The 144,179-nt window shown below is 44.0% G+C and overlaps 2 protein-coding genes and 1 long non-coding RNA gene across 4 annotated transcripts in view; 2 read left to right on the top strand and 1 right to left on the bottom strand.

Annotated features, from left to right (window-relative positions):
• Nucleotides 1–35,842: 35,842 nt before the first annotated feature.
• Nucleotides 35,843–114,948, bottom strand: fbxo38 (F-box protein 38). Of its 2 annotated transcripts, none has more exons than XM_041991229.1 (21): nt 114,836–114,948; nt 113,128–113,348; nt 111,837–111,970; nt 89,145–89,308; nt 88,741–88,906; nt 88,383–88,658; nt 88,189–88,282; nt 83,983–84,113; nt 70,723–70,893; nt 70,488–70,630; nt 70,034–70,238; nt 66,967–67,155; nt 66,718–66,873; nt 65,190–65,828; nt 60,578–60,678; nt 60,195–60,297; nt 57,642–57,808; nt 50,507–50,652; nt 50,082–50,185; nt 37,858–37,971; nt 35,843–37,235 (listed from the first exon to the last, which is right to left on the bottom strand). In XM_041991229.1, the coding sequence occupies exons 2-21, from the start codon at nt 113,259–113,261 to the stop codon at nt 37,057–37,059; spliced, it is 3,516 nt and encodes a 1,171-aa protein (XP_041847163.1). In that variant the 5' UTR covers nt 113,262–113,348; nt 114,836–114,948; the 3' UTR covers nt 35,843–37,056. The 2 variants fall into 2 exon arrangements, with proteins under 2 accessions (XP_041847163.1, XP_041847165.1); XM_041991231.1 differs by having other exon boundaries at nt 37,063–37,235; nt 37,824–37,971.
• LOC121643698 lies at nt 57,928–58,404 on the top strand. The gene is made up of 3 exons (XR_006011155.1): nt 57,928–57,969; nt 58,075–58,158; nt 58,370–58,404. It is a non-coding gene; the product is annotated as an uncharacterized LOC121643698 (long non-coding RNA).
• A 23,202-nt stretch (nt 114,949–138,150) lies between the features above and the next one.
• Nucleotides 138,151–144,179, top strand: part of LOC121643693 (magnesium transporter protein 1-like) — a 77,195-nt gene continuing 71,166 nt past the window's right edge. The window contains exons 1-4 of the mRNA XM_041991251.1: nt 138,151–138,310; nt 138,676–138,845; nt 138,917–139,034; nt 144,023–144,163. Of these exons, the coding sequence (XP_041847185.1) occupies nt 138,230–138,310; nt 138,676–138,845; nt 138,917–139,034; nt 144,023–144,163 (510 nt within the window). The 5' untranslated portion in view covers nt 138,151–138,229. The remainder of the gene's footprint in view (nt 138,311–138,675; nt 138,846–138,916; nt 139,035–144,022; nt 144,164–144,179) is intronic.

Here is a 144,179-nt window from a genome sequence, read left to right as displayed (position 1 = left end):
CTCTCTGTGATCCAAACAGTGTCTGCAGGTCTGCAGAGAATAGAGAGAAACCAATCATCTGGGGAGGACTTTTGTGTTCAGGAATTCTCTGAAGCTGTTGAGCTGGAAGTGCCCAGCCTGCCCTTATAAGGCCAGTTTGGTATTATGAGGAGCATGGAAAATAGGATTGCTGTGTTGGATAAACATTCCCTCTTCCAGTGTGTGATTGCTCCCACTGATAGCCCCCCCCCATACATTCCCTTTTCCAGTCACACTTTAAAGGCAGTGAGGGAGAGCAGCTTTTATCGGACTCTGTCCTGCTCCATCTGCTCTGGCCCAAACAACTCCATATTAAGAAGAAAGTCTCCCACTTTCACACAGACATGTTCTCACTGGGAGCGACGTCCTACAGAAGGTCATTTCTTCACACCAGCCATGACCCCCCTGAGTGTTTGCTGCAGGCCTGATCAGAATTTTAGTTTGGATTTTATTCCAAGTTTGTGTCAGACCTCCATCATTATGGAACATTTCAGGCACAGGTCCAACACCGAGTTAGAGCTGCAGCATATTCATGTCTGACACCAAGTCATCACAATTGGATATGTTTGCATTCACACAATGATGAACAGAACCTCTGTGTTTACAGCTGGACCGGACATGAAAACTAAATCTGCTTTGAGTCAAAATCCCCCAGATTCAGTTGAGAGTTTGTGGCAGGATGAGTGTGTTTTGATGGTGAACAAAGTCACCTCCAGATTTCCCAGAGTTGAGTCTGAGAAACTGTTTTGCTGCAAACCAGGCAGGAAATAAAGTGTCCCACCACTCATGGATGAACTCCGAAGAAGTCAGAAAATGGCTGCAGCAATATATTTAGATGTGTAAACAGCTCAGACCATCAGCCTCAGTGTGAGTGTTTAGACAGACTCTGATAGAAGTCAGAGCCATCTCTCCTCTTAAACCAAACATTGCCTTATATGGTCGTTTTTCTCCATCCCTCCACTCTTTAAATCATACACAGGAAACTCTCCATTTACTGCGTCTATCTGTCACACTCATGCAGCACACACAGAAATAACAGTGACAGGAATGTGGACTCACTTCTCTAAGTGACAGTGTCCAAAAAAAACAGGTCTGGTCCACAGAGGAACATCAGATAGGACCAAGAACATCACAGCAGACGGCCTGAAAACAACCATAAAAGGAAGCTCTGAATTTTACCTGCAGCACAGACAAGGACAGGAGAGACTCCCAAGACTGTCTGAGAACCTGAGGACACCAGAGAACACCCAAAGGCACCCGAGGGGAACTGAGAAGACCTGCGGAGACCCAAGAGGACATGAGGAGACCTGAGGGGACTTGAGGGGACTGAGGGGACCAGGGAGCAGATGTTTGTCTTCATGTCACGGGTTCATCAGGTTTTTAAAGAAGACAACTGTCAGAACATCCAGACTGGTTTTAAACCTCAAAAGAAAAAGCACAGAGTTTCAAAGTCATTATCATCATCATCGTCATCATCTTCATCATCATCACCACCATCATCATCATCTTCACCACCATTATCATCATCATCATCACCGTCATCACCACCATCATCATCATCATCATCATCGTCATCATCATCACCACCATCATCATCATCTTCACCACCATTATCATCATCACCGTCATCATCATCATCATCATCATCATCATCATCGTCATCATCATCACCACCATCATCATCATCTTCACCACCATTATCATCATCGCTGTCATCACCACCATCATCACCATTATCATCATCACCATCATCATCATCATCATCGTCATCATCTTCGTCACCATCATCATCATCATCATCATCGTCATCACCGTCATCTCCACCATCATCACCATTATCATCATCATTATCACCATCATCATCATCATCATCGTCATCATCATCACCACCATCATCATCATCTTCACCACCATTATCATCATCATCATCACCGTCATCACCACCATCATCATCATCATCATCATCGTCATCATCATCACCACCATCATCATCATCTTCACCACCATTATCATCATCACCGTCATCATCATCATCGTCATCATCATCACCACCATCATCATCATCTTCACCACCATTATCATCATCGCTGTCATCACCACCATCATCACCATTATCATCATCACCATCATCATCATCATCATCGTCATCATCTTCGTCACCATCATCATCATCATCATCATCATCGTCATCACCGTCATCTCCACCATCATCACCATTATCATCATCATTATCACCATCATCATCATCATCATCGTCATCATCATCACCACCATCATCATCATCTTCACCACCATTATCATCATCACCGTCATCACCACCATCATCACCATTATCATCATCACCATCATCATCATCATCATCGTCATCACCGTCATCTCCACCATCATCATAACTAGTGCAGGCTGGTTTCTGGTTTTAGTTTACTGGTCCAGAAGCTGTATGAAATGTAGATGAGACAAAGTGAAATAAACCCAGAGATGAAATCATGGAACAGTTTGATGCTGATGAGAGTCTGAAATCAGTTACCATGACGACGAGAGACAAACACTGAATGTTTAAAAAAGTCCTGGTGCTTCATTTCTTCATGTCTCTTCTCCTGCGTTCCCCCTCCCCCCCTCATGTGGACATTATACTGGGAACCACAGTCCCGGGGGAAGGGGGTGGTGGTGGGGACTGTCGGGGTTATGTGAACGTCCTGTAAGAGCAGGACCCTCCAGATCCTGGACCTCTCAGTAAATAAATAAAGCACTTCCTCTTCCTCCTCTCAGCATGTTCTCATGCCCACCCTCATCTGTAGTGGATCAGCAGAACCTGATCCATTACAGAACCTGATCCACTACAGAACCTGATCCTCTACAGAACCCGATCCTCTACACAACCTGATCCATTACAGAACCTGATCCACTACACAACCCGATCCTCTACAGAACCTGATCCTCTACACAACCCGATCCTCTACAGAACCGATCCTCTACACAACCTGATCCATTACAGAACCTGATCCACTACACAACCCGATCCTCTACAGAACCTGATCCTCTACAGAACCTGATCCACTACACAACCCGATCCTCTACAGAACCTGATCCTCTACAGAACCTGATCCACTACACAACCCGATCCTCTACAGAACCCGATCCTCTACACAACCCGATCCATTACAGAACCTGATCCACTACACAACCCGATCCTCTACAGAACCTGATCCTCTACACAACCTGATCCACTACACAACCCGATCCTCTACAGAACCCGATCCTCTACACAACCTGATCCATTACAAAACCTGATCCACTACACAACCCGATCCTCTACAGAACCTGATCCACTACACAACCCGATCCTCTACACAACCTGATCCTCTACAGAACCCGATCCTCTACACAACCTGATCCATTACAGAACCTGATCCACTACACAACCTGATCCACTACACAACCCGATCCTCTACAGAACCCGATCCTCTACACAACCTGATCCATTACAGAACCTGATCCACTACACAACCCGATCCTCTACAGAACCTGATCCTCTACAGAACCTGATCCACTACACAACCCGATCCTCTACAGAACCTGATCCTCTACACAACCTGATCTATTACAAAACCTGATCCACTACACAACCCGATCCTTTACAGAACCTGATCCTCTACAGAACCCGATCCTCTACACAACCTGATCCATTACAGAACCTGATCCACTACACAACCTGATCCACTACACAACCCGATCCTCTACAGAACCCGATCCTCTACACAACCTGATCCATTACAGAACCTGATCCACTACACAACCCGATCCTCTACAGAACCCGATCCTCTACACAACGTGATCCATTACAGAACCTGATCCACTACACAACCCGATCCTCTACAGAACCCGATCCTCTACAGAACCCGATCCTCTACACAACCTGATCCATTACAGAACCTGATCCACTACACAACCTGATCCACTACACAACCCGATCCTCTACAGAACCCGATCCTCTACACAACCTGATCCATTACAGAACCTGATCCACTACACAACCCGATCCTCTACAGAACCCGATCCTCTACACAACCTGATCCATTACAGAACCTGATCCACTACACAACCCGATCCTCTACAGAACCCGATCCTCTACAGAACCTGATCCACTACACAACCCGATCCTCTACAGAACCTGATCCTCTACACAACCCGATCCTCTACACAACCCGATCCTCTACAGAACCCGATCCTCTACACAACCTGATCCACTACAGAACCTGATCCTCTACAGAACCCGATCCTCTACACAACCTGATCCATTACAAAACCTGATCCACTACACAACCCGATCCTCTACAGAACCTGATCCTCTACAGAACCCGATCCTCTACACAACCTGATCCTCTACAGAACCCGATCCTCTACACAACCTGATCCATTACAGAACCTGATCCACTACACAACCCGATCCTCTACAGAACCTGATCCACTACACAACCCGATCCTCTACAGAACCTGATCCTCTACACAACCCGATCCTCTACACAACCCGATCCTCTACAGAACCCGATCCTCTACACAACCTGATCCACTACAGAACCTGATCCTCTACAGAACCCGATCCTCTACACAACCTGATCCATTACAAAACCTGATCCACTACACAACCCGATCCTCTACAGAACCTGATCCACTACACAACCCGATCCTCTACAGAACCTGATCCTCTACAGAACCCGATCCTCTACACAACCTGATCCATTACAGAACCTGATCCACTACACAACCTGATCCACTACACAACCCGATCCTCTACAGAACCCGATCCTCTACACAACCTGATCCATTACAAAACCTGATCCACTACAGAACCCGATCCTCTACAGAACCTGATCCACTACACAACCCGATCCTCTACAGAACCTGATCCTCTACAGAACCCGATCCTCTACACAACCTGATCCATTACAGAACCTGATCCACTACACAACCTGATCCACTACACAACCCGATCCTCTACAGAACCCGATCCTCTACAGAACCTGATCCACTACACAACCCGATCCTCTACAGAACCTGATCCTCTACAGAACCCGATCCTCTACACAACCTGATCCATTACAGAACCTGATCCACTACACAACCTGATCCACTACACAACCCGATCCTCTACAGAACCTGATCCTCTACACAACCCGATCCTCTACAGAACCCGATCCTCTACACAACCTGATCCACTACAGAACCTGATCCTCTACAGAACCCGATCCTCTACACAACCTGATCCATTACAGAACCTGATCCACTACACAACCCGATCCTCTACAGAACCTGATCCACTACACAACCCGATCCTCTACAGAACCTGATCCTTGAAGCTTCAGTAACTACATTCAGTCATTCAGCAGATGTGAATTTCTGAGTGATGAACATCACTGAAGCTTTAGTCCAGCAGAGCCCTGCTGTCAGCACCGAACCTCTTCACTGAAGCAGCTAGAACCAGTCCAGGAAGAACTGGTCCAGAGTCAGTGACTCATCTGAGCTGTCATGAAACCAAACTTAGAACCATCTGGGCTTGTTTTTGATTCTGAACCAGTTAATCAGGTCTGAAGAACCCAAAAGGTTCTGATGGGTGATGATGATGTTCTGATCAGACCGGATCAGACCGGACAGGCTGAGGAACTGATGGCTTCATTAAACTGAATGATGTTTTTTAAGGTATTAATTTGTTTGTTTAGAATAAATAAACAAGCAAACTGTCCTCCTGTTGGAACTGATTGTTTCCAGCTGCTTCAAGCAGAACTCAGAGAAACTTTAACAACAGAGTTCGGCTATAAAATGTTTCTGTCTTACCTCGAATATGTCCCCCACAGCCGTGTTCCTCCATGTTTCTCAGGCCTCTGAAGGAGCAGATATGAGATCTTATTAATAATAATAATAATAATAATAATAATAATAATAGTAATAATAATAATAATAATAGAGTAGAATAGAATAATAGTGCTTTACATTACATTTACATGTTTTTATGTCCACCTACATGATGATTTCTAGACCAGCTTCCTGAAAGTAAAAGATGAAGTGTAAATAGTTGCAGAGAAACAAATAGATTGCAAAATTGATTTATTAGTTTTTTTTCTAATTTTGTACTTCTTACTGAAATCATTAGAAACATTTTTGTGTCATTTGAAATATTAACCAAATAAATAAAAAGTATTTTTAAAAAGTAATGGGTAATTTCTAGTACTACTAAGCTCTCAAAGCAAAAACAAAAGTCATATACAACGAATTACCTCTCATTTGTTAATTGCCCCCCCACCCCCTCCTCCCTGTTTGCACTCCAAGGTTCATCTAATTTCTTTCAGATTAGTGATAATAACAACTAGATTAAAATCATATTTTCTGTGTGTTTGGAGCCGTCCAGAGCTGGTTGATCCATCTCTGTGGAGCCAGCAGAGCTCCTGCTACACAGGATCCACAGGAGAAAACCTCCCTAACACCATCTAGTTTCTCTCTGACTGACTAGATTAAATTAGAAATAATGGGAATAATGCTTGTGATCCTACCTTCATCAGATCAGCAGCAGATATTTTCACCGCTAAGATCTTCGCCTGCCTGCGGGGAAGCAACTGCTGAAGGTGATGAGATGAGGAGCAGGTTCAAGATTCTTCTTCCTCTTCTTCTTTCGGAGCATCTGACTTTGAGCGTCAGTCTGAAAAAGTCAGGTCTCTGCTCTCTGTTAAGGCTCTTATGAAGCTGCCAAACTTCACATTCCACTGTTACCATGTATGGTGTCTGGGGGCGGGGCTTAGACCAGGGAACATGACTGATTGGCTGATGGGGAAGGAACAAAGAGGACAAACAATTATCTGTACAATAAGTTTGGGAAATACAGAAAGATGGAAGGAAAGACGAAGTAGAAACTAAGGAAAGCAGTGGAGAAGGTAGAAAAGAAGGAGGGAGAGTGCAGAGAAGAAAGGAAAGATGGGAAGAGAAAAGGAAGAAAGAGGGTGTGAGAACATTTAGTTTCTGAGTTTAAAAAGTTTTTTTTTTTTTCATTTTTCTTCTACATTTGGATTTTTCTACTGAAACAGAGGAGGCAGTAGTAGAGGCAGGCAGGGGAGACAAAGAGGGGAGGATAAGGGGGAGAAAAATAGGGAAGGATGGAGATGGGGGAGGATGAGGGGGAGACAGATGGGGAGGATGAAGGAGAGACAAATGGGGAAGAAGAGGGAGGAACAGATGGAGGGCTAAGGGGGAGACAAATGGGTAAGATGAGGGGGAGACAGATTGGGAAGGCTGAGGGGGAGATAGATGGGGAGGATGAGAAGGAGACAGATGGGAAGGAAAAGGGGGATACAAATAGGGAAGATAAGGAAGAAATAGATGGGGAAGGCTAAAGAGGGAGACAGATGGGTAGGATGAGGGGGGTATAAAAGGGGATGTAGAGGGGGGAACAGATGGGGAGGATGAGGTGGAGACAGATGGGAGAGGAAAAGAGGGAGACAGACAAGGAGGATGAGACGGAGACAAATGGGGAAGATGAGGAAGATAAGGATGGGAAGATGAGGGAAAAACAGATTGGGGGAGGCTAAGGAGGAGAGAGATAGGGAGGATGAGGGGAAGACAAATTGGGAAAGATGAGGGGGAGAATCTCATGTCACCATCAGATCGCTGATACACCATCAGATCACCTAGACACCATCAGCTCATTTAGACACCAACACATCACCTAGACACCATCAGATCCCTGATACACCATCAGATCACCCAGACACCATCAGCTCATTTAGACACCAAGAGATCACCTAGACAACATCATATCACCTAGACACCATCAGATTACCTACACACCATCAGATTATCGAGACACCATCAGATCACCTAGTCACCATCAGCTCATTGGGACACCAACAGATCACCTAGACACCATCAGATCACCTAGTCACCATCAGCTCATTTAGACACCAAGAGATCACCTAGACAACATCATATCACCTAGACACCATCAGATCACCTACACACCATCAGATTATCCAGACACCATCAGATCACCTAGTCACCATCAGCTCATTTAGACACCAAGAGATCACCTAGACAACATCATATCACCTAGACACCATCAGATCACCTACACACCATCAGATTATCCAGACACCATCAGATCACCTAGTCACCATCAGCTCATTGGGACACCAACAGATCACCTAGACACCATCAGATCACCTAGTCACCATCAGCTCATTGGGACACCAACAGGTCACCTAGACACCATCAGATCACCCATACACCAACAGATCCCCTAAGTACCATCAGATCATCTAGACACCATCAGATCATCTAGACACCATCAGATCATCCAGATACCATCAGATCACCTAGACACCATCAGCTCATCGAGACACCATCAGATCCTCTACACACCATCAGAACCGCTAGACTCCATCAGATCCCCTAAACACAATCAGGTCACCTAGACACCATCAGATCACCTAGTCATCATCAGATCACCTATTAACCATCAGATCACATAGACACCATGAGCTTATTTATACACCATTGGATAACAAAGTCACCATCAGATCACCTCGACACCACCAGCTCATTTAGATACCATAGGATCACCTAGACACCATCAGATCACCTACGCACCTTCAGATTATCTAGACACCATCAGATCATGTAGTCATCATCAGATAATCTAGACCAGTGATTCCCAACCCTGGTCCTCTAGGCACACTATCCTGCATCTCTTAGATGTTTCCCTGCTGCAACCCACCTGATTCACATTAAATGGATCACCTGACAAGTTCTGTATAAGTCTACTAATGAGCTATGGATTTGAATCAGGTGTGTCATAGCAGGGAGACATCTAAGACCTGCAGGATAGTGTGCCTTGAGGACCAGGGTTGGGAATCACTGATCTAGACACCATCAGATCATTTAGACATCACCAGATCATCTAGACACCATTAGATCATCCAGACACCATCAGCTCATTTAGACACCAACAGATCACCTAGACACCATCAGATCACCTAGTCACCATCAGATCCCTTATTGACCATCAGATCACCTAGACACCTCTCGATCACCTAGTCACCATCAGATCACCTAAACACCATCAGATCATCTAGCCACCATCATATATTCTAGACACCATCAGATCCCCTAAACACCATCAGGTCACCTAGACACCATCAGTTCACCTCTTCACCATGAGATCACCTAGACACCATCAGATCACATATAGACACCATTGGATCACGTAGTCACCATCAGATCACCTAGACACCATCAGTTCACCTCTTCACCATGAGATGACCTAGACACCATCAGATCATCTACACACCATCGGATCAGGTAGACTCCATCAGATCACCTAGACACCGTTAGATCACCTAGACACCATCCGATCACCCAGACACCATCAGATCCCCTAAACACCATCAGGTGATCTAGACATGATCTGATCACCTAGACACCATCAGATCACATATAGACACCATCAGATCCCCTAAACACCATCAGGTAATCTAGACATAATCAGATCACCTAGACACCATCAGATCACCTAGACACCATCAGACCACCCAGACACCATCAGATCCCCTAAACACCATCAGGGGATATAGACATGAGCAGATCACCTAGACACCATCAGATCATCTAGCCACCATCATATAAACTAGACACCATCAGATCCCCTAAACACCATCAAGTCACCTAGACACCATCAGTTTACCTCTTCACCATGATATCACCTAGACACCATCAGATCACCCAGAAACCATCAGCACCCCTAAACACCATCAGATCACATATAGACACCATCAGATCCCCTAAACACCATCAGGGGATCTAGACATGAGCAGATCACCTAGACACCATCAGATCACATAGACACCATTGGATCACGTAGTCACCATCAGATCACCTAAACACCATCAGGTCACCTAGACACCATCAGATCCCCAAAACACCATCAGGTGATCTAGACATGATCAGATCACCTAGACACCATCAGCTCATCTAGCCACCATCATATAATCTAGACACCATCAGATCCCCTAAACACCATCAGATCACCTCGACACCATCAGATCCCCTAAACACCATCAGGTCACCTAGACACCATCAGTTTACCTCTTCACCATGATATCACCTAGACACCATCAGATCATCTAGCCACCGTCATATAATCTAGACACCATCAGATCCCCTAAACACCATCAGGGGATCTAGACATGAGCAGATCACCTAGACACCATCAGATCACATATAGACACCATTGGATCACGTAGTCACCATCAGATCACCTAGACACCATCAGAACACATGGACACCATCAGATCACCCAGAAACCATCAGATCCCCTAAACACCATCAGATCACATATAGACACCATCAGATCCCCTAAACACCATCAGGGGATCTAGACATGAGCAGATCACCTAGACACCATCAGATCACATATAGACACCATCAGATCCCCTAAACACCATCAGGTGATCTAGACATGATCTGATCACCTAGACACCATCAGATCACATATAGACACCATCAGATCCCCTAAACACCATCAGGTAATCTAGACATAATCAGATCACCTAGACACCATCAGATCACCTAGACACCATCAGACCACCCAGACACCATCAGATCCCCTAAACACCATCAGGGGATATAGACATGAGCAGATCACCTAGACACCATCAGATCATCTAGCCACCATCATATAATCTAGACACCATCAGATCCCCTAAACACCATCAAGTCACCTAGACACCATCAGTTTACCTCTTCACCATGATATCACCTAGACACCATCAGATCACCCAGAAACCATCAGCACCCCTAAACACCATCAGATCACATATAGACACCATCAGATCCCCTAAACACCATCAGGGGATCAAGACATGAGCAGATCACCTAGACACCATCAGATCACATAGACACCATTGGATCACGTAGTCACCATCAGATCACCTAAACACCATCAGGTCACCTAGACACCATCAGATCCCCAAAACACCATCAGGTGATCTAGACATGATCAGATCACCTAGACACCATCAGCTCATCTAGCCACCATCATATAATCTAGACACCATCAGATCCCCTAAACACCATCAGATCACCTCGACACCATCAGATCCCCTAAACACCATCAGGTCACCTAGACACCATCAGTTTACCTCTTCACCATGATATCACCTAGACACCATCAGATCATCTAGCCACCGTCATATAATCTAGACACCATCAGATCCCCTAAACACCATCAGGGGATCTAGACATGAGCAGATCACCTAGACACCATCAGATCACATATAGACACCATTGGATCACGTAGTCACCATCAGATCACCTAGACACCATCAGAACACATGGACACCATCAGATCACCCAGAAACCATCAGATCCCCTAAACACCATCAGATCACATATAGACACCATCAGATCCCCTAAACACCATCAGGGGATCTAGACATGAGCAGATCACCTAGACACCATCAGATCACATATAGACACCATCAGATCCCCTAAACACCATCAGGGGATCTAGACATGAGCAGATCACCTAGACATCATCAGCTCATTTAGACACCATTAGATCACCCAGAAACCATCAGAACCCCTAAACACCATCAGATCCCCTAAACACCATCAGGTCACCTAGACACCATCAGGGGATCTAGACATGAGCAGATCACCTAGACACCATCAGATCACATATAGACACCATTGGATCACGTAGTCACCATCAGATCACCTAGACACCATCAGAACACATGGACACCATCAGATCACCTCGACACCACCAGATCCCCTAAACACCATCAGGTCACCTAGACACCATCAGTTTACCTCTTCACCATGAGATCACCTAGACACCATCAGATCACCCAGAAACCATCAGATCCTCTAAACACCATCAGATCCCCTAAACACCATCAGGTGATCTAGACATGATCAGATCACCTAGACACCATCAGATCACCCAGAAACCATCAGATCCCCTAAACACCATCAGATCACATATAGACACCATCAGATCCCCTAAACACCATCAGGGGATCTAGACATGAGCAGATCACCTAGACACCATCAGATCACATAGACACCATTGGATCACGTAGTCACCATCAGATCACCTAAACACCATCAGGTCACCTAGACACCATCAGATCCCCAAAACACCATCAGGTGATCTAGACATGATCAGATCACCTAGACACCATCAGCTCATCTAGCCACCATCATATAATCTAGACACCATCAGATCCCCTAAACACCATCAGATCACCTCGACACCATCAGATCCCCTAAACACCATCAGGTCACCTAGACACCATCAGTTTACCTCTTCACCATGATATCACCTAGACACCATCAGATCATCTAGCCACCGTCATATAATCTAGAAACCATCAGATCCCCTAAACACCATCCGGTCACCTAGACACCATCAGGGGATCTAGACATGAGCAGATCACCTAGACACCATCAGATCACATATAGACACCATTGGATCACGTAGTCACCATCAGATCACCTAGACACCATCAGAACACATGGACACCATCAGATCACCCAGAAACCATCAGATCCCCTAAACACCATCAGATCACATATAGACAACATCAGATCCCCTAAACACCATCAGGGGATCTAGACATGAGCAGATCACCTAGACACCATCAGATCACATATAGACACAATTGGATCACGTAGTCACCATCAGATCACCTAGACACCATCAGAACACATGGACACCATCAGATCACCTCGGCACCATCAGATCCCCTAAACACCATCAGGTCACCTAGACACCATCAGTTTACCTCTTCACCATGAGATCACCTAGACACCATCAGATCACCCAGGAACCATCAGATCCCCTAAACACCATCAGATCACCCAGACGCCATCAGATCCCCTAAACACCATCAGATCACCTAGACACCATCAGATCACCCAGACACCATCAGATCCCCTAAACACCATCAGGGGATCTAGACATGAGCAGATCACCTAGACACCATCAGATCACATATAGACACCATTGGATCACATAGTCACCATCAGATCACCTAGACACCATCAGTTCACCTCTTCACCATGAGATGACCTAGACACCATCGGATCATCTACACACCATCGGATCAGGTAGACTCCATCAGATCACCTAAACACAATCAGGTCATCCAGACACCATTAGCTCATTTAGACACCATCAGAACACATGGACACCATCAGATCACCTAGGCACCATCCGATCAACCAGACACCATCAGATCCCCTAAACACCATCAGGTGATCTAGACATGATCAGATCACCTAGACACCATCAGATCACATATAGACACGATTAGATCCCCTAAACACCATCAGGTGATCTAGACTTGATCAGATCACCTAGACACCGTTAGATCACCCAGAAACCATCAGATCCCCTAAACACCATTAGATCACCCAGACACCATCAGATCCCCTAAACACCATCAGATCACCTAGACACCATCAGATCACACAGACACCATCAGATCCCCTAAACACCATCAGGGGATCTAGACATGAGCAGATCACATAGACACCATCAGCTCATTTAGACATCATTAGATCACCCAGGAACCATCAGAACCCCTAAACACCATCAGATCACCCAGACACCATCAGATCCCCAAAACACCATCAGGTGATCTAGACATGATCAGATCACCTAGACACTATCAGATCATCTAGCCACCATCATATAATCTAGACACCATCAGATCCCCTAAACACCATCAGGTCACCTAGACACCATCAGTTTACCTCTTCACCATGATATCACCTAGACACCATCAGATCACCCAGAAACCATCAGATCCCCTAAACACCATCAGATCACATATAGACACCATCAGATCCCCTAAACACCATCAGGGGATCTAGACATGAGCAGATCACCTAGACACTATCAGATCACATATAGACACCATTGGATCACGTAGTCACCATCAGATCACCTAGACACCATCAGTTCACCTCTTCACCATGAGATGACCTAGACACCATCAGATCATCTACACACCATCGGATCAGGTAGACTCCATCAAATCACCTAAACACAATCAGGTCATCTAGACACCATTAGCTCATTTAGACGTCATTAGATCACCCAGAAACCATCAGAACCCCTAAACACCATCCGATCACCCAGACACCATCAGATCCCCTAAACACCATCAGGTGATCTAGACATGATCAGATCACCCAGACACCATCAGATCCCCTGAACACCATCAGATCACCTAGACACCATCAGATCACCCAGACACCATCAGATCCCCTAAACACCATCAGGGGATCTAGACATGAGCAGATCACCTAGACACCATCAGCTCATTTAGACGTCATTAGATCACCCAGAAACCATCAGAACCCCTAAACACCATCAGATCACCCAGACACCATCAGATCGCCAAAACACCATCAGGTGATCTAGACATGATCAGATCACCCAGACACCATCAGATCACATATAGACACCATTGAATCACATAGTGACCATCAGATCACCTAGACACCATCAGAACACATGGACACCATCAGATCACCTGTTGACCATCAGATCACCTAGACACCTCTCGATCACCTAGTCACCATCAGATCACCTAAACACCATTAGATCATCTAGATACCATTAGATCATCTAAACACTATCTGATCATCTTGACACCATCAGATCATCTAAACACCATCAGATAATCTATCCACCATCATATAATCTAGACACCATCAGATCCCCTAAACACCATCAGATCACCCAGACACCATCAGATCCCCAAAACACCATCAGGTGATCTAGACATGAGCAGATCACCTAGACACCATCAGATCACATATAGACACCATTGGATCACATAGTCACCATCAGATCACCTAGACACCATCAGAACACATGGACACCATCAGATCACCTATTGACCATCAGATCACCTAGACACCTCTCGATCACCTAGTCACCATCAGATCACCTAAACACCATCAGATCATCTAGATACCATTAGATCATCTAAACACTATCTGATCATCTTGACACCATCAGATCATCTAAACACCATCAGATCATCTACACACCATCATATAATCTAGACACCATCAGATCCCCTAAACACCATCTGATCACCCAGACACAATTAGATCCCCTAAACACCATCAGGGGATCTAGACATGAGCAGATCACCTAGACACCATCAGATCATTTAGACACCATTAGATCACCCAGAAACCATCAGAACCCCTAAACACCATCAGATCACCCAGACACCATCACATCCCCTAAACACCATCAGATCACCTAGACACCATCAGATCACCCAGAAACCATCAGATCCCCTAAACACCATCAGATCACACATAGTCACCATCAGATCCCCTAAACACCATCAGGGGATCTAGACATGAGCAGATCACCTAGACACCATCAGATCACATATAGACACCATTGGATCACGTAGTCACCATCAGATCACCTAGACACCATCAGGTCATCTAGACACCATTAGCTCATTTAGACACCATCAGAACACATGGACACCATCAGATCACCTAGGCACCATCCGATCACCCAGACACCATCAGATCCCCTAAACACCATCAGGTGATCTAGACATGATCAGATCACCTAGACACCATCAGATCACGTATAGATACCATCAGATCCCCTAAACACCATCAGGTGATCTAGACTTGATCAGATCACCTAGACACCGTTAGATCACCCAGAAACCATCAGATCCCCTAAACACCATTAGATCACCCAGACACCATCAAATCCCCTAAACACCATCAGATCACCTAGACACCATCAGATCACCTAAACACCATCAGATCATCTAGATACCATTAGATCATCTAAACACTATCTGATCATCTTGACACCATCAGATCATCTAAACACCATCAGATCATCTAGCCACCATCATATAATCTAGACACCATCAGATCCCCTAAACACCATCAGATCACCCAGACACCATTAGATCCCCTAAACACCATCAGGGGATCTAGACATGAGCAGATCACCTAGACACCATCAGATCATTTAGACACCATTAGATCACCTCGGCACCATCAGATCCCCTAAACACCATCAGGTCACCTAGACACCATCAGTTTACCTCTTCACCATGAGATCACCTAGACACCATCAGATCACCCAGGAACCATCAGATCCCCTAAACACCATCAGATCCCCTAAACACCATCCAATCACATATAGACACCATCAGATCCCCTAAACACCATCAGGGGATCTAGACATGAGCAGATCACCTAGACACCATCTGCTCATTTAGACATCATTAGATCACCCAGAAACCATCAGAACCCCTAAACACTATCAGATCACCCTGACACCATCAGATCCCCTAAACACCATCAGGTGATCTAGACATGATCAGATCACCTAGACACCATCAGATCACATATAGACACCATCAGATCCCCTAAACACCATCAGGTGATCTAGACTTGATCAGATCACCAAGACTTGATCAGATCACCTAGACATGTTAGATCACCCAGAAACCATTAGATCCCCTAAACACCATCAGATCACCCAGACGCCATCAGATCCCCTAAACACCATCAGATCACCTAGACACCATCAGATCACCCAGACACCATCAGATCCCCTGAACACCATCAGGGGATCTAGACATGAGCAGATCACCTTGACACCATCAGATCCCCTAAACACCATCAGGGGATCTAGACATGAGCAGATCACCTAGACACCATCAGCTCATTTAGACATCATTAGATCACCCAGAAACCATCAGCACCCCTAAACACCATCAGATCACATGTAGACACCATCAGATCCCCTAAACACCATCAGGGGATCTAGACATGAGCAGATCACCTAGACACCATCAGATCACATATAGACACCATTGGATCACGTAGTCACCATCAGATCACCTAGACACCATCAGTTCACCTCTTCACCATGAGATGACCTAGACACCATCGGATCATCTACACACCATCGGATCAGGTAGACTCCATCAGATCACCTAAACACAATCAGGTCATCTAGACACCATTAGCTCATTTAGACACCATCAGAACACATGGACACCATCAGATCACCTGTTGACCATCAGATCACCTAGACACCTCTCGATCACCTAGTCACCATCAGATCACCTAAACACCATCAGATCATCTAGATACCATTAGATCATCTAAACACTATCTGATCATCTTGACACCATCAGATCATTTAAACACCATCAGATCATCTAGCCACCATCATATAATCTAGACACCATCAGATCCCCTAAACACCGTTAGATCACCCAGACACCATTAGATCCCCTAAACACCATCAGGGGATCTAGACATGAGCAGATCACCTAGACACCATCAGATCATTTAGACACCATTAGATCACCGAGAAACCATTAGAACCCCTAAACACCATCAGATCACCCAGACACCATCACATCCCCAAAACACCATCAGGTGATCTAGACATGAGCAGATCACCTAGACACCATCAGATCACATATAGACACCATTGGATCACATAGTCACCATCAGATCACCTAGACACCATCAGAACACATGGACACCATCAGATCACCTATTGACCATCAGATCACCTAGACACCTCTCGATCACCTAGTCACCATCAGATCACCTAAACACCATCAGATCATCTAGATACCATTAGATCATCTAAACACTATCTGATCATCTTGACACCATCAGATCATCTAAACACCATCAGATCATCTAGCCACCATCATATAATCTAGACACCATCAGATCCCCTAAACACCATCAGATCACCCAGACACCATTAGATCCCCTAAACACCATCAGGGGATCTAGACATGAGCAGATCACCTAGACACCATCAGATCATTTAGACACCATTAGATCACCCAGAAACCATTAGAACCCCTAAACACTATCAGATCACCCAGACACCATCACATCCCCTAAACACCATCAGATCACCTAGACACCATCAGATCACCCAGACACCATCAGATCACCTAGACACCATCAGATCACCCAGACACCATCAGATCCCCTAAACACCATCAGGGGATCTAGACATGAGCAGATCACCTAGACACCATCAGATCATCTAGACACCATCAAATAATCTAGACACCATCAGATCACCTAAACACCATCAGATCATCTTAACACCACCAGATCACCTATACACGATCAGATCATCTAGACACCATCATATAATCTAGACTCCATCAGCACATCTAGACACTTTCAGATGATCTAGTCACCAAAAGATCACTTAGAGACCTTCAGTTTATTTAGACACCATCAGATCACCTAGACGCCTTCGGTTCATTTAGACACCATCAGATCACCTGGACACCATCAGATCCCCTAAACACCATCAGATCACCCAGACACCATCAGATCCCCTAAACACCATCAGATCACCCAGACACCATCAGATCCCCTAAACACCATCAGATCACCTAGACACCATCAGTTCACCTCTTCACCATCAGATCACCTAGACACCATCAGATCACCCAGAAACCACCAAATCCCCTAACCACCATCAGATCACCTAGACACCATCAGTTCATCTAGACACCATCAGATCATCTAAACACCATCAGATCATCTTGACACCATCAGATCATCTAAACACCATTAGATCATCTAGCCACCATCATATAATCTAGACACCATCAGATCCCCTAAACACCATCAGATCACTTAGACACCATCAGTTCACCTCTTCACCATGAGCTCACCTAGACACCATCAGATCACCCAGAAACCACCAGATCCCCTAAACACCATCAGATCACCTAGACACCATCAGTTCACCTCTTCACCATGAGATGACCTAGACACCATCAGCTCATTTAGACAACATCAAATGATCTAGACACCATCAGATCAGCCAAACACAATCAGGTCATCTAGACACCATCAGCTCATTTAGACACCATCAGAACACATGGACACCATCAGATCACCTCTTCACCATGAGATGACCTAGACACCATCAGCTCATTTAGACAACATCAAATGATCTAGACACCATCAGATCACCCAGACACCATCAGATCCCCTAAACACCATCAGATCATCTAGACACCATCAGATCATTTAAACACCATCATATAGCAAACAGGCTGAACATCTTCTTTAACCGCTTTGACCAGCCCACTGTCCCCCCTCCCCCACTGCAGTACACAACCTCCCTGACTTCATCCCCTGTGCAGCCCCCCTGCCAACCTTTACCCCTCCCCCCATCTCAACACCCTCCACACATAACAGCAGAACAGGTGAGTGGAGAATTGAGGAAGCTCCACCCATGGAAAGCAGCAGGCCCTGACAGATTGCCTCCTCGTCTGCTTAGGACCTGCGCTGCTGAACTGGGGGTACCACTCCAGCATGTCTTCAACCACAGTCTACCGCTGGGGAAAGTGCCTACCCTGTGGAAAACATCCTTTATTGTTCAAGTTCCAAAGAAAAAAAGCCCTGGTGAGCTGAACGATTACAGACCGGTGGCACTTACATCCCAGCTGATGAAGACGATGGAGCGGCTCATCCTCAATCTCCTCAAGCCCCAAGTGCAACAGGCCCAGGACCCCCTACAGCCTATCGCGCAGATGTGGGTGTGGAGGATGCTATTCTCTACCTCCTACACTGTGTCCAAGTTCATCTGGATAAGGGGAGGGGCACAGTGAGGATCCTCTTCTTGGATTTTTCAAGTGCCTTCAACACAATCCAGCCCCTGATGCTTCTGGACAAACTGAGGGAGATGCAGGTGGACCCCTGCTTGGTGTCCTGGATTGGTAGCTACCTCACAGAGAGACCGCAGTACGTCAGACTAAAGGACATCACATCTGACACTGTTATTAGCAGCACAGGAGCACCCCAGGAGACGGTGCTGGCCCCCCTCCTCTTCACACTCTACACCTCAGACTTCTGTTACAACTCAGAGCTGTGTCACATCCAGAAGTTTGCAGATGACACAGCCATCGTGGGGTGTATCAGGGATGATGGAGAGGACAAGTACAGGAATCTGGTCAGAGACTTTGTCACCTGGAGTCAGATGAACCATCTCCAGCTTAACACCTCAAAGATTAAGGAGCTGGTTATTGACTTCAGGATGTCCAGCCCACAACCACTTCCAGTGACCATCAGGGACGACAAGGTGGAGATTGTAGACAACTACAGGTACCTCGGGTTGTGGCTGGATAACAAGCTGGACTGGACATGCTGTACAGATCACCTGTACAAGAAGGGCCAAAGCCGTCTGTACTTCCTGCGAAGACTGAGATCTTTTAACATCTGCAGGAAACTCCTGTGGATGTTCTATCAGTCTGTGGTGGCTAGTACGTTTTATTATGCTGTTGTCTGCTGGGGGGGTAACATGACAAAAAGGTGTGCTAACAGGCTGGAAAAACTCATCAGGTGGGCGGGCTCTGTGGTTGGCATGAAGCTGGACTCCCTGGTGACAGTGGCAGAGAGGAGAACACTAAAAAATCTACTGGCTATTGTGAATGATGCCAGTCACCCTCTGCACACTGTCATCAGTGCACAGAGAAGCCTGACCAGTAACAGGCTGCTCCTCCCCAAGAGTAGGACCAACCGGCTCAGAGACTCCTTTGTCCCCCGAGCCATCAAACTGTACAACTCTTGATTAGGCAGGAGGGGGAGAAGGAGGGAGGAGAGGGAGGTGTGCAGTCCGCCTGATACAACACATGCACAATAATCCATACAAACAGTTGCAATAACTTATACGTGCAATAGTGAACTGGGAATCTGTACCACCTCTACTGTGTGCAATGCTTGTTTATATTGTTTTATTTAACTTATCTTATTGTTATTTATTGCATTCTATTTGTGCTTTTCTTGCACCTTGTTGCCTCTATTTTGCTTTGTACCCGTATATATTGTGGCTTGTGCTTGTCCTGCTTTACTGTTGGTGTTGTATTGCTGCTGGTACCCAAATTTCCCTGAGGGCTCTCCAAAGGGATTAATAAAGTATTTCTATTCTATTCTATTCTATTCTATTCTATTCTATTCTATTCTATTCTATTCTATATAATCTAAACACCATCAGATCCCCTAGACACCATTAGATCATCTAAACACCATCATAAAATCTAGACACCATCAGATACCCTAAACACAATCAGATCATCTAGACACCATCAGGTCATCTACACACCATCAGATAACCTAGATACCATTAGATCATCTAAACACCATCAGCTTATTTAGACACCATCACATAATCTAGACTCCATCAGCACATCTAGACACCTTCAGATGATCTAGTCACCATAAGATAACTTAGACACCATCAGATCACCTATTCACCATCAGGTCACTCAAACACCTTCAGGTCATCTAGACACCATCAGTTCACTTTATCAACATAACTTTATTGCAAACTTAGGAATAACCTTCTTGTGTTGGTCAGAATGAAAATCATTGTTATGGGTTGTAGTTAAGGCTTTAATCAGAGAACGTGGGGAACCTGTAGTTGAACCAGCAGCTCTCTCTGTTGGTGCAGCAGTCTCAGAGGGGATGGAGGGGGTGGGGTCGCTGTGGAAAGTAGATTTGGACTCCTTTGAGTCTGCTTCATGGGTTTTGTCTTAATAAGGAAATGTTTGGAGATGATTCACCTTTTACAGAAGCTGATGGGACTGAGCCATTAGTAGTGGCATAACACACACACACACACACACACACACACACACACACACACACACACACACACACACACACACACGCACACACACACACACACACACACACATCTACATGAACATGACATCGTGCTTCTGTACTATTAATTTTTTTCAGGGTAAAATAAAAGCAACTCTCATGAGCATGAAACAAACTAGCCAGATCAACTAAAGAAGAAGCTGAGGTTTGTCGAAGGAAAGGTGGAGAACGGAAGGAAGGGACAACATGATTTATCTGCTGTTTCCACAGTTCCTCCTACACAGACAGCTTAGCTTCATAAGTTCTGGCTGATGAGACCAGTTTTCAAAGCTTCCACCCTGTCAGGTTAACCTATTCTGGTCAAGGTCTATTTTATCAGACTCCTGTCTGAAAGTATATCTTCACAACTACAAGGGCTGTGTATATGATCTTGGTCTCTACAGAAAGCTGAGACAGGTCAGACGACCAAAGAAGTGTCTGAATCAAAATATGTGTCAAGAGTAATTTCACCTGAAACACAGTAGAAAATGTAAATATTGTCTCCTCCTGAAAGAAAACCCACTTTACTTTTAGTAGCAGAAGCCTAGTTTATCTAGAGAATGAGAAATTAGTGAGTAATCCTAGGAATGAGTAAAACAGATCTAAGAATGAGGGAAGTCCTAGAAATCAGTAAGGTAATGCCAGAAATGAGTAAAGTAGATTTATGATTTAATATAGTAAACCTAAAAATGAGTAAAGGGGTCCAAGGAATGGATAAAGTAATCCTAGGAATGAGTAATGTAATTCCAAATGTGAGTAAAGTAATTTAATTTAATTTAACTCAATATTTAGAAACACATCGCTATGTACATCCACAACAGTATGGCTTTAGACAGAATCATTCAACTGAATCAGCCGTTTGCACATTATTAGAAAATACTGTGCAGCCACTTGATAAAGGAAACATGGTGGGTGCAGTATTCCTGGACTTGAAGAGGGCATTCGATACCGTAAACCACAAAATTGTCTTCCTTCAATATGTCACACCCGGCGCTCTCATAGAGCAACAGCAGTGTAACCATGTCATTTGAAACGTGTATGTGTGTGTAAGTGAGGTGTGCATATGTGTGAGCTTGAGTATGTGTGTGTATGTATATACCTCATGGACTTTTACTAGTGCTAACTGGTCTCAGGACATTTTATTGTATTTACTGTTAATTTTCACTTTTCATTTAATCTTACTGTTAAAAGTCCTTCTAGGGACAGGTGTTGCGAATCAGCCATGGCCATAAACACTGTGATACATGCATCAGATTATTTTGACACAATAATCTATGTTTATTGTATCTGTCCCTATTAAATAAATAATATTAAAAAATGTTTTTTTAGGAATGTGTAAAGTAACCCTAGAAATGAGTTAAGGGGACTTCTGGTTGAACGATGTAGTGGAAGGATGTGAAGTGTTTTGTCTCTGTATCATTCCAGTAACTTTTGTTAATTACGTTTGTTGTCAAAGTCTACTCTTGCTGTGAAATTTAGTGTTAAACACTGGTACCTTAACTCGCTATGAGCATGAGTAAAACCACAAGTGCAACTGGGAGAAATCAGCCACGACAGACTTCTCTTCATTACGCTAGCAAGATAACTACCAGGCCAGGGGCTTCATTTATCACCCTGAGTGTAGTAAAGCAGACAATAGGAGGTGCACGAAGGGAAGAATAAGGGAAATGTGGCACACAAAAACTTTCAGATTTATAAAAGCGTGCACACGCACGTTCCACGCCTGTTTCCGTATTATACATCAGTATCAACAGCGCCTGCTAAATGACAGTAATGATGCCAGACCAAAACAGGCCTCACAACAAAGTTCAGGGGGGCGACCCGGAGGCAGAGCAGACAAGAGTGTCAGTTCAGGGGGGCGACCTGGAGGCTGAGCAGACAAGAGGGTCAGTTCAGGGTGGCGACCTGGAGGCTGAGCAGACAAGAGGGTCAGTTCAGGGGGGCGACCCGGAGGCCGAGCAGACAAGAGGGTCAGTTCAGGAGGCCGGCCTGGGGGCCGGACAGACCGGGGAAGAATCTCGGGTAGTCGACCTGGTGCTCAAGAAGACTTGGGCAGGACCTCTGGAGGACGACCCGGAGGACGTGCAGACAACAGGGTTTCTGGCAGATGGGCAGGCTTGGACCAGAGCTCTGGCGGACAGGCAGGCTTGGACCGGAGCTCCGGATGGGCAGGCTGGATCTCCGGATACTGAGCAAGCTGGATCACAGGCTGGATCTCCGGAGGCTGAGCAGGCTGGATCTCCGGAGGCTGAGCAGGCTGATTCTCTGCAGGCTGAGCAGGCTGGATCTCTGCAGACTGAGCAGGCTGGACCTCCGGAGGCTGAGCAGACTGATTCTCTGCAGGCTGAGCAAGCTGGATCTCTGCAGGCTGAGCAGACGGATCTCCTGCAGGCTGAATCTCTGGAAGTCGGACTGACTGGGACTGACTATCCGGAGGGCTCAACAGGCACCATAACGCGACGAGCCCTGGAACCAGAGAATAGTCATAGTCAAATTGTCAACCTCAGGCAGCGAGGTAGGAGCGATCTCCTTGGCGCCGGGGGCCAGAAGAGGAAGAGGAGCGTCTTGACCAGGGACCTCCTCAGGAACAGGGAACATAAAAGAGGTGTCACAACCGGAGACCCCCTCAGGGACAGCAACCAGAAGAGAGGCGTCATAACCGTTAACCCTCTCAGGAACAGGGACCAGAAGAGAGGTGTCACAACTGGACACCCCCTCAGGGACAGGAACCAGAAGAGAGGCGTCACAACCGTTGACCCTCTCAGGAACAGGGACCAGAAGAGAGGCGTCACAACCGGAGACCCCCTCAGGGACAGGAACCAGAAGAGAGGCGTCACAACCGTTGACCCCCTCAGGAACAGGGACCAGAAGAGAGGTGTCACAACCGTTGACCCGCTCAGAAACAGGGACCAGAAGAGAGGCGTCACAACCGGGGACCTTCTCAGGAACAGGGACCAGAAGAGAGGCGTCACAACCGGGGACCCCCTCAGGGACAGGAACCAGAAAAGAGGCATCATAACCGGGGACCCCCTCAGGGACAGGAACCTGAAGAGACAGGCAGGACCTGTGCGCCGACGTGGGACGCCGAAGAGCTGGGCAGGACCTCGAAGCTGGCGTCGGACATTGTAGTGCTGGAGTAGGCCTGGGAGCCGGCGTGGGGTGCTGAGGCACTGGAGCTGGAGGCGACAACGGAGACGTGGGCCTGGGAGCCGGTGTGGGGTGCTGAGGCACTGGAGCTGGAGGCGACACTGGAGATGTAGGCCTGGGAGCTGGTGGCAACGGAGTGCAGTGAGGTCGTCTACAGCCTCGCCTCCTTCTACCTCCCATCGCAGTCCATGCAGACCCATGTGGTGTGGGTCTGCCTGGCGGTGTCCAGATCGCCAGTCTGGACCCCCAGAATGGGGATCTCTCAGGTGAATCCTCCGTCTGAGAAGTCCTCCACTCAAGCCAGCTCACCATTTCATCTGCCTCATCTGAATGAGACCAGTCCATGTCAGGGGAATCACCCATCCAGGGATCACTTCCCCATAGCCCTCTCTCCAGTACTGCAGATGGAATGCATTTCATGCATTTGTGTAAAAGTTGACTTGATGTTTCATGAGGCCTCGGTTTCACCATCCCTACCCCCTGCCAAACTAAGCACTGTTAAATAGTGAGTGGCCAATCAGCTGACCGGCCGTCACAAAAAGCGCTCTCTCAACCAGCTCTGCTGATGTGGTTGGTACAAAATGAAGTTTCCCCTTCAAACATTGCAGTCACTGCAGCATTTCCTATGAGTATGATAAAAATAAAAAATACTTTCTTCTTATGAAAGTATATTTACTCTTATATATATGTAAAAACTGAATATATAATTAGAATATATAAATATATTTCTTATTTATACCTTGAGAGTGAAACTGCAATGTTGCAGGAACGATCTCTGCTATTTTTCTGTCTTGTACTGGGATTAAACAAAGCCTCACAGTGAACACATTACAGAACCAGAACCAGAGTTATCCCAGCACAGAACCAGAGTTATCCCCAGAACAGCACCAGAGTTGTCCCAAGACAGATCCAGAACCAGAGTTATCCCCAGTACCGAACCAGAGTTATCCCCAGAACAGAACCAGAGTTATCCCAGTACAGAACCAGAACCAGAGTTATCCCCAGCACAGAACAAGAAACCAGAGTTATCCCCAATATAGAACCAGAGTTACAGGTTGCAGGAACGATCTCTGCTATTTTTCTGTCTTGTACTGGGATTAAACAAAGCCTCACAGTGAACACACTACAGAACCAGAACATGAGTTATCCCAGCACAGAACCAGAGTTATCCCCAGAACAGAACCAGAGTTAACCCAGTACAGAACCAGCGTTATCCCCAGTACAGAACCAGAGTTTTCCCAAGACAGAACCAGAACCAGAGTTATCCTCAGTACAGAACCAGAGTTACCCCCAGTACCGAACCAGAGTTATCCCCAGTACAGAACCAGAGATATCCCCATTACAGAACCAGAGTTATCCCCAGTACAGAACCAGTTATCCCAAGTATAGAACCAGAGTTATTCCCAGCACAGAACCAGAACCAGAGTAATCCCCAGTACAGAACAAGAGTTATCCCCAGTACAGCACCAGAGTTATCCCGAGCACAGAACCAGAACCAGAACCAGAGTTATCCCCAGTACCGAACCAGAGTTATCCCCAGCACAGATCCAGAACCAGAGTTATCCCCAGTACAGAACCAGAGTTTTCCCAAGACAGAACCAGAAACCAGAGTTAACCCAGTATTGTACCAGAGTTATCCCCAGCACAGAACCAGAACCAGAGTTATCCTCAGTACAGAACCAGAGTTATCCCCAGTACAGAACCAGTTATCCCAAGTATAGAACCAGAGTTATTCCCAGCACAGAACCAGAACCAGAGTAATCCCCAGTACAGAACAAGAGTTATCCCCAGTACAGCACCAGAGTTATCCCGAGCACAGAACCAGAACCAGAACCAGAGTTATCCCCAGTACCGAACCAGAGTTATCCCCAGCACAGATCCAGAACCAGAGTTATCCCCAGTACAGAACCAGAGTTTTCCCAAGACAGAACCAGAAACCAGAGTTAACCCAGTATTGTACCAGAGTTATCCCCAGCACAGAACCAGAACCAGAGTTATCCTCAGTACAGAACCAGAGTTATCCCCAGCACAGAACCAGAACTATCCCCAGTAAAAAACCAGAGTTATCCCCAGCATAGAACCAGAACCAGAGTTATCCCCAGTACCGAACCAGAGTTATCCCCAGCACAGAACCAGAACCAGAATTATCCCCAGCACAGAACTAGAGTTATCCCCAGCACAGAACCAGAGTTATCCCCAGCACAGAACCAGAGTTATCCCCAGCACAGAACCAGAAACCAGAGTTATCCCCAGCACAGAACAAGAACTATCCCAGTACAGAACCAGAGTTATCCCCAGCACAGAACCAGAACCAGAGGTATCCCCAGTACCGAACCAGAGTTATCCCCAGCACAGAACCAGAACCAGAGTTATCCCCAGTACAGAACCAGAGTTTTCCCAAAACAGAACCAGAACCAGAGTTATCCCCAGTACAGAACCAGAACCAGAGTTATCCCCAGTACAGAACCAGAGTTTTTCGAAGACAGAACCAGAACCAGAGTTATCCTCAGTACCGAACGAGAGTTATCCCCAGTACAGAACCAGTTATCCCCAATATAGAACCAGAGTTATCCCCAGCACAGAACCAGAGCCAGAGTTATCCCCAGCACAGAACCAGAACTATCCCAGTACAGAACCAGAGTTATCCCCAGCACAGAACCAGAACCAGAGTTATCCCCAGTACCGAACCAGAGTTATCCCCAGCACAGAACCAGAACCAGAGTTATCCCCAGTACAGAAATAGAGTTTTCCCAAGACAGAACCAGAACCAGAGTTATCCCCAGTACAGAACCAGAGTTATCCCCAGCACAGAACCAGAACCAGAGTTATCCCCAGTACAGAAATAGAGTTATCTCCAGCGCAGAACCAGAGTTATCCCCCGTACAGAACCGGTTATCCCAAGTATAGAACCAGAGTTATTCCCAGTACAGAACCAGAACCAGAGTTATCCCCAGTACAGAACCAGAATTTTTCGAAGACAGAACCAGAACCAGAGTTATCCTCAGTACCGAACAAGAGTTATCCCCAGTACAGAACCAGTTATCTCCACCACAGAACCAGAGTTATCCCCAGTACAGAACCAGTTATCCCAAGTATAGAACCAGAGTTATCCCCAGCACAGAACCAGAACCAGAGTAATCCCCAGTACAGAACCAGAGTTATCCCCAGTACAGCACCAGAGTTATCCCGAGCACAGAACCAGAACCAGAACCAGAGTTATCCCCAGCACAGAACCAGAAGCAGAGTCGCCCCAGCACAGAACCAGAACCAGAGTTATCCCCAATATAGAACCAGAGTTATCCCCAGCACAGAACCAGAGCCAGAGTTATCCCCAGCACAGAACCAGAACTATCCCAGTACAGAACCAGAGTTATCCCCAGCACAGAACCAGAACCAGAGTTATCCCCAGTACCGAACCAGAGTTATCCCCAGCACAGAACCAGAACCAGAGTTATCCCCAGTACAGAAATAGAGTTTTCCCAAGACAGAACCAGAACCAGAGTTATCCCCAGTACAGAACCAGAGTTATCCCCAGCACAGAACCAGAACCAGAGTTATCCCCAGTACAGAAATAGAGTTATCTCCAGCGCAGAACCAGAGTTATCCCCCGTACAGAACCGGTTATCCCAAGTAAAGAACCAGAGTTATTCCCAGTACAGAACCAGAACCAGAGTTATCCCCAGTACAGAACCAGAATTTTTCGAAGACAGAACCAGAACCAGAGTTATCCTCAGTACCGAACAAGAGTTATCCCCAGTACAGAACCAGAGTTATCTCCACCACAGAACCAGAGTTATCCCCAGTACAGAACCAGTTATCCCAAGTATAGAACCAGAGTTATCCCCAGCACAGAACCAGAACCAGAGTTATCCCCAGTACCAAACCGAGGTATCCCCAGTACAGAACCAGAGTTTCCCCAGCACAGAACCAGAACCAGAGTTATGCCCAGCACAGAACCAGAACCAGAGTTATCCCCAGTACCAAACCGGAGTTATCCCCAGTACAGAACCAGAGTTTCCCCAGCACAGAACCAGAACCAGAGTTATCCCCAGTACAGAACCAGTTATCCCCAGTACAGAACCAGAGTTATCTCCAGCACAGAACAAGAACCAGAGTTATCCCCAGAACAGAACCAGAGTTTTCCCAAGACAGATCCAGAACCAGAGTTATCCCCAGTACAGAACCAGTTATCCCAAGTATAGAACCAGAGTTATCCCCAGCACAGAACCAGAACCAGAGTAATCCCCAGTACAGAACCAGAGTTATCCCCAGTACAGCACCAGAGTTATCCCGAGCACAGAACCAGAACCAGAACCAGAACCAGAACCAGAACCAGAGTTATCCCCAGCACAGAACCAGAAGCAGAGTCGCCCCAGCACAGAACCAGAACCAGAGTTATCCCCAATATAGAACCAGAGTTATCCCCAGCACAGAACCAGAGCCAGAGTTATCCCCAGCACAGAACCAGAACTATCCCAGTACAGAACCAGAGTTATCCCCAGCACAGAACCAGAACCAGAGTTATCCCCAGTACCGAACCAGAGTTATCCCCAGCACAGAACCAGAACCAGAGTTATCCCCAGTACAGAAATAGAGTTTTCCCAAGACAGAACCAGAACCAGAGTTATCCCCAGTACAGAACCAGAGTTATCCCCAGCACAGAACCAGAACCAGAGTTATCCCCAGTACAGAAATAGAGTTATCTCCAGCGCAGAACCAGAGTTATCCCCCGTACAGAACCGGTTATCCCAAGTATAGAACCAGAGTTATTCCCAGTACAGAACCAGAACCAGAGTTATCCCCAGTACAGAACCAGAATTTTTCGAAGACAGAACCAGAACCAGAGTTATCCTCAGTACCGAACAAGAGTTATCCCCAGTACAGAACCAGAGTTATCTCCACCACAGAACCAGAGTTATCCCAGTACAGAACCAGTTATCCCAAGTATAGAACCAGAGTTATCCCCAGCACAGAACCAGAACCAGAGTTATCCCCAGTACAGAACCAGTTATCCCCAGTACAGAACCAGAGTTATCTCCAGCACAGAACAAGAACCAGAGTTATCCCCAGAACAGAACCAGAGTTTTCCCAAGACAGATCCAGAACCAGAGTTATCCCCAGTACCGAACCAGTTATCCCCAGTACAGAACCAGGACCAGAGTTATCCCCAGTAGAGAACCAGAACCAGAGTTATCCCCAGCACAGAACCAGAGCCAGAGTTATCCCCAGCACAGAACCAGAACTATCCCCAGCACAGAACCAGAGCCAGAGTTATCCCCAGTCCAGAACCAGAGTTATCCCCAGCACAGAACCAGAACCAGAGTTATCCCCACTACAGAACCAGAACCAGAGTTATCCCCAGTACAGAACCAGAGTTATCTCCAGCACAGAACCAGAGTTATCCCCCGTACAGAACCAGTTATCCCAAGTATAGAACCAGAGTTATTCCCAGCACAGAACCAGAGTTATCCCCAGCACAGAACCAGAACCAGAGTTATCCCCAGTACCGAACCAGAGTTATCCCCAGCACAGAACCAGAACCAGAGTTATCCCCACTACAGAACCAGAACCAGAGTTCTTCCCAGTACCGAACCAGAGTTATCCTCAGTACAGAAATAGAGTTATCCCCAGCCCAGAACCAGAACCAGAATTATCCCCAGTACCGAACCGGAGTTATCCCCAATACAGAACCAGAACCAGAGTTATCCCCAGTATAGAACCAGAGTTATCCCCAGCACAGAACCAGAACCAGTGTTATCCCCAGCACAGAACCAGAACCAGACTTATCCCCGGTATAGAACCAGAGTTATCCTCAGCACAGAACCAGAACCAGAGTTATCCCCAGTACAGAACCAGCCTTTTCTTTATATGGGTGTCTGGCTAACTGCCTCATTTCCACCTGTTGTCTCTTCCATTTGTACAACAACAGGTGAGATTGATCCACCATCAGCGTTCCTTCCTGACAGGACAGACTGATGTCCCAGAAGTGAGCCTGCCTTTGTGTTACATGCTAATGATGATGTGGTAATTAATAAATTTTTTTGAGCGGTTTACGTTTTCCATCTACAACAAGGCAACAGCTACTACTTTCTGTCTCAGGGACTTCTTTCTTGTTAAGTTAAAGATTCTTACAGCACTGAAAACAATTGTTCTTTCAATATTTATTGTTTCAGCGTTTTAGAGCAGTTTAACTGTCCTGTTGCCAGGTCTTCTGGTCTCCCTGAAGAGTCCTGAAAAACCAGAAGTTGTGGTTGTTTTGGCTTCTCTGCTCTGGACTGAGATCTAGGAAGCATGAGATAAAATGATTTTAAACTTGATTTTATTATAATGACGTTTATCAAACTGGCCTTTAAACTTTCTTATTTAGACGACTGAACTTCAACTAGTGATCAAGGTGAATCATAAAGGTTCTATATAATAACATGAAGCGTCTCACTCACACTGAACATGTTATAACCACAGATTAAGATGATTTTATCCTGTAGCCATCCATTCCTCATACTGCACCCACAGGTAAATTCAACTGCTGGTCCAGGTGTAGGTGGAGCGGCTGGCCTAGCTCTAGTTCCAGTATTCTGATCTCGCTGCCTGCTGCTTGCTGTCATGTAAAGGATCTGTTTCCTGTTCGGCCCTTGTGGAGACGTGGCCATGGTCTGGGTCTCTTCATGTTGTCCTGCTGCCCCTCCCTCAGCTACATGGTCCTCCTCCCCACTAGAAGCTGGATCTGCAGCTCCTCTTCTGTCCACTGACTCTGTGTTTACTTTCTTCTTAGAAAATAAGATGAAACTAGCAGTGGGCAGACTTCCTCTCTGTTGTCTGCAGATTGACATGGAAGCACTCGACTGACAGCAGCCAGCTTGCACATTGACAGACGTTCACAGACGAGGCCACTACAGCCGACTGTGTAGCAGTTAGCTTGTGGATTATATTGCATATTAATTGTGTACTGCTCAACTGCATGTCTTGCATGACTAAAGCTAGAGGGATAATTTACTTAAAAACCAAGATAAAGTGTATGAACCTGTACTTAATTGTTTTGTTTTTTTTCCTGTTAATCTTTTTGCAAATGAAGCTGTAATGCTGTTTAAACATGTATGGTAGCATGGACTTATTAGCTTCCATCTCCTTCTCCCAAAATGCCGTGAGATTGATCATGTAGGGTTAAACTTGGAAATTACTACAGCTAAATTAAATTTTAAATACCTTTGCAACCTATCAAACCAGCACCTCTTTGTAAGCTGTATTAATCCCGTGTATTCCACCTATTATAATGTAATACTTAGCTATGCCCTTTCATAAAGTGGTCTAAACCGACAGACCAAACTATGGTAATCTGCTGGTGTGCCAAACCGACTGAACACCGGATCAGTGAAACTTACAACATTATCTTAGTTACCAGTTAGCTGGCTGGATTGTCTGCTTCCAGGCTAGCTAGCTGCTGCTGCCTGTGTGTCTGCCGAGGTAGAGAGAAGATTCTGGAAACGGAGAAGCCGGAGGGGAAGTTAGAGTCAGAATGTGGGAAGCGACTGAGTGAACGACAGGAAAGTTTAATAAATGTTACTTCTGTTAATTCATCATTTAATTCAGTTAAACTTATGGCCTCATGGTGTCCGTTTTCTTCTTTGTCTGTTTCCCTGTCTGCATCTCCATCTGACATTTCAGCAGATTGCATGCCTTTTGGTACATTACCGCCCCCCACAGGTGAAGGCTACAATTACAGTACCTCACTGAGTCAGCACCTCAGTCAGTTGATATTGGCTACACTACTGGACAGGACAGGTAAAAAAAAAAAAAAAAAAAGGTTTTGCATTTATGTCTTGAGTGAAGATGGGTGTATGGTTTGTATGAACTGAAGATGTTTATTATAGAGAGAGGAGGTCTTTTCTGGGGGGACCAGCAATTTTCCAGGGGTGGCCACAGCCCACGGTTATGCTTGTAGAATGAAATGAGGGATATATCTGGTCACCGTTCCTAGCATTCAGGGTGAGGACGAGTCTCCTGCTGCTCTCTTCCTTGCTTCAGTTGTTTGAGGAACAGATGTGCTGCCTTTTGCGGATTGTTCATGTCTTTCCGCACTGACAAATCGATTTTAAGAAAAGTATTATTTGTTACTTATTAGAATATTTTTACACATCAACAACCTAGTCTTTAACATTAGGGCAAAGTAGCAAAACATCATTTGGTGTCAGGATTACTTTGATGATAATCTGCAACATCAAGCCACAGAGCTGCTTTTTTATTTATGAAGCATCTTCATTAAAAGTGTTCAGGCATCAAGAGAAAATCCTACAATACACACCAAGACCCTGACGTTTATGTAAATTGCCATTCAGACAGTTAAACTAGCCACTCACAAAACAATATCATGTTTACCACAGTATAGTACCTTCAGTACTTCCAGTTTCTGCTGGTAAATAAGGTGCAGGAGTTACAGATTATGGCCCTGGAAGGTCCGGGACTACCTCCACTGCTCCACCACTGAACACACAAAAAAGAAAACAACCAAAACAAAAATGATGCTAATACCTGCCACAGCATTCAGTGGGAGCACTGACTTGCAGGAGCTCCTCTGGCATGTAGAACAGATGAAAGACAAGAGTATAATCAGTAAAAATCACAAAAAATAATAAGTTATCTCTTTTTGCAGCAAGACAGTTATAAACATCCTAACTTAGAAAACTGCGGAATAAGAGACAAAACAAGCAAAAACAAAGAACTGAACATGTGGAACTTTCTACACTGGTAACGGTCATCTCACCTTTCCACTCGCTGTTATGTAAAAATCCTCTTCCTCCCAAATCGTCCATGGTTGCTTCATGCCCCTCACAAAGGCATAGTTTCCCTTTTACAGAGGAACGTACCCTCTCGCCTCAACAGGAACATTGGCCAGGTGCTCAGGCCATCCCTTTTTGATGAGTCTTATGACTAACAGCAGTTCAGCATCAGCTGCTGCTCTAATCACGTCCATCTTGCTTGCAGACGCTTGGATCCCCAGTACACTAGCCACATAGCATGCTATCTCACCTTGCATCTCAGGGTCAGCGCATGTGTTGGCCATTGGGCTGCGGGGAAGGGTACCAGCAACGTCTTTCCAGGAGCATACTCTGCCACCGCGTTGAACCTCATGAGGAGTCGCTGGCATCGGAGAGGCATGTTGTCCAGGCTGCGTTTGTTTATGAGCGGAAGTTTATTTTGATCAGAACCAATTTGTTTCTCCTAATCCACTTCTTCATTAACTCTAAGGCTAGGTTCACACTGCAGGCTGAAGTGACCCAAATCCGATTTTTTTGGCCGTATCTGATCTTTTCATGACAGTCTGAACGACACAGATCCGATTTTTTCAAATGCAACCCAGGCCACTTGGATACGTGGTCCTAAATCCAATACGTAACTGATCTTTTGCCATGCGACTTCAGTCTGAACGGCCAGGTCGCATTAATCCGACCTACACGTCATACACATCATTGTTTATAAACTCTTATCTGTAAAGGAGCTCACATCACTCCTGACTGCGACTCCTTTCTCACCCGTTCATCACGTCTCCATCTCAACTGTCCCATCCCGTCCCCATCTCACCCGTTCATGTCTCCATCTCATGCGTCCATCATGTCTTCATCTGAACTGTCCATCACGTCTTCATCTCACCCATCAATCATGTCTTCATCTCAACAATCTATTACGTCTCCATCTCACCTTTTTTTTATATTCATACAGAAATACAGGATCTACAAGCTGGATTTCCTCATTTTTTTTAATTAGTCTTCAATTTTACAATTCTTGGATTGTTAAAAATGTTTTAAAATATTCTAAAGTGTTGTATGCGAGTCTTTTCAGACTGTTTACGCACATTTGAAAGCATGCTATGTACTCTCCGAACTCCACACAAAGATGACCTTTTGTTTTCAAATGAGACACACAACCCACCATGTGAACGGACATTTGGAAGAACCAGCTGAACACTGATGTGCTCAATGTAAAACACTGCTGAAGCATTGTAAAATATTTTAGTTTTTATACTCAAAACACACAAACACTGTAACAAATATATTTTTATTTTTCCCACAAAATGTACAGTGTATATCCCAACCAACACAAAGTTGCACCTAAAGTGGTCTACGTACAAAACGGAAGAATTTACTGTATACAGCTACAGCAAAAAAAAAAAAAAGAAGACAATGAAAACAGCTTCCTCTCTTCTGTTTCAGTCTGGACTTAAACAATGGCGCACTGGCTGATGATATTCCTTTCCTTCTTTCGTCCAGACACAGCTAGCTCCAGCACTCTCCGAAACACACGACAATATTATAAAGAGACCTTTTTTTTTGTTTTTCTTTGTATTTGCTATAATGTTCTGTCCTTATTGTCTAGGACCGTGTTCATGATTTCAGTTTCTGGTTCAGAAGACTGAAGATGTTCCAGACCTTCGTGTTATCTTTCAGTTTTGCAACACAAATAGTAAAATACTGTAAATATTGTTTAGAAATAAAAACGTAGGACTACATTACCTAACTTTTTTTCTTTTTCTTTTTTTACAGACCTGAAGAAGAGTCCAAAGGCAATACTGTACTCAGTGAGTACTGTAGTGATACACAGTACTGCAACTTTCTAGAAAAGGTGCATTTCTGCTTCCTTAAATGGCGACGTCCGTTTCAAACGTCATACATCCTCATGCTTCAATGTGTGTTTTGCGTTGCCATGGATGTTAGTCAGCTCCTCCACTAGGGGGCAGTACTGAGTTCAGAGTTCACTCCCACGAGCCACCGTCAGTTTCAGCCACCGGTTGGCGGCAAAAACATCTCTATGAAGTTGTTTCCAGCCGCCCAGCACGCCCTAAACACTCACATAGTTTTTATTCAAAAGCTCACACAGTTTCTGCAGTGGTCCTTGTTTTCATTCTACTTTTGCTTTTTTGCTCCCTTCCTGATCCTCTTCTTTGGTTCGTTTCTCTTCCTGGTCACGTCAGCTATTTTGCTCAGCACTGCCCATGATTTCCGCTGCCACTGCGCCGTCTTCTGCGTCAAACGATGGATAGCTGAGCTTGCTGAAAACGGACCAAATCACAGGCGCACAAGAGGAGAAAATCGAGGTGACCCAGCTTCCAACCAGCATGTTAACACGCTGTGAACATGAAGCATCTGGAAGCTCTTGCACGTGTAAACTGATCTGTGTGCATGCAGGTATGTACCTGCGCATCGGGTGGTTCGTGCACATGTTCTGTATGAATGTATGAATCTGTGAGATTGAAGGTAAAAATCTGTGTAAAAAATTTATGTTTGTGCAGTTTGTAATTTGTGTAAGTTTATTTTGTTTCTAGTTGCTGATGTGACAATGATAATCTGATAATAATCTGACTATCACTGGAAGATCTGGAACTGGTTCTGGTCAGTCCAGTTTCAGGACCATGGTGATTTTCTGTTGTGCTACAGCAGAAAGAAAAGCAAAACATGGGTTAGTTTTCATTATTTTACTTCGTCTTTCTTCCAAACAAACAAAGACAAACTTCAGAATCTCATCACATCTGCAAAACTTCAAACTGAGAAAATCAAGTTTCTTTTCATCTTTTCAACTCAAATCCATCAGAACCTCTGCAGAACCCGGTTCTCTTCAGTTCTTCATCAGATGGAACAAAAAGAAGGTTAGGAAAACTAAACTAAGGATTCCTGGTGCTCCATCACAGCAGAATCACATCTCCATCCGGAACAATCTGAGGTCTCCTGAACATGGGGGATCCAGCTGAGCAGAGCTGGGTTCTGGAAGAGTCCAATTGCACTGGTTCAGTCCGTTTCCATTTTGGATTCAGAACGTACCATCCAGCAGGTTTCTTCTCTGAAATGTTCCTGTGTGACTGAATGGAAACGGATCAGGAGAAAACATGGAGTCACGATGAAGACTGGACCTGGAAGCAGGAAAACAATGCTCCAGAATCAGCGCCGAGTCAGCAGACGACCAGGACTGCTGCAGGTCTGCACCTCCATCCACCAGAAACCGTATTCTTCAGCGTGTTTAACGGGTCAGAGAAGCAGAGTCATCCGTCAGTGTATTTAAGGTCAGATACAGAACTGGGCTAGACAGGACCCCCAGTCTGTGTCTGGACTGGAAGAGTGGGGGGAGCCTGACTTGGCAGAGCGTCTAGATGTAGTCGTCGTCCACGGGTTCTCCTGGAGTATCACAGTGATGAAGGAAGAGAACCACCACTCTCTGGAACACTCCTCGTCTGCTTTGTCGGCACTCAGAGATCTCCTCACCGATGGTCTCCATGCAGATGTCCGCCGACAGCTGTCCTTTACGGCGCGGTGCGTAGATGGTGGCTAACAGGTAAGACAAATTTATTTGTATAGTACATTTCATGTACAAGACAATTCAAAGTGCTTTACACAAAACATTCCAGCAGATGCAGAAAGCAAAACAAGTGCATTAAAAAAACAAAGATTAAAAGAAATCCAATAAATGAAATAAAAACAGAACGAAGATGCTAAAATAAAATAGATCAAATACAAGAAATAAAGTTCCAGTGTGGGAAAGACAATATTAAAACATGATTCCAGGTTAACAGAACCAGATCCAGATCTGGTCTCTAAATAAAAACTAATCCATGCAGCAGAGAACAGGTGGGTCTTTAACCTGGATCTAAATAAACTGAATGTTTCAGCTGATATGAGGCTTTCTGGGAGTTTGTTCCAGACATGTGGAGCATAGAAGCTGAATGCAGCTTCTCCATGTCTGGTTCTGACTCTGGAACTGATAAGAACCTGGATCCAGATGACCTGAGGGTTCTGGTAGGTTCATACTGGGTCAAGAGGTCTCTGATGTATGTTGGTCCTAAACCATTCAGAGCTTTCTAGACCAGCAGCAGAACTTTATTAAAAAGAGAGAAGAACTTGGTTAACCTGGGTCACCTGTAACAAACACGACTGCTGATTGGACACTCACTGCTTTCATCATCTTCGAAGTCACAGCGGGCGTAGCTGTTCGGATCAGCTGCTCTTAGGGTTCTGAGCCAAGGGAAGTCTGTGATCATGCTGTAGGGTGCGCCGTCAACCACGCCTGGACAGCAACAAAAAACATCATCAACACAAACAATCATTTTATTGTAATTTCCAAGCTTGGGATTAATAAAGTATATGTATCTATCATCAACATCATCATCATCCACACCAAACGCTGCGTTTTCCGCTCCGACGACACCAAACGCTGCGTTTTCCGCTACGATGACAGCGAACGCTGCGTTTTCCGCTACGAGGACAGCGAACGCTGCGTTTTCCGCTACGAGGACAGCGAACGCTGCGTTTTCCGCTCCGACGACAGCGAACGCTGCGTTTTCCGCTCCAACGACAGCGAACGCTGCGTTTTCCGCTACGAGGACAGCGAACGCTGCGTTTTCCGCTCCGACGACAGCGAACGCTGCGTTTTCCGCTACGAGGAAAGCGAACGCTGCGTTTTCCGCTCCGACGACAGGGAACGCTGCGTTTTCCGCTCCGACGACAGCGAACGCTGCGTTTTCTGCTTCGAGGACAGCGAACGCTGCGTTTTCCGCTCCGACGACAGCGAACGCTGCGTTTTCCGCTACGAGGAAAGCGAACGCTGCGTTTTCCGCTCCGACGACAGGGACCGCTGCGTTTTCCGCTCCGACGACAGCGAACGCTGCGTTTTCTGCTTCGAGGACAGCGAACGCTGCGTTTTCCGCTCCGACGACAGCGAACGCTGCGTTTTCCGCTACGAGGAAAGCGAACGCTGCGTTTTCCGCTCCGACGACAGGGAACGCTGCGTTTTTCCTCTCTGACGACAGCGAACGCTGCATTTTCTGCTTCGAGGACAGCGAACGCTGCGTTTTCCGCTCCAACGACAGCGAACGCTGCGTTTTCCGCTACGAGGACAGCGAACGCTGCGTTTTCCGCTCCGACGACAGCGAACGCTGCGTTTTCCGCTCCGACGACAGCGAACGCTGCGTTTTCCGCTACGAGGAAAGCGAACGCTGCATTTTCCGCTCCGACGACAGGGAACGCTGCGTTTTCCGCTCCGACGACAGCGAACGCTGCGTTTTCCGCTCCGACGACACCAAACGCTGCGTTTTCCGCTACGATGACAGCGAACGCTGCGTTTTCCGCTACGAGGACAGCGAACGCTGCATTTTCCGCTCCGACGACAGCGAACGCTGCGTTTTCCGCTCCGACGACAGCGAACGTTGCGTTTTCCGCTTCGAAGACAGCGAACGCTGCGAATTCCGCTACAAGGACACCAAATACTGCGTTTTTTCCGCTCTGACGACAGCGAACGTTGCGTTTTCTGCTTCGAGGACAGCGAACGCTGCGAATTCCGCTACAAGGACACCAAATACTGCGTTTTTCCGCTCTGACGACAGCGGACGTTGCGTTTTCTGCTTCGAGGACAGCGAACGTTGCGTTTTCTGCTTCGAGGACAGCGAACGCTGCGAATTCCGCTACAAGGACACCAAATGCTGCGTTTTTCCGCTCCGACGACAGCGAACGCTGCGTTTTCCGCTACGAGGACAGTGAACGCTGCATTTTCTGCTTCGAGGACAGCGAACGCTGCGTTTTCCGCTACGACGACAGCGAACGCTGCGTTTTCCGCTACGAGGACAGTGAACGCTGCATTTTCCGCTTCGAGGACAGCGAACGCTGCGTTTTCCACTCCAACGACAGCGAACGCTGCGTTTTCCGCTACGACGACAGCGAACGCTGCGTTTTCCGCTACGAGGACAGTGAACGCTGCGTTTTCCGCTACGAGGACAGTGAACGCTGCATTTTCCGCTTCGAGGACAGCGAACGCTGCGTTTTCCACTGCGAGGACACCAAATACTGCGTTTTTTCCGCTCCGACGACAGCGAACGCTGCGTTTTCCGCTACGAGGACAGCGAACGCTGCGAATTCCGCTGCGAGGAAAGCGAACGCTGCGCATAAAGTATATGTATCTATCATCAACATCATCATCATCCACACCAAACGCTGCGTTTTCCGCTACGATGACAGCGAACGCTGCGTTTTCCGCTACGAGGACAGCGAACGCTGCGTTTTCCGCTCCGACGACAGCGAACGCTGCGTTTTCCGCTCCGACGACAGCGAACGCTGCGTTTTCCGCTCCGACGACAGCGAACGCTGCGTTTTCCGCTCCGACGACACCGAACGCAACGTTTTCCGCTCCGACGACACCAAATACTGCGTTTTTCCGCTTCGACGACAGCGAACGTTGCGTTTTCCGCTTCGAGGACAGCGAACGCTGCGAATTCCGCTGCGAGGAAAGCGAACGCTGCGAATTCCGCTACAAGGACACCAAATGCTGCGTTTTTCCTCTCTGACGACAGCGAACGCTGCATTTTCTGCTTCGAGGACAGCGAACGCTGCGTTTTCCGCTACGACGACAGCGAACGCTGCGTTTTCCGCTACGAGGACAGCGAACGCTGCGTTTTCCGCTACGAGGACAGCGAACGCTGCGTTTTCCGCTACGACGACAGCGAACGCTGCGTTTTCCGCTAAGAGGACAGCGAACGCTGCGTTTTCCGCTACGAGGACAGCGAACGCTGCGAATTCCGCTACAAGGACACCGAATGCTGCGTTTTCCGCTACGACGACAGCGAACGCTGCGTTTTCCGCTACGAGGACAGTGAACGCTGCATTTTCCGCTTCGAGGACAGCGAACGCTGCGTTTTCCGCTACGACGACAGCGAACGCTGCGTTTTCCGCTACGAGGACAGCGAACGCTGCGTTTTCCGCTTCGAGGACAGCGAACGCTGCGTTTTCCGCTGCGAGGAAAGCGAACGCTGCGTTTTCCGCTACAAGGACACCAAATACTGTGTTTTTCCGCTCCGACGACAGCGAACGTTGCATTTTCCGCTTCGAGGACAGCGAACGCTGCGAATTCCGCTGCGAGGAAAGCGAACGCTGCGAATTCCGCTACAAGGACACCAAATGCTGCGTTTTTCCTCTCTGACGACAGCGAACGTTGCGTTTTCCGCTTCAAGGACAGCGAATGCTGCGAATTCCGCTACGAGGACACCAAATGCTGCGTTTTTTCCGCTCCGACGACAGCGAACGTTGCGTTTTCCGTTCTGACGACACCGAACGCTGCGTTTTCCGCTCCGACGACACCAAACGCTGCGTTTTCCGCTCCGATGACAGCGAACGCTGCGTTTTCCGCTACGAGGACAGCGAACGCTGCGTTTTCCGCTCCGACGACAGCGAACGCTGCGTTTTCCGCTACGAGGAAAGCGAACGCTGCGTTTTCCGCTCCGACGACAGGGAACGCTGCGTTTTCCGCTCCGACGACAGCGAACGCTGCGTTTTCTGCTTCGAGGACAGCGAACGCTGCGTTTTCCGCTCCGACGACAGCGAACGCTGCGTTTTCCGCTACGAGGAAAGCGAACGCTGCGTTTTCCGCTCCGACGACAGGGAACGCTGCGTTTTTCCTCTCTGACGACAGCGAACGCTGCATTTTCTGCTTCGAGGACAGCGAACGCTGCGTTTTCCGCTCCAACGACAGCGAACGCTGCGTTTTCCGCTACGAGGACAGCGAACGCTGCGTTTTCCGCTCCGACGACAGCGAACGCTGCGTTTTCCGCTCCGACGACAGCGAACGCTGCGTTTTCCGCTACGAGGACAGCGAACGCTGCATTTTCCGCTCCGACGACAGCGAACGCTGCGTTTTCCGCTCCGAGGACAGCGAACGCTGCGTTTTCCGCTCCGACGACACCAAACGCTGCGTTTTCCGCTACGATGACAGCGAACGCTGCGTTTTCCGCTACGAGGACAGCGAACGCTGCATTTTCCGCTCCGACGACAGCGAACGCTGCGTTTTCCGCTCCGACGACAGCGAACGTTGCGTTTTCCGCTTCGAAGACAGCGAACGCTGCGAATTCCGCTACAAGGACACCAAATACTGCGTTTTTCCGCTCTGACGACAGCGAACGTTGCGTTTTCTGCTTCGAGGACAGCGAACGCTGCGAATTCCGCTACAAGGACACCAAATACTGCGTTTTTCCGCTCTGACGACAGCGGACGTTGCGTTTTCTGCTTCGAGGACAGCGAACGTTGCGTTTTCTGCTTCGAGGACAGCGAACGCTGCGAATTCCGCTACAAGGACACCAAATGCTGCGTTTTTCCGCTCCGACGACAGCGAACGCTGCGTTTTCCGCTACGAGGACAGTGAACGCTGCATTTTCTGCTTCGAGGACAGCGAACGCTGCGTTTTCCGCTACGACGACAGCGAACGCTGCGTTTTCCGCTACGAGGACAGTGAACGCTGCATTTTCCGCTTCGAGGACAGCGAACGCTGCGTTTTCCACTCCAACGACAGCGAACGCTGCGTTTTCCGCTACGACGACAGCGAACGCTGCGTTTTCCGCTACGAGGACAGTGAACGCTGCGTTTTCCGCTACGAGGACAGTGAACGCTGCATTTTCCGCTTCGAGGACAGCGAACGCTGCGTTTTCCACTGCGAGGACACCAAATACTGCGTTTTTCCGCTCCGACGACAGCGAACGCTGCGTTTTCCGCTTCGAGGACAGCGAACGCTGCGAATTCCGCTGCGAGGAAAGCGAACGCTGCGCATAAAGTATATGTATCTATCATCAACATCATCATCATCCACACCAAACGCTGCGTTTTCCGCTACGATGACAGCGAACGCTGCGTTTTCCGCTACGAGGACAGCGAACGCTGCGTTTTCCGCTCCGACGACAGCGAACGCTGCGTTTTCCGCTCCGACGACAGCGAACGCTGCGTTTTCCGCTCCGACGACAGCGAACGCTGCGTTTTCCGCTCCGACGACACCGAACGCAACGTTTTCCGCTCCGACGACACCAAATACTGCGTTTTTCCGCTTCGACGACAGCGAACGTTGCGTTTTCCGCTTCGAGGACAGCGAACGCTGCGAATTCCGCTGCGAGGAAAGCGAACGCTGCGAATTCCGCTACAAGGACACCAAATGCTGCGTTTTTCCTCTCTGACGACAGCGAACGCTGCATTTTCTGCTTCGAGGACAGCGAACGCTGCGTTTTCCGCTACGACGACAGCGAACGCTGCGTTTTCCGCTACGAGGACAGCGAACGCTGCGTTTTCCGCTACGACGACAGCGAACGCTGCGTTTTCCGCTAAGAGGACAGCGAACGCTGCGTTTTCCGCTACGAGGACAGCGAACGCTGCGAATTCCGCTACAAGGACACCGAAAGCTGCGTTTTCCGCTACGACGACAGCGAACGCTGCGTTTTCCGCTACGAGGACAGTGAACGCTGCATTTTCCGCTTCGAGGACAGCGAACGCTGCGTTTTCCGCTACGACGACAGCGAACGCTGCGTTTTCCGCTACGAGGACAGCGAACGCTGCATTTTCCGCTTCGAGGACAGCGAACGCTGCGTTTTCCGCTGCGAGGAAAGCGAACGCTGCGTTTTCCGCTACAATGACACCAAATACTGTGTTTTTCCGCTCCGACGACAGCGAACGTTGCATTTTCCGCTTCGAGGACAGCGAACGCTGCGAATTCCGCTGCGAGGAAAGCGAACGCTGCGAATTCCGCTACAAGGACACCAAATGCTGCGTTTTTCCTCTCTGACGACAGCGAACGTTGCGTTTTCCGCTTCAAGGACAGCGAATGCTGCGAATTCCGCTACGAGGACACCAAATGCTGCGTTTTTCCGCTCCGACGACAGCGAACGTTGCGTTTTCCGTTCTGACGACACCGAACGCTGCGTTTTCCGCTCCGACGACACCAAACGCTGCGTTTTCCGCTCCGATGACAGCGAACGCTGCGTTTTCCGCTACGAGGACAGCGAACGCTGCGTTTTCCGCTCCGACGACAGCGAACGCTGCGTTTTCCGCTACGAGGAAAGCGAACGCTGCGTTTTCCGCTCCGACGACAGGGAACGCTGCGTTTTCCGCTCCGACGACAGCGAACGCTGCGTTTTCTGCTTCGAGGACAGCGAACGCTGCGTTTTCCGCTCCGACGACAGCGAACGCTGCGTTTTCCGCTACGAGGAAAGCGAACGCTGCGTTTTCCGCTCCGACGACAGGGAACGCTGCGTTTTTCCTCTCTGACGACAGCGAACGCTGCATTTTCTGCTTCGAGGACAGCGAACGCTGCGTTTTCCGCTCCAACGACAGCGAACGCTGCGTTTTCCGCTACGAGGACAGCGAACGCTGCGTTTTCCGCTCCGACGACAGCGAACGCTGCGTTTTCCGCTCCGACGACAGCGAACGCTGCGTTTTCCGCTACGAGGAAAGCGAACGCTGCATTTTCCGCTCCGACGACAGGGAACGCTGCGTTTTCCGCTCCGACGACAGCGAACGCTGCGTTTTCCGCTCCGACGACACCAAACGCTGCGTTTTCCGCTACGATGACAGCGAACGCTGCGTTTTCCGCTACGAGGACAGCGAACGCTGCATTTTCCGCTCCGACGACAGCGAACGCTGCGTTTTCCGCTCCGACGACAGCGAACGTTGCGTTTTCCGCTTCGAAGACAGCGAACGCTGCGAATTCCGCTACAAGGACACCAAATACTGCGTTTTTCCGCTCTGACGACAGCGAACGTTGCGTTTTCTGCTTCGAGGACAGCGAACGCTGCGAATTCCGCTACAAGGACACCAAATACTGCGTTTTTCCGCTCTGACGACAGCGGACGTTGCGTTTTCTGCTTCGAGGACAGCGAACGTTGCGTTTTCTGCTTCGAGGACAGCGAACGCTGCGAATTCCGCTACAAGGACACCAAATGCTGCGTTTTTCCGCTCCGACGACAGCGAACGCTGCGTTTTCCGCTACGAGGACAGTGAACGCTGCATTTTCTGCTTCGAGGACAGCGAACGCTGCGTTTTCCGCTACGACGACAGCGAACGCTGCGTTTTCCGCTACGAGGACAGTGAACGCTGCATTTTCCGCTTCGAGGACAGCGAACGCTGCGTTTTCCACTCCAACGACAGCGAACGCTGCGTTTTCCGCTACGACGACAGCGAACGCTGCGTTTTCCGCTACGAGGACAGTGAACGCTGCGTTTTCCGCTACGAGGACAGTGAACGCTGCATTTTCCGCTTCGAGGACAGCGAACGCTGCGTTTTCCACTGCGAGGACACCAAATACTGCGTTTTTCCGCTCCGACGACAGCGAACGCTGCGTTTTCCGCTTCGAGGACAGCGAACGCTGCGAATTCCGCTGCGAGGAAAGCGAACGCTGCGCATAAAGTATATGTATCTATCATCAACATCATCATCATCCACACCAAACGCTGCGTTTTCCGCTACGATGACAGCGAACGCTGCGTTTTCCGCTACGAGGACAGCGAACGCTGCGTTTTCCGCTCCGACGACAGCGAACGCTGCGTTTTCCGCTCCGACGACAGCGAACGCTGCGTTTTCCGCTCCGACGACAGCGAACGCTGCGTTTTCCGCTCCGACGACACCGAACGCAACGTTTTCCGCTCCGACGACACCAAATACTGCGTTTTTCCGCTTCGACGACAGCGAACGTTGCGTTTTCCGCTTCGAGGACAGCGAACGCTGCGAATTCCGCTGCGAGGAAAGCGAACGCTGCGAATTCCGCTACAAGGACACCAAATGCTGCGTTTTTCCTCTCTGACGACAGCGAACGCTGCATTTTCTGCTTCGAGGACAGCGAACGCTGCGTTTTCCGCTACGACGACAGCGAACGCTGCGTTTTCCGCTACGAGGACAGCGAACGCTGCGTTTTCCGCTACGAGGACAGCGAACGCTGCGTTTTCCGCTACGACGACAGCGAACGCTGCGTTTTCCGCTAAGAGGACAGCGAACGCTGCGTTTTCCGCTACGAGGACAGCGAACGCTGCGAATTCCGCTACAAGGACACCGAATGCTGCGTTTTCCGCTACGACGACAGCGAACGCTGCGTTTTCCGCTACGAGGACAGCGAACGCTGCTTTTTCCGCTTCGAGGACAGCGAACGCTGCGTTTTCCGCTACGACGACAGCGAACGCTGCGTTTTCCGCTACGAGGACAGCGAACGCTGCATTTTCCGCTTCGAGGACAGCGAACGCTGCGTTTTCCGCTGCGAGGAAAGCGAACGCTGCGTTTTCCGCTACAAGGACACCAAATACTGTGTTTTTCCGCTCCGACGACAGCGAACGTTGCATTTTCCGCTTCGAGGACAGCGAACGCTGCGAATTCCGCTGCGAGGAAAGCGAACGCTGCGAATTCCGCTACAAGGACACCAAATGCTGCGTTTTTCCTCTCTGACGACAGCGAACGTTGCGTTTTCCGCTTCAAGGACAGCGAATGCTGCGAATTCCGCTACGAGGACACCAAATGCTGCGTTTTTCCGCTCCGACGACAGCGAACGTTGCGTTTTCCGTTCTGACGACACCGAACGCTGCGTTTTCCGCTCCGACGACACCAAACGCTGCGTTTTCCGCTCCGATGACAGCGAACGCTGCGTTTTCCGCTACGAGGACAGCGAACGCTGCGTTTTCCGCTCCGACGACAGCGAACGCTGCGTTTTCCGCTACGAGGAAAGCGAACGCTGCGTTTTCCGCTCCGACGACAGGGAACGCTGCGTTTTCCGCTCCGACGACAGCGAACGCTGCGTTTTCTGCTTCGAGGACAGCGAACGCTGCGTTTTCCGCTCCGACGACAGCGAACGCTGCGTTTTCCGCTACGAGGAAAGCGAACGCTGCGTTTTCCGCTCCGACGACAGGGAACGCTGCGTTTTTCCTCTCTGACGACAGCGAACGCTGCATTTTCTGCTTCGAGGACAGCGAACGCTGCGTTTTCCGCTCCAACGACAGCGAACGCTGCGTTTTCCGCTACGAGGACAGCGAACGCTGCGTTTTCCGCTCCGACGACAGCGAACGCTGCGTTTTCCGCTCCGACGACAGCGAACGCTGCGTTTTCCGCTACGAGGAAAGCGAACGCTGCGTTTTCCGCTCCGACGACAGGGAACGCTGCGTTTTCCGCTCCGACGACAGCGAACGCTGCGTTTTCCGCTCCGACGACAGCGAACGCTGCGTTTTCCGCTCCGACGACAGCGAACGCTGCGTTTTCCGCTACGAGGACAGCGAACGCTGCATTTTCCGCTCCGACGACAGCGAACGCTGCGTTTTCCGCTCCGACGACAGCGAACGTTGCGTTTTCCGCTTCGAAGACAGCGAACGCTGCGAATTCCGCTACAAGGACACCAAATACTGCGTTTTTCCGCTCTGACGACAGCGAACGTTGCGTTTTCTGCTTCGAGGACAGCGAACGCTGCGAATTCCGCTACAAGGACACCAAATACTGCGTTTTTCCGCTCTGACGACAGCGGACGTTGCGTTTTCTGCTTCGAGGACAGCGAACGTTGCGTTTTCTGCTTCGAGGACAGCGAACGCTGCGAATTCCGCTACAAGGACACCAAATGCTGCGTTTTTCCGCTCCGACGACAGCGAACGCTGCGTTTTCCGCTACGAGGACAGTGAACGCTGCATTTTCTGCTTCGAGGACAGCGAACGCTGCGTTTTCCGCTACGACGACAGCGAACGCTGCGTTTTCCGCTACGAGGACAGTGAACGCTGCATTTTCCGCTTCGAGGACAGCGAACGCTGCGTTTTCCACTCCAACGACAGCGAACGCTGCGTTTTCCGCTACGACGACAGCGAACGCTGCGTTTTCCGCTACGAGGACAGTGAACGCTGCGTTTTCCGCTACGAGGACAGTGAACGCTGCATTTTCCGCTTCGAGGACAGCGAACGCTGCGTTTTCCACTGCGAGGACACCAAATACTGCGTTTTTCCGCTCCGACGACAGCGAACGCTGCGTTTTCCGCTTCGAGGACAGCGAACGCTGCGAATTCCGCTGCGAGGAAAGCGAACGCTGCGCATAAAGTATATGTATCTATCATCAACATCATCATCATCCACACCAAACGCTGCGTTTTCCGCTACGATGACAGCGAACGCTGCGTTTTCCGCTACGAGGACAGCGAACGCTGCGTTTTCCGCTCCGACGACAGCGAACGCTGCGTTTTCCGCTCCGACGACAGCGAACGCTGCGTTTTCCGCTCCGACGACAGCGAACGCTGCGTTTTCCGCTCCGACGACACCGAACGCAACGTTTTCCGCTCCGACGACACCAAATACTGCGTTTTTCCGCTTCGACGACAGCGAACGTTGCGTTTTCCGCTTCGAGGACAGCGAACGCTGCGAATTCCGCTGCGAGGAAAGCGAACGCTGCGAATTCCGCTACAAGGACACCAAATGCTGCGTTTTTCCTCTCTGACGACAGCGAACGCTGCATTTTCTGCTTCGAGGACAGCGAACGCTGCGTTTTCCGCTACGACGACAGCGAACGCTGCGTTTTCCGCTACGAGGACAGCGAACGCTGCGTTTTCCGCTACGAGGACAGCGAACGCTGCGTTTTCCGCTACGACGACAGCGAACGCTGCGTTTTCCGCTACGACGACAGCGAACGCTGCGTTTTCTGCTTCGAGGACAGCGAACGCTGCGAATTCCGCTACGAGGACACCGAATGCTGCGTTTTCCGCTACGACGACAGCGAACGCTGCGTTTTCCGCTACGAGGACAGTGAACGCTGCATTTTCCGCTTCGAGGACAGCGAACGCTGCGTTTTCCGCTACGACGACAGCGAACGCTGCGTTTTCCGCTACGAGGACAGCGAACGCTGCATTTTCCGCTTCGAGGACAGCGAACGCTGCGTTTTCCGCTGCGAGGAAAGCGAACGCTGCGTTTTCCGCTACAAGGACACCAAATACTGTGTTTTTCCGCTCCGACGACAGCGAACGTTGCATTTTCCGCTTCGAGGACAGCGAACGCTGCGAATTCCGCTGCGAGGAAAGCGAACGCTGCGAATTCCGCTACAAGGACACCAAATGCTGCGTTTTTCCTCTCTGACGACAGCGAACGTTGCGTTTTCCGCTTCAAGGACAGCGAATGCTGCGAATTCCGCTACGAGGACACCAAATGCTGCGTTTTTCCGCTCCGACGACAGCGAACGCTGCGTTTTCCGCTACGATGACAGCGAACGCTGCGTTTTCCGCTCCGACGACAGCGAACGCTGCGTTTTCCGCTACGACGACAGCGAACGCTGCGTTTTCCGCTACGAGGACAGCGAACGCTGCGTTTTCCGCTCCGACAACACCGAACGCTGCGTTTTCCGCTCCGACGACACCAAACGCTGCGTTTTCCGCTACGATGACAGCGAACGCTGCGTTTTCCGCTACGAGGACAGCGAACGCTGCGTTTTCCGCTCCGACGACACCGAACGCTGCGTTTTCCGCTCCGACGACACCAAACGCTGCGTTTTCCGCTACGATGACAGCGAACACTGTGTTTTCCGCTACGAGGACACCAAATGCTGCGTTTTCCGCTCCGACGACAGCGAACGCTGCGAATTCCGCTGCGAGGACAGCGAATGTGGTGTTTTCTGAACTGCTAAACAGAAAAAAATATATATATATATATCTTCATGAATCAGATCAATAAACTTTAAATTTATTATCAGTCTTTGTTAAATTAATTTTTTGAACAATAAAATAAAAAGAAAAAATCTGAGAGTATGATCCCACAAAGGCTGTAATGCTGTGGCACAAGGACTGTCTGAACTGAGTCTGATCAGGTTTTAGTTCATGAATTCAAACATTAACACTTTTATATATATACACACACATATACATACATATATAATACATATATATATATATATATATGTACACACACACAGAAATATATATGTATATATATATACACATATATATATATATATATATTTATATATATACACACATATATATATATATACACACACACACACATACACACATTCACACACACTTCCCTATTGAATCCCATTGCAAAGTGACCCCAAACTTTTGAACTTTTGAACGGTAGTGTGTGTATATATATTCATTTATTTATTTATTTATTTAACAATTCCCTTCCAGTAGATGGGAACCTGTGCTGACTGAGACAAAAATGGTTTGTCACTGTCAGCCCCCTAAAAAAAAAACCTTCCTCTCACCGAAGTGAGGAGTGAAACTAAGAAAACATTTTGAATCTGAGAAATGAGTAATTACAGAAACAGAAAATGGATCCAAGGCTGAGGGGACTTCATTCCTGTCTGGTTCCTGTAGAGGAGAAATGTCTTGTGGTCGTCATGTTTGGTGCATGTGTAAGAGCTAGAGAAGTGATTATTTACCCTCCAGTGTGTAGATGTCGCGCCCCCAGGGGTATTTAGGATACTTCTTCACATCTTCTTCTGTTCTGGTGGCTTCTGGGAAAAACTCATACTTGATCAACTCCCTGAGAAACACACAGAGGTGACTGATTGGGACTGGTGGAGTCTGAGTCCAGTCTGTCTGAACCACGTGTCCATCAGGTCATTAAAAACTGTTTTTAAAGTCAACAGGACACATCTGTCCCGAAAGGACTCAGCTGCTCCATATGCTAATAAATGTGCAGCTTACATTACACAGTCAGCTGATCAGCCAACAGGAAGTCAGCTGATGTTTCTGTAAAATCACACTGTCAAGGCCTCATTGTGTTCTTCACACCTGAGTTCACCTGTCCTCGAGTCAAAGCAGCTGCTTCCTGCCTGTAACAAAGTGTAGCTGGGAGACTTACTGGCTGATGTTAGCTATGGTGTCCATCCAGCTACGGATTCGCACTTTGTTGCGTATGTTTGGGGGGTTGCTGAACTCGTGTACGATAGCGATGTGATAGGGATACGGTCCCTGGAAAAGCTGACGTTCCAGAGCCACCGAGTCAATCTGAGGAGAGAGAAAAAGATGACCAGGACCAGACTTCTACAGACCAGGAGTGTACTTCATTCAACATGTAATTAAACGGTATTAAACGCTAAAATTAATTAACCTAATTTTATTAATGAAGAACTTTTCATACAGGAACAGCATAAAGTAAAAAGAACATAAAATGGCCATTGAAACACACTCCTATTTACACACAAAACACACAAGCCTAGGTCTGATAAATAAGAAAGACCATTAGGACAACTAAACGAGCCTTAAAATCAATCCTGAAACACAAGGCGAGCCAATGCAGCAATATTATAGCTGCTGTAGTGTGTTCCCAACCTCTGGTCCACATCAGGATGAGTGCTGCTGAGTTCTGGAGTAACTGTAGGTATCCGATCTCGACGATATCAATAAGATGGGATGTCAGGCTGAATTCTCTGATCCATCTGACTGATCCCCAGAGGGAGCTTTCCTGGTCCCGTGATTACAAATTGTAAGGCCATGAAGGTTTAAGCCACACAAAATATGTTGATGCAAAATCAGTTCATGAAATTTTCCCATTAGAACTTGTACATTTAGAAAATTCTAGATGTTTTAGTTTTTTACTCAGTTTTCTAGTTCAGACGCAGCTTATCGAACCCAGGTCTGATGTGGAATGAGCTGGCTTTGCTAATGTAGCCTGTCACTAATTTGGATATATTTTAGTCTGGAAACATAAAAAAGCAAGATGGCTACTTGGAATGTGTGTACAGGCAAGGTTTCCAGGTTCCAGGGTTCCAGATTTCTAGCGTTCAAGATTTCCAGGGTTCAAGGATTCCACAGTGGCAGGTGTCCTAGGGTTCCAGGTTTCTAGGGATTCAGGTTTCCAGGGTTCCATGTGTTTTAGGTTCCAGGTTTCCAGGGTTCCATGTGGTTCCAAAGATAAATAATGTAGCAGTCCATCCTGATGCAATCCAGGTAAACTTCCCGCAGACAAGGTGAAAACAAAGGATTAGTCCACAGAAAAGCTGCTCCATTTCCTCATTCTGGACAATCAGTCTCTATCTTTCAAGGATCATTCTGGAAAAATCCAGTAACTAAAATGTGTGACTATACAACTCTCTTTAAAGAAAGTGAAGGAAGATGTGGGAATCTCCAGCTTGTTTCGCTCATAGCTACAGCTTGTAGAGCATAATGGGCTAATTTTACAGTGCAGTATTAGCCAAGCTTCCAGCGATGAAGGTAAACCTGATGACATCCTGTCTGCATGCTGACTGGGATTAAAAGCTTGAGCTTCTACAGGCTGGTTGATGTTAAAAAAGGGCTAAATATGGCGTTGAATTTTTTTTTTTTTTTATTACTATTTATTTAGTTTTGTTTATATACAAACAGCGGGAACAGAGAAAAAAATTAAAAAGAAAGTACAAAAAAGGGGGGGGGGGGCATACAAATTTTTCAGACTGTTGAGTGATCTTTTTGTTTTTTGTCTTTGAATAATGTCCATTTCCTCCATTTCTGTGCAAAGTCACCTGCTTTGATTCGCAGATGAAAAGTCATTTTCTCCATCGCATAGATCTCTTCCATAATGTCCATCCAGTGCCCTGTTTTTGGAGCATCACTCTTCATCCAGTTCCTAGTAATGGCCTTCTTATAGGCAACAATCATTATTTTGAAGAGGTACCTGTCTTCTTTCTTAATAAGTCCTTCTGGGGTCCATCCCAGATATAGAACCCGTGGGTCCCTGGGAACCTTATAATTTAAGATGTGCTCCAAAATTCCAATACTGTCCTCCCAGAAAGATTCCAGTTTGGCGCATGACCAGAAAATGTGGCTATGATTGGCATTATAGTTTCCGCAATTTCTCCAGCATTTTTGTCGTAGTCCAGTCTGTTTGCTTTTAATTTGTGGCGTGACAAAGAAACGTGTCAGGTTTTTCCAGCCAAACTCTCTCCAGCATTTGGAGCTCGTAGAGCTGTGTTGTGTTTTCCACATTAAACTCCAATCATCCTCTGAAATCTCAGTCTGTAGTTCAACTTCCCATTTAGATTTTATGTACAGTGAGGTATTACCATTACATTTCTGTAGGCATGCATACAGTTTAGAGACAGCTTTGGTAGGCATTTTTACATAGGCATCCATCATCATTTTAACCAGCCCATTGCTTTCTGATGGTATACCTGTTTTTACCTGTGTAGCGAAAAAGTGTCTTAGTTGTAAGTAACGAAACAAATCTTTATTTTCTAGTTTAAATTCGTTTTTAACCCTTTCAAAACTCTTGAACATGTTTCCTTCTGTCAGTGTGCATATGGCTGTAATACCTCTATCTATCCATGTTGTGAAGGTTTTGTCAGTTTGTCCTGGTTTGAAAAGAGTTGTCTGTGAAGGCCATAACAATAACCCACAGTCCCCCTCAAGTTTATATTTTCTGACTATATCCGTCCAAGTTTTCAGTGTTTCGGAAACAGTAAAGTTATCATCTTCCTGGTGTCTGTAGCGCTTGTCTCCTAGTCTGGTCTGAAGTAGACTGCTCTGAGCGAGCTCCATTTTCTTCCATTTGGCATAGTATTCTCGGGAGCACCAGCATACCATGTATTTCAGCTGAGCAGCAAAAAAATATTCCCTTAAATTGGGCAAAGCAAGGCCTCCGCTTTGTTTCTGTAGTTGTAGTGTTTTGAATTTGATTCTGGGCCCTTTGCCTCCCCAAATAAATCGTGATATTTGCTTATCCCATGCTGTAAATTGGGGGTCTGGGATTCGAACTGGTAAAGAGAGGAATAGGTACAGCAGCCTGGGTAGTATATTCAGTTTTACTGCCTCAATTCTTGAGCTAAAATCTAAAGTTAATGATAGCCATTTTGACAGATCTTTCTGTATGCTGTCGTTAATTTTATTATAGTTTATTTCATAGAGCTCACTCAGGTCTCGTGTAATGAAAACTCCAAGATATTTTATACTCCCCAAGTCCCATTTTAATTTATATTTCTGTCTGATATAGCTGTTCGGTGTGTAGTTCACACACAAAACCTGTGTTTTATTTATATTAAGTTTGTAACCAGACTTCAGGCCAAAGTTATCTAGAACTGACAGAAGTTTTGGGATTGCTGCGTCTGGGTTCTTTAAGTATATGATAATATCATCGGCAAATAATCCTATTTTATGTTCTTCTTGTGCTATTGTAATTCCTGTAAGCTCCTCATTCTGTCTAATTTCCTGGGCCAACGATTCTACGTAAAGAACAAATAGAGTTGGGCTCAGACAGCATCCCTGCCGGGTGTCTCTATGAAGTGTAAAACTATCTGTTAAGGTGCCATTGATCTTAATTCTGGCTGTTGGCTCATCGTAAAGGATTCGGATACATTTAACAAACTGACTGCTGAAACCCATCCTCTCCAACACGGAAAAAAGAAAGGGCCAGCTGACACGGTCAAAGGCCTTCTCTGCGTCAAGGCTAATTAAGGCTGCACCTGTTTTTTGTTTGTCGATTGTATCTATTAGCTGTATTGTCCTTCTAATATTATCTTGGGTTTGCCGGCCCTTTATGAAACCCGTCTGGTCCTCATCCACTAACTCTGGTAGTAAATATTCCAGTCTTTTGGATATTATTGAAGTAAATAGTTTATAATCGACATTAAGGACCGAGATCGGTCGGTATGACTCACAATACTCTTTATTTCTACCTTCTTTAGGGATTACGGATATGACCGCTTCCTTCCATGAGGGGGGTATTTCAGCATGCTGGAGTGTCCAGTTAAAGGACTCCAACAGTAAAGAGGAGATCTCTTGCCTGAAGATCTTATACCACTCATTCGGGTATCCATCACTCCCGGGACTTTTGTTAGTCTTCAGTTTACTGATAGCTTTGTCCAGCTCTTCCTTTGTTATTGGAGAGGTTAGAGCTTCGTTTTGGTTAGTGCCTATGGAGGGGAGATCCAGTTTTAGCAGGTAGTCTTTAATCTCTGTCATGTTTATATTCTCAGGTGACGAGTACAGCATTTTGTAGTAGTCCTCAAAGTTTTTTTGAATTATATCTGATTCATATGTTATTTCATCGCTAGTTAGTTCTCTGATTTTGTGTATTGAGTGTTTGATCTTTTGTGTCCTGAGGCGTTTTGCCAGGATCTTCGTGGCTTTGGGTCCAGATTCATAGAATATTTGTTTTGTGAATCGTAATTTCTTTTCCAGCTCTTCAGATGCCGTATTATCTATGTCTTTTCTTATTATTTTTATTTGTTCTGCAAGTTCGTCACTATGATCCGTTTGTTGTTGTTTTTCTAGAATCCTTAACTGTTGCTGTGATTTGTCATATTTCAGCTTTTTCATTTTATTCATGTAGGATGTCCTTGAGATCAGATTACCTCTCATTACTGCTTTAACAGTGTCCCAGACTATTGTTGGAGCAACCTCGTTATCTCTATTTATGTTAATACATTCTTTAATTTCCTTCTTTATATCTTCTACTATTGCCATATTGTTTAGTATTCCTAAATTCAATCTCCATAGAGTTTTTTTGTTTATGTTGTCCAGGTTTATCGTTAAATAGATCGCATTGTGGTCCGAAACGTCTGCGGTCCCTATGGTACATTGTTTAACCCTGTGTCTGTCCGTAATGTTCATCAAAAAGTAGTCTATTCTGGAGTGTACCTTGTGAGTTGCTGAGTAATGTGTAAAGCCCCCCTCCAAGGGATGGAGGTCCCTCCACACATCAAACAGGCTGGATTCCTTAATTAACATATTCAGGCTTTTAGACAGGTTGTATTTGTGTCTTCTAATACTTGTCGTATCCATGTTGTAGTTTAAGATAATGTTCCAGTCTCCAGCACAGATTACAATTCCCTCACTCACTGATTCGATTTGATCAAAAACAGATTTTAGAAATGCTTTGTCACTTTCTGGTGGAATATATACATTAATTAGAGATACCAAAACACTGTCTATCCTTCCTTTGACAATCACGTATCTGCCCTCTCTGTCAGTTTCCTCTTTGATTAATTCAAAATTAACAGAGTTAGGTAGTAATGTTATTACACCTCTTCTTCTACTATTCTTACAGGAGCTGTGGAAAGAGTTCACATAGCCCAGCTTTTTAAACTTTTCGTGTTCTTTCTTTGATAAATGCGTTTCTTGCAGAAACACTACACTTGGTTTAGCCTTTCTCAATTTTGCTATAACCTTACTTCGCTTTATGGGGTTACCAAGGCCATTCACATTTAAAGATATTATATTATGTGTCACACTCATTAAAATAGAAAAGGATTAATCGCCCCGTAACTAAAGAAAAAACAGTAACAGCATCAGTAGAACGTCTGACTTGAACAAAACAGGAATACCTGGAATTCCAAAGGAGGAGCAGATTTCTCTCCTCCTCCATGACCCCGTTGACGGGTCTAGGGTAAAACCTTTTGTGAAAAAAGGGCCCTATGAGGAGGTTTAGTAGTGAAACTACTACCTTCCTATGTGTTCAACGATCTCAGTCCTGTCCCTGGAGCCGCTCCCAGCTCAAAGGTATTGATCCAGAAAGTGAATCACATATCCATCACCTTACCAATCCCAAAGCCATCTTCCCTGTCACTCTGTGGGGCTCCTCTGGAACTCCCGGAGTCTCTCCTTAGCTCTGTCGGCCGCGGTAGGTGTTGTTCCCCGTGGGTACCTGCCCTGTCGATGCCAGCCCAGCAGCTCTTTCAGCCGGGTCACCCCGGGGTCCTCCTCGTCGATCGCGGCAGGCACCTCCACACTGTAGCCCCGTCTCTGCAGCTCCTGTCCCGCGTCATGCGCGCTAGCGTAGGTCCGGACTCCGCTGTCCCAGTGGATTCTCATACTGGTGTAGGGGGTCTGGAAACTTACGCCCTTCGCCTTCAGGCATTTCTTTATTTCGTTATATTGCCTGCGCTTCTGTACGATTTCTGCGGCGTAGTCATGATCAAAGAACAGCGGGCGGTTGCCGAGTTGAATCCTACCCCTTTTCCAGGCTTCTCTTAACACAGTTTCTTTAGTTGTGAATTCTTGGAAATTAATAATAAGGGTCCTCGGGGGGGCCTCTGGTCTTGGTTTGGGGGCGAGGGAGCGATGGGCCCGCTGTATCTTTAGGTCCATGTCCGCAGGTAATGGCAGCTCACGTTTGAGAAGGTCTGAGACGAAGAGCATCACAGAACTTCCTTCTTCACCCTCTGCAACTCCAAAAATCCGGATGTTGTTTCTTCTTGATCTGGATTCCATATCTGTGAGTTTTTGTTGCAGAGTTTTCTGCCGTTTCATAGCTGTTGTGAGCGCTTCGGTCATTTCCACGGCCAAGTCCTCCACTAGCCCCACTTGTGTCTCCATCTCACCCACTCGCTCCCTCAGCCCCTGCATCTCTTCGGCCAAACCATCGAGTTTACTGCTCACCTCTGTGTGAAAGGAGTTAATGTCCCTTCTCAGGTTGTCGTTGTCGCTCTTCAACTCGGATTTTAGCTCTTTTATCGCTTCAAGTAGGTCTTCCGGCGTAATGCTCGTTCCGGGGTGTCTGCTAGCTTGTGGTGCTACTTTGCTATCCTTGGTAGCGGAGCTGTTTTTGTCTTGGTTTTTCGGCATTGTGGCTTTTGTCTATTAAGACCTTTGTTTCGGTTTCTTTCCAACTCTCAAGATTTCACTTTCTGCTAAAGTAACGAGTCTTTACACGAAGTTATTGAATTTTCGCTGGGGAGCTTCTCTACGCACGTCTTTCTACTCCATCTCGCGCCGGAACTCGGCGTTGAATTTTAAGGGTTAAGAACAACAGGACTGTTTCTGAGCTGCAGAAAACACTACAACCTTCTGAACAAGTTTCATCAGTTTAAACTGGTTCAGACTGCTCCCACAGTCACTCACATACAGATACAGGTGGATGAGATCTGGGTTGAGCTCAGTTTGGTCAACAACCTTTCTCCACAGAGAAGATAATGGGACCACAGGGAGATAAACGGCAACCTCTATCAGAAAGTCCTGGCTGCTGCAGGGTTAGCATGAAGCTTACCACTAAGGAACCAGAACTGACAACACAGGAAAGGTACCTGGTGCATAGGACGCATGTAGATGATGCGGTTTCTCTCTGGAGGCATTCTCAGAATCTGATCCAAAACTTGAACCATGTCCAGCTTCTTACACTGAGCATAGTCAAACCGGTTCACAATAGGGGCCCGGTCTATTCGCAGCTGCTTCAGGACCCGACATCTAGTGGCTGCAGACAGGAGGACAGGAAAAGGGACAGAAGTACACAAAGAGAATATCTGAGTTGCTTTTCATGAACTGAATGTCCTAATTATCTGCCTGGTTAGAGTTACAGGTTAGTGTCTTCCTGGTTAGAGTTACAGGTTGGCATCTGGCTGGTTAGAGTTACAGGTTAGGGTCTTCTGGTTAGTTATCGGTTAGCATCTTTTGGATAGTTACAGGTTAAGTGTCAGGCTGGTTAGTTACAAGTTAGCATCTTCTTGGTTAGAGTTACAGGTTGGCATCTGGCTGGTTAGAGTTACAGGTTAGTGTCTTCCTGGTTAGAGTTACAGGTTGGCATCTGGCTGGTTAGAGTTACAGGTTAGGGTCTTCTGGTTAGTTATCGGTTAGCATCTTTTGGATAGTTACAGGTTAAGTGTCAGGCTGGTTAGTTACAAGTTAGCATCTTCTGGTTAGAGTTACAGGTTAGGGTCTTCTGGTTAGTTACAGGTTAGCATCTTTTGGATAAAGCTACAAGTTAGCGTCTTCCTGGATAGAGTTACAGGTTAGCGTCTTCTGGTTATAGCTACAGGTTAGCATCTGGCTGGTTAGCGCTACAGGTTAGCATCTGGCTAGTTAGATCTACAGGTTAGCGTCTGGCTGGTTAGATCTACAGGTTAGCGTCTGGCTGGTTAGCTACAGGTTAGCATCTGGCTGGTTAGATCTACAGGTTAGCATCTGGCTGGTTAGATCTACAGGTTAGCGTCTGGCTGGTTAGCTACAGGTTAGCATGTGGCTGGTTAGAGTTACAGGTTAGAATCTTCCTGGTAAGAGTTAAAGGTTGGCATCTTTTAGTTAGAGTTACATATTAGCATCTACCCGGTTAGAGTTACATATTAGCATCTACCCGGTTAGAGTTACAGGTTAGCGTCTTCTGGTTAGCTACAGGTTAGCATCCTCTGGTTAGATCTACAGGTTAGCATCTACCTGGTTAGAGTTACAGATTAGCATTTGCTTGGTTAGAGTTACAAGTTAGCATCTTCCTGGTTATAGTTACAGGTTAGCATCTGCTGGTTAGTTAAAGGGTTTACTAGATAGCAAAAAAATAATAATAAAAAAAAATAAAAACACAACCCACATCTGCAGTTTTGGTTTGGCCCATATTTGGCCTTGACAGATGGTGCTGACGCTATGCAAGTGTGGTTGCTTAAACTCTGTCTCATAACCACCTGATGTGGGCCACACCAGATGGTGTTTTCCTGGCCTATATTTGGCCTTGACTTACAGCTTTCTCACACTCACGTTCAGGATGTATATGACATGTGTTCTTCTGGACCACATTTCTCACACAAACTCTGTCACACACCCAAGTGACCTGGTCCAACCCAGACAGCAGACTTGTTTGGGTTGGGTCTGGGCTACTTTGGCCACTTTGGGCTCAATTGCACTAATGGCAAATGTTGTGTGGGCAAGAGGTGGACCATCAGTTGCCAGCCTGACTTGGATTATGGCAAGTCTCCTGTGGGCTAAATGTGGTCCAGATGTCAGTTGTTGATGTGAACATGGATTTCGGTTAGTATTTTGTAGGCAGAAGTGGTCCTAATAGGGGAGGCCTTCCTTATGGCAATGTCACGTTATGGTCAAGTGGGTTAGGGTAAGTGTTTCTGTACCACACACATAATGTCAACAGCATAAGTCAATGCCAATTAGGAGCCAAAACAACATTTCAAGTGTGGGCTACATCAGGTGGTTTTGTCGGTGGGTTTCAGTAGCCACACTCACGTACTGTCAACATCATCGGTCAAGTCCAAATGTGTGCCAAACCAAAGCAGAAGATCTAGGCCCAATGGACCAAACATTTTTCACTATCTGGGCTTCTTGATTACCCATTTTGATTTTTCCTTTTTTTGTGTAATAATTTTTTTTTATTACTTTGTTAAATGCACATTTTTTTAAAAGGCAATCCAAAAATAATGGACCATAATTAGTAAACCCAGAGATGTGTCATTTCAATGGTTAGATAGCTGGAGCCAGTGAATCTCCAATATCTCCAACAGCTCCTCAATACAACATGCACTTCCAGGCTGGTTCCTCACATTTGGCCCACATTTGGCCCATATCACACTTGGTGTAACCCAAGTTAAGGCCGGCTAATGAGATCAGGTCCACATCACACTTGGTATATAGCCTACGGCTAGACCGGAAAAAACAGTAGCACGGATTTGGCCGCTATCTAAATTGCATCTTCCGGTTTTCTACGTGTCCATAATAGCCCTAAAAGCGGACCAAATTACGCACGTAAAAGGATGCATAAGACGAATGGAGGGCTCCATATCTACCTTTAGCGAAGAGCATTAATGGACCTTTAAAGGCTTGCATCTGCCAGTTAGAGGTAGAGGTTAGTGTCTGCTGGTTACCGTGGATGAACATCATCTTGGGACAGTCTTTGAGGACCAGGTCAGTGATTCCACAGTTGGTCAGTGTGATGCCCACCAGGTTTTTGCTTTTCAGGGTCAAAATCTGTGCAGACAAAAGCATTCCATTAAGAGACAGGTAACAGTGGCCTAGTTCTCACTGTTAACCCAACATGACATTTTACAGAACAAACAGCACTTACACTGATCAGCCATAGTGAAAACCAGTGTAATCTCACTTCTCACTCAGCCATTTCAGTCCTCAAATGAAGCGTTTTTAGTTTCAGATTAAACTGATCAGCTGTTTAAATTGCATCATTAAGTCAGATGTGTGTCAGTTTTATGGATAAGTGAATCAGTGATGTTAACAGGAGGTGTGTGTTTACCTGTACATGGTCATCCTCAGTGACCGGGTCTGAGGTGCTGGTTGATTTGTCGGTCATCCGTTTCCTTCTAACTGCTACTCGAGGTCTGGCTCTTGAAAGATCTGCAGAAAATAAATGTCAATAACATGTTTTCCATCATATTCATGTCTAATCTAAGGTAAACCACATATCATACAAGTCCGAATCAATTTAATGAAACTTCTTAGATACTAATTGATTGTAAAATGTTGCATCTAGTTCGATATTAATTAACACGGGTATCAATACTTAAATGCTACTTTGGAGTCTGCTGATTCACGGAAAGGACCAGCGCCCTCTACCCTTTTTAAACAGGCACTGCAGGGGGGAACCCCACCCCCATGGCTGTGACGACGCTGACCCAGTCATCCCAGCCCCAGCGCCCACCTCCCCTCCCTCTACGATGGAACCAAACTCCCCATCTGTCTCCACAGCCTGATAACAGCCCAGCATCTGATTGATCTGTGCTGGGTCCAGGCTGCAGCTATGTGGGTACTCATGGTTCTCTCCAAGATAAGTTGGGCCCAACATGCAAGTAGTTTGCTTTATCCCTGTTTTAAGAGGCAAGAAAAAAGACAATAAATGTTCAGAAAAGCCAGATTTACCCAATACATTCTATACATTTTTCACATCTTGTGTTCGTTCTTGTGTGGAGGGAATACTTCGAAGACCTTCTCAATCCCACCAACACGCCTTCCGATGAAGAAGCAGAGTCTGGGGTAGCTGGTGCTGGCTCTCCTATCTCTGGGGCTGAGGTGCTACAAAAGCTCCTCGATGGCAAGGCCCCGGGGGTGGAAGAGGTCGGCCCAGAGTTCCTTAGCGCTCTAGATGTTGGAGGGCTGTCTTGGCTGACACACCTCTGCAGCATCGCCTAGATGTTCCCCTGGACTGGCAGACTGGGGTGGTGGTCCCCCTCTTCAAAAAGGGGGACCGGAGGGTGTGTTCCAACTACAGGGCGATCACACTCCTCAGCCTCCCTGGTTAAGTCTTTTCAGGGGTGAGGGAGAGGAGGGTCTGTCGGATAGTCGAACCTCGGATTGAGGAGGCGCAGTGTGGTTTTCGTCCCGTTCGTGGAACAGTGGACCAGCTGTACACCCTCTTCAGGTTCTTAGAGGGGGCATCAACCAATCTACATGTGTTTTGTGGACATGGAGAAGGCATTCGACAGTGTTCCCCGGGGACTCCTGTGGGGGGTACTCCAGAAGTTTGGAGTGCTGGACTCGCTTGTATGAGCTGTCCGGTCCCTGTACGACCAGTGTCAGAGTTTGGTCCGCACTGCCGGCAGTAAATCAGAGTCGTTTCCGGTGCGGGTTGGACTCCGCCAAGGCTGCCCTTTGTCATCGATTCTGTTCATAACCTTTATGGACAGAATTTCTAGGTGCAGCCGTTGAGGGAATCCGGTTTGGTGGCCTCAGGATTGGGTCTCTACTCTTTGTGGATGATGTGGTTCTGTTGGCTTCATCGGGTCGTGATCTTCAGCTCTCACTGGAATGATTAGTGTGAAGTGGCTGGGATGAGAATCAGCACCTCCAAGTCCGAGACCATGGTCCTCAGCCGGAAAAGGGTGGAGTGTTTTCTCCGGGTCAGTAATGAGGTCCTGCCCCAAGTGGAGGAGTTCAAGTATTTTTAGATCTTGTTCAGGAGTTAGGGAAGAATGGAGCATGAGACCAGCAGGCGGATCGGTGCGGCGTCTACAATGATGCGGACTCTGCATCGGTATATATATATATATATATATAAGTGAACCAAAAGTGAACCATTTCGTTTAAATAATTTAACTAAATCACTTTATTTATATTTTTCTCTCTTTCCCTTTAAACTGCCAAGGGAAAGCAGCCAACTGACTATCGAGAAAAAGGAGGTTAATTCGTGAAAATGAGTAATGTGCCTGTGAAAAGAATTAGTATTCTCTGATATTTGGATGAAGTTGTCACCAGATTTCTATGAGACCGAGTTCTTCAGAAACAGATCGGACAAGTGAGGCAGATTTGCTGAGGGGAGCCAAGAAAGCAAAAGCTGCTCTTTAAGGAAAAATTCCCGACTCTTCTAAATCAGATCAAGCCAAGCCTTCCAACCAACTGGTCACCGCTAGCCATCGCTTTAACTGGGCAGGTTAACACTTTGAAAATTAAAAGTCTCCCTACCTACACTTCTGTACCTTTCTCTATCAGTTCCAGTCTTTATCCCAAAGACTTTCTTTGATACTTTAGAATCTACAGTTAGTGCCTATATTTGGAAAATGCAGTTACAGAAGTCCAAGCTAAATGGTGGGCTAGCATTACCCAATTTTCATCTGTACTACTGGGCAGCTAACACCTGGTCTCACTTGTACTGGGCTAATGGTAGACCAGCTCTACATCTCAGTTTCTATGGAATTCAGTTCAAGTCAAAACATCCCTCTGGCGGCCTTGTTAGGTGCCTCATACCTTCTCTGTCTATACCCCGCCCAATAGCTAACCCAGTGGTACATCAATCCCTCAGAGTGTGGGCTCAGTTCAGAAAATGTTTTACTTTGTACTTTTAGGACTGGCGGCATATAGGTATAAAGACTTAAGAATTTGTTCACCAACAATAACTTTGCCTCCTTTGATCACCTCTCAAATAAATTTGGCGTTCCAAAAACACACTTTTTCAGATATTTACAAATTAAACATTTTCTCCAAAGCCCGTTACCAGGTTTTCCAGAGGCCCCTCAGAGCTCTGTAACAGACCACATACTCAACCTGCAGTCTTCTGTAAGAGGCCAGATATCTAAACTCTACAATAAGCTGACAAGTTAAACCAAGCACCCACAGCTGGGACCAGGGTGGCCTCGGAACAACATCTGAGCCAGCACCCGTCTGACCACACTTGGATTCAATTCTGGGACTTCTTAACTCTACATCATTCTGCTCGTCACTCCTGACTGTAGTTCAAGGTGGTCAATAGGGCTCACATGTCTAAAGCCATGCTCTCTCATATCTACCCAGAAATGGTCCATCGGTGTGACAAACGTGGCAGTGACAAAGCCACGCTGACTTACTCTGGGCCTGCACCGGTCTTACAACATTTTGGCAGGAGGTCTTTCCAACTCTGCAGTCTCTGGGATAACTGTCACACCTGACCCTCTTCTAGCTTTATTTGGCATTTTCTCAGGGAACCACAATGTTTCCTCTGATATTCGTTGCATGCTGTCTTTCGCCTCCCTCTCGGCCAGGCGTTTTATTTTGCTCAGACGGAAGGATGCTGCCCTGCCGACCCACACTTAGTGGGTATCAGATTTAATGTCTTACATGAGCCTGGAAAAGATCATGGACTCTGTTCAGAACCAAGGGGAGAAATTTTTAAAAGTCTGGGAGCCCTTGTAAGACATATTTCTAACCCCCACTGATCCCATATACATCTATTTATTATTTTAGTATTGCCATTTTAGTTGTAGACAAGGAAACATAAAAAAAATGGTCATTATAATACCATCTTCACAGCTTTGTACATTTCTTGCTGCACTCCTTGACCATGTTGGTTTTTGCCAGGATTGTTTTATAAATTGAGCCATGTTTTGTTTAGTTTTTTTGTCTTTATTTTTTCTTTTGGGGCTTTGGGTTCACTGTACAAATATTCTGTATAAGATTTATGTTCACTACTTCTTCCTATTCTATATGGTTGTGTAAGGTACAATGGAGCTCGTTATTTGTTTGAAAACGTAATAAAGAGATTGTTGATTTTAAAAAAAAAAAAAAAAAAAACTCATACCAATGGAACCATCAGATTTTGAGCAGCTTCCTGTGTAAGTCTTTACAGCCATTTATTGGGGCATCTGTGTGGTGGCTGTTGTTTGCCTACTTTAATCACTGTTCTAACTTACATTTGTCTTTTTCTCTTCATTAAACTTTTAAAATGCATCAAATAACTTGGACTTCTCAACACAACAGATCTGGTCTGAGGGGTTAAGAGAAATGAAGGCTACAGCACCGGTAACCAGGAAACCATGAAACTGGGCTGATATCTGAACCGGATCAGTTTAACCAGTTTAATGTGTCATGTGACTGGATGCTGATCAGCTGACCTTACAGCACAGGAAAAGTTCTTTTTAAAGAAACGACTTTAGCCGTCGACTATTGTCGGCAAAAAAAAAAAAAAAAAAGAAGGGGGAAAAAAAAAAAAACTACAGAGTGAGACATCGTCTTTTTTTTTTTTTATCTCTGCTGAAAGTTACACATGCGCCGTAAAGTCCACCAGGGGAAAAATATGGTGGCGGACCAGGGAGCAAAACGGCGGCAGAGGACGTAAAAAGTCTGGGACGTTTTTACGTTAAACTTACAAAATAAATTAAATACATGTGAGGTTTGTAAAGCGGACCTTGTGTACCACGGAAGTACGTCTGCAACGCTTGAACATGTAAAGAGGAGGAATGTCACACTTACAAAACAACCTCATGCAAAGTTTCAAAGCTGAAAGTGAAATAAGATCCATTTATAATAATCATGAGATACATAATCCGATTGGTCGACTAGTCGTTTTAATAGTCGGTGACTAATCGACCATCACAATAGTCATTAGATGCAGCCCTATACTGTGTCATGAATCTACAGTTCCACTCCACATGTATCCTTACCTGTCTCAGGTACCAGAGGCACAGAAGAGGTGCGGGTGCAGGATCGAGTTAAAGGTCTCCTGGGAACAAAGTCCTGACTGATCCGTCTTTGTTGTGAACCTAAACCAGTAACAGAGGCAGTTCCATCCAGGCTGGGTTGTCCCTGCTGCAGTGCTGACGTCTCCAAACCATGGTCGACAGCAGGACTGGGCCTCTGCCTGGACCCTCCAGTCTGAGCCTCAGATTGGGTACAGTGAGTAGTTCGAACTAACCCTGAGGCTCTTTCTATGGTAGATCTGTGAGAGTGGCCCTCCATCACCCTCCCATATGCCCCTACAGCTGCTGCAGGTCCTTCCCTGCTCAGAGATCCAGTAACTGGCCTCACTCGGGTCCTCAGTGCCGCTGAAGAACTCCTGGACGGTACTAACCCACCATCAGCTCCTGGTCTCACCGTGGCCTCTACAGATTTAAGGTTGGTTCCTTTACTTATAGTCCTCTTGGTGGTCTCAGTTGCGGCCTTTATGTCAGCCTTGATCTGTTCACTGGTCACCTGGCAGCTCTTCTCACAGCTGCTCCGACACATCTGAGGCTTCAACTGCTCCGAAGCTGCATGAGACCCAACGATACTGCTGCTTCGCCGCAGAGGAGTCTTCCCTTTACCTGTAAAAACATACTTTATGTCACATCAGTGGAGGAACTGATGTTCACAAAACAACCTGATGTGTGAGGATTGAACTGTGAGGTCTAGACTGTGAGGTTTGAATTGTCAGATTTGGACTGTGTGGTTTGAATTGTGAGGTATGAACTGTGAGGTTTGAATTGTGAGGTCTGAACTGTGAGGTTTGAATTGTGAGGTCTGAACTGTGAGGTTTGAATTGTCAGGTCTGAACTGTGTGGTTTGAATTGTCAGGTCTGAACTGTGTGGTCTGAATTGTGAGGTCTGAACTGTGTGGTTTGAATTGTCAGGTTTGAACTGTGTGGTTTGAATTGTGAGGTCTGAACTGTGTGGTTTGAATTGTGAGGTATGAACTGTGTGGTTTGAATTGTGAGGTATGAACTGTGAGGTTTGAATTGTGAGGTCTGAACTGTGTGGTTTGAATTGTGAGGTATGAACTGTGAGGTTTGAATTGTCAGGTCTGAACTGTGTGGTTTGAATTGTGAGGTCTGAACTGTGTGGTTTGAATTGTGAGGTATGAACTGTGTGGTTTGAATTGTGAGGTATGAACTGTGAGGTTTGAATTGTGAGGTCTGAACTGTGTGGTTTGAATTGTGAGGTATGAACTGTGAGGTTTGAATTGTCAGGTCTGAACTGTGTGGTTTGAATTGTGAGGTCTGGACTGTGTGGTTTGAATTGTGAGGTCTGAACTGTGAGGTTTGAATTGTCAGGTCTGAACTGAGAGGTTTAATCTACAATGTTAAAACTTTGGGATTTAAGCTGTGAGGTCTGAACTGTGAGGTTTGAATTGTCAGGTCTGAACTGAGAGGTTTAATCTACAATGTTAAAACTTTGGGATTTAAGCTGTGAGGTCTGAACTGTGAGGTCTCACACCTTTTGTACAAGAAGCTGTTTGCTGCAGACAGGAAGGAGGCATTAGCCTTGAAGCAAGGCCTTCCTCTTCCTCACTGTCAGAGTCTGAAACCCCTACTGGGGGCTTGGGAGCAGCAGAACCAGCTGGTCTGCACTGCTGGCTCAAACCACTGGGACCTGGAGGTGGAATAACACACATCCATGATGAATTTCTGAATTAAAATACAGGAAGAACCCTAATATTCCAAGTGTAAAAAAATAAGCTAAAACCTGCTTGTTCCTCATCAGGAGGGTGAGATGTTTCAGTTGAATAACTGGTTCCTGCCACATCCGTTTCTTCTTTCCCCATTCCCACGTCCGCTTCCCTAAGGTCTATCTCTGGATCTTCCTCTATTTTCTCATTAGGATAGGCAACCTCCTCTTCATCATCTTCTTCCATCCCGTTTATCTCCACTTGTTCTGTAAAATTTATTTTAAATATTCAACACAATCCAAATCTTCCCATATGCAAACACACTGTCTAAATAAGACTAAACATCTGGAAAACAGCAAAGTGAAATCAAAGTGGAGCAACAGACACTGAAGAAATGAGCTGATTTGTACACAATCCACTATTACCTTTCACACCACATGTTAGATATTAAAGCTGTTTGCAGACATGAATAAAGACACATTCCATATTAATTTTCCTAAGAGCCACACTCAGGGGAACCAGGATTTCCAGGAAAAAGGGAGATGATATTAATAAAAAGCTCAACCACTAAAACATGTTCTATCATTGTAAAACAAAACTTCATGTTATAAAACCATCCAGATAAATAAGGAGCCAGTCTGCTGCCAGCATGTAGCATCAGTGTGGAAAGTAGCTTTGGTCCTTCGTTCCAGCAGAGCGGGACCAGACTGGAGGCTGGAGGTCTAGAAGTGATGCTACGCTAACGAAACACACAAGAGGAGGATTTCCTTTATTTATTCTCACACAATGTTTTTATTGTCCTCATTTCTGTCCACACGGTCTTTATTTCCTGCAGCTCCTTGTCCACCTGGTTAATTGCAGCGATTGTGTCCCTCTGCTCCGCCCACCCAGCTGCAGCCCCACCCACCCAGCTGGAGCACCCAGCGAGAAAGAAATATTATTTAACACTAAATAAACTGCTACCAATCTCAGATGTATCTGTACATATTTATTTTATACATTAAAGCAAATCACCGGCATCATTACCGTCATTTAGCAGACGCTTTTCTCCTGTCTGGGAATCGAACTTCAGTCTCACGCATGGTTGACGGATGTTCTACCGACTGATATCCATCTGTACGTTCCGACTCCTCTGGCGTGTCTTCCTTCTGACGCTGTGATGACAGCGTCTCCACCTGCTGCCACTATTCTGTCTTTCTGACACCAGTAACGTCCACGCCGTGTCCACCAGTTAAACATTTTTACCTTTTCCAACGTGGTCCATCAGGATCTCTGTCTCACACCCCGAAATATTCCACTTCTTCCCTCTTTTTCCCTCCTGAGCCGTCATGGAAATGATGTGATGAATATGTATTACAGGCGTCCACCTGACATTTTATAGCCACCATGTGGGCGGGGCATGGCGTCCCTCACCTGCGCAGCTTTAGAGTTGGTTCTGGTTTATAAACGTAAACATGCATGCGCACGCTTTTATAAATCTGAAAGTTGAAGTGCAGCATTTGCTTTTTTTTTTTTTTTTGCCTGTAGTTTGTGTTGCTACACTCAGTTTGATAAATGAGGCTCCTGGTCTGCTGAGCTCTTTTCTGATGAGCAAGTTCTGCATCTCATGTGGAAATCCAGGTCCCAGAGTCTGGAGGAAGACTGGAGAGGCAACAATCCAAGACCCTTAAAGCTCCTCATGCTTCCTTTGTGGAGATGCAGACTTTATTTTCCAGCAGGACTCGGCACCTGCCCACACCGCCACAAGAACCTGAACCTGGTTCAAGGACCAAGGATTACTGGGCTGGACTGGCCAGCAGACTCTCTAGACCTGGACCCCGTAGAAACTCTATGGAGCCTTTCCAAGAGGAAGATGGGACACATGAGACGGAGCGATGCAGGAGAGCTGAAGGACTGAAGCATCCTGGTCTTCATTCCAGCCAGCAGGACCACAGGCTGGTAACATCCACGCCGCATGGAGGCAGGAGTCCATGCAGAAGCTCAGACCAAGACCTGGTTCATATGCAGGACTAGACTCTCACATGGTCACAGTTCTGGATCCAGTTTCCTTTTTACTGATTTCATGTCATATTCTAATTTCTGAGATTATGATTTCTGGGTTTCCATCAGCTGGAAGCCGTGATCATCAGTTAGAACAAATAAATGCTGGAAATACCTCACTCTCCATGTAATGAGTCCTACTTTCCCTTTTAAGTTGAATTACTGAAATGAAGTTTTGCGCGACACCAACATTTCTAGGTTCACCTGTTTACAGGAATATATGTAGACCATAATAATCCTTGTATAAATGCTTCATTAAAAATGAGTAATATCCATCTAAATTACTTTTTTCTGACACAAATATATAATATTCTGTTTATAAATGATCTTTGCACTCTCTAGACAATTTATTACGTGCCTTAAAGTGAAGATAAAACAGGGATAAAAAGAGAAAATCTAAATGAAATGTCTGACTACAGAAAATATTGTGAAAAGTGAAAACTCAGTCTGTTTAAAAGAAGACGTGGCCCATAACTCAACACATAATTACCTTAATGTTTCGGAGCACCACTGCTTAAAAATTAAAATTGGGAAACTGGACTACTAAGGAGAGCTCCTGATGATAAAAATCAAACCAGGAAAACACAACCAACATCTGACAGCTGTCCACAAACAGCTAAAGCAGGTCACATAAAAAGTTGTCAGGAACTTAAAGACATGAAGATTAGACCCATTGAAAACGCATAAAGGAAAGACACCCTGTTTTTACCACACCTAACACGTGACATCGTCAGACCCAGACCACACCTATTTCGTGTGTAGTTATTAATGATGTGGTTTATGCTCACTGATGTTAGATTCACCATCACATGATTCTGGACATCCCACAATCATGATGTAATAGTGGAGGATTGTACCGTGCTACGTTTGACCAGGAGGGTTGGATGTAACTAACTTTGTGTGAAAAGTGTGAGCTGAAAATGGGAAAAAAAAGATGTTTTGCAAAGGATTGGGGAAATGATTTAGCTTCCTGGAAGAGTCCGTCCCAGACTTTATGTCAGGGTAAATTTTTTATTTTTACATTTCTGTTTCCCTCGAAAGAAATAAAATGTAAACTAAGTGTTTGGAACAAGTTCTTCATGTTTGGACAAAAACAAGACTTGCCATGATTCTGCTGCTGCCTCTGGTTGTTGTTGTTGACATTGTTGTTGATGTTGTGGACGTTGTTGACAGGTGGAGGAGCAGCAGCCATGTTGGCCTCATTAGGGTGATGATGGTGGTTGTTTTCATTGTTGGAGTTCTGGTTGCTGACCAGAGCAGAAGACACGCCGATACCAGTTCCTGCACTGAGACCCACCCTGGCACAGCCCTAACACACACACATCCATAGATCAATACCTCCATCAGTCATACTAATCATTACCACACCTCATGTTCTTCATTCCATCATGTTCTTTAGAAAGTTCTGTTTCAGCAAAAATGAGTAATTTACTTCAGTCTGAGCTGAAAACCAGCCAGCATGAAAACCCAGATGTGAGACACCTGCTGACCAGTAACAGTCACAGTTCCAGTTCAGATAAACTAGTCCCAGTTCCAGATGTAGGAGGTAATACCAGACCTTTGGAGGCTCTCTGAACATCTGGTCCAGACAGATAAACTCCAGGCAGGGCAGCAGCTCTATGAAGTGGGAGAAGGACTCCAGTTTGATGGCGTGGCAGCGAACCAGAGTCAGGTCTACCAGGCGGCTCCATCTGGACTGATCTGGGAACATAAGCAGGTAAAAGGTCCAGCAGCAGCTGCACAGCAGTCCAACACAGCAGTCCAACACCTCACCTGTGTGAGAAGAGCTTTACCTGTGATCCACTGATGAGGGTTGTGGAGGTGAGGACAGTTATAGATGTGCAGATACTTGATGTTAGTAAACACCTCATTCACCACCTTTATGCCGATATCAGTGATGATTCCAGGATTTTCAACGACGTCAGCCAGACCGTACTTCACCAGCTCAGAGTGACTCATCTTACCTGCAGGTAAACAACACCTGACTGTCATTTACGTACAGCTACACACGCTTTATTTTTATACGCTACACCAGTTATAACAGCAACCACTGCAGATAAGTTTCACCCTTAAAACTCCACATCATATTTAACCATACTTGTTTATTTTTACTATAAACCAGTCTGTAACAGCATTTTATTCCCAGTATAAACCAGTCTGTAACAGCATTTTATTCCCAGTATAAACCAGTCTGTAACAGCATTTTATTCCCAGTATAAACCAGTCTGTAGCAGCTTTTAATCCTAGTATAAACCAGTCTGTAGCAGCTTTTAATCCCAGTATAAACCAGTCTGTAGCAGCTTTTAATCCCAGTACAAACCAGTCTGTAACAGCTTTTAATCCCAGTACAAACCAGTCTGGAAAAGCTTTTAATCCCAGTATAAACCAGTCTGTAACAGCTTTTAATCCCAATATAAACCAGTCTGTAACAGCTTTTAATCCCAGTATGAACCGGTCTGTAGCAGCTTTTGATCCCAGTATAAACCAGTCTGTAGCAGCTTTTAATCCCAGTATAAACCATTCTGTAGCAGCTTTTAATCCCAGTATGAACCAGTCTGTAGCAGCTTTTAATCCCAGTATAAACCAGTCTGTAACAGCTTTTAATCCCAGTATAAACCAGTCTGTAGCAGCTTTTGATCCCAGTATAAACCAGTCTGTAACAGCTTTTAATCCCAGTATAAACCAGTCTGTAGCAGCTTTTGATCCCAGTATAAACCAGTCTGTAGCAGCTTTTGTTCCCAGTATAAACCAGTCTGTAACAGCTTTTAATCCCAGTATAAACCAGTCTGTAGCAGCTTTTGTTCCCAGTATAAACCAGTCTGTAGCAGCTTTTTATCCCAGTATAAACCAGTCTGTAGCAGCTTTTAATCCCAGTATAAATCAGTCTGTAGCTGCTTTGAATCCCAGTATAAACCAGTCTGTAGCAGCTTTTAATACCAATATAAACCAGTCTGTAGCAATTTATAATCCCAGTATAAACCAGTCTGTAGCAGCTTTTGATCCCAGTATAAACCAGTCTGTAGCAGCTTATAATCCCAGTATAAATCAGTCTGTAACAGCTTTTAATCCCAGTATAAACCAGTCTGTAGCAGCTTTTGATCCCAGTATAAACCAGTCTGTAGCAGCTTTTGTTCCCAGTATAAACCAGTCTGTAACAGCTTTTAATCCCAGTATAAACCAGTCTGTAGCAGCTTTTGCTCCCAGTATAAACCAGTCTGTAGCAGCATTTTAATCCCAGTATAAACCAGTCTGTAGCAGCTTTTAATCCCAGTATAAACCAGTCTGTAGCAGCTTTTAATCCCAGTATAAACCAGTCTGTAACAGCTTTTAATCCCAGTATGAACCAGTCTGTAGCAGCTTTTAATCCCAGTATGAACCAGTCTGTAGCAGCTTTTAATCCCAGTATGAACCAGTCTGTAGCAGCTTTTGATCCCAGTATAAACCAGTCTGTAGCAGCTTTTAATCCCAGTATAAACCAGTCTGTAACAGCTTTTAATCCCAGTATAAACCAGTCTGTAACAGCTTTTAATCCCAGTATAAACCAGTGTGTAGCAGCTTTTAATCCCAGTATAAACAAGTCTGTAGCAGCTTGTAATCCCAATATAAACCAGTCTGTAGCAGCTTTTAATCCCAGTATAAACCAGTCTGTAGCAGCTTTTAATCCCAGTATAAACCAGTCTGTAGCAGCTTTTAATCCCAGTATAAACCAGTCTGTAGCTGCTTTTAATCCCAGTATAAACCAGTCTGTAGCAGCTTTTAATACCAATATAAACCAGTCTGTAGCAGTTTATAATCCCAGTATAAACCAGTCTGTAGCAGCTTTTGATCCCAGTATAGACCAGTCTGTAGCAGCTTATAATCCCAGTATAAATCAGTCTGTAGCTGCTTTTAATCCCAGTATAAACCAGTCTGTAGCAGCTTTTAATCCCAGTATAAACCAGTCTGTAGCAGCTTTTAATCCCAGTATAAACCAGTCTGTAACAGCTTTTAATCCCAGTATAAACCAGTCTGTAGCAGCTTTTAATCCCAGTATAAACCAGTCTGTAGCAGCTTTTGATCCCAGTATAAACCAGTCTGTAGTAGCATTTTATCCCAGTATAAACCAGTCTGTAGCAGCTTTTAATCCCAGTATAAACCAGTCTGTAGCAGCTTTTAATCCCAGTATAAACCAGTCTGTAGCAGCTTTTAATCCCAGTATAAACCAGTCTGTAACAGCTTTTAATCCCAGTATAAACCAGTCTGTAGCAGCTTTTAATCCCAGTATAAACCAGTCTGTAGCAGCTTTTAATCCCAGTATAAACCAGTCTGTAACGGCTTTTAATCCCAGTATGAACCAGTCTGTAGCAGCTTTTAATCCCAGTATGAACCAGTCTGTAGCAGCATTTTATCCCAGTATAAACCAGTCTGTAACAGCTTTTAATCCCAGTATAAACCAGTCTGTAGCAGCTTTTGATCACAGTATAAACCAGTCTGTAGCAACTTTTGATCCCAGTATAAACCAGTCTGTAGCAGCTTTTATTCCCAGTATAAATCAGTCTGTAGCTGCTTTTAATCCCAGTATAAAGCAGTCTGTAGCAGCTTTTAATCCCAGTATAAACCAGTCTGTAGCAGGTTTTAATCCCAGTATAAACCAGTCTGTAACAGCTTTTAATCCCAGTATAAACCAGTCTGTAGCAGCTTTTGGTCACAGTATAAACAAGTCTGTAGCAGCTTTTAATCCCAGTATAAACCAGTCTGTAACAGCTTTTAATCCCAGTATGAACCAGTCTGTAGCAGCTTTTAATCCCAGTATGAACCAGTCTGTAGCAGCTTTTGATCCCAGTATAAACCAGTCTGTAGCAGCTTTTGATCCCAGTATAAATCAGTCTGTAGCAGCTTTTAATCCCAGTATAAACCAGTCTGTAGCTGCTTTTAATCCCAGTATAAACCAGTCTGTAACAGCTTTAAATCCCAGTATGAACCTGTCTGTAGCAGCTTTTGATCCCAGTATAAACCAGTCTATAGCAGCTTTTAATCCCAGTATAAACCAGTCTGTAACAGCTTTTAATCCCAGTATAAACCAGTCTGTAGCAGCTTCTGATCACAGTATAAACCAGTCTGTAGCAGCTTTTAATCCAAGTATAAACCAGTCTGTTGCAGCTTTTAATCCCAGTATAAACCAGTCTGTAGCAGCTTTTAATCACAGTATAAACCAGTCTGTAGCAGCTTTTAATCCCAGTATAAACCAGTCTGTAACCGCTTTTCATCCCAGTATAAACCAGTCTGTAGCAGCTTTTAATCCCAGTATGAACCAGTCTGTAGCAGCTTTTGATTACAGTATAAACCAGTCTGTAGCAGCTTTTGATCCCAGTATAAACCAGTCTGTAGCAGCTTTTATTCCCAGTATAAACCAGTCTGTAGCAGCTTTTAATCCCAGTATAAACCAGTCTGTTGCAGCTTTTAATCCCAGTATAAACCAGTCTGTAACAGCTTTGAATCCCAGTATAAACCAGTCTGTAGCAGCTTTTGATCACAGTATAAACCAGTCTGTAGCAGCTTTTAATCCCAGTATAAACCAGTCTGTAACAGCTTTTCATCCCAGTATAAACCAGTCTGTAGCAGCTTTTAATCCCAGTATGAACCAGTCTGTAGCAGCTTTTGATTACAGTATAAACCAGTCTGTAGCAGCTTTTGATCCCAGTATAAACCAGTCTGTAGCAGCTTTTATTCCCAGTATAAACCAGTCTGTAGCAGCTTTTAATCCCAGTATAAACCAGTCTGTAACAGCTTTTAATCCCAGTATGAACCAGTCTGTAGCAGCTTTTAATCCCAGTATGAACCAGTCTGTAGCAGCTTTTAATCCCAGTATGAACCAGTCTGTAGCAGCTTTTGATCCCAGTATAAACCAGTCTGTAGCAGCTTTTAATCCCAGTATAAACCAGTCTGTAACAGCTTTTAATCCCAGTATTAAACCAGTCTGTAGCAGCTTTTGATCACAGTATAAACCAGTCTGTAGCAGCTTTTAATCCCAGTATAAACCAGTCTGTAACAGCTTTTAATCCCAGTATGAACCAGTCTGTAGCAGCTTTTAATCCCAGTATGAACCAGTCTGTAGCAGCTTTTAATCCCAGTATGAACCAGTCTGTAGCAGCTTTTGATCCCAGTATAAACCAGTCTGTAGCAGCTTTTAATCCCAGTATAAACCAGTCTGTAACAGCTTTTAATCCCAGTATAAACCAGTCTGTAACAGCTTTTAATCCCAGTATAAACCAGTGTGTAGCAGCTTTTAATCCCAGTATAAACCAGTCTGTAGCAGCTTTTAATCCCAATATAAACCAGTCTGTAGCAGCTTTTAATCCCAGTATAAACCAGTCTGTAGCAGCTTTTAATCCCAGTATAAACCAGTCTGTAGCAGCTTTTAATCCCAGTATAAACCAGTCTGTAGCTGCTTTTAATCCCAGTATAAACCAGTCTGTAGCAGCTTTTAATACCAATATAAACCAGTCTGTAGCAGTTTATAATCCCAGTATAAACCAGTCTGTAGCAGCTTTTGATCTCAGTATAGACCAGTCTGTAGCAGCTTATAATCCCAGTATAAATCAGTCTGTAGCTGCTTTTAATCCCAGTATAAACCAGTCTGTAGCAGCTTTTGATCCCAGTATGAACCAGTCTGTAGCAGCTTTTAATCCCAGTATAAACCAGTCTGTAGCAGCTTTTAATCCCAGTATAAACCAGTCTGTAACGGCTTTTAATCCCAGTATGAACCAGTCTGTAGCAGCTTTTAATCCCAGTATGAACCAGTCTGTAGCAGCATTTTATCCCAGTATAAACCAGTCTGTAACAGCTTTTAATCCCAGTATAAACCAGTCTGTAGCAGCTTTTGATCACAGTATAAACTAGTCTGTAGCAACTTTTGATCCCAGTATAAACCAGTCTGTAGCAGCTTTTATTCCCAGTATAAATCAGTCTGTAGCTGCTTTTAATCCCAGTATAAAGCAGTCTGTAGCAGCTTTTAATCCCAGTATAAACCAGTCTGTAGCAGGTTTTAATCCCAGTATAAACCAGTCTGTAACAGCTTTTAATCCCAGTATAAACCAGTCTGTAGCAGCTTTTGATCACAGTATAAACCAGTCTGTAGCAGCTTTTAATCCCAGTATAAACCAGTCTGTAACAGCTTTTAATCCCAGTATGAACCAGTCTGTAGCAGCTTTTAATCCCAGTATGAACCAGTCTGTAGCAGCTTTTAATCCCAGTATGAACCAGTCTGTAGCAGCTTTTGATCCCAGTATAAACCAGTCTGTAGCAGCTTTTAATCCCAGTATAAACCAGTCTGTAACAGCTTTTAATCCCAGTATAAACCAGTCTGTAGCAGCTTTTGATCACAGTATAAACCAGTCTGTAGCAGCTTTTAATCCAAGTATAAACCAGTCTGTTGCAGCTTTTAATCCCAGTATAAACCAGTCTGTAACAGCTTTGAATCCCAGTATAAACCAGTCTGTAGCAGCTTTTGATCACAGTATAAACCAGTCTGTAGCAGCTTTTAATCCCAGTATAAACCAGTCTGTAACAGCTTTTCATCCCAGTATAAACCAGTCTGTAGCAGCTTTTAATCCCAGTATAAACCAGTCTGTAGCTGCTTTTAATCCCAGTATAAACCAGTCTGTAGCAGCTTTTAATCCCAGTATAAACCAGTCTGTAGCAGCTTTTAATCCCAGTATAAACCAGTCTGTAATGGCTTTTAATCCCAGTATGAACCAGTCTGTAGCAGCTTTTAATCCCAGTATGAACCAGTCTGTAGCAGCTTTTGATCCCAGTATAAACCAGTCTGTAGCAGCTTTTAATCCCAGTATAAACCAGTCTGTAACAGCTTTTAATCCCAGTATGAACCAGTCTGTAGCAGCTTTTGATCCCAGTATAAACCAGTCTATAGCAGCTTTTAATCCCAGTATAAACCAGTCTGTAACAGCTTTTAATCCCAGTATAAACCAGTGTGTAGCAGCTTCTGATCACAGTATAAACCAGTCTGTAGCAGCTTTTAATCCAAGTATAAACCAGTCTGTTGCAGCTTTTAATCCCAGTATAAACCAGTCTGTAGCAGCTTTTAATCACAGTATAAACCAGTCTGTAGCAGCTTTTAATCCCAGTATAAACCAGTCTGTAACCGCTTTTCATCCCAGTATAAACCAGTCTGTAGCAGCTTTTAATCCCAGTATGAACCAGTCTGTAGCAGCTTTTGATTACAGTATAAACCAGTCTGTAGCAGCTTTTGATCCCAGTATAAACCAGTCTGTAGCAGCTTTTATTCCCAGTATAAACCAGTCTGTAGCAGCTTTTAATCCCAGTATAAACCAGTCTGTTGCAGCTTTTAATCCCAGTATAAACCAGTCTGTAACAGCTTTTAATCCCAGTATAAACCAGTCTGTAGCACCTTTTGATCACAGTATAAACCAGTCTGTAGCAGCTTTTAATCCCAGTATAAACCAGTCTGTAACAGCTTTTCATCCCAGTATAAACCAGTCTGTAGCAGCTTTTAATCCCAGTATGAACCAGTCTGTAGCAGCTTTTGATTACAGTATAAACCAGTCTGTAGCAGCTTTTGATCCCAGTATAAACCAGTCTGTAGCAGCTTTTATTCCCAGTATAAACCAGTCTGTAGCAGGTTTTAATCCCAGTATAAACCAGTCTGTAACAGCTTTTAATCCCAGTATAAACCAGTCTGTAGCAGCTTTTAATCCCAGTATAAACCAGTCTGTAACAGCTTTTAATCCCAGTATGAACCAGTCTGTAGCAGCTTTTAATCCCAGTATGAACCAGTCTGTAGCAGCTTTTAATCCCAGTATGAACCAGTCTGTAGCAGCTTTTATTCCCAGTATAAACCAGTCTGTAGCAGCTTTTAATCCCAGTATAAACCAGTCTGTAACAGCTTTTAATCCCAGTATAAACCAGTCTGTAACAGCTTTTAATCCCAGTATAAACCAGTGTGTAGCAGCTTTTAATCCCAGTATAAACCAGTCTGTAGCAGCTTTTAATCCCAATATAAACCAGTCTGTAGCAGCTTTTAATCCCAGTATAAACCAGTCTGTAGCAGCTTTTAATCCCAGTATAAACCAGTCTGTAGCAGCTTTTAATCCCAATATAAACCAGTCTGTAGCAGTTTATAATCCCAGTATAAACCAGTCTGTAGCAGCTTTTGATCCCAGTATAGACCAGTCTGCAGCAGCTTATAATCCCAGTATAAATCAGTCTGTAGCTGCTTTTAATCCCAGTATAAACCAGTCTGTAGCAGCTTTTGATCCCAGTATAAACCAGTCTGTAGTAGCATTTTAATCCCAGTATAAACCAGTCTGTAGCAGCTTTTAATCCCAGTATAAACCAGTCTGTAGCAGCTTTTAATCCCAGTATAAACCAGTCTGTAGCAGCTTTTAATCCCAGTATAAACCAGTCTGTAACAGCTTTTAATCCCAGTATAAACCAGTCTGTAGCAGCTTTTAATCCCAGTATAAACCAGTCTGTAGCAGCTTTTAATCCCAGTATAAACCAGTCTGTAACAGCTTTTAATCCCAGTATGAACCAGTCTGTAGCAGCTTTTAATCCCAGTATGAACCAGTCTGTAGCAGCATTTTATCCCAGTATAAACCAGTCTGTAACAGCTTTTAATCCCAGTATAAACCAGTCTGTAGCAGCTTTTGATCACAGTATAAACCAGTCTGTAGCAACTTTTGATCCCAGTATAAACCAGTCTGTAGCAGCTTTTATTCCCAGTATAAATCAGTCTGTAGCTGCTTTTAATCCCAGTATAAAGCAGTCTGTAGCAGCTTTTAATCCCAGTATAAACCAGTCTGTAGCAGGTTTTAATCCCAGTATAAACCAGTCTGTAACAGCTTTTAATCCCAGTATAAACCAGTCTGTAGCAGCTTTTGATCACAGTATAAACCAGTCTGTAGCAGCTTTTAATCCCAGTATAAACCAGTCTGTAACAGCTTTTAATCCCAGTATGAACCAGTCTGTAGCAGCTTTTAATCCCAGTATGAACCAGTCTGTAGCAGCTTTTGATCCCAGTATAAACCAGTCTGTAGCAGCTTTTGATCCCAGTATAAACCAGTCTGTAGCAGCTTTTAATCCCAGTATAAACCAGTCTGTAGCTGCTTTTAATCCCAGTATAAACCAGTCTGTAGCAGCTTTTAATCCCAGTATAAACCAGTCTGTAGCAGCTTTTAATCCCAGTATAAACCAGTCTGTAACGGCTTTTAATCCCAGTATGAACCAGTCTGTAGCAGCTTTTAATCCCAGTATGAACCAGTCTGTAGCAGCTTTTGATCCCAGTATAAACCAGTCTGTAGCAGCTTTTAATCCCAGTATAAACCAGTCTGTAGCAGCTTTTGATCCCAGTATAAACCAGTCTATAGCAGCTTTTAATCCCAGTATAAACCAGTCTGTAACAGCTTTTAACCCCAGTATAAACCAGTCTGTAGCAGCTTTTGATCACAGTATAAACCAGTCTGTAGCAGCTTTTAATCCAAGTATAAACCAGTCCGTTGCAGCTTTTAATCCCAGTATAAACCAGTCTGTAACAGCTTTGAATCCCAGTATAAACCAGTCTTTAGCAGCTTTTGATCACAGTATAAACCAGTCTGTAGCAGCTTTTAATCCCAGTATAAACCAGTCTGTAACAGCTTTTCATCCCAGTATAAACCAGTCTGTAGCAGCTTTTAATCCCAGTATGAACCAGTCTGTAGCAGCTTTTGATTACAGTATGAACCAGTCTGTAGCAGCTTTTAATCCCAGTATAAACCAGTCTGTAGCAGCTTTTATTCCCAGTATAAATCAGTCTGTAGCTGCTTTTAATCCCAGTATAAAGCAGTCTGTAGCAGCTTTTAATCCCAGTATAAACCAGTCTGTAGCAGGTTTTAATCCCAGTATAAACCAGTCTGTAACAGCTTTTAATCCCAGTATAAACCAGTCTGTAGCAGCTTTTAATCCCAGTATAAACCAGTCTGTAACAGCTTTTAATCCCAGTATGAACCAGTCTGTAGCAGCTTTTAATCCCAGTATGAACCAGTCTGTAGCAGCTTTTAATCCCAGTATGAACCAGTCTGTAGCAGCTTTTGATCCCAGTATAAACCAGTCTGTAGCAGCTTTTAATCCCAGTATAAACCAGTCTGTAACAGCTTTTAATCCCAGTATAAACCAGTCTGTAGCAGCTTTTGATCACAGTATAAACCAGTCTGTAGCAGCTTTTAATCCCAGTATAAACCAGTCTGTAACAGCTTTTAATCCCAGTATGAACCAGTCTGTAGCAGCTTTTAATCCCAGTATGAACCAGTCTGTAGCAGCTTTTAATCCCAGTATGAACCAGTCTGTAGCAGCTTTTGATCCCAGTATAAACCAGTCTGTAGCAGCTTTTAATCCCAGTATAAACCAGTCTGTAACAGCTTTTAATCCCAGTATAAACCAGTCTGTAACAGCTTTTAATCCCAGTATAAACCAGTGTGTAGCAGCTTTTAATCACAGTATAAACCAGTCTGTAGCAGCTTTTAATCCCAATATAAACCAGTCTGTAGCAGCTTTTAATCCCAGTATAAACCAGTCTGTAGCAGCTTTTAATCCCAGTATAAACCAGTCTGTAGCAGCTTTTAATCCCAGTATAAACCAGTCTGTAGCTGCTTTTAATCCCAGTATAAACCAGTCTGTAGCAGCTTTTAATACCAATATAAACCAGTCTGTAGCAGTTTATAATCCCAGTATAAACCAGTCTGTAGCAGCTTTTGATCCCAGTATAGACCAGTCTGCAGCAGCTTATAATCCCAGTATAAATCAGTCTGTAGCTGCTTTTAATCCCAGTATAAACCATTCTGTAACAGCTTTTAATCCCAGTATAACCCAGTCTGTAGCTGCTTTTAATCCCAGTATAAACCAGTCTGTAACAGCTTTAAATCCCAGTATAAACCAGTCTGTAGCTGCTTTTAATCCCAGTATAAACCAGTCTGTAGCAGCTTTTGATCCCAGTATAAACCAGTCTGTAGTAGCATTTTATCCCAGTATAAACCAGTCTGTAGCAGCTTTTAATCCCAGTATAAACCAGTCTGTAGCAGCTTTTAATCCCAGTATAAACCAGTCTGTAACAGCTTTTAATCCCAGTATAAACCAGTCTGTAGCAGCTTTTGATCACAGTATAAACCAGTCTGTAGCAGCTTTTAATCCAAGTATAAACCAGTCTGTTGCAGCTTTTAATCCCAGTATAAACCAGTCTGTAACAGCTTTGAATCCCAGTATAAACCAGTCTGTAGCAGCTTTTGATCACAGTATAAACCAGTCTGTAGCAGCTTTTAATCCCAGTATAAACCAGTCTGTAACAGCTTTTAATCCCAGTATAAACCAGTCTGTAGCAGCTTTTAATCCCAGTATGAACCAGTCTGTAGCAGCTTTTGATCCCAGTATAAACCAGTCTGTAGCAGCTTTTATTCCCAGTATAAATCAGTCTGTAGCTGCTTTTAATCCCAGAATAAACCAGTCTGTAGCAGCTTTTAATCCCAGTATAAACCAGTCTGTAACAGCTTTTAATCCCAGTATAAACCAGTCTGTAGCAGCTTTTGATCACAGTATAAACCAGTCTGTAGCAGCTTTTAATCCCAGTATAAACCAGTCTGTAACAGCTTTTAATCCCAGTATGAACCAGTCTGTAGCAGCTTTTAATCCCAGTATGAACCAGTCTGTAGCAGCTTTTAATCCCAGTATGAACCAGTCTGTAGCAGCTTTTAATCCCAGTATGAACCAGTCTGTAGCAGCTTTTGATCCCAGTATAAACCAGTCTGTAGCAGCTTTTAATCCCAGTATAAACCAGTCTGTAACAGCTTTTAATCCCAGTATAAACCAGTCTGTAACAGCTTTTAATCCCAGTATAAACCAGTCTGTAGCAGCTTTTAATCCCAATATAAACCAGTCTGTAGCAGCTTTTAATCCCAGTATAAACCAGTCTGTAGCAGCTTTTAATCCCAGTATAAACCAGTCTGTAGCAGCTTTTAATCCCAGTATAAACCAGTCTGTAGCAGCTTTTGATCCCAGTATAAACCAGTGTGTAGCAGCTTTTAATCCCAGTATAAACCAGTCTGTAGCAGCTTTTTAATCCCAGTATAAACCAGTGTGTAGCAGCTTTTAATCCCAGTTTAAACCAGTGCGTAGCAGCTTTTAATCCCAGTTTAAACCAGTGCGTAGCAGCTTTTAATCCCAGTTTAAACCAGTGCGTAGCAGCTTATAATCCCAGTTTAAACCAGTGTGTAGCAGCTGGAGCTTTTATCCATCCATCCATTTTCTGCCGCTTATCCGGAGTCGGGTTGCGGGGGCAGATGCCCGAGCCACCTCATCTGGCTCCTCTCGATGTGGAGGAGCAGCGACTCTACTCTGAACCCCACCCGGATCACAGAGGGAGAGCCCGGCCACCCTGCAGAGAAAACTCATTTCGGCCGCTTGTACTCACGATCTTGTTCTTTCGGTCACTACCCACAGCTCATGACCATAGGTGACGGTGGGAACGTAGATCGACCGGTAAATTCAGAGCTTTGCCTTTTGGCTCAGCTCCTTCTTCACCACAACAGGCCGATGCTGTATATACATAAAACCACACTGCTCTTCCTCAACCCGAGGTTCGACTATCCGACGGTCCCTCCTCTCCAGCACCCCTGAATAGACCTTACCAGGGAGGCTGAGGAGTGTGATCCCCCTGTAGTTGGAGCACACCCGCCGGTCCCCCTTGTTGAAAAGGGAGACCACCACCCCAGTCTGCAAGTCCTGGGGAACTGTCCCTGATGTCCACGCATGATGTCCATGACCTACAGCATCCAGAGCCTTAAGGAACTCTGGGCGGACCTCATCCACTCCCGGGGCCCTGCCACCAAGGAGCTTTTTAACCACCTCAGCAACCTCAGCCCCAGAAATGTGAGAGCCAACACCAGCTACCCCAGACTCTGCTTCCTTACCGGAAGACGCGTTGATGGGATTGAGAAGGTCTTTGAAGTAATGCCCCCACCGCCTCACAACGTCTCGAGTCGAGGTCAGCAGCCCCCAATCCTCACTGTACACAGTGTTGATGGAGCACTGCTTTCCCCTCCTGAGCCGCCGGATGGTGGACCAGAATCTCCTGGAAGCCATTTGGAAGTCAGTCTCCATGACCTCTCCAAACTCCTCCAATGCCCGAGTTTTTGCCCAAGCGACCACCAAAGCCGTGCTCCGCTTAGCCTGCCGATACCCATTAGCTGCCTCTGGAGTCCCACAGGCCAAAAAGGCCCGATAGGACTCCTTCAGCTTGACGGCATCCCTTACTGCTGGTGTCCACTAACGAGTTCGGGGGTTACCGCCACGACAGGCACCGACGACCTTACGGCTACAGCTGCGGCTGGCCGCCTCGACAATAGAGGCACGGAACACAGCCCATTCGGACTCAATGTCCCCCGCCTTACCCAGGACATGGTTGAAGCTCTGCCAGAGATGGGAGTTCAAACTCTTTCTGACAGGGGACTCTGCCAGACGTTCCCAGCAGACCCTCACAACACGCTTGGGTCTACCAGGCCTGACCGGCATCCTCCCCCACCTTCTGAGCCAACTCACCACCAGGTGGTGATCAGTTGACAGCTCCGCTTCTCTCTTCACTTGAGTGTCCAGAACATGCGGCCGCAAGTCCAACGACACGACTACAAAGTCGATCATCAAACTGCGGCTTAGAGTGTCCTGGTGCCAAGTGCACATGTGGACACTCAAGGTGTTCATTATGGACAATCCATGACGAGCGCAGAAGTCCAACAACAAAACACGCTGGATTTAGATCAGGGGGGCCGTTCCTCCCAATCACACCCCTCCAGGTCTCTTAGCAACATAGTAGTGATGGTGATGTTTTTATGGTGAAATGTGATAAATAATGATGTTATCATGGATCATTGTGGATTTACCAGATAGAGTCTCTGAATAAAACTACATTTAGTGGCTGGATTGTAAACCTCCTGGACGGGATAGAAAGACGACATGAATGCAGGCTCCAGTCTTTTTCTCTGTGTTGTGAGGACAACTGGGAAAAAGGAACTCACATTGGAGAAGGAACTCATCCACATATCCCAGATGAAGCGTCTCAAACTGAGGAAACTCAAGTTCAGCCATTTTCAGAGCTGAGAAGACTCCATCCTTAGTGAGAGAGGGCTGGATACGCAGCTCATGAAGCCTGTGAAGACATGATGAAGACACCATTTATTCAAACACCAACTCCAGTCAGTTTATTTTGACTAGTGAAGAGCAAAAACTGCAGCTAGACGCCGTTACGAAACAACAGGACACCAAGTCAGGCTGGTTCATCCAGAAAAATCAGGATAGTAGATTCACCCTGTCTCTAAATACACCAGAGAGGGAAAGTTCCTTTAGCCAGATGTGGGTCACACCCACTGGTTACTGCTCAGGTAAAGCAGACAGAGGCGGTTTTATCCGGTTGCAATCCAGCAAAGTGAGCTCAGCTGTGTCAGCTGCAGGTTCTTTACCACACATGGTGTGCTGAAGCATCAGCCATTGTGTCAGCCCACATCAGGTTAAAACCACAAAGGATAAAGACCTGCGGGTCTACCTGCGCGAGTCCACTGAACAAGGGCACGAGCTTAAACCTCCTCACTACTAAATCAACGCACAATGTGCTTCAAACCATCCGTCAGACATGGTACAGACCAAGACGTGTCACCCATAGACACCACAATCCACAAAACCAGTCTTTTCCAATGGCATGGGGGCTCCAGACTAACTTTTTTACGAGGAACACAGCAGCCCCTAACTTAAATGTTTTAGGAGAGCAAGCAGAAAATTTCGGGGAGCACACTGAAATCACCTTGCATAGCAAATATTCACATTTCCTCTCATTTTCACAGTATTAGTAATAAATACTTGAACAATAAATTCAGAAATTACAGTGTTTACCACTCACTTTTTATTGTGCAGCAGTTGACATAAAAAAACATCTTACTGGCCACACGAATACAAAACAAGTAGACACAGAACTTATCGAATCAGATTTGATTTTCACTTTGTAGTCGAAGCAGAACGACAACTTTGTCCCATCATCCACCCACAGGACATGGTACGACTGGTCCATGTAGTTCCTGGTAATAAACAGTTTCAGGGACTGATGCTCCTCTCCAGCCACTGTTCCCACTCCTCAGTAAGAACAGCAGCTATTGGCTGTCCTACAAGTCGCTAATTAGCATAATCAGCCTGGTACATGTAGTTGTAATGGATGCTGCTATACAGAGGGATGGAAAGACAAAAATTGATTTAAAAAAAGACAAAATTTTTTGAACATCAAAAAATTCAATAAATAAAATACATAAATAAAATAATTCATTCAATATTTTATTTTTTAGTTTGGTTTTTAAGTGCATTTTGTTTTTTTGTTTTTGTTTGTTTTAATTAGGAGTCTTTAACATGTCACAACACTTAACTTTTTAAATATTTCCTCTACACTCTTCATTAACAGACGTTACTGTGACGGTAAACCAGCAGGATCCTCCAGCAGCAGGTTCTACGTTTCATTTCCAGCCTGGTCATGAAACAGAGCTGAACGTCGTCTGAATGCAGCTGCTGCTGCTGCGAGAAGACCAAGCCTCGTATGAGAGGGTCTGACCAGCACCGCTCCTCGTTGGGAAGATAAACTCCTTTCATTCACCTCCGTCTCCAAAAGTCTCCAATAACACCAGAAAAACTCGCTAGAGGGTCTGAAAACTCGCTAAATACAACCACAAAGTCGCTACGCTGGTAACACTGAGGAATAATAAATTCCCCTAAAGACCCGCCTCTTTCCACACATTAGCCAATCACAGTGCTCGTTCTTCGCCGCTCACACACACATTGGCTGTCGTCTTCTTTGTTGGTGTTCGTCTCCTTTTCTCGTATTGAAGTTAGTTTGAGACAAACCAGCAGTTGATTTGTTTTTACTGTGAACTACTGGGCTGAAGAGGGAGCAGAAGTTTGTTAGAACTAAATAAATTAAATTATAACTCATACAAGACAAAGACCGGCTAATGTATCGTCGCCGTTGTAGAGTAGATGAAAAATTCACTCGTACTGTCTCACAGTTTAGTCATAAAATGCGATCATTTGGTCGCAGTCTGGAGCCCTGGGCATGCACGTCTGCCACATCCTGTGTTACCTTCGGTCTCTGGAAGTGTGAGTCTGCAGTGAACAAAACAGAATTTATCAGTTCATTGATAAATCTCTCTGACATTCAGGTCCTAGCCCTGACTAGCCCAATCCTTCTTTACCGCCACAGATAAGCGTGCAGCTTGACTCTATCACGCTTGTGCCTACGTCTTCTACCAGGAATCTTGGTGTCATGGTAGACAACCAGCTGACCTTTAAGGACCATGTTGCCTTGGTTTCCCGGTCTTGCCGATTTGCTCTCTACAACATCTGGTCTTCAACCAGCCCAAAATAGCTCATGTCACTCCGCTGCTAATCGCTCTTCACTGGCTTCCAGTTGCAGCTCATCAGATTCAAAGCTCTGCTTCTGGCTTACAAAACAATAACCCAAACGGCTCCGGTCTACCTCCACTCCTTAATCCAGAGCTACACTCCCTCTCCACAGTTACACTCTGCCAGTGAAAAACGCCTAGTGCTCCCACCACAAGGTGGCTTCACATCAGTAGCTAGACTCTTCTCCTCTGTTGTTCCCCGGTGGTGGAACCATCTACCAAACTCCGTCCGATCCGCAGAGTCCTTATCCACTTTTAAAAGCAAGCTAAAGACTCAGTTGTTTAAGGAGCATTTCCACACTTAGCTTAACTCTTCTACTCAGAATGAGTTAGAAAGATTTGTCCAGATCTTTGGCTCAACCAAGTACTGAAGAAGCTGCTGCACTTACGCCCAAGATGATGTTGCTTGATGAAATTGTATATTGTATTTAAAAAAAAAAAAGACTATTGTAGAGACAAGATTTAAAATAAGCCCTGCCTCTAGCGCTACATGACAGCACCTGGTCCACCTGGACTCCAGCAGTCTGACTACCACTTCATGATGACGTCCCTCCTGACTGGTTTCTACTGGTGTTGTTCTACCTCTTTGTAGAAAAGCGTCTGCTAAATGACTGTAGATTGTAGAAAATAGAATAGAATAGAATGTTTGCATGTTTGTTTTCAGCAACACTTCTCTTGCATGATCCTGTATCCCGTCATTTATTTACTTTAACAGACTGGGCCAAAAACACACCTAAAAAAGCAGACGCGTACCATTTACAAATCAATGGAGAAATGAGACGCGGCTCCAGCTGAGATGAATGCTTCTCTTCTATCACACTGGTTTCCCTGCTCCATCAGCACCAAACACAGACAGAGACAGTTTCAGATGTGGACTATCCAGCTGAAAGCAGCTCCAGGTGAGCTGCTTTCATGTATAAATATGTCATGTGGTGCAACACCTCTGAAGGTTAGAGCAACGGAGAGAGAGGGACGTCTGTGATGGAGGTCCTGCTTCTTTGTCATCTGGCTGATTCCAGCTTGCAAGTATGTGTCTAACAGTAGAAAAAACAAAGGCCTGACACGTGCACATGCAGCTGCATGATCTGTTCACCTAGTTGTCAGCACCCCCTGGTGGTGAGGGTCCAACTTTCTGAATCAGACAAAGTAGAGCATCACTGCAGCTAATCTGATAAAGCCCTGCTCGTTCACACCATGCTCTACCATAGTGCCGCCATTACTAAGGTGGTGAGTCCTAATAACCTGGTATCTGCTGACACGGAGAGCAGCATCTGGACTGAGGACACTAGACAGGACTCCACAGTTACTGATAATCTGGAGACCTCAGAGTTTTTCTGGTTGTCCTATCAGCCAGACATAAGAGCATCAATGTAAACCACACTGGAATATAAAACTGATCTGGTTCCAGTTAGTTATCAATAGCTGGTAAAGCTGTTAGCTCTCATAGATGTCTCTGGTCTTCAGGCTACAGGACACCTGACCGTTTGTGTTTCTGACTGAATCATTTTTATTTCCTGGTCACACCATGATTTACCCTGCTGTTGGGAGTAAAATCCAGTGCTTCCACTACCAGTATACACGTCCCACCACAGCATCTCATTCTGACTGGGATGATGTGGTTACCTCCAGAAAGCTGCAAACCTCAATGAGCTGAAGCAACGATGGAAAGAAGAGTGGAACAGAATTACACCAAAGTCAAACAGCAGAGGTCTAGACCAGCTCCAGGACTGGACACGGGTGCAGAGGGTGTGTTTGGATCAGTCTACACCTGGACTCTCAGCTGAATACCTGCGAGCTGCAGTGATGATGAGGTAGCCCAGATCCACTTCCAGGGCATTCTTACAAGCTCCGAACACGATGGTATGGAGGTTCCGAAATCCCCCTGGATGGACACAGACATGGAATTAAAGACTTAAGCAGCATGCTGGAATCCACCGTGACCCTGCAGCACCGCATCCAGAGCCTCCCCTACCAGCTCTCACCTGACCTCCAGCTGTCCTCCACCACATGCTGGATCAGCCCTCCCAGGAAAGGAACCCTGACCAGCTCCAGCTGCTCCAGGTTCCGAGCTGAAGCCAAACCAGTAACTAGGGGGACATATTTAAGGGAGTTGGTCGGTCCAGCACAGTTCCTCATGACGAAGGTCCTCAGGCTCACACACAGGAAGTCCTTAAACGGCTGTGGTTTGGTGAAACGGACCCACTTCAGGTACAGGTGGCGTAACATGGACACACAGGGGATCTCTGGGACATTCACACCTACAACACACAGCCGTTACCATGGGGATGTGGGACACAGAACCTGCAGACCTGAGATGGGGATCCACCTAATCTTGCTCACCCACGAGATGAAGGGTTTGGATTTTGGCCGTGACGGGGATGGTTAGTTTGTTCTCAGTAGGAATGGGAAATGCTCCATTACGGTTGCGGAACTTTCCCAGGATGTGGACCTGGGGCATGTAGTTCCAGATGGCCTCCACCAGTTCCAGGTGGGACGTCTCCACCCCCTGAAACCACATCAGAGCAAAACACGTCTAAAAGGTCCCAACATGTTAGACAAGTCCACAGTGCAATGAAGGTTACACATTCCAGCCATCTATCACCCAGTTTTCCCAGTACTCCCTGACTGATGTGTGAACCCACCCCCACCTTAAACTGGTTAAGACATTTTAATTCCCGGCTTTGAGACAAACAAACAGGAGAGAAATCCAGATGAGAGAGTAAGTTCTGGTTCTGAGCTCTGACCAGCAGATTGGGACAAGCCTGCAGCGCCTCCAGGACTCCCGGGATGCTGAAAGCCTCGTAGCCCCTCACACGTCTCCTCTCCAGGTATCGAGGGTGAAGGCCGTACAGCTGCTCCAGATCAGGCATCTTCTTCAGAAGGATCAGAAAGCTCGGGTCTGTGAAACCTGAAACAAAACCCAGACAGGAACAACCTTCATACTCCTGTTCCCTGAGACCTGCTTCCAAACACACCCCATCTCAGTGTTTCCCTCAGCTTCACAGCATTTATACATATATTACATTTTAGACAGTTTCATTCAGAGTCCCAAAATCTTCCTACAGTCCAGAGGCCTCATTTCTAAAGCCGGCGTAGGAACAAAAACCGGCGAACGCCAAATATAGTCAACTTTTGGAATTTATAAAAACCAAACTTGACGGGAAAATGTTCCTTCCTCCACGGCAACCCTGACCCAGGTGTACACAAAAAATCTAGGAAAACGGAAAACGGTGACACCAACGGTCCAGAATAAAATTTGTTTGTACACAATCCACTATTACCTTCCACCACATGTTAGATATTAAAGCTGTTTGCAGACATGAATAAAGACACATTCCATATTAATCCTCCTAAGAGCCACGCTCGGGGAAAAACAGGATTTCAGGAAAAAGGGAGATGATATTAATAAGAAGCTCAACCACTAAAACATGTTGTGTCATTGTAAAACAAAACTTCATGTTATAAAACCCATCCAGATAAATAAGGAGCCAGTCTGCTGCCAGCATGTAGCATCAGTGTGGAAAGTAGCTTTGGTCAAGATTTTCCAGGATAAACATCTCGTCGTCTATAATGAAAAAAATAAAACAAAAGAAAAAAAGAAAAAAACACAGACCTCCTCACCGGTTAAACATGTAATATTTTCATGGTTCAACAGTGCAAATCTGCAATATGCATGTCTTTTTAAAAAGTACCGGAAGCTTTTAAACTGCTTCCATGTCTGATTTCCTGTCTGCTCCCATCTGTACTGCGGAAATTGACGCCTTCTAGGTGCATAAAGCGTCAAAAATAGACTTGGTGCGTAAATTTAGTGGAGCTCCTGGAAAACCAAACCACTGACTAAAACAGCCGCGAACAGCAGCGGAGGCCGTAGCACAGCCGCTGTAACGGAGGGGTGAATGTCGGGTTTGTCTTTTAGTCAAATTAAGCTTGTATCCAGAACAGAAGCCAAACGTCTCTAGCTATTTGGTTAACATGGGAATTCCTGCATCTGGGTCCTCTAGAAAACAAACTAGGGGTGTGTCCCAAACCGCGCACTTCTATACTTCCAGCACTACATTTAGGTGCTTAGTTCACTGACACAGAAATTTCAGTAAAAACTCGGTGCACTGAAAGTACCCGGATGCTGCCCTAAACTCGGCCAAAAATCTAGTGCGAAGCGATGGACACTACACGCACTAAACGGACGCCATCTTGCTGACGTAGCGGAAGGGGAGGGACTTTCAACCAGTTTTTTAGAGCTGAATAATGGCGGCCACCAACTCAGCGGTACCGATGCAGGCGGAGGCTGTTTAGTATAGATATATTAAGTTATTCTATAATTATTCTAATATAAACGGCAGCATGCTACCGATCTCTTCTATCCCTGACGACAGTTATGGATCTGATCATTTGTTGAAGACTGCGGTTGGATTCTGGGAATGAGTAAAGTAGAGATCGCTAATTTAGTTAAAACACGTAAATGTTAGTTTAAACCGGTTTTCACGGATGTAGATGGGCTATAAGAGTTAAAAATGATTAATGCTATAGGTTCCGTATGTTTATTCATGATTGTTGAACCTCCAGATTAAGCACTGCGGGGTCTCTGGTGTAAACTAAATGGTCCTTAATCTGAAAACTGATTAGAAAACACCGCTGGTTAGAGAACTGGCCCGTTTCCATGGTAACGCTGACTAAGCTGTAGCTGATTGTACATCACTTTAGATAAGCGTCCGCAAAGAACCCATAAAGTACATAATAATGTTTGCTTTTATATAACCTGTCATTCTGTGTTCACCGTAGGTCACTGTGGCATCGAACCACCGAGCCAGCAGTGGCACTGAGGCATTTACCACCTGCGGGCCAGGACGCTGCTGTGGAGAAGAGGAGGTGGCAAGAGAGAAATGTTTTAATAAAAAGTTTCTGTATGGCTGTTTCAGCCTCTTCGTGACTGCGTTTCACATTGAAACCATGATTTGTAGTAGAACCGCTTCCTGTTGCAGGCGTGAACGTTATCAGTGTGAACACGTGTATAATTATTTATTATTAAAGTACTTTAATTCAGTGAAGATATCTTTGCTTATTTAAAAGCGGTTTTACTAGTGTTTTAAATTGCACTTTATACTAACAGGTATGGGGGAGACATGCAAAGACACATGAACGTGTGCTGATGGTTTCTATTGTTATCTACTGAGGTGGACTAATACAGTGGAGGCCACGGTTCTTTGTTTTACTAATGAGGCCTTTTAACGGCATTTAATAGAATAAAATATGACTTGGACAGATTGTCCTAAAGAAAAAAGTATATTAACGAAGCGGAGCTGCCATCAGGCAGCATGTAGGAGGGTCATACACCTAAAATAAATAAGCATACGATCTAACTCATGTTCAGCCAATAGCAGGAGGATCCTGCTTCGGATGCAACGTAGTTTACAGGCGGGGTTAAGTAAGGAGGAAACAAGTAAAATCAAGAGTTGGAAATTCATCCTGTAAATTAACGCGGCAGAAGAATCGCCGTCAAACGCTGGAACGTCCCTACCGGTAAGTTCAGAACATCAATGGTCCGTTTGGATCAGGACTTCCCATGATGGTGTCACTACAGAAGCTAGGGCTTGACGATACGGCCACGATATATTTCTTAAATTTGGTCGATACAATATAATTCCGATGTCGATATAAACAATATAAAAGCCTCAAAAAACTGCCAAAAATGCCACAACAGATGCTGTAAAACTAAAAATTATTTTGCCAGGTCTATGAAAGTCCTCCAGTATAACATTTTATAAATAAAAACTGTACAATAAATGAACGTTCACCTTTTATTTGTATTTAGTAAGGCTAAATTAGCCTTCAGACAAAAAAATTTGAACTCACCATCAAAGGTCAAATAAAACTTTTACCTTTCTCAATATTAATATCTTTAACTTTAAACTACAACACAGGCTTATTATATTATTTTTAAAGACTTTAACAACAGTGCTTCAACTAGGCTTAAAAATAAAAGTATTCAGAACTTCTACAATAAACAGAAAAAAAAGTGAGCAGCAACTGATGCTTCATCTTCTGACTCAGCATCTTCTGACTCAGCATCTTCTGACTCAGCATCTTCTGACTCAGCATCTTCTGAGAGGAAATGCTTCAGATGCTTTGTTGCCAACTCCTCAATAAGGAAAGTAGCTATTGGCTGTCCTAAAAGTCCTAGAAGTTACCGAATGATGTCATCTGATCAGCAAAACATAAAATAAAATTAAATTCTTCAGTCAATATTTTCTGTTTTTAGTTAATTTTATTAAGTGTAATTTGTTTTTTAATAATATTTTAATTTAAAATGTTATTTTAATTATAATTTTAATTAGTCTGGAACATGTCAACACTTGTTAACTTTTTAAATATTATTGTCCACACTCTTCATTAATAGACATTAATGTGTGACGGTAAGCCAGCGCGGGATCCTCCAGCAGCAGCTTCGTACGTTTCATTTCCAGCCTGGTCATCAAACAGCTGATCTCCTGTTCTGATGCAGCAGCTGCTGCATGAGGACAAGTCTGGGTAACACCGGGTCCTCATTGAGAAAAGTAAAACTACGCTACAGTCCCCAAAAGTCCAATAAAACCAGAAAAAGGAGCTAGTCGCTTAAAAAAGAAAAAGAAGTCTATAGAGGGGAGTGAAAACTGGACAAACTGGACTGAGCCAAACCACTTCTGTACCACCGAGTGTTTATTTCCTCTCTTATCAACCATCTCGTCTGTTCTCTTCTCTTGTAGAAGCATGTTCAGTCATGTTTGCATTACGGACACGAGCACGAGCACCTTCTACCTCACGCTGAGAACAGACATCTGCTGCTGGGCTTGGTCGGTCTCATGGGTCGGGATCATGGATCTCATGGGGCGGGCTCATGGGGCTGGCTCATGGGGCGGCTCATGGGGCTGGCTCATGGGGCGGGCTCATGGGGCGGGCTCATGGGGCTGGCTCATGGGGCTGGCTCATGGGGCGGGCTCATGGGGCGGGCTCATCGGGCTGGCTCATGGGGTGGGCTCATGGGGCTGGCTCATGGGGCGGGCTCATGGGGCGGGCTCATGGGGCGGGCTCATGGGGGGGGCTCATCGGGCTGGCTCATGGGGCGGGCTCATCGGGCTGGCTCATGGGGCGGGCTCATCGGGCTGGCTCATGGGGCGGGCTCATGGGGCTGGCTCATGGGGCGGCTCATGGGGCGGCTCATGGGGCGGGCTCATGGGGCTGGCTCATGGGGCGGCTCATGGGGCGGGCTCATGGGGCGGGCTCATGGGGCGGCTCATGGGGCTGGCTCATGGGGCGGGCTCATGGGGCGGGCTCATGGGGCTGGCTCATGGGGCGGGCTCATGGGGCGGGCTCATGGGGCTGGCTCATGGGGCGGGCTCATGGGGCGGGCTCATGGGGCTGGCTCATGGGGCGGGCTCATGGGGCGGGCTCATGGGGCGGGCTCATGGGGCGGGCTCATCGGGCGGGCTCATGGGGCGGGCTCATGGGGCGGGCTCATGGGGCTGGCTCATGGGGCTGGCTCATGGGGCGGGCTCATCGGGCTGGCTCATGGGGCGGGCTCATGGGGCTGGCTCATGGGGCTGGCTCATGGGGCGGCTCATGGGGCGGGCTCATGGGGCGGGCTCATGGGGCGGGCTCATGGGGCTGGCTCATGGGGCGGCTCATGGGGCTGGCTCATGGGGCGGCTCATGGGGCGGGCTCATGGGGCGGCTCATGGGGCGGGCTCATGGGGCGGGCTCAAAACAAACTCAAAAAAAGTAAAAACATTGTTTTAAAAAAATAAAACATCGGACTCCTGAAAAACAGCTGACAGAATTGACAAAAAAAACTGATGAAGTTGACAAAGTGTGTTTGTATTTCTGATCAATGAACCAATTTATTTTCACATTATAAACACATTAACGTTACATTAACGTTACAAAAGATGAACTAAATGCTTCTATTTAAATGGTATGTAATGAAACATAATGACAAACTAACACAGATGAAGACAGGCCTTCCTCCCTCCATGTATTCATCTCACCCCAAATTTGTTAAAGAACCAATGATGATGAATCAACATGAGTACGCCTGTCGTGATAAGCAATAAGTCAATTAATTTCACGGTAGGAAAAAAATGAGCGTGGTGAGTTTGCCAGCCGCAATAATTTTAGCTTTTTTTGTGTGTGTGTTTTCTTTCTGTCTGACTTTACCATAGACTGTTGTGAAACCTGTTGTCATACACAGAGTTGTGACTGTGTGTGTTGTGACTGAACACTCTGGTTTCTTGTGGAGGGATCTCTCTCGTGACATTCTTGACAGCAGCATGTTGCAGCAGGACACCGTGGTGAAGCATAGCCGGTACGCCGCATTTGTTTTACAGGGCTGCCAACTCTCACGCATTTGAGTAGCAGGAGCAGCATGGCGGCGACGCTGCAGCGTTGCAATTTGTTATTTAAAATAACCAAACAAACTTGGTCTTCTCGCAGCAGCAGCAGCTGCATTCAGACGACGTTCACCTCTGTTTCATGACCAGGCAGGAAATGAAACTAAAAGCTGCTGCTGGAGGATCCTGCTGGCTTACCGTCACAGTAACGTCTGTTAATGAAGAGTGTAGAGGAAATATTTAAAAAGTTAAGTGTTGTGACTTGTTCCAGACTCCTAAATAAATAAATAAATAAAAAAGATTTATTTTATTTATTCATTTGCTGTTCTTTTTTACGATTCAAAATTTTTTATTCCTTTTCGAAAAAAAGAAACACAAACACAAACAAAACAACCAACACCAAAACAATTTTGTGGCATATATATATGCATCCATCTATACATGCAGACTCAAGCCCACCCACTCCATACACCCATCATACCCACAACATATACTGTACTTCATCTATAACCACTTACTCCCTTACCACACACCCCAATTCAAACATACATTGATATATCTGGTTGTCCTACACAAATATAATCATAAATATTGCCCACACACACATACAAATTTAAATGCATTTTTGTATATATCTTAATAAATATAATATACCAAAACATAGCACATATTTGCCGTATAAATAAATATGCCAAACAGCAATACATTGTTGTCAACTGGGTCAAATAAATTATAAAAATAAGAATCCTCCCATCCAACGATTTCAAAAAGTAAATAAATAAAAATATATAAATAAAAAATAAATAAATAAAAAATAATTCTTGATGATTTCTGTTATTGGCTGATATAACTATAATATATCCTCCATTTTTCCTCATAGTCATTCCATCGATCATTCATCTTATAGAAGAGTTGTTCATATGAAGCAACCCTTCCTAATTCACAAAACCAGTCATTGTAGGGTGGTGTTCTGGGGTTCTTCCACTCCCTTAACAAGACCTGTCTACCTATCATTATTGCTGTTTGAATGAACTGTATATTTTGGCAGTTTTCTACTATGGCTGGATCCCCGAGTATATACAACCTAGGGGAAAGCTCAAAATTGTCACCTGTTATTTTCTCAATAGAGGAGTGAATTCTATTCCAATATTCTAGAATTTTAGGACATTGCCATAATGCATGGAACATAGTACCATCTGAACTGTGACATTTCCAGCAATTTGGAGTATTCTTAAGGCCCAATCTGTATAGTCTCATCGGTGTCCAATAGTAGCGATTAACAATTTTGAACTGTATCAGTCTAACCCTAACATCTCTCGACAGTTTTCTAAAGTTTTGTCCAATTTTATTCCATTCTGATTCAGTAAATGACATCTTTAGGTCTTTCTCCCAGATTTTCTTTAGTATTGTTGGCAATATACAGTTCTGTTGAATAAGTTTAGAATAATATTTGGAGACCGAATGATTTATTTGTCCCATTTTAAGTAAATCTTTAATTAGCGAAGATTCATTCAGTGCAGTTATTGGAGGACTGAACACAGATTTCAATAAATGTCTTAACTGTAGATATTGCCAAAAGCATTCCTGAGGTAAGTGAAATTCCTGTTTCAAATCTTCAAAAGATTTTAATATATCATTATTATATAAGTCACCTAAAGTTGTAATACCACACTTTAACCATAGTTGCCACATAAAGGGTGCCTTATTAATACGGAGAGCAGGATTTTGCCATATACTTGCTTCTGAGTTAAGGTACACGTTTTCTTTAAATATTTTAGCTATTGTTTTCCATATGTCCTGCAAGTGAGTAAAGACTGGGTGGGTTCTCAGCTTCAGAGATAGACAGGTGGTCATACACGTTATGGGATTAAGAGGCCCACTTATTTCAATTTCTATTTCTAACCACGGAGGTGCTCTCTCTGGTGGTAGAGCCCAATGAACTAAATGTTTAAAGTTAAATGCATAATAATAGTAAATAAGTTTGGGAAGGCCCATACCACCCCGATCAGCTGGCACTTGTAATTTTTCGAGTCGTAGGCGTGGACGTTTTCCTCCCCAAAGAAATTTTTTACATATTCTATCAAACATTTTAAAGTATTTAATTGGTATGTGCATTGGGATAGATTGAAAAAGATAATTAAATTTAGGGATACATGACATTTTCAAAACATTCACTTTTCCCCATAGAGACAAGTTAAGTATTGACCATCTGTCGACATCCAGAGTAAATTCTTTCATCAGAGGGTCCAGGTTACATTCCATGATTTCCTCTAGCTTAGGAGGGAACATGATTCCTAAATATTTAATACCTTCCTCTGGCCACCGAAACTGTGCGGGTTGAAATAATGATCTAGGACAAAATGGAGTGAGAGGTAGTGCCTCAGATTTATTCCAGTTGACTTTATAACCTGAGAGCTTGGAGAAAGTATTAATAATATCCAGGAGCGCAGGTATAGCTGTAGTTGGGTTAGTGACAAAGCACAAAATGTCGTCTGCATATAATATCAATTTGTGTGCTGTGTTGCCAATTTTTATACCTGGGAATGAAGAACTCTTGCGGATCGCCTGGGCTAAGGGCTCCAATGCCAGATTGAACAAGGCTGGAGACAAGCTTGATCCCTGTCTAGTCCCTCTTCCAAGACTAAAGAAAGATGAAGTCATTCCATTTGTTTGTACTGCTGCTACCGGATTTTTGTATAATATCTTAACCCATCTAATAAAGCCTTTTCCAAAACCAAACATACTGAGAACCCGAAACATATATTGCCACTCGACACGATCGAAAGCTTTTTCTGCATCGAGCGAGATGGCAGCTGCTGGTATATTTAGGTCACGCACAGCCCACATAATATTTATCAATCTTCTAATATTGTCAGAGGAATTACGTTTTCCAATGAAACCTACCTGATCATTATGTATAAGACTGTCCATAACTTTATCAATTCTTCCTGCCAAAATTTTTGAGAGAATCTTACAGTCAGTTTGGATCAGACTTATGGGACGATAATTTTTACATTCTGTTGATACCTTACCTGGTTTGAGTATCAGTGTCACAATTGCTTGCTCAAAAGATGGTGCTAGATTTCCCTCTTTATACATCTCTGTAAACAAGTCACATAAGAATGGTGATAACTCTGCAGAGTAACATTTAAAAAATTCGGCTGTAAATCCATCTGGTCCTGGACTTTTCCCAAGTGGAAGGTCTTGGATTGTTTTTTGTATTTCCTTTATAGTAATCGGACAGTTTAGGGCCTCTTTATATTTATCATCAAGCATGGGTAAGTCCAGGTCTTGCAGAAATGCTTCAATTTCTTCATCAGTTGTGCAACATTCTGAGCTGTATAAGTCCTTATAGTATTCTGTAAATACTTGATTAATTTCTGTTAATCCTGTCACTAAACTCCCTTCATCTGTGTTTATTGCTGTAATTGTTGTGTTTGATTGCTTTTGCTTAATATAATTACTTAATAACTTTCCTGCTTTTTCTCCTGATTCAAAATGTTTTTGTCTAGCTCTGTGTAACAGAAATTCTATCTTTTTTGTTACCATCTCATTATATTCCATTTTAAGTTTAGTTAATTTTTTTAATCCAGAAAAAGACATTGTTTTCTTTAATATTTGCTCTTCTTTTTCTATTGTCTTTTCTAAGTTTAATATAAGACTGTTATTTTGTTTCTTTTTATGAGAAGCATACTGAATGATAATTCCTCTGAGATAAGCCTTCATTGCATCCCAAGCTATTCCAAGAGAGGGCGCTGTTGGGATATTAACTTCTTTATAAAATATTATTTCTGACCTCAATTTTTCTTTAAAATCTTGGTCTTGAAGAAGGGAGTTGTTAAATCTCCATCTATTTCTCCCACAATAGTTATCCTGAGTGAAAATTTCTAGTGTTACATTTGCATGATCGGAGATTATAATATTACCAATCTTACATGTAATTATGGACGAGACCAATGATTTAGAAATCAAATACAAATCAATTCTGGAATAGACCTTATGCACCATTGAAAAGAAGGTATAGTCCCGTTTACTAGGGTTCAAGAGCCTCCATATATCGGTTAGTGCTAAAGTAGAACATAAATCTTTAACAACTTGACTTGATCTTGTTAACCGATTATATGTCATTCCACTCCTATCTAATACATTATCCATTGTAACATTTAGATCCCCTGCCATAATGATGGGGAAGTCTCCTACGTCTTGTATCATTCTTTTAAGTTTAATGAAAAAATTTGGGTTGTCTCCGTTAGGTGCATAGATATTTATTAGCATTAAGTCCTGTCCCCGTATTTCTGCCAAGGTAATAAGAATTCTTCCGTCTTCATCTGTAATCTTTTTAATAAGTCTAAACTGAAGATGCTTATTTATTAATGTTATTACCCCTCTACTGTTCTTAGATCCTTCACTAGAATACGATTGTCCCACCCAGTCTTTACAGAGATGGTCAGCCTCCTCATTTTTTAAATGAGTCTCCTGCAGGAATACAATGTCATAATGTTTAGATTTCAGAAAGGTGAGTATTTTCTTTCTTTTAATCACATTTCCAAGTCCTTTAACATTCCAGGTAGACAGGTTTAATTTATTTTGATTAGAGATTACCATTTGACCCCTTTATCCATCTAAGATATTGTTGGTAAATAAATTTGTATGGCATTGCAGAACACTGACCTGACGGCAAGTAACAAATATCAAAATTGCATATGGAGCAGACAACCAGAAAGTATGATCGTAACATATATATTTCCACTCGCACCCACACACCTTCTCATACATCCTACCAAAACTAAAAGAAAAATGAAAACAAATAACGGGAATATTTAGAGTTATCCAAACGATATTATTAATATCACATGTTATGTTCCCATGAACATCCCACATGACCAATATTCCCAAAATCACTGTCCATAACCCTAACGCCAAGTGGCTTCCCCCTCTGATTATACACCACTCATGAGAACCATAGCTGTCCACCGTACTCTTCATTTAGGGAAGATAATCTAAATGCATTTACAAAATCTAGTTTATAGTAGTTCTCCTAATTAACTCGGGATTTAAATATCACACTCTTCATGGCAATGAATTTACCTGCCTTAAAGCAGCGTATTTTAAGCACATCCTGATGTTCCCTTAGGCTGCTTGTAGCTGTCGATGGGAAGGTCACAACCTCTGGATAAAGTCCATCGCCCGCTGCGGATCCTTAAAGGTTTGAGGTGGCCCATCTCCCACGTAGATTGTCAGCATGGCTGGATAAAGCAGGCGAAACTTTATTCCAAGCTCATCCAGAGATCTCTTAGATTGCCTAAAAGCGTCACGTTTTTCCTGGGTTTCTCGTGAGTAATCAGGGAAAATCATTATTTGCTTCCCTTCCCAAGCGATCCGTTGTTTCTCCCTCGCGGTCCGCAAGATTGTTTGGCTGTCCTCGTACCGTAAGAAGGCAGCAATGATGGTCCTCGGTTTCTCGCTGGGAACAGGTCTCCTTGCTTGGATTCGGTGCGCCCTCTCAATCTCAAATCCCTCTTGTGTTGTAGCAGCGAGACCCAGCGCAGTTGTTATAAATCGCTTCAGGAAGCCGACTGTATCCTTTTGCTCGAGTCCTTCACTGAAGCCCACAAATCTCAAATTATTACGTCTAGATCTATCTTCCAGTGAGGCAATTTTATCTTGTAGAAAACGCCATTCGTCTTTAGTGACCGCAGGATTTTGTCTCTGTTTGGCAAGCGTATCTTCAATTCCGCTTACCCTGGTCTCAACTTCAATAATTCGGTTCACTAGACCAGATAGTTTCTCTTCCATTGACGCCGTGGTCTTCTTAATTGCCTTTAAATCCTCCATGTCCACAGACATTTTCTGAAGCATGTCGAATAGATTTTTATTGGTAATGCTCTTTTCTTTTACCTTTGTCGTTTGTTCCGATCCAGAAAAATCACTCTCTTCCTGATTGGACATCTCGGCCAGGTGTGTAGTAGCACGCTTATTTGTTTTACTGTGCTTCTCTTGGTCTTTATTCTTGGAGTTTTTCGAGCTTCTTGGCATATCTGTTCTTCCAAGCTTAACCCGATGGAGGTTATCAAGAACAGAGCTTGGTAGACAGATGAATTAGGATAATTCCACAAGTGGCGTTCTTGCTAGAGTTCTAAGCAGCCATCTTCGTCGCCAGGTCACGTGACCATGACATCATTTGCTGTTCTAAACATTTTTAGGTTGTCTTTTTATCAATCATTGTCTTTCCCACGACATCCCTGTTTATGACAGCATCCATCACAAATATATGTATCAGGCTGATTATGCGAATTAGTAGGGGTTGGTCGCATTTTTATGTTTAACAGTTTTTAAATCAAATTTTTTTTTGTTCAAAAACTGAGTTTCCTCCACATTTAAATGCTTCATTTTAGTCTATGGCCCAATCCCATTTCACCCCTTGGCCCTACCCCTTAAAATGGAGCTAGAAGGGGTAGGGCTGAAAAGTCCACCCCTACGAATTGGGACACCCCTTCAACAGTCACATACGTCATCAGTAGTCACTAAAGAACATTTTACACAGGAACTGGAAGAAACTAAATAAAAAAAAAAACAATAAATATATTAAAAAATATTAAACATGGGGCTCAAACAGGAAAAACCAGCAAAACTGCCGGCTGTATTTAAAAAAACTAGGAAAAACTATATTGTGCATCGTTGCTGTTTGTGAAGCTGAAAGTGAGCGAACCGCTGCTGCAACGCGACGTCTTTTTGACATATACGCCGGGACACCGGCACAAAAGTAATGCGGCCCACTGGGAATCCTCTAGAACCTCTCCATTAGCCGGCATTGCTCTTAAAGTGTATTCCAGCGTGAGAAATCAGAGGTTTAGCGTGAGAGCGTAAGAAGCCACTCAAATGCACGAGTCTAACGGCCGATGCGTGAGAGTAGCCCTGTAAACAAACGCAGCGTACCAGCTCGCACAGGTTAGTGGAGAGGCACCCAACTGCAGTTAAGATGGCGGACGACGGTGCCGCCATTTCTCAGCTCAATCCCGGAAGTGACGTAGCTCAATCCCGGAAGTGACGTAGCTCGGTCCCGGAAGTGACGTAATCTAGACACCGGAATGTTTTCTTCTTCGTGGGGAATCAACACGCACTTGCATCCAGACCCCGACGAAGTTCTTCTTCTACTGGCAGTAAGACGTGACGGAGAAAGAGCGTACGTAAAAGAGTATTTTAATTATCATCTATCTAACAGGTGGTATCGTCTCTAATATGCACTTTTTGCTATCCACAAATACAATATATAAAATCTTTAGAGGTCATTAGCTGCTGTTTCTCCACCAAGTCCATCTTTGAGATTTATGCAACGATGTGGGCTAACGTTAGCTTTGCTAAAGCGAGTGTTTTTTTTTTTTACTTTATTTCAAAGTGTGTTGAATACAATCAGAACAGAATAAATGTTCAACATGCTGGCAGACAACGTCAAATACAAATGCAACAGATGCATAAGGGATGCGCAAATACAAGAGATAGAGAAAGATTTAAAAAGAAAAGAAAAAATAAATACATAAAAAGAAAAAACAACAAAAGGGGGGGCTAGGGATTTTTAAATATACGTAGAGCTTCTAATGTTGTGTAGAGGTTCACAGCATTCTTTCCTTTCATGTGACTTAGAGAATAGAAATATTGGTTTAACTCTTTGTGAAAAGCAAAGAATGTGGGTATGGATTTCATAAACCTATTCTTGTGTATGAAAAACTTTCCAAATATTACTATGGAGTTGATCAACATATTGTGACAGTTATTTTTAACCATAAAACCAAATAAAACATTTTCTCTTTTTAGAACAGGAACAGGCAGAAATTTAGATAACCAATGAAATAAGTCTGCCCAAAAGGCACTGGTGAAGATACATTCATAGAACATGTGATCTGTGGTTTCAATATGATTGAAACAGAATACAATTATTACAGTCAAAGCCAAAACGGCTATAAAGAAAATCACATGAAGGATAAATTCCATTGAGGATTTTAAAATGAATTTCCTTGGCTCTTGGAGCACACACTTATACTGTATTTAAAGATGGATTTTTTTCTTTTGCACTTTTTCCAACAGATCTTTGAGCTTCTGAGGGTGATAGAGGAGGTCATGGGTCTAGGAACCAGGATAAGGAAAGGAGAGATCAAGCTTCTAGACTTGGTGTTTGATGTCATGCTCCCAGAGGTAATATGGTCAGTTTTGCTGGTTTGGGAAATGAGAGTAAATTATTGGTTGAGTTTGATCAGTATTTTATTCATTTGAAACTTGTAAGAAAAAAAACAAAGAAGTGAATTCTTTAGAGCACCACAAGGTACGACTGGATCATTTAACTGTTTTTCAGATCCTGATCAGCATCCTGGACGACGAAGGACTGACCCGGCTACTAGCTGAGTTATTAATGGCTAGAGGGAGACTTTTTTAAGTGTAAACCTCCATTTTGTTTATTCATTTTTTGTTTTTGACTCCTAATTTTGGAATATTCTTTTTTTTTTTTATTTGCTCATCATTTTTGTTAAAGCTTCTACCTTTTGTCTTTATTCTTAAAAGATTTAATAAAGTTAATTGCAAATATGAGAACTTTTAAGTCAATTTCTTAATGTTACCAGTGTGATGGTGTCAGCAAAATACTTGATTAATCCCAAAAAGTCATTTCAGTGTTGTGACAGTGTTGTTTTATTAAGAAAACAATTATGATGATGAATTACTTAATCCAGAGGATGATGGCTACTGGCTGTAATGATCTCTTATACTTTTCTGCCTACAGAAGGAAGATTGATTGAACATACTATTTCCTCAGTGTTGTGTAGAGGGTGTGCAGTGGTCCTTTATGTCCAGCAGCTTATACGATATTTGCCTCTGGACAGTCACATCTCCCTTAGCTCAAGAACTAATCGGTTTGATCACTTTCTTTAGGGCTCAGGTTCTGCTGCCCCAGCAGATGCTGGAAAGCAGGTTGCACTTTCTACAACAGACTTACAGAAGACATAAAACAATCAGACACTGGATGATTTTAGCTTCCTTAAGACGTAAATTTCAGTCCTTTTTTTCTAGACTACTCAGTTTGGGCCCACAAGGGACACGGGCTTGTGGGTTTTCAATGTCTCCCTACGGCAACACACCAGATTTAAATTAAATGAGTCCATCAGCTTATGAGTTCTGTCCAATGACTCATTATTTTGAGTCAGCTGTTTTGGAGCAGGGATTCCAGGGAGGTATCTTCCTGGAATTTATGGAGCTTCTTACAACAGAGCAGCTGAATTTTATCAAAAGCACTTGAGAAAATAGAAAAACATGGTCTTCAAAGTGCTGCCTGAATGCTGTCCAGGTGAGAGTGGGCTCTGAAGCAAGTCTTTAACACCAAGAACAATATGATATGCAAACTGTAATCAGTCCTGGAAGTTGTTGACTTGCTTGGAGGTGAGTTGATAAAAGCCCTAAGGAGTGATATGTAGTCATGTTGTATTTAACTGGATTATAGTAATAAAATGCTAACAGTATGAAAATGCAGTGGTTACCTGGATACCATGTCTCATATAAATGCACATACTATTCAGTACTAAGTTAGGAATAGTCAACTTTCTGGTGAAATTGACACAAAATGCCCACAGTTCACAAAACAATGAGGTCATGAATGTAAGACATTTAATTACAATCATGAAATGGTAATTACTTCAAAAAGAATTTATAGAAAGAACAGTTAACAACAGTGGTGGGTATATGCAACATAATTAGTGTCATGGGTTCGGTGTAGCCTAGTCTGATGGTGTCTAAACAGGACTGTTCACATACAAGCTCTCATTGACAGAATATTTTCTGATCCATTCATGGTACAGACGTTTTTGGAATTTTTGGTGGTTAATAATCTTAATGAAGTGCAGGATGTTGTGCAATTAAAAACATAAGTTTATCAATAAAGATTATAGCGCAAAATAGATACATTCTGACATCATACATAAGCCAAATATCCTTCATTTGTATGTTTATTTTATTTATATAATGTAAATAGTGGAATGTTTTAATATTTGAATGAGCACATTTTTGATCAATAAAAGTACATGTGTTCATTAACTGTCAGTTTTGAAGTATTTCAAAAGTATGTATAATAACAGTCAACTATAACTGTTTCGTGTTTGATTTAAGATTACTTACATTCTCTTATGGGTGTGATGGTGTATGAAAAGTGTGTTTGCTCCTTAATTTAAGCAGGCCTTTTAAATCTGAGAAATATAATGATAATGATAATAATAGGCTGAATAATAATTATATTTAGTATTAAATGGACAACGACATCTACTTTTGACTGACACTTTTGATATTCTCTCCATTCATTATATAATCAACTTACTCTAAACAAACACCGTTGAACATCTGTCTGTGGTTATTATTGAGCAATTATGTAGCAACTGTTTAATTTCATCCAGCATATATTTGACAATGAAAAGGAATACAACAAACCCAGTCAGCTGCAAAATAAAAAAAACATAGTCCTGTTTTAATGCCACATTCTTCCACTGTTCTCTTGCCATGATCAATATGGCGGACGCGTTCATCGTATCCTAGCAACGGGCCGAAGCGGCGCCTATTTTTGCTGAAGAATAACAACTTCCGGCGCCGAGATTGCGTCACTTCCGGGATAGAGCTGAGAAATGGCGGCGCCGTCGTCCGCCATCTTAACTGCAGTTGGGTACTCTTGGGTTAGTGGTTCACCACGGTCTCGTGCTGCTACATGCTGCTGTCAAACATGACATGAGAGAGATCACTCCGCAAGAGCGTTGAGTCGAGATACTGCATAGTGAAACCTGTTGTCATACACAGTCTATGGTGCAGTAAGATGGGGGGGGGGTAATGAAAACTATCGCGGCGGCAAACTTGTTGCGCTCATTTTTTCGTTACAGTGCAATTAATTGACTTATTGCTTATCGACAGGCATATGTGGGACGTAATGTACGAATTTTGCATGCCATTAAAATTAATTGTGTGTGCTGGTATACTCTTTTTTTCTCTGTGGCTTTTTTTTTTTTTTAGTGCGAGTGTGTGTTGCCCTGCACCTCAAGAAAGTGTGATGTGCGTAGAAACACTTGCTTTCTCATATAGAACAGGAAATTTTTCATACCCCTCCATTTCAAGTGGGCCTCTGAAAAATCTTCGTTTGAAGGGGTATATAGCCCTACCCCTCACCCCTACCCCTCTGTCCTAAAAGGAATTGGGACACCCCCACCCCTACACGTGAACGCGCAAAACGAAGGGGAAGGGCCAAGGGGTGAAATGGGATTCACCCTATGTTTATAAGCCGGGTGGGAAAGGGTTACCACTTTTCTCCAGCAGAGGGCGACATGTTTTTCTTACGGCCATCACGTGACGTTACATCCATTTGTGGGAAAAAACTTAAGAAGGCGGATAATGGCAGAGAACTTGCAAAAATGCACGGAGATGAAACCTCCACCTTCTCATTTTAAATGAAAAGTATGGACACATTTTGGATTTTTTGCTTTGAAGGGAAAAGCAGAGCTGGACATGTCGAAAGCTATTTGTAGACACTGTAAAGCGGAAACACGACCAACGTTCCTGCTTACTTATGCTGGGCTCACACCGAACGGTTTTCACGGTTGCAGACTAAAAACGGACGTCTTTAGGAAATCTTAGGAGTTTTGCTGGAGTCACAGCGCTCCCGTCATCTCCATCGTTAGGTGTGAGCTGGTAATCTGGCTGTTTAACGTCAATCTTTCTCCAGCCTTGGATCTGCGACAATTTCTAACATGTTAGATATTATCGCAAGTTGCAGTGACGAAACACGATCAACAACCAATAGATGAGCTCTAAAAAGCAGAAACAGGAATCCCGACATTCAGACCACTGGCAAAAAAGGACGGTGGGGGGGGGGGGGACAAGAAGCGGTGATGAAACGTCGTCGGTGGAGCGTCCAGAAAGAGGAGCGGATGTTATTAGAAGTAAACGTCTGCTGTGGATCATTTATGTGTTACAGTATAATGATCTAACAAATAAGAGAATAAAAACTCGTTCATCCTCCAGATTCTGATGAGTCGGTGTAACACCTGGTGGAGATGAAGAGCCACACTTAATAATGATGATGTGTAATTCCCTCCTGGAGGGAAACTCTCCCCTTGTTTGCTTTACTGTGTGCAGATCAGCCCTGTTCCATATCAACTGTCCAACATGTCACAAAAATGCTAAAAGAATCTAGTTGCAGTCTTGTAATTTGTGACCCTATAGATTCACAGTCTTTGTCAAATCTCAGTCTGAGACTTAAAACTCTAAACATTGGTCTTTAGATGTGAGCTGGTAGTCTTTCAGAGTCTTGTACAAATCTTTTTAAAGTCTTCTGGTGTAAACCCAGCCTTAGCAAGACACCACCCTGAGGTAAATGCAGAGCTAGCAGCCAAACGAACAGCAGCAGCAACCTGCAGACACTCGAAGCAGCACTGTACAAACTACCCAGCAGCTCTGAAAAAGCAAAACGCATAACTAAATCAATCCCTGACTTTATTTGCAAAGACCTGCGGCCTTAAAGGAACATGCTACACACACTAGAGCCGAGGTACGTGATACCTTCCAGAAGGTATTTCTGAAACAGCAGTGCCTCATATAATGCATCTAATATGGTTGTCGCTGCACAGTTAGCCGGCTTTCTCCACATTCCCGTGCTACGTGCACACACTCAACCTGGCCTCTCAGCGTGCTGCCGGCTGTAGCAAGATTACTGGGACGAGTACGGCGTGTGGCTGGATTTTTCCATAGAAGGGCCATCGCACTTCATGTTTTGGAGCAAAAACAGAAGTTGCTGGAGCTCCCCGCGCACAAACTGATACCTGACCTATCAACCAGGTGGTCGAGCGTTTCCTCCAACAGCAGCCAGCAGTCACAGCTGCTCTTTCCCTCGATGCGAGGAAAAAAAGAGAAAGAGATCAGCACCTTCAGAGTCGGACATTTCTAATGCTGAAGCCCGTCACAGTGGCTACAAGTTCTGGTGAGAACAACCCGACAGTCTCTGTCACAGCCCCACTTCATGCACAACTCCTGCAAGATCCTCCGTTTGTTAGAGACCTGAAAGAAGTCGTTCACAAAGACTTAAGTAAGAGGCACACGTCGGAGGTGGAAACGGCCAAACTTAATCTAGCGTCAGCACTAGATCCAAAGTTTAAAGTGCTGCCTTCCTGACAGAGGAGGAGAAACAAGAAACATTTATAAGAATGGTCGCTGACGCTGCAGCCACCGTGGAGCATTGTCAGGTAAATAAATCATTAGAGACATGCTCTAGAAGTATTTCATTCACAGTGTAGTACTACAGGGTTTTCTGTGTGTGTTTAAATGGAACGTTCTGGAGGTATATGCATTTAAAATGTTTACATTATGATTATGAATAATAATGTGTGTAGAACACTTTGCTAATATTGTCATGATGTATTGCAATTTAATGATCCAATAAGTAGAGTGCTGTCAAAGAAAAAACAGACATTTATATAGTGCCTTAATTATTTGTTCCACTGTTTTATTTCTTGTAGGAAGTAGAGGCTGAACCAGGAGGAACCTGGTGATCGTGCAGCTGCTGCAGAAGAGGGTCAGAGTAAAAGGAGAAGATGGGGATTTCCAGGGCGCCCATCTGCAAAAAGAAGAGCTTCCTGTGCACTAGACGAATTACTTGGGAACACTTTTGGGGAAACCAGCAGGCAGGTATCAGCACTTCCAGAGAAGTCAGTGCTGCAGAGGAGGTGAAGGAGTACAACAGAGCTGCTCCTTTACCGCTGTCTGAAAGTCCGTTAGAGTGGTGGAAAGATCATCGTGAGTACCTCTCCTGGCTCAACTAGCCAAGCGGTACTTATGTGTACCAGGGACAAGTGTCTTCTCTACAGCTGGGGACATGGTCACCGCTCAGAGGAGCAGCCTCACCAGAGCATGTCGCAGGTAAATGTAGCAGTTTACTTGAGGAAGTTAGATTTTTTTATTCAATTTGTTGATGTTGAAAGAAAGAATAAAATTCAGAAAAGTATATATTTTTTCTATTTCTCTTTTACGTCCAGGCCAGCTGAAACAGCTGGTTCAGAGATACTGCTGCTGAATAAATCTTAAAAACTGACTCACACGTGCATTTTTTAATGGGAAAAATGGCTCCTCATCGTCTGTACACAGAGTTTTCAACTATTTCACATGATCCCTTATTGAAAAAAAAAAAAAATCACAGAAATCGGCAGTATCAAAAATCGCAATTTAAATGGAATCAGCACACAGAAAAAATGTGAATATTTGCTTTGCAAGGTGATTTCAGTGTGCGCCCCTAAATTTTCTGCTTGCTGTGCTCCTCGTAAAAAAAAGTTAGTCTGGCTTCAGAAATGAAGGTTTATTGATCTTTGAAAGGGTGTACTTGCATTATTATGGCATTGTCATTATATTAGTTGAAAATTATCTTAAAATGACAACACATGACAGCTTTGCGCAATGTTATCGCTTATCGCAATAATTTCTGAGAATATTTATCGCACAGGAAAATTCGTTATCGCGACAGGCCTAAACATGAGCGACTTCAACTACTGAAAAACAAAAAGAAGAAAACATGATGAAGCATATCTGTCCCGGGGTAACAGTAATAATGACCACAGTGTGTCTCAAAATATCAGCCTCAGACAGAAGGAAGCCAAGCTTGATGAAAAAGAGCCATGCAGAAAATGTTTGGGAACCACTGCTAGAATTAATGGTAATTATGTACATTTACACCCTGAAATAACATTTTAATTCTATAATAAGTTTACAAATAAAATATTTTTGCACATTATGAAATTATAAGGATTTGTCACCTCCGTCAGACACAGAATCTGACAGAGTTGACAAAAGAGCGAGTATTTTCCCTCCAAAAACAGCATTTAGCACAGCCAGGGAAATAAAAGGGGTCCTCAGTGATACAGCTGATCGTGCTCTTGCCTGATTTAATGAAGTTTACGAAAGAAATCTGACTGAGTTGACATAAAGTGACAAGACTTTGATAGGCAGAATTTAATTAAAAATATTGTTTCATGCTCACTCCGTCAATTTTTAAACCTACAACTTTTCTTTTTAATTTGATGTGTGATGTATGTACAATTCTTCAGTTTTTTAAAGGTTTTAAAGGCTGAAGAATTAGGATTTTTTCCTTAAAAATAATTTAAAATGTTTTCATTTGCTGCGAGGGATAAAAGCAAGCTTCCCTATAAACAATCTGTCTCTTACATCAACAACGTCTTTGTCAAGTTTTTCTCCTTCAAAATAAGAGCTCCGTGCCGGAATAACTTGGGTGCACTTCCTGGTTCCTTAACCAATCATATCGGGCAACAAGGCAGCGTTTGGTATTTTATGTCGGTTAAAGAGCAGCAGCCTGCAGGTATGGAAGCTGGTAAAAGAAGCAGACCAGAAATAGTTTCAGAAAAACCTAAAAAGCCTCGGCATCCTGCTAAAAAAGCAAACGACCACAATGGAATAAAACGAGGATCAATGCTGGAGAATCTCTTAAAAGGTGGAGAAGTCTGAGCTGGCAAAGTTTCTCCCCGACAGGTAAACACCGGAGTTTGGCTTAAATTAACCGAAAAGTTCATCTTGATTTACAAAGATTTTAGTCTAATTTATTTCTCGGTGCTCATTAAATGGATGTGTGTGACTGTATGGACGTATTAGTGGAGTAAACTGGTGGCCTGTTAGTTTACAACAACAAACGTAATGATGTTTGGACCGAGCGAATACTGTTTGTCCTTATAAACTTATGAAATTATTATCAAATTCATTTATTAAGTGAGACTGAGGGAAAACAGCCGCTGCGTGGTATTTGTTGATTAATGTAGCTTTTGTTTACACTATTTTATGCTAACGTAAATTAGCGCGTGAAAGTAGCGCTAGCATTGCAAAGCATAGCAACTTCCTGTGTGAATCATCTTCGCTCGTCATCATGTTAGCTGGCGCTATGTTCTCCGTCCTTCATAGACTTTATAAAAGAACCGTCCGCTCACAAACCACCAACCTACAGAAACTCTCCGAGAGGAAGGAGGACGAACGCTGTCCATGTTTTTCTCTGTCGACTGCAGTTCTGATTTGAAACACTAGGTGTCAGTGCTGCTTGTTATGCCTTTCAAGTGATCAAAACAAAAATAACATTCTAACCACAGACTAGGGCTGGGCGATATGGCCTAAAAATAAAATCTCCGATTTTTTTATAACCAAATCCGATTTCCGATTTTAATTGATTTTTTTTTCCTTTTCTTTTACAAAACATAAATAAACTTATTAAAAACGTTCATTTGTTTATATAGATGAATGCCAGCAAAAATAAAGCATATAATGTCATAGCTCTTCCACCATATAAATGACTTCATATCTTACATAGAAATATGCGACACAATGCATCCGTGATCTCTTTCCATCTGGATCCTTATCATACAGGATCCACTGCAGAAATAATTCCCCTGATGAAGGTTGTCTCTTAACTAGTATTTGTGGGTTAAGTTGATTTCTGCATCTCGTAGAGAGCAGCATTTCTCACTGCAGTTATACGTACAGCTAAATCCCAAACACCGTTCTGGTGTGGAGGGAGGGCGAAGTCTGCTGCTAACTAACTATGGAAAAAAATCCCGATTTTCAAAAAAATTAATCTCCAGAAATGGAAAATTCGATTTATCGATTTTATCTATTAATCGCCCAGCCCTACCACAGACCATACATTTAAGCAAAATGTCACAGAAAAGATTAAAAATATGTGGAAACAATAACAAAGGTATACACAGTTCCTTCCAATTTACTTTTTAAGTATGTCGACCATGATTGATTTAATAATTTTATTATATAAACTTAGGTGTAAAAGGTAGGACATGTTTTGTCCCAATTCTCAAGAATGAGTGCTGTAATATAAATATTTTTACTTTTATTAGAATATCACAGTTACTTTTACTATAGCAATATAATAATATTTTAATTTTCATCAAATTCATCCTGCAGACCAGACTGGACCCCTCTTAGGATAGTTCTGTTTGACACCCCTAATCTAAACTTTCAGCTTAAAGTTACTGGTGGCTAAGGACTGGGTGGGTGGATGTCCTACCTGAAGGCATATACTCCCACCAACAACCAGCACACAGATCCACCACTTTTATGACCCGCAGGTACAGAGTCACAGCTTCTCGAAGCTTCCTGGACAGAAACTCCATACACATGATGTCCTTCATTGGAAGGTACCTAAAAACAAAGCAAAGGTATTTAAACCTGAGAATGTGATCCAGGTTTCAGTTTTCTGCAGTACATAGTTTAGAATGGTCTTTCCAAAATCTGCAAGGTCTTCCTTGAAAGAGATGTTACAAAACCCTCAGAAACCAGTTTATATTCTGGTACCATATGATCCTAAGGAACCGTTAGGAACATGGTTACCTTCCGTTATATCCCACGGAACCCCAGAAGTCCGTTTACAGGGTCCCCGACTCACTCTTTACTCACCCTCGACCCTGCCCAAAGACGCTTCATCTTAGTGATTTACAACTCCATTAACTCCCCTAACTCTGACCAACCAACTCACCTGAGGCCAGTCTGCGAGGAGGGGATGGGAGCACCAATACCAGACAACCAGCCGGACCAAGTTCTCATGCTGGTTCACCCATCCTCCACGTGTGCCAGACATGACTTAATAGCCCAGCTTGTGAGGATCTTCCCAGGCACTAGAGACAGTTGTAACTGGTGTAAGCAGTCACCTGCTAATCACTCACATGTTCTGGTTCTGCCTTACTGGCTTTTGGAGCCACATTTATTATACACTTGCAATAGTGATTGACCTGGATCTTAGTCCTGGACCTTGTATGGCCCTATTTGGTTCCCCTCAACCTACGACATCCAATTTTCCTGTGACAAAGCGCAGGGTTTGTTTAAGTGAAACATGTTCTCCCCCCTTCACGCAATAGCTAACTCATAGATTATATTATATATTCAACTTGAGAAGGTCGGGTTCTCACTTTCAGGCTCTGCTGATGTTTGCAAGAAAACCTGGGGGGTAAGGGATAACAGGTGAATGTGGTCCAGTTATAGAGGTCGTTCTGGCTGAAGCTAAGTTAGGTGTTGTTTCCAATACACACTGTAAGACAAACCAGGATATTCTGTATATGTAATACCTTGCTGTATGAAAACCAAAACTCATTAAAAACGATTTACAAAAAAAAAGAAGACACCCTCAGGAACCCTCAGGTTGATGATCTGCTGGTGTTCTGCTGTTTGTGATCTAATTCATCCAACTCTGCTGCTAAAAACCAGTTCAGCATCTGGAACTTTGGGAAATGTCCAAACTTTGCGACAGATCTTTAATGGACCAGGGTTCTGCTCAGCAGCAGGAGGACAATGAGGTGGAGTACCTGAAGATGTGACAGAGGACTTCATGGGACAGCTCATTGATGTAGTCTTTAGGTTCCAGGGGTCTCTGAAGCACCTCTCCTCCACCGCTGCCCACCACCAGCTGCAGTTTAGACGCCTTCCTCCGCGGTCCCATCACTACAGCGTCACCGAACAGACATAAACCCAACCTGTGTGTGGACACACCGCTTCTGCCTGGATCGTTCACCAGTGGACCTCAGTTCTGAAAGAAAATACAAACCCACACAGAGAGGAAGATGAATCCACATCAGAGAAGAGTCTAGAAAATACTGTGTAAGAAATTTAGAATTAAATATTAGAAATGAGTTGAAAATCATATCTATTTATATTTCATTAAGTTGAAGTTAAAACTCAGACAAATGAGATTAATTATTAACTGTTTATACTCCCTAAAAAGTAAACATGACATCACAATGACATCATCGTGTGTAATGTGAAATTATAATCAGAGCTTGTGTGGTGCAGATCTAATGTCTCCAGCCACACCTGGAAGCATGGAGCTGATGGAGGATATTCACTTTCAGCTCAGCAGGACCAGAGTAAATGCTGACAGGAGGAACCAGACCAGGGGTGTCCACAGTCCGCCCTCAAGGGCTGCTGTCCTGAAGGTTTTCAGCTTTCCTTGCTCCAACACAGCTGACTGAAATTAAAGGGATCCAACAGCCTATGAAGTTCTACACAAAGACTCAATAATCTGAGTCAGGTGTGTTGGAGCAGAGAAACATGGGAAACCTGCAGGATGGTGGCACCTCAAGGACCAGGGATGGACAGGTGAAGAGGGGAGGGACAGATGAGGGACAGGTAAAGGACAGGGGAGGCCACAGAGCAGAGATGAAACTAAGGGACTAGTTGCCATGGGTACACCAAACATCCCTAACGCTAACATGTCATGGAAGTCGCCTGGATGCTCAGGACGACCCAATTTCACTCCCAGCTGACTTTAACCCCACCAGCTGGTGAGATGAAGGACGCCCGGCTCAGGCTGATAATAAAGTTGTCTTTCATGATAGAGAAGGAGGATGGAGAGGCAGCGTGCAGCATCCTCGGAGTTAGTCTGCATGTCAGGACAGGTCTGCCCCCCACCGGCTAGAAAACTCCCCATCTGCATAAGTGAGGAGGATGAAGTGCTTTCTGGTGGTTCACCGCCTCTTACGTGCCAAGTCAGTTTCTTTCATGGCAATAATGTGAAAGTCAGATTTTTAATAACACGAGTCCGTTGTTGTTTATGAGTTCATGTGGTAAAAATGAAGGTGATAATTTCCAATATTTATCTCCTCAATGTTCAAATCTTCATTTTGACAACAATAAATGGCTAAATACGTTTGAACAGTTATCAATCGAACCCCTGAAATGATCTTTTCGACCGGCTCCTGCCGTGTTAGTTAAAATGCTAAAACAACGTTAACATGAACGACTAAGCTGTACAGGCTGATGCAGACACGTCCGAGCCTCAGAAACCTGGAACACCTGAGAGAGGTGAGCACTTCCGGTCACACACAGGTCACAGTCCGGCCTCACAGCTGTCTCAGCATGTCCCTCGCTCACTACCTAATCAGTCCAAAAACTTCCAGCTGCTCTTTGTTTGGTAGCATGGTCGCATCCAACATAGGATACAAACACTGGTCCACACGAGAGGACACGGCCAGCCCGCTGCTGAACCGGCACCGGTCAGCGCGAGCTCTAACCCACCTGTTTGAAAGCGTCCGGCCCGCCGTGGGTCCGCCGTTCCGCCATCAGCTGAGGACTTCAACCAAACAGGCCCGGAGACAAAGCTCAGTGGATTCCTCTTCTTCCTCCTACCAGGAAACACACACACTTCTTCTTCCTGTCTTTATCTCCGGGTGCATCGCCTGTTAACGCTCACTATCGCCCCCTACCGCTGGAAAGTAGAAAACTTTTTTGTTGTTAGCTTTAGGGTATTTATATAAGAAAAGAACCCTGACATATAGGTAGTGGAGTTTGGATAGGTTTTGAGGAATTTGGATTTACGGTTAAAAAAAATGTTCTCATTATCAGGAGATAACATAACTGATAGGTTTTTCTTTGTATTCAGAATTACAATCGTCTTTTGGTGTGAATGATAGATACAGAAGAGAATTACCAATTACACAATAAGTCCCTGACAGCTTCAGATTCACTATTACAGAAGGAATATATATATATATATATATATATATATATACATATATATATATATATATATATATATATATATATATATATATATACATAAAATAATGATATGTTTGAAACAAAATGTTGCATCATCCTGTGGACACACACCAGCTGTAAGAGCTGTACACACCCTCTGAAATGTGTGTGTCATGTAACATAACTGCGGCCGACCAAGCTGCAGGTTCTGTGTCAGAGCTGGTTACCTTGGCAACGCGTCACAACGAAACAGTCCACTCAGCTTCTTGTGAAAATATTAATAATATTTTTTTACTTAATATTTTTTATATTGTTCGTGCCTCCGCGTTGTCCAATAATTTATAATAATGGCCACCTCGAAGGGCATTATCCCGCTTATACCATGGTCCAATAAGAAAGAAAAAAATATATGCAATGAAGTCTGTGCTTCCCTGTTTAGGCAGCTGTCCCCACCACCTGTCCCAGATGTACATTAAAACAAGACTCTTAGCTTTCAGTTAAAAAACTATCATTTATAAACAACAGTTTTATTTATGGTAAGAATGGAAACTTTATGCTAACTAATGCTCTAATGTTGGATTTGTTAACTCAAATTTAGGAATGTTCTTCAGTGATTATTATAGAAATGGCCCTGCCCAAGAAGGCGGCCATGTTCACATGACTGACAAGCCATAGACATAAATACACAGACACCTCGTAGACTGACGCTGCCAATTGGAGCTGACGATCACCGCGCCCGCCATCTTGGATGGGTGCCCCATGTGCCTCCAGTGCATTTATTGCTAAGGTGTATGCCCAACTACAGTCATCGCAACTCCACAAATTTTTACCCGATTTTCTCCCAGTTTGCTACAAACAGCAGAGACATAGTTATGCTACAGGTCGCTGTTACACATTAAAAATAATAATAATAATAATAATGGATTAGATTTATATAGCTTTACATTGTGTATCCATCATTCATCCACTCCTCACTCATACCTGGTGATGCTAAGCTACGTGTAGCCACAGCTGCCCTGGGGCAAGCTGACGGAAACATGGCTGCCAGTCCGCGACTACGGCCTCTCCAACCATCACCCAACATTCATCCACATTCAGAAACACCTGCTTTCACTCTGAAATCAGTTTTATTATGCTTGTTAACAAAGACACGGTAAAATATTAATAAAAGTATAAATCAGTCAAACTTTATAAATTAACAGACACTTTAATAATCAAGGTTGATCACTTGAATTATCTTTGTTACACACACATGGATCGAAAACCCTTGAAAAAGAGCTGCTTACCACAGCTTCTAGCGTGTGCTGGCACTCTGTAACTCCAGGGTAGTTCATTTTGCACTGTTGTTGTAAAATATATATCTATTGAGGGTAAGTAAGTACTTTAAGAAATGCAGAAACAACAGGGGATAAAAGCATGAAATGGTGGTTCTCAAACTGGGTTTTGGTAATGTGGGACTATCAGCCCACCACTGTTTTCCAGCTGGAGCAGGTGGTAGCTCTGGGCTTGCACGGCACACCTCACAGGACACATTTTTTAGTATATTTTTGACAACAAACCCTAAAATGTAGATCAGGGCGTTTTCCACAAGAGCACCAAAGCGGACGGGCAGGTAACTGTGGTCACAAATGTGGAAGAATTTTTACTTATTATGCCGTAATACTTCATATATTCACTTCATTAAGGGTTCATTTATCCCATTATCTCTTTCATTATATATTCATTTATTTATTCATTGACTGTTACTATATTGCACTTTTTACATTGTACAATTTACTCATCATGCTTTTATTCACTTTTCTTCTCTTCATATACATGCTCTGTTAAAAGTTCACTACGAGGGTAAGATGACCTTCATCTGGTCCTTCCTCAGACCCTCAGACTGGTTCTGGTGGAGACACAACTATGTGAGGTTGTTTTGACACCAGCTCTTGGAGTTGTGTGTCCACCCAAGGTCTTCAGGAAGGATTCTTTCTACAGAAATGTACAACTATTGTTTTTCCTCTTGTCTACCAGAGTCTCTCCTGACTTTACGCAAGTCGGAACGACCACTCTCATTACTCGCAGGAAATTTGTCTGTGTTCATTTTTCCTTTAATAAATTTTGTTATACTTTTACTCAGTCCAGACTCTTGGTAATTTTTCTATGAATATTGGTGCTGTCGGCAGGATTTGGTGAGTGACCAGGAGGACCCAGTGCCTGAACTTGATTTTCAGGCTCTGTTTTGAAAGGGGACCCTCGTTTGGTTCTCTGGGAGTCACCGCCGAAATCAACGAACTCAAAACGTAGACAGAACAATAAGTCTGGTGAGTTAAAGGTACTTTATTTAACTGAGTTGTGTATCTGGTTTGTGGACAGGCTGGTCTGTGGGCTTGTGTGAGTTGAGCCGCACAGGTGTAGGGAAGGCCTACCGCAGGTTCATTCCTCTGTGTCCGCAGAGGTCCCCCAGTAGACGTTCTGGGTAAGAGTGGCCGGGTAAACTTGATTATTCGGGGGCCGTGAAGACATCCACGAAGCGGGGCGGGGCGGGACCCCCGTATATTAGGAAATATACGAGTTGTAAAATAATCTCATCAGTCTGAGGAAATGTTTTGCTCCACTTCACACTGCTCAGTACATATACAAGGACACACTGCTGGCAACGAAGACAGCTTTTTGCTTACACACACACACACACACACACACACATATATATCTATATATAGATATATATATAGATATATATATATACAGACGTAGACAAAATTGTTGGTAATGAAAGAAAAACTCACAATTGCCACAGAAATAACTTGAATCTGACAAAAGTAATAATAAATAAAAATATATGAATGGTAACAAAAGAGCCCAGAAAAACTTCTAAAGAGATTAAAGGTGAACTTCAAGCTGAAGGAACATCAGTGTCAGATCGCACCATCCGTCCTTGTTTGAGCCAAAGTGGACTTAATGGGAGACGACCAAGAAGGAACCATTGTTAAAAACAAACCATAAAAAAGACAAACTACATGTTGACACGCCACAAAGCTTCTGGGAGAATGTCCTATGGACAGATGAGACAAAGATGGAACTTTTTACCATCAGCTCTATGTTTACAGACGGAAAAATGAAGCATATGAAGAAAAGAACACCGTCCCTACTGTGGAACATGGAGGAGGCTCTGTTATGTTCTGGGCTGCTTTGCTGCATCTGGTACAGGGTGTCTTGAATCTGTGCAGGTACAATGAAATCTCAAGACTATCAAGGGATTCTAGAGAGAAATGTGCTGGCCAGGGTCAGAAAGCTTGGTCTCAGGGGGGGCGCTAGTGAGCACCAGATGGAGTAGACGTGTTTTTCCTGAGCTCCTCTCCAACTTTACATTTATTCGGTCATTACCTTAATAATTTGCCAGTTTAGTCGAAGTTTTGTTGTCATTCCCATTTTTTTGACACAGCAAAGATGCCAAAACCATCTAAACCCTCCGTTTTACCCAAGTCTGAGCACGGAAAACTTCCAGACAAGGACCCCGAGGAGGCTGAAGTCCTAACGGAGCTAGCCGGACACGAGGCATCTTCGAGCTCGACCCGTGATCCAGCCGATCCTACAAACATCCTCCTAGCGATACAAAACCTGAGCAAGACAATGACCGACCGATTTGATATGTTAGAGGTCACTTTGGCATCCATCCAGGCCTCTCTGTTGAGCTTAGGGAATCGTGTGGGGGAAGTTGAAGAGGCTAACGCTAGCTTCGATCACCACCTCTCTAGCATCGAGCAGATTTGTTCCAAAATGTGTGCAGAGAATGATTCTCTCCTCTCTAAAGTGATTGATCTAGAAGCACGCTCAAGACGTCAGAATATTAAAATAATCGGCTTGCAAGAAAAGATCGAGAATGGATGTCCGACAGAATTTTTGGCAAAGTTTCTGCCTGAATTGCTGGGGGCCGATAACTTTCCTGACCTAATAGTGGTGGACCGGGCCCATCGCCTTGGTAGACAGCCATCTGATGGGAGTGCCTGGCCGCGCATCATGATTGCCCGGATTCATCACTACCAGACGAAGGAGAAGATTCTGCACTTGGCACGCCAACAATTCCCACTAAACTACAGAGGCAAAGCAATCCACATCTACCCCGACTTCCCGGCAGAGGTTATGAAGCAAAGACAAGCGTTTGACGATGTCCGGAAGAGGCTTAAGGAGGCTGGAGCGAGGATCGGCTTCATTTACCCGGCTCGGCTCCGGGTGTCTCTGAATGATTCTCAGGAGGTATTTTCCTCGCCACAAGCAGCACTGGCCTTCGCGGACACCCTACCTTGAACATAGCTTCTTGACTGGTGGACAATTCTTATCCCTCATGGAACTCTTACTGTATTTGTGTGGACACTTTCATGACCGAATCTCCTCATTTTAGATTATAGGAGAGTGGGCTCCGGTGGACTTGCGTTAACTTAGGTTTGTATTCCCTATGGTCCGGCTGCCTCTAGGTGAGTTCGTGGGGATTTTGTTCCCACTTTGTTTTGGAAAGTGGGACTGGGGAGGGAGGGGGGTACTTTTGATGTTCTGTTTATTATGTGTTACATTTGTTTTTGTTCCTTTTGCCGGGGAGTTTTTAGTGCAATGTGTCATTTTTGTTACTATGGATGCATCTTAGTACTTCTTCACGAGATGGTGGTATTACATTCACCAGCTGGAATGTTCGAGGACTGGGCCATGTTCTTAAACGAGCTAGTTTTCTCCCATTTGAAATCATTAGGAGCTGATGTTTTATTTCTACAGGAAACGCACAATAGGCCCTCCTCTGCAAAATTGTTGAAATGCAGCGGGTTAATCAGATATTTCAATCCAACTTCTCTAGCAAAGCCCGACATGTGGCAATTTTGATTCGCAAAACTATTCCATTTAGGCATGTTTCCACTGTCTGCGATCCCATGGTAGATATATCCTGGTAACAGGTCATATATATTCATTTCATGTTACACTTCTGAATGTATATGGTCCAAACTTTGATGACCCTGAATTTTTCAACAACCTAGCTAAATTACTTCCAAGTACTCCTGACACACATCTGATAGTGGGCGGTGATTTCAACTGTGTGCTTGATAATTACTTGGACAGGTCGGCCCAGACGAGTCAGCCCCCTCTAGCGGCCTTTAAAGCTTTACATAATTTGATCGACTCCATGAATTTGGTAGATGCATGGAGACTTCAGTACCCCACAGCTAGAGACTATTCATTCTTCTCACAGAGACATAAATCCTTTTCTAGAATTGATTACTTCTTACTTGATTCCAACTTGTTATCAAACATGGTCTCCTCCAAATATCATAACATTTTAATTTCTGATCACGCTCCCGTTTCATTAGTTCTTAACTTAAATCATAAACGGCAATCATATAAATGGCGATTTCATCCCTCCCTGCTCTCTGACACGTCGTTTAGCCAGTTTCTCTCTTCTAAAATCTCAGAGTTTATGGAAACCAACGACAACGCAGAAGTATCTGACTCCGTATTGTGGGAGTCTTTTAAGGCCGTAATTAGGGGACATATAATCTCTTTTGAAACGTCAATGAAGAGAGGAAAACAAAAACGGTTGCTAGAGATTGAAGGAGAGCCGACACAACTAGAAACCATCTATAAATCAACCCCCGATCCTTTGACATTGCAAAATATCCTCAAGCTGAAATATGAATATAATAGCATTTTATCAGACCAAGTAAGTAATATGTTGTTCAGATTGAGACAGAGAAATTTTGAATTAGGGGACAAACCCCAGAAGCTGCTGGCCGGACAGTTAAGAGGCTTACAAGCCAATAGAGCTATACATCAAATCAAATCCAAAACTGGAGAGCTGATCACTGATCCTAAGGGTATCAATGAACGCTTTAGAGAATATTACCAACAATTATATTCATCAAAAGCCAAGGGAAATATCTCTGACTGGCTGGCTCACCTTGAGCTTCCCGAACTGAATAACGCAGCAAGGGAGGCACTTGATGCCGTTATCACTATGCAGGAGGTTTTGGATGCTATTAGGTCGTTTCCCAATGGCAAATGTGCCGGCCCTGATGGCTATGGCATAGAACTGTATAAAAAATATCCAGAACAGCGCGCCCCTATTTTGCTTAGAATGTTTAACCATTCAGTTGAAGCTCAGAAGTTCCCGGACTCACTATATGAGGCCAATATTTCATTGATTTTAAAGGAGGGTAGAGACCCCACTGACCCCTCATCCTTCCGTCCCATTGCACTGCTGATACAGATGTAAAGATTTTCACCAAATTACTCGCAAACAGGTTAAATAAACATATTGCTTCCATTATCCATGCGGACCAAACTGGATTCATTCCTGGTAGATTTTTATTTTTTAATGTGCGAAGATTGATGAACATAATGTATCATAAATATGAAAAAAACCAGGAAGTGGCTGTGCTCTGTTTAGATGCAGAGAAAGCATTTGATCAGGTTGAATGGCAGTATATGTGGAGCGTGTTGGAGAAATTTGGATTCAGCTCGAAGTTTGTCTCCTGGATTAAAATCTTATACGCTCACCCCACTTGCATTTTAACTAATCAGGATAGATCAGCACCTTTTTCATTACACAGAGGGACACGCCAAGGCTGCCCTCTCAGCCCCTTGCTGTTTGCAATTGCGATCGAACCCTTCGCTATTAGTGTCAGGCAACATCTTACCTTTAAACCAGTACATCTAGGGAATATGGATCATCATCTTTCACTGTACGCAGATGACGTGGTCATTTTTATTTTTCAACCTGAACAATCCGTCCCTATTTTACTGGATCTAATTAAATCTTTTGGCGAAGTTTCTGGTTATACAATTAATTGGCAGAAAAGTGAATTTATGCCTTTAAGTGGGGACCTAGATGTTAATTTTTTACATAATCTCCCATTCAAAATTACGGATAAATTTAAGTATCTAGGAGTTACTCTACCAAAGAATCCTAAATTAATCTTCCGATTGAACTTTCATGCCGCCCTAGAAAGGCTTAAAGAGGATATAGATAAATGGTGTATTCTCCCCATCTCTATGATAGGCCGTGTAAATGCCATTAAGATGGTTACCCTCCCGAGATTCCTTTACTTGTTCCAAAATCTCCCCATTTTCCTAACAAAGTCCTTTTTTAAATCTTTAGACTCAATAATTATTCCTTTTATTTGGAACTTCAAAGCTCATAGAATACCAAAAGCCCATTTACATAAATCCAGGGATAGGGGTGGATTAGGCTTGTCACATTTTCTACATTATTACTGGGCCGCGAATCTAAGAGTCCTGACCTACTGGCAAGACGGCTATACCCTTAAGGTTTCAAGAGATACCCCTGCTTGGGTTGCCATTGAAAAGAAAAGTGTTTTTAAGAGCTCGCTTCCAGCTCTCCTTTTCTCTCCTCCCGGCCTTCCTGGGAATTCTAATTTGAATAACGGAATAATCCTAAATAGTCTGAAAATCTGGCAGCAAATCCGGAAGAACTGTAACCTCCCAAACACCATTGTATTTGCCTCAGTTCATCTTAACCATGCCTTCCCTCCATCTCTTTATGACTCTGCTTTTGATACCTGGAGGCAAAAAGGCATCATCACAATTAAAGATTTGTATATCGATGGACAGTTTGCTACTTTTCTCCAGTTAAAAGAAAAATTTAATATTCCATCAACACATCTCTTCAGATATTTTCAAATCAGGAACTTTGTGCGACAGAATATACCTCATTTTGAAAATCTTCCAGAGATAAGGGGGTGCTGCACACTTTTACTGGGCCGACCTGACTCAAAACATTTAACTTCTAGTTTTGTTAAGATATTCTTTGAGCAGGTGAACTGTGATACACAACCTATTAAAGCAGCCTGGGAAGAGGAGTTGGGAATTTTGTTAGACGATACGGTCTAAAAGGAGGGCCTTAGAATTCGCTCATGCTCCGTGAATTCTAGACATCAATTGATTCAATTCAAGGTAGTACACAGGCTTCACTATTCAAAAACTAAGTTACATAGAATTTACCCTACGGTTTCCCCCTTATGTGACAGATGTAAGGCTTCTCCGGGATCTCTTGCTCATTTGTTCTGGACCTGCCCAAATTTACATAATTTCTGGAGTGATATATTCAAATGGTTTGCCACTATACATAAATGTGATCTTAAGCCTGAACCCAGCATTGCACTGCGTGGATTCTCTCTGTCCTTAAGGAATCGAAGCTTTTCCATACAGAACACTCTGATGTTTGGAACGATAATTGCAAAAAAACTGATTTTAAAGCTGTGGAAATCAGACACTGCTCTCACCTTTAAGGACTGGCTGATCGAACTGACTGATCGAACTGACTGGTGTCTTGCACTTGGGGAGACTCAGATATGGTTTATTAAATAAGCTGAAAGAATTCTTTGAGATTTGGCAGCCATTCTTGGATTTTCTTGCCCACCAAGATGATGACTAACCTGTGGTGAAGTTTAATTTGTACCACTCATCCTTTTATGTTCATTTCTTTTTTCTTTGCATATGCTTGCACCTGTGATGCACATGGACATCTTTATTGTAATGCATACCCGGCTTTGTTCTCCATTGATTTTTTTTTTTTTTTTTTCTACTTTATTGTTTGTAACTTTTGTACTTTTGCTAAAAAACTTGAATAAATATATAATTAAAAAAAAAAAAAGAAAGCTTGGTCTCAGTCGCAGGTCATGGGTCTTACAACAGGACAAAGACCCAAAACACAGCTAAAAACACCAAGAATGGCTAAGAGGAAAACATGGACTATTCTAAAGTGGCTTCTATGAGCCCTGAACTAAATCCTATTGAGCATCTTTGGAAGGAGCTGAAACATGGCGTCTGGAAAAGACTCCCTTCAAACCTGAGACAACTGGAGCAGTTTGCTTACGAGGAGTGGATCAAAATACCTGCTGAGCGGTGCAGCAGTCTCACTGACAGGTACAGGAATCGATGGATTGCAGTGGTTGCCTCAAAAGGTTGTTCAACATAATATTAAGTTATGGGTTCAATCATTTTTGTCCAGGCCTGTTTCATGAGTTTATTTTTTTAAATAATTCTGTTTAAGCATGGTTGAAAATCAAGGTCTGACTTTCATCGGTTAAAGTTTATAGAATTTTTATTTATTTATTTCTGTTCGTATTTGAGTCTGTATTCTGGCAGTGCATTTGCATTTTGTTGCAGATGTCAGCACATAAGCAGACAGCTTAACAAACAGAGCAGTCTTAATGGAACAATGCATCCAGTTCTACAGCAAAGGGAATCGGTGATGAACTGCTGTTGTCTGCTTTTGGTCTTTACTGATTGAATGATCACAGTTCAATTTCAGTGGCAGGTCAAGAAGGGGCTGGGATAATTACAACAAAATGCTGTTTTTTACGCATGCTACAAAACAGCACTTTTTACGTGCGTTTATTGAACGACGCAAACAGTGGCGTTTAATGACCACCAAAAACGTTGTATTTCTTTGGTGTTTACCGAAGTTTTAAGAAAAGGCGTATTTTACGCCGTTTTTGCCACATAAACTGGCGCTTTTAACAGCATTTTTCACCACAAAACAGCGTATTTTACATATTTTTATTACAAACGCGCCAATATAGTGACGAATTAAGGCCCTTTTGGCTTGCCATACAGGGACTGCATAGAACGTCGTTTTTATTGCATTTACAGAAACGGTGTTTTTACAGCATTTTTCCATGAAAAACTGCACTTTTAACGCTGACTTTTCACATAAAACTGTGTTTTTTCTGCAGTTTAATTGTCAACATGCTATTTAAGTGGCGAATTTTGAGCACTTTGGCTTGCCATAGTCTTCGTATCTATGTGACAAGCCTGAACGCGGTAGAGATGGGATTTATGGCTCTTTGAAGGGAGCCGGATCTTGAGGAGCCGTTCCTTTCAAAGAGCCATTCAAAAGACTGGCTCGTTCTCACAATATCTTACAAAATTTCACAATATGTAAGAATGACAAACAATCAAAATATGTACCTATATGAAATCTACTATACAAGATTAAATAATTATAGGAAAAATATAGATAAAAAGGACAAACCTGAGCAGTCAGTGTAAATTCTAGTAAATGTTTTGGATAGAACTCACAGTATTTGTTTCCAAACAATACTCTCTGTCCACAGATGCTTCACATGAATGGAGCGTGTTGGACATCAGATTTCTATGATGTCACATGTTATTTATTTTATTTTCATTTTACTCAAACTACTTATTACTTATTTATTCATTTATTTATTCATGCAGTCATTTTTAGCTGGAAGGGGGTGGGGGGATTGGACTTGGCGTGTGTGTATACGTGTGTGCGTATGAATTTGTGAAAGATTGAGTGTTTTTATTCTTATGTTTATATTCATGTAAAGAACTTTGTGTTGCCTATGGCATTAAAAGCACTTTATAAAGTTTGATTTGATTTGATTTGAAGGCAGTGTCAAAAATTTGTATATAAAATGGACAGCTCATAACTGTGAATTGGTTCCCATCGCTCATTTAAAAGAGTCGTTCAAGACTCGTGAGAAAAAAAAAAAAAAAAAAAAAAAAAAAAGAGTCGTTCAAGACTCGTGAGAAAAAAAAAAAAAAAAAAAAAAAAAAAGAGTCGTTCAAAAGAATCAATTCGTTCATGAACGTCACATCTCTAGAACGCGGTGATACAATAGGTGTCCCAACAAGGGTCTGCACACTTCGATTCGCTTAAACCTCTCAAATTACTCATACGACACTTCAGTGGACGTTAAAACCGAACGGCAACACCGACAGTAAAAAAAAAAAAAAAAAGTCTCAGGCTCTGTTTTTGTACGTACGCCATTAACCCTTTAAAAATCCACAAATATCAACTATTACAGAATTTTAATCTCACCATTTAACAAATATGTTTGATATTTTGAACCGTTTCTATTAAACTGTGGTTGAAAAAAAAAACAAAAAAAAAAAAACACTTTAATTCTACTCGGTTGCGTCGCCACAGTCTTGTGTGCTATGAATTCTGGGAGAAAAGAGGCCACGAAGGATGCATCACTAGCAGCCCTCTTTTGAGGCCAAAGTGAGGATTTGAAGGGTGGAATCGGAGGCTCCTTCAAATTCTGTGAATTTGGACAATACTTCGCACTAGGGTTGTCACGGTACTCGGTACTTCGGTACCAAGTCGGTACCAGCACTGCTGTCGTACTGTCGGTACTTGTATTTTCATGGTACCGGTAGTACCGATGGTACCGAAGGAAACGGACGTAAGAGATGTTTACATCCGCCCGCTGCTAGCTAAACAGTTGGGTGGAGATGGCTACATCGAGTGCAGCGGGAGCGGCTGCTCCGCCTCAGCTCGTTGAAAAAAAGGGAACCAGGAGCCACATATGGAAGTACTTTGGCTTCAGGCCAAACGACAAAGGGGACATAATAAATCCCCAAAACCCAATTTGCCGAAGATGTGGAAAGGGATTCAATACGAAAGGAGGAAACACGTCCAATCTAGCAAAGCACCTTAAAGACAGGCACCCGGATCTATACAAAGAATTCAAGGTGAGCAGAACTTTACGAAGTTTTTGCTAGCGGACCACAACGGAGCCTTACCGAGGCACATTTTAATTTGACATTTATCTGTCCATGATTACATTTCTGACTGGCTGCTGGGATTTATAATGCTGTTCTTGCATTAAGCACAATATTGTTCATTTCTGTTAAATACTTGAGGGCATGCCATTATAGAAATATTTTTTTAATTATTATTCTTATTTCTTTTTTATTTATTTGTTTGTTCTTTAGTAAAAAAAACACAATCTTTGTGTAAATACTTGAAGGGAAAACACCAAGGTATATATTTTATTATTATTTATCTGTTCAAGTTTCTACAATGTAAACAGATTAATATTTTAATAAAGATGCTGGATATCTTGAATAAATTAGTCTTTTTATTTTTTTGCCGTGGTATCGAATTAGGTATCGAGTATTGTGTAACTTCACTGGTATTGGTATCGACTACTGAATTTCTGGTATCGTGACAACCCTAGTTTTGATGCACGTTTGAGCCTGGTAGAAATTCTCCACAAGGAGTTCCAGGCGCTACGTGAATCACTAGAATTCAGCCAGAAGCAGGTGGAAACTCTGGCTGTAGAAAATGCTGGTCTCAGAGAGTCGGTAAAATCCCTCACCGAGGGCTTGACCCGTCTCTCGGAGGAAAATAAGAAGATGAAGGAAACGGTGATCGATCTGCAGGGACGGAGCATGAGAGAGAACCTGGTATTTGCAGGGATTCCAGAGCAGACGGAGGAGGACCCCGAGACCACGGTGAAAAACTTCATCAGAACCCACCTGAAGCTCCCGGAGGAAACGGTGAAAAACATCTCCTTTCACAGAGTCCATCGGCTCGGCGGGAGGAAACCCGGGTCCAGCAGACCAAGACCCATAGTAGCGAAGTTCGTCAGCTTCAAACAGAAGGAGCAGGTGAAGAACCAGGGCCGCGAACTGAAGGGAACGAACTTTGGAGTAAACGACCAATATCCGAGAGAGATTCTGGACCGACGGAGAGTCCTGTTTCCCATCAGGAGGAATTCCATCACGCAAGGTGCTCGCGCTGTCATCGCGGTGGATAAATTATTTATTAATGGACAGCTGTACCGCGACCCGGACATCACTCCGTGGCTCTACTGACTTGGTATGTGCCTTAATTTTCCTGTTTTCTCACTAGATCATGTTATATCCATAAAACTGCCATAAAAGATAATTTAGTTAACAGTAAATCCACTGCCCGTCTCCACTACACTGTTCTCAGCACAGATGAGTTTTTTAAATTACTTTTTTCATTTGGCACTGTCGCTCTTTTCACTCTTTACACTTCTTCTCTCCGACCCTTTAACGGTTAACGGTAACACTTGTCATTATATTATATACACATCAGCACTTTTCATGATTCACAGGAACACACACAGAACAGCACAAGCGCACACACATCTCTGTCACAACCAGCTGGCACATACACATGCACGCAGAGAAACAGTGGGATGCACGCACACACGCTTCAGTAATATGCATATAGCCTCATTTCTGTGGTTGGTTCATGAACGAACTCACATTTGTCACTTGGAATGTGCGTGGAGCTGGCACAAGGGAAAAGAGGTTAAACATTTTTAATCGTTTGTAAGAAATGAAAGCAGATATTATATTACTCCAAGAGACTCATTTATCAAACTCAACAATAGATCTTCTCTCAACAACCCAGTTTCCACACGTGTATTCAGCTTGTTATAATTCTAGGCAGAGAGGAGTAACAACTCTTATTAATAGAAGGTTAAATTTTGACATAGATAATACAATTGTAGCCCGTGGGGAAAAAAATGTAATAAAGTTTACGTTGCTTGTGATGCAAAAGAAATGGGTATGATTTACTGTTTCAATACATATGTGAGAAATGTTTTTCTTCCATAATGTGTCCTAAGTATGTTTTTGGTTGTAAATGAATGCAGTGTCATTAATATTCTGGACTGAGACTGTCATGGAGAAGGACAGAGTTCTCCAAAGGACATTTTTTGTTTTATTGGATGAGACATGTGTTCGTTTCTTTTCCTGGTGCTGATTGGTTGAGAAGAGAAAATCTGAAAAAAAGGAGGGACAAGGAAAAAAACACGGAGTTCGTAAAAAAACGGAGAACGTTGGAGAAGAAACGAGACTGAAAGACTGAGTAGAGCGAGCGGAGGAGGAGAAGCAGCGAGAAAGGGAGGAAAGATCGGGACATTTTCCCTCCATTAAACGCTGTGCTTGCTCTGGGAACACACACCACCTAAACAGTAAGTTGCAGAGAGGGTATTGGGGACCTCTCACACCCCTGTTCCCCCTGTGTGTGGCTGGGGGCGGGTAGGGGTGGTTGCCCCGGGGCCAGGTCCTGGGGTGGCTGTGCTGGTGGGCTGCTGGCTCTGTGGGTGTTGGGTCAAGGGGGGGTGCTTGGGGCTCGCTGTCCTCTGGTCCGCCTGGGGTGTCCCCCACGGGGCATGGTGGGTGGGTTGTGTGTGGCGTGGCTGTGTGGTGGTGAGTGCTTGTGGGTGCGGTGCGGGGGGAGGGTGCGAGTGTGGGGTTATATGGGGTGCAGATTGGAGTAGGTGGGGAGTGGGGGGAGGGGGCCAATAGCACACTGGTTCCCGGGGTGTGCAGCTGGAACATCGGGGTGTGTGCTGGCCTACGCCGGGTGGCTGTCTGGGGGGGCCTGGTCCTCCTAGGCATGTTGCGAGCCCTCTGCCTTTGGGGGGTGGGGCGGCCGCCTCTGGCCTCCTGGGGCCCTGGGCCCTTCGCTTGGGCTGCCCTGGGTGGCCGGTCCCTGGCGGGGCCGGCGGCTGCTGATCTTGGCCCACTGGGACCTGTGCCCCGGGACCGTGGGGGGCTCTTGCTGGGGCTCTCCTCTGCCGCCCTTCGGGTGGGGCTGGAGTCATCTTCGTGGTGGGGTGGCTTGGGTTGGTGCTCCGGGTCTGCTGCTGAGGGCTGGGCCTCTGGCCCAGGTCTGCCTCTGGCCTCCGTAGAGGCGTGGTCGCATGTGCATGATCTCACTCACCACTCTTCATCACTGATCACTCCTTGTTTCTCATGCTCTGCATGCTGACACAGTCACTGAGTTGTCCAGTGGGTTTTAATACTAAGCGATAATTATTAATTTTTTTATTTTGTGTATTTTTCCTGTGAGTTAGTATCTGGTCGCTGTTATGTCTTTTTGATTTGGTTATTATTTAAAAACTCTTAATGACTGGCAGCCCTGTTTTTTCTGTGTGTGTGTTTCTGCTTTTGTAAAAGTTGTAGGAAACTTTCTGGTGTGTTCATGTACAGGTGTAACAGCTTGTTGTCTGGTGATGGTGTGGATTGAAGGGTCGTTTCCTTCTGTCTGTGATCTTTTTGTTTCCTTTCTTCTTTCCCTTTTGCTCTTTTTGCTATTTTCCATCTTTTTCTGTCCCCTCCGGTCAGGTCCAGAAAGATTACATAGAATCCGTGATTCAAAGTAAATAAATAAATAAATGAATCACATTATCAAGAGGAGCCTTACCCATAGGCCTCCCCTTGGTAGAGCAAATTTGTTCAGCACGATACAGAAACCAGATTATCATTTAGCTGCTATGATGCTGGACAGGACAAGTTAAAAAAAAAAAAAAAAAGAACAACAGAGTTTCCAGACTGGGGCAGGCAGAATCAGGAAATCCAGGTCAAAACAGGTCGGCAGGCAGAAGATCAGGGCTGGAAGCGCGCAGGGATGAAGCAAGACGATCTGGCAAGAGAGGTCGTCGCACACAGGTATATAAAGAACAGATAAAGAGCAGGTGGAGCGCATCAGTAATCACAGCAGACAATCAGAGCTGGAGGGAGAATGCCTTCAGGGACGGCTGGGAAATCTCAACCCCAGCCAAACCCTGTGACATAACTTGTTCAAACTGTTAATCATAATTGAATTCTCACACAAAGAGCTTTTCACCGAACTACCATGCAAACTGACCACGACTACAGCACTGCTGCTGCCGGGTGAGTCAGATGTGTCGGAGGACCATGAAACCATGGAAGAGGAAACTGAAAAGATCTCTGATGACAAAACGCCAGTGCCAAGTCCTAAATCCCAAAAAACTTCAAATATAAAAAAGATAACAAAACCCAAAGTGGCGGATCAAATGAAGATATTCTCGATGCCATTCAAGGTCTCATTAAGAGATTCGACGACTAAGACGCACGTCTGACCAGATTTACATGCAAAATGGAGGAAATTGTACAAAATGTGAAGGAGAATAAAGAAGTAAACAAAGTGAAAGTTTCAGTTCCTTCAAGATGCCTTCAGGTAGGGCTGGGCGGTTAATCGATAAATCAAATTTTCCATTTCTGGAGATTTATTTTTATGAAAATCTGGGTTTTTGTCCATAGTTAGCAGCAGACTTCGCCCTCCCTCCACACCAGAACGGTGTTTGTATGACAGATTTTCAGTGACGTGACCCTTCAGTCACGCCTGGGATTTAGCTGTGTGTATAACTGCAGTGAAAAATGCTGCTCTCTACGAGATGCAGACGTCAACTTAACCCACAAACCCTGGTGAAGAGACAACCTTCATCAGGGGAATTATTCCTGCAGTGGATCCTGTATGATAAGTGGTTTATATGGTGGAAAAGTTATAACATTATATGCTTTATTTTTGCTGGCATTCATCTATATAAACAAATAAATGTTTTTAATAAGTTTATTTATGTTTTGTAAAAGAAAAGAAAAAAAATCGATTAAATCGGATTCGGTTTTAAAAAATCTGAGATTTTATTTTTAGGAAATATCTCCCAGCCCTACCTTCAAGCAAGTGTGCCTGGAGCATGCTTGATATAAACCTCATATAAAAAGAGAAAGAGGAGACAAAAGCGGTAACCATCGGCTTCTCACGCGTTTCTGTCCGTCTCAGTGGACAAGTGCTGCGAAACGGTGGACACGGCTCATCGTTTGGGAAGAAGAAATGATGCAGCTACAAACATGATGCCCCGAGCGGTGAGTTCCAGTTTGCTCTGCGCTCCATCTGCGACGAAGTATGGAGGAGAGCTACAGAGGCTAAAGTCTTTAAGGACATCCGCTTCAAAGAAGATTTCTCAAAGGAGGACAGAGAGCCAAATTATGGCTGAAGGTTGAGGAGTTTTGCAGGAACGAGAAGAAAGCCTCACTCAGAGGGTTGTGCTCTTATCGAAGGCGAGGAGCATAAGATCAGGAGGGACTCTGACGTCTGATGGAAGGATGGGTAAACCTCAGGCGAGCTTGTAAAACGGTGGCTTCTGATTTAAATGTGTTTTTGAAGGACAACATAGTCATTCCTGCACTTTAAAAAGTAGTTCTCTTTTGTTCACCATGAGAAGGTCTTCATTTTATTTGGAAAACATCTCTTCTCTTTAGTTCAGTTAATGTTTGGGGGCTGAAAAACAGTCAGAAGCGTGAGGCCATTTTTCTTTTTTATCAAAGAGAGAAAGCAGAAATAACCTTTTTACAAGAGACTCGTTCACAGAAGGACGATGAAGTGTTTTGGAAAAACCGATCTCATTCCGCCGGCGTGACGGTCTTATTCAAAGGTACTTGACCATATTTGTGACCCAGAAGGACACTGGATATGGATGATAGTAGAAATGAACGATAGATGGTACATTCTAGTATGTGTTTACGGTTATAACAACCAAGGTCTGAATAAGAATCTTCTTGAAAATATAGGTGTACTGATAAAGAATTGGAAACTAAAACATCATACTGATAAAACATTGTTTGGTATCGATGTTAATGTTGCTCCCAATTCATGGTTAGACAGGAAGCCTCAAAGAGGATCACGGCCTCAGCTCGATGTTAGTCTTCAGAAACTTTGCTTATCTATAAATGGAGCTGATATTTGGAGGGTGGATAACCCAGACACTCTTCAATTCAGTAATGACCTGACCTCTGGCTTGTTTCCACTGAACTCTGCAAAAATGTTCTGGGTTGTAAAATTCCAGCTGCTCCATTAACTGACCACAGTGTAATGCACCATTATCAGTTCATAATAACTTTCAAAATGGTACCAGGGTCTGGAAATTCAATAATATTTTCTTACAAGTTCCAGAATTTCAGCATCAAGTAAAGATTATGATTGAAGAAATTTAAATAGATGGGAATGGCTGAAATATGACATCAAACAGCTGGAAACCGTCACTGGGAAGAAATGATCATGATGAAAAGATGAAGTCATTAACAGAAAGGTGGTGATATTAATAATGTTGATGAAGTCCAGTCTCTACAGGTTCGGCCAGATGAAATGTACCAGGATAAGGCCAACGGAGCCTGCATGGGCTGAACAAAGACAAAGACAGTCAAGGAAACTAAGAGATAAACTAAAAGTGGATGGTGTTCTAGTAGAAAGTGCTCATATCATTCAGAAAAGTATCCGGTCTTTTAATTCGGATTTATACAAATCTAGTTTTCAACCAGAGGAATGTGAATCTGTTCAAGGTTTGGAGGGTAAGCTGCTGACTTTAACTGATAATGATAAACCACATCTAGAAGAAGAGTTAAAGATTACAGAGTTAGACAGAGCACGAAATGAAGAGCGGGACATCTCCTGAACTGATGGATTCACCACTGAATCGTTGGAATTCTTTTGGAATGAGATCAAATCAATTCATATACAAAGTTTTTTTAGAATGGATTCAACATGGCAGCTTTTCCCCATCAACGAAAGCTGGGTTAATAACACTAATTCCCAAACCCAACAAAGATCTACTCTCTCTAAATAATTGGAGACCAATAAAATTGTTATGTAATGATTATAAGCTGTTAGCCTTTTGCTACGCTGTCTTAAAACAGTCGTCACAGTCTCCGAACACCAGTCTGCTTTTACTAAAGGACGCTACATCTCCAACCACATCAGACTTGTTCTGGACACGGTAGACTACATTACTCAGTCTCAGAGCCTCATCCTATTTCCTGATGTTTTTAAAGCATTTCACAGCCTGGAACATAACTTTTAATAAATTAGGATGTGGTGACAATTTTTGTAGAATAATAAGTATGATCTACCATGACATCTATAGCTACGTTATATTGTCCTCAGGATCAGACAGAATCAAAATTAATGGAGGAATTAAACACGCATGTCCAATATCCCCAAAGCTGTTCATTCTCTGTGCTCAGCTCCCTGCTTATTCAGTCATCCACCATTCAGAGCTCAGAGGTATAAATATATTTAACTAGGAATACAAAATTAGACAATTTTATGACGACACAGTCATTTTTATAAAAAAAATCTGGACCATCATTAAACTTGAAAACATGTGAACTCTTTCCACTTTATTCCTGTCCAGAGGCGAGCATCGAAAACATTCCGGTAAAATTCCAAGTTACATATCTGGGTGTCACAGTACATGCTGATGGAACCACAACCAAGCAGTCTAAACCAGCGGAAAGACCACGAAACCACTGGTTAACTGGAGATTTATCTGTTTGGTAGAATTTTGTTGGCTAAAGCTGAAGGCCTGTGAAAATTAATTTATCCTGCACAACTACATAAAAAAGCAGAGACTGCTAAGGATTACCAGACTGGAGGGTTACAAGCACCAGAGTTTGGATCTCTAACGGGCATGTTGAGGATAAACCGGATTAATCTCAGCTGGAGTCACTGTGGTTCCACACACCAACTCCTCTTTGAAAAACTTGGTGGTCTGGAGTTTTCTTTTTGTTGAAATGTGACTTCTTAAGTTCAAAATTACCCTTAAAACTATTAGATTTTCATAAGCAGATATTACACTGCTGGAAAATGGCGTTTCTTACAATTTCACGGCGCAGCGCTCCACTCTGGAATAACAGGGTCCTCACTATAAACACAACATCTCTGGGCAAACAAAGGTGTTCTCTTCAGTCCAGACCAGCACGGAGAATTACTGGAATTTAAGGATTTTGCCGACATATTTAATCTGGAATACTCATTGAGAGAATTTAAAGTTCCACCCTCCCTTCTACAGAGGATTCAAACATCCTGATCTTTTCAAAGGGGACTGCTAGACTCTCTGAATTAAAAATTGGAATCAAAGAAAAACATTTCAATAATTTTACATTCCAGGGAGGGTGGCACTTCTGAACCATACTACCCCTAATAATACTATTTCTAATAATACTTAAGTGGCCAGTTCCTCCCAAAGTCAAAGAAACTTAGGTAAAAATAATAATTACGCCCTATCACGTGAAGAAGCGGTGTAAGTCTGAAGTGGAGTCTTGTGTTTTTTGTGGGGAGGGAAGCGAGACTATAGGACTTCTCTTTTTCTCTTACCCATTTTTCATAAAATTCTGGAAAGAGGTTGTTACCTGCCTTTAAAAGGGGTCATGACTTCATATTAGAACCTCTGCAAACGCTGTTTTATGTTGACGCTATCCCTCATAAATGCCATAAACTAGTAAATATAGTTTTCCTTTGAGGTAAATATCATATCCATTGTAAAAATGGAATAATGGTATGTATGAAGGTAAAAATGTGCCAAAATGAACAAACTTGTAGATTCGATGTGAAAACTTGTAGAATAAAATGTGAGAAGTTGTGCATCAAAAATCTGAACTTGTATGTCAAAATTTTCTGCTCTCGCGAGTCACAGTGTGATAAAACTGTGGCCTGACTTTTGGCTCATTCCTTGCGAGATATTTGTGCCAAAACTAACTTGTGTCTGAAGATGTGAGAGCAGAGGAGGGGCGGGGCTTAACCAATCAGAGTGAATGGTGAGACCAACGTCTCCAGAGTTTCTCTTGTCGGATCTCTTGGCAGTGTTGCAAATATTTTTTAAACATTCTTATTCATTTATTCATTTACATTTTATCCTTAGATTTTAGTAACATGCATTAGGCTCTGCTTTTAATTAATAGAGCTACATTATATAGTGGTGCTGAGGTGAAAACAGCTTAATTATTATTATTCCTTCACAGCTTACAGATAATGCATTCACAAGCAGGACACAAACTCATACAGGGTTACTGAGTTCAATACTGAGAAAATAACTAAGGACTAGGGACCTTGAAAATGTTCTGGATGTCCAGTAGGGAGTGGTTGTAAATATTGTATATCTCCTTACTTATCTATTTCTCACTCCAAGCAGAATTCACAGTAACTCAGAGAAATTATTAAAAGAGCAGCCTTTGTGTGAAACTGTGAGAAAAGGTAGAAGGGAGTCAGCAGAGAGGCAGACAGATAACAGGGCAGAGCGAAGCATCTTTTTTCCTTTCAGCTCTGACGTACCCTAGAAGGAGGACCTGGAGGAATCAAGTTCCCAGTAGAAGGAAGGACCACCTTGCAAAATACACATTCACATGAATGTGCACTACATACACATAGCCACAATGCATTGTATCAGTATAAATGAGGAGGATAACTTAGGTAGGCGGGTCTTTTGGCTGAACCGAAGGGTCCCGACACTTCATGTATTAGTGGACCAGAAGCTAAGCTAACAGGCCTCCTCTGACAGAGATATGTATTATTTTCTTACTTTACTGGCTTAACAAAGAATTGTCAATTCTACTCAAACTCTGGTGTTTTTGCCTTCTTTTAAAAATGTGGATTTTTGAACACTCTTCCTTCTGATGATTTATTTACAGGTGGTGAACAAATATTTAAAACCAACAATTAAAAACTTCAGCAGCTATCGCTATGGCGCACCAACCTGGGGTAAGTTACTCCATTAACCATCGTTTTGACTACCCCACTGTGTGTTTTAGGAGTAAACGAACATATGCTCTAACAACATGTATAAAAAATTACATTAAGATCAAGTGAATACGCTCTTTGGTGTGTATGAAAGGTGACTGCTGGCTAGCTGAACAAATCTGAACAGTTCTAACTTATAAATGTCCGACAAGAGAAACTTTGGAGACGTTGGTCTCACCATTCACTCTGATTGGTTAAGCCCCGCCCCTCCTCTGCTCTCACATCTTCAGACACAAGTTAGTTTTGGCACAAATATCTCGCAAGGAATGAGCCAAAAGTCAGGCCACAGTTTTATCACGCTGTGACTCGCGAGAGCACATGTGTGACTTGCAGCAGCAGATTCAGGAAGTTGTAATCGCTAAGTTGAAGCTGTAAAGCAAAATGAACACTTGAAAAAAATTTAATTACAAGTAAACTATGGAAGATAATTTGTCAGATGGACTATTTTTTCTCTGTAACTTCAAATTCAGTTCACATGTGTGTGAGTTTTCTTTACAGCAGAAAATTTTGACATACAAGTTCAGATTTTTGATGCACAACTTCTCACATTGTATTCTACAAGTTTTCACATCAAATCTACAAGTTTGTTCATTTTGGCACATTTTTACCCTCATAGCTTGCCCTCTGCTGCTGGCTTTAAAAACGAACTAAAAAGTGATTTTCAGTGTTTAAAACTCGTGTCTGAAAGAACTCCATCGGTATGCGTTCTGCTAAACATCACAAAATTAGATTAGATTAGATTAGATTAGACTTTATTATCTCACAGTGGAGAAATTCACTTGTTACAGCAGCTCTTGTTATAGAATAAAGTACAGAGAGGCAAAATAAGGTGAACATGCATCACAGCAAGAAAGTGCAATAGAAATTATTTACAAGTCTAAGAAAAGCAAAAATATGTACCGTTATAATATAAAGATATATATATATATATATATATATATATATATATATATATATATATATATATATATATATACATACACACATACATACATACATACATACACACATACATTATATATATATATATATATATATACATATATATATATATATATATATATATATACATATATACATACATACAAAAGATTATCTGTTTGATTTTTCTGTGCTATAGGATATTTTTCATTGTATCTGTTATTACAGGCCCTGACATAACAGCGCTTGCTGAAAGAAAGAAAAAAAGAAAGAAAGAAAGAAAGAAAGAAAAAAAGAAAGAAAGAAAGAAAGAAAGAAAAAAAGAAAGAAAGAAAGAAAGAAAGAAAAAAAGAAAGCAAGAAAGAAAAAGAAAGAAAGAAAGAAAGAAAGAAAGAAAGAAAGAAAGAAAGAAAGAAAGAAAAAGAAGAAAGAAAGAAAGAAAGAAAAAAGAAAGAAAGAAAGAAAGGAAAGAAAGAAAGAAAGAAAGCAAGAAAGAAAAAAGAAAGAAAGAAAGAAAGAAAGAAAGAAAGAAAGAAAGAAAAAAAGAAAGAAAGAAAGAAAGAAAGAAAAAAAGAAAGAAAGAAAGAAAGAAAGAAAAAAGAAAGAAAGAAAGAAAGAAAAAAAGAAAGAAAGAAAGAAAGAAAGAAAAGAAAGAAAAAAAGAAAGAAAAAGAAAGAAAGAAAGAAAGAAAGAAAGAAAGAAAGAAAGAAAGGCCTTGAATTGGGACACACCTTATGTTCCTACAGCGCGTGCGCCGTTTGTGTAAACACGGAAGACGGTGTTGACCAATGAGAAGCTGACAGAAGTTGCTCGCGTGCACACGTCCCCCGTAGCGCTGTGGATAGTTTGGCAGAATGTTTGGCAAACTTCTCTTTCCGCTGCTGTTTCTGGTGCTTTTCCACCACGAGCCCGGTGATGCGCAGAAGAAGAAAGAGGTAACGCAGTCTGAAGTCTCAGCGTCGCAAAGTTCCGCCATTCTGCGGGAAGTTTTGGCGACTTTTTGAAAGTTGGCAGCCGCTTGAATCCGCGGCGGCGCTGTGAGCAAGCTAAGCTAACCGGAGCATGACATGTAACATGTTAGCTTGTGTATGTTGTGGTGTATTTCAGAAGAGGGAGAAGAAAGAAAACTAGTCTGAGCTCAGCTTGGAAGTGGTCCAGAGTCTCCGCTTTGGCTGTAAAGTTCAGTCAGTTAAACTTGTGAACTCGGAGAAGAGACCAAGCCCAGGGAAGGAGGGTTGGACGGGTTCTTGGTTGGTTCGGGAGGAACTAGCAGAGGTTTTGGTGTGTGTGTCCCGAACAGACTCTGCTGTCAGAGAAGGTGACCCAGATGATGGAGTGGGCCTCCAAGCGGTCCGTCATCAGGATGAACGGAGACAAGTTCCGTCGCTTCGTCAAGGCTCCTCCCAGAAACTACTCGGTGTTCATCATGTTCACGGCGCTGCAGCCACAGAGGCAGTGCGGGGTGTGCAGGTAGGCGGCCGCAGGCACGCGCTTGCATTTCTGCTCCTCTTCACGCCGTTTAACGGATCTTTTCTTTTCAGACAAGCTGCTGAGGAGTTCCAGGTGCTGGCTAATTCATGGCGCTACTCCTCTGCCTTCACCAACAAAGTCTTCTTTGCATCTGTGGATTTTGATGAAGGATCAGACGTCTTCCAGATGGTGAGATGTAGACTCAGGCTGTGTCCGAAAGTCCCCCCTACTCCCCAACCCCTCCTTCACTACATAGGGCTGCACTACAAAGCGACTCAATAGGCTCTTTCCGACTGTAGGAACCTTTTGCAGTTCCTATAACTTTTTCAGGAACCAGGCCGTTTTTTCGTGCATTCCGACATACAGGAACTAGGGACCAAAGCCCTCAGTTCCTAGAACCATTTTAGTTCCTGCTCCAGGCAGGGTCTGAACGGGGTTCTATAGGAACCCTCATGACGTAGGTGTTTGGTGACTGGTAGCTCCGCCCCTTGCCAGATTTCCGCATTTTGTGTCCCCGCCACATTTAAAAAACACGGTTGCACATACGGACAAAAACAACAACAAGCAAGCGATAAATGGACCGACGAGGAGGTCGAAGCTCTTCTGACCGTCTACACCACAGAGGATTTTCAGAGAGGTTTTGATATAAAAATATTCCTGACGATCAGCTCTCAGTCAGAGAACGCGGGATAACGCGAAGCAGCGCACGTAGAAAACTCACACAAGACTACAAATAAATTAAGAACCACGACAACCGGAGCGGGACGAACCGAACAAACAGTAAATTGGACAGTTTGTACCACCGACATGTTTACTCGGGCAACGCCGCAGCAAATGACTCCTGCGTGCGGCAGGAAAAGCCAGTGTGATATGCAGCTTATACACACATGTACATAGTTATTTTTGCTCTGCTGTATTCACTATAAAAAAATAAATGACTTTGTAAAGAGTCTGAAGTTTTCAGTTTGTGTCTGTTAGATGTGCTTTGGCCACATCTATAAAATATTAGCTAATAAAAATATTGAGTAGTTATTAACTTATCACAGCTATGAAATATTAAATAATCCATCTTTGGTCGCTACGTTTTAAGTCTTATCCTGGGTGTAAATTACATTAGTTTATCAACTTTATAATATGCTCCATATCACAGAACGAAGTTTATCATGTTTAACCAAGATCTGACACAAATACACACCTGTAAACATTTCACCACCTTTTTATATTTTTACCTTCATATACGCTAAATCTGTGTGACTATGTCCTCATAATTCTAAACCATAACTCAGTCACAACCAACCCTTCAGTGACGGATTACTCCTTCACCTTTCTACTGATGATTCCATAAAACACACAAAGCTTAAAGCAGATGATGAGATCTTTATTTTAAACATAACACACACACACACACACACACACAAAAATAAAAAAAATAAAAAAAAAAAAATGAAATGATACATTTCTATGGAACATTTTCTCTTTAAATGTGTACATCATGTATACATGTATGTTCTGTCTGTGGAACTTCCAGAACATGATGCTTATTATGAAGAGGTGTGTAGTGATTAGCTGGAAGGCAGGAGGTAAAGCATCCAGGCTGTTCTCCATCTCCTTCAGTATCTGCAGCAGGTGGTTGTGTCCATCCTCTCCAGTGCAGCTTCAGGCGGCCACAGATGTATTGAAACGTCTCCCTGGACATACAGGAATTCTCTATCCACTGCTTATCGGTAAAATTGAGAACAACCTTTTCCCGCTAGTTATCAGCTTTGCTCCGGATCAGCCAGACGGTGAGGAGGTTCAATGAGCTGCAGCAACGTCTGAAACAGAACACGAGTTACAATAAACCCGCCGTCTGAAATATTTACTCATAAGACACGTATACAATCGGCGCATGTTTAATAAGTTAAACTTACACGTCGTCTCCTTTGTCTGCGGCGGATCTCCTGCCGCTGGATTCTTCATCTTCTGACTCTCAGGAGCCTTCCAGCCTCGACGTGAGACGCCTGGTTGTATCGTCCATCAGTAACATCTCCATCAAGCAGAGCATGAACACGACGATCTCTTCCTTCTCCATGTTAGCTTGCCTTGTTGTTTTGTTTTTAGCGGGTTTTGTTTTGTTGTTATGTGGCGCTAAAGTCACACGTCACTGTCGCAGACGTATGCGTCACATCGGTCCCGCTACCGCCCCCAACTCATGTGCGAATGCAACATGAAACAGTTCCCCTGGAGAAGGTAGTTCCTAGAACTAGGACAGTTATTAGAACTGCGTTCTTAGAACTTCTCTGTCGGAATGCGCCTATTCTCTTGGCGATTTGGACAGGAAGCTGCCTATTTTTTCCTCGCCGCAAACCACGTGACTACCGCCGTCACCACGGCAACCACAGCCCGCGTCAAGATGTCATTCCAAATCCAATCCAAAGTTGTGTGTAAATATTTTTATTTTTCTTCCTTATGTTGTATTTTATTCTTTGTTTGTTGGCTTATAGGTAATTTCGCGTAGCTCAATTTTTTCGCCTCCGTGCGCCATGTTGAGCTTCTGCCCGCAATGCATTGTGGTCTATATTGACCCACCATCGATGCTCACTACTTTTGAAGATGCATTGTGGGTAATTTTGAGTGCCCTACTTTTTTCTCTCTGGACATTCGGACACTCTGACAAAATGGCAGGACCCCTATGTAGGGCACTATGTAGGGAGTAGGGAGACACGGAGTGTGTCTCAAACCGAGCTCTTACATGAGTCCACTGGAAGGTAGTGTGTAGTGTGTAGGTAGTGTGTAGGTATTGTGTAGTGCGCACTAAGCTCTACCTTCTGTAGTGACACTATCGTGGGTAAGTCCATCCACATTGAGCTCTAACGTTTTGAACTTACCGGTAGTGACGTACCAGCTTAGCAGCGCCGCTCTGTTAATATACTTTTTTTTCTTCCAAAATCACGTTAACATACGTGTTTGCATGCTATTAAATGCCTTTTAAAAGGCCTCATTAGTAAAACAAAGAACCGTGGCCTCCACTGTATTAATCTATCTGAGTAGATAACAATAGAAACCATCAGCACACGTTCATGTGTCTTTGCGTGTCTCCCCCATACCTGTTAGTACAAAGTGCAATTTAAAACACTAATAAAACAGCTTTTAAATAAGCAAAGATATCTTAACTGAATTAAAGTACTTTACATTATACATGTGTTTTATTGGTGTTTACACTGATTCGTTCACGTCTGCAACAGGAAACCGATTCTACTAGAAATCATCATTTAAAATATGAAACGCAGTAATGAAGACGCTAAAACAGGGATGCAGAAAACATTTAAACTTTTTATTAAAACATTTCTCTCTTGCCACCTCCTCTTCTCCACAGCAGCGTCCTGGCCCGCAGGTGGTAAATGCCTCAGTGCCACTGCTGGCTCGGTGGTTTGATGCCACAGTGGCCTACGGTGAACACAGAATGACAGGTTATATAAAAGCAAACATTATTATGTACTTTATGGGTACTTTGCAGACGCTTATTTAAAGTGATGTACAATCAGCTACGGCTTAGTCAGCGTTACCATGGAAACGGGCCAGTTCTCTAACCAGCGGTGTTTTCTAATCAGTTTTCAGATCAAGGACCATTTCGTTTACGCCAGAGACCCCGCAGTGCTTCATCTGGAGGTTCAACCATCATGAATAAACATACGGAACCTATAGCATTAATCATTTTTAACACTTATAGCCCATCAACATCCACGAAATTGGCTATAAAACTGTTAACATTTACGTTGCTAACTCTACTGCAGCCTCCAACAAATGATCAGATCCATAACTGTCATCAGGGATAGAAGAGATAAGAAGTATGCTGCAGTTTATATTAGAATTATGATCAAATAACTTCATACTTACAACAGTAGAAAACAGCCTCCGCCTGCATCGGTACCGCTGAGTCGGTGGCTGCCAGCTCTGAAAAACTGGTTGAAAGTCCCTCCCCTTCCGCTACGTCAGCAAGATGGCGTCCGTTTAGTGCGTGTAGTGTCCAGCGTTTCGCACTAGATTTTTGGCCGAGTTTAGGGCAGCATCCGGGTACTTTCAGTGTTTTTACTGAAGTTTCTGTGTCAGTGAACTAAGCACTTAAATGTAGTGTTGGAAGTATAGAAGTGCGCGGTTTGGGACACACTGACAGCCTCAGAAAGGCCTCCGTCCGTGTAACAGAGAAAACTGTCCTCCGTCCAGTCCAACACCGCGGACCTCAGACCCTGTATCAGTCTGTTACAGCCTTTAAACTCCCACAGCTGTCAGTTGTTTTAGGCTTGTTAGCTTTTAGCTTTCCCATCAGGAAAGCAGGTGATGTTCCAAACGGAGAACACAGCATGTGCTACAGGTGGGACCTGGACCGGGTCAGGTAACCCTGCTTAAAAAGCAGACAAAGAAAGAACAGATGGACTCCGTTCTGTGGCTGGAACAGAGGCCAGGATGATATGGGCTCTTTTTTCCAAAGTGAATCTGATTTCTAGTTTTAATCCATGTTTTCTTGTCTCTCTTAAAACAAGGTTAAACTTGATGTGTGTGTAAATGTTTGTCGAGGATCGTAGAGCCGTGACTGAAGCCAGGCTTTTCCACCGTAGTGATGACCAGCAGCCGGAGCTCGTGCCGTGTTTCTCCCTCTGGTCAGATGAGCCAGATTCCCGCCCTGAATGACGGCTCTTTAGTCTGTGTTGGTGCTCTTAGAGAAACACCATTCCAGTCCTGGTTCTGTTCTGGAGTCTCCGGCCCATGTTTACACCAGTTTAACCAGAACCCAAGTGGAACATGGAGTGGAGGGTTGGAGATTTGGTCCTGAAGGTTGCTGGTTAGGTCATCAGTTACACAGTTGCCCCACCGTTTGAGAACTCTGGTGTGAGACGACGGGGTTAAAGGTCTTCTCAGGACATCTGAGTGTCTGTACAGAACGACTTGCTGCCTTCATGATCCACAGAGACGGTCCACAGAATGGACAGGAAGAGAAAATAACACCAGAGATGACTCACATCCAGTCTTCCCAGTGGGAGCTGAAACCAGTCCAGTTTCACTCAGATCTGACATCCTGACCAGTCTTAATCATACAGACGAGTCCAGAAAGCAGGTTGTAGGTTTTAGAGATGATCCAGTTTAATAAGGTGCCCTTGGCCACACACACACCAACATTTTTACTCCATGTTTGTCTGCAGCTAAATATGAACTCTGCTCCGACCTTCCTCCACTTCCCGCCCAAAGGGAAACCCCGCCGATCCGACACCTACGAGCTTCAGGTCCGAGGCTTTTCCTCCGAGCAGCTGGCCAGATGGGTGGCGGACTGCACGGGCGTCCAGGTCAGTGTTGGACCTT

This window comes from Melanotaenia boesemani, chromosome 7, assembly GCF_017639745.1.
Source record: "Melanotaenia boesemani isolate fMelBoe1 chromosome 7, fMelBoe1.pri, whole genome shotgun sequence".
Taxonomy (NCBI): Eukaryota; Metazoa; Chordata; class Actinopteri; order Atheriniformes; family Melanotaeniidae; genus Melanotaenia; species Melanotaenia boesemani.
Note: the sequence above shows the minus strand (reverse complement) of the source record. Positions and strands in the feature narration are given on the sequence as shown.

Coding starts and splice junctions, on each gene's coding strand:
- fbxo38 (XM_041991229.1), bottom strand. CDS start 113,261: ATGGGACCGCGGAGGAAGGCGTCTAAACTGCAGCTGGTGGTGGGCAGC. Junction 50,653..57,641: donor ACATGCGTCCTATGCACCAG/GTACCTTTCCTG, acceptor CTCTCTCCTCAG/ATTGACTCGGTGGCTCTGGA. Junction 50,186..50,506: donor ACCATAGCTAACATCAGCCA/GTAAGTCTCCCA, acceptor TGTGTTTCTCAG/GGAGTTGATCAAGTATGAGT.